Source organism: Rhinoderma darwinii, chromosome 2, assembly GCF_050947455.1.
Source record: "Rhinoderma darwinii isolate aRhiDar2 chromosome 2, aRhiDar2.hap1, whole genome shotgun sequence".
Classification (NCBI taxonomy): domain Eukaryota; kingdom Metazoa; phylum Chordata; class Amphibia; order Anura; family Rhinodermatidae; genus Rhinoderma; species Rhinoderma darwinii.
In genome coordinates, this window is record NC_134688.1 from 290,537,880 (window position 1) to 290,682,058 (window position 144,179).

General features: G+C 43.9%; 2 protein-coding genes across 5 annotated transcripts; both read right to left on the reverse strand.

Annotated features, from left to right (window-relative positions):
- Positions 1-4,968: 4,968 nt before the first annotated feature.
- Positions 4,969-8,819, reverse strand: PIGV (phosphatidylinositol glycan anchor biosynthesis class V). Of its 3 annotated transcripts, XM_075850570.1 has the most exons (5): positions 8,722-8,819; positions 7,784-7,887; positions 6,795-6,901; positions 5,613-6,704; positions 4,969-5,299 (listed from the first exon to the last, which is right to left on the reverse strand). In XM_075850570.1, the coding sequence occupies exons 3-5, from the start codon at positions 6,891-6,893 to the stop codon at positions 5,057-5,059; spliced, it is 1,434 nt and encodes a 477-aa protein (XP_075706685.1). In that variant the 5' UTR covers positions 6,894-6,901; positions 7,784-7,887; positions 8,722-8,819; the 3' UTR covers positions 4,969-5,056. The 3 variants fall into 3 exon arrangements, with proteins under 3 accessions (XP_075706685.1, XP_075706687.1, XP_075706686.1); XM_075850572.1 differs by lacking the exons at positions 7,784-7,887; positions 8,722-8,819 and adding an exon at positions 7,682-7,777; XM_075850571.1 differs by lacking the exons at positions 7,784-7,887; positions 8,722-8,819 and adding an exon at positions 7,487-7,674.
- A 12,958-nt stretch (positions 8,820-21,777) lies between these two features.
- ARID1A (AT-rich interaction domain 1A) lies at positions 21,778-102,220 on the reverse strand. Of its 2 annotated transcripts, XM_075853453.1 has the most exons (20): positions 100,616-102,220; positions 55,968-56,168; positions 53,616-54,026; positions 53,412-53,525; positions 43,844-44,084; positions 32,857-32,946; positions 32,531-32,698; positions 32,082-32,364; positions 31,820-31,959; positions 31,631-31,740; positions 29,426-29,635; positions 29,114-29,318; positions 28,876-29,008; positions 28,159-28,313; positions 27,916-28,048; positions 27,702-27,818; positions 27,459-27,543; positions 26,196-27,087; positions 25,661-25,791; positions 21,778-25,572 (listed from the first exon to the last, which is right to left on the reverse strand). In XM_075853453.1, the coding sequence occupies exons 1-20, from the start codon at positions 101,276-101,278 to the stop codon at positions 23,908-23,910; spliced, it is 6,147 nt and encodes a 2,048-aa protein (XP_075709568.1). In that variant the 5' UTR covers positions 101,279-102,220; the 3' UTR covers positions 21,778-23,907. The 2 variants fall into 2 exon arrangements, with proteins under 2 accessions (XP_075709568.1, XP_075709569.1); XM_075853454.1 differs by lacking the exon at positions 55,968-56,168.
- Positions 102,221-144,179: the final 41,959 nt, after the last annotated feature.

Sequence of the window (144,179 nt, forward strand, 5' to 3'; positions counted from 1 at the left end):
GAAACGGTCTGCTGGGTTTTATATCTAATCCTATCATGTGTGATAATGTCTGCTGATCTGTGTATCTAATCCTATCCATAGTTGATAGGGTTGTAGTGCTATAGATATGCTGTCTCAGCTGAAAGCTGCGGACCGTCGGCCATGAGAAGTTTGAGGGGGGGGGGGGGGGCAATAAGAACTTTTCCATCGGGGCCCATGAGCCTTTAGCTACGCCCCTGTCCACACGCTACGTAAAGGCTGAATGGAAAAACGCTCAAATTGACTGGCGGTGCAGTTTTTTAAGCCGCAGCATGTCGATTGTATTTGTGTAATCACTGCTTATTTGCTGTGGATTTTCAATGGGGACATAGAAACCGCAACAAATAGCAGATGTTGCGTTTCTTTCCGGCGGCAAAAAAGCAACCCCAAAAAAATAAATTAATCATACTTACCCAGAATTCTGTGTTTCTCCGTCCAGGCCAGCCTCCTGGGACGACGTTTCAGCCTATGTGACCGCTGCAGCAGTCACATGGGATATAACGTTATCCCAAGAAGCCGGCCTGCAGGACAGACGCGTCGCCATGGCTACAGTATGAATTATTTTTCTTTGGAGAAGTTTTCCACAGCGGACATGCCGGTCGAATAATTGCACCACAATTTGGTGCGGTTTTTCGTCCGGAATTCCCTGTGGCGCACAGGGCGGATACGCGGTGTGCTTTTATGCAGCATATCCGCCCTGTGTGAACATAACCCAATACATAAAGAGGGGTCTGCTTTGTTTTTACCCACGAAGCTTGAGACAATACTACTGAAGTCCATAATGCAATTAATTTAGCTCGTTCTAAGGTTCATACAGTCATTTGTTGAAGACTTTGAAGATTTTTTTGAGCCAAAGCCCGACATATGTAAAAAAATATAAAAGAACTTATACTTCCCCTTTCTCCTGTATTTGATTATAAAATCTGTACCAAAATCTGCAACAAATCGCCATGTGTGAACATAGCCTTAAGAGATCCCCCTTTATCAACGGAAGCTGAGAAGGGGTCCTATCTGCTTTCTAGTCCACCCACCAGGAATGTCCTCTCTCCCCACTGACCTTTGTCCTTAAGGAATTTGGAGGCAGATTCTGACCTGCCTGCAGTTTCTTGCTACGGTTTTCGCCCGCGGCCATTTACCACCGTGGGCAAAAAAACATGCTTTTTCTTCCTCCCATTGATTTCAATGAGAGGTAAGAGGCCTCGAGGGAAAAAAAAAAAAAAAAAAAAGTGGGAGGGGCATGGCCGCTCAAAGTCATTATCATTTATGCTAGAAACTAGTGTAAATATAGCGGAAATCTACTCCAGCTCATAGCTAGCGTAGATTTCTGGTGACCGACAGAGATGCAACTAATTTATTAAGAAGGCACTTAGCCTACACTTTAAAGAGGCTCTGTCACCAGATTTTGCAACCCCTATCTGCTATTGCAGCAGATAGGCGCTGCAATGTAGATTACAGTAACGTTTTTATTTTTAAAAAACGAGCATTTTTGGCCAAGTTATGACCATTTTTGTAGTTATGCAAATGAGGCTTGCAAAAGTCCAAGTGGGTGTGTTTAAAAGTAAAAGTCCAAGTGTGCGTGTATTATGTGCGTACATCGGGGCGTTTTTAATACTTTCACTAGCTGGGCGCTCTGAAGAGAAGTATCATCCACTTCTCTTCAGAACGCCCAGCTTCTGACAGTGCCGATCTGTGACGTCACTCACAGGTCCTGCATCGTGACGGCCACATCGGCACCAGAGGCTACAGTTGATTCTGCAGCAGCATCAGCGTTTGCAGGTAAGTCGACTTACCTGCAAACGCTGATGCTGCTGCAGAATCAACTGTAGCCTCTGGTGCCGACACGATGCAGGACCTGTGAGTGACGTCACAGATCTGCACTGCCAGAAGCTGGGCGTTCTGAAGAGAAGTGGATGATACTTCTCTTCAGAGCGCCCAGCTAGTGAAAGTATTAAAAACGCCCCGATGTACGCACATAATACACGCACACTTGGACTTTTGCAAGCCTCATTTGCATAACTACAAAAATGGTCATAACTTGGCCAAAAATGCTAGTTTTTTTTAAAATAAAAACGTTACTGTAATCTACATTGCAGCGCCTATCTGCTGCAATAGCAGATAGGGGTTGCAAAATCTGGTGACAGAGCCTCTTTAACAAGAAAACCTATAGAAGTAATAATTTGAATCTCTGGTGGCCAGCAGAATTCATATAGGCGCTTTGATCTATGTTCAAAGATCAAGGGAGCTTCTGCAGATCGCTACCATAAATTAACAGCGCTGAGCATATGGGATGTCAAAAAAAAAAATTCACAAAGATGGTATCCTCAGGGTTATGAGGGGCAATGGCAATGCAGACACCAAGTCCGAGGCATATTGTACTGGCCTCTTTTATGCTGAAGATTTACAGCAGGCATAACCACTAACCATACTATAGAGCAGGGGTCTCATGCACGCGGGCCGCATGCGGCCCCTGAGGCTGTCATCTACGGCCCGCGGGACACAGAGCCGCTAGTATCTCTCTGCTCCGGTACTCTGTGAAATCCCTGACATCGCTGTCCATGAATGGACACGCAATGTCAGGGTCTTCCCCAGAGCCTGAGTCCCGTGCAGATCGCTAGCATAGGCTCCGCTGCGGGACTCTGTGGAATTCCCTGACATCGTTGTCCATATATGGACAGTTTTGTCAGGGTCTTCCCCAGAGCGGAGTCTGGGGCAGAGCGCTAGCATAGGCTCTGCTCCAGGACTCTGGAATCCCCTGACATTGCTGTCCACATATGGACAGCGATATCTAGGGCTTCCCCAGAGCTGGACAGTGATGTCAGGAGCACAGATGGAGTCCCAGCAGGAGCGCTAGTAGCGCTCTGCCCGGGACTCCAGCTCTAGGGTTGCCCCTGACATCTCTGTCCATATATAAGCTGTGATGTCAGTTGCTTCCCCAGAGTTCCGGAGCAGAGCCTATACTAGTGCATTATCTACAGAGGGCACTGTGGCAGCAGTATCTACAGAGGGCACTGTGGCAGCAGTATCTACAGAGGGCACTGTGGCACGATCTAAAAAGGGGATGCCTAATTTTGACATTTGTGTGTCTGCCAAACGCTGCCAACTGAGCAGCCAGACTGCATATAGCGACACTTAAACGGTAAAACTGGATTGTTGAAATAAGCACGTGGAGAAGTCTCGCAAATTTCCGGTAAGTTTAAACCTAGCGCTATTGTTATAGTAATGTAGTATTGTTATAGTAGTTCAAATAACTAATTAACTATAATTTTGTAATGTATCAAATTTGAAAGTAATGCGGCCTGTCAACTTCACATTTTTTCTATATGTGGCCCACTTACCCGGCCGAGTTTGAGACCACTGCTATAGAGGGAGCCAATCCCTTCCTAAGAGCAAAGCATGCTCAGTAACAACAAATGGGTACAAAACTAAAGTGTATATATTTTTATTTTTTTTAAGGACAGCACATGCATCTGGACCATGCACAGAGTATAGGCGCTTATGGAGAGCGCATGTCCAGAGACTAAGGCTTGTCCACACGTAGTGGAATTGCTGCATATTTTCCATTCGGAATTGCGGATGGAAAATACGCCGTAGAATACAGTAGCAGCAAAGTCGGTGAGATGTAACAAATCTCATCCACACGCCACATAAAATTTCTGAACAGAAATTCACCTTCATATTTTTCATACCGCAGCATGTCAATTCCTGCTGCGGGAAGTGCACTGAATTGCTGCGTTTTCCAGGAGATGTCACCCACCATCTCCCAACATTGAGAAAAACACAGCAAAATCCGCGCCATTTTCTGCAGTAAAAAAAAAAAACCCGCAGGAAATTGTGCGGACAAGCCCCAAGTCTAAAATAATATACTTACATACAACGTCCATAATAGATTGAAGAAAGTTTGTGCACAGGCATTAAGACAACCTCCAGATATGACGGAATTTTTATAAAATATATAGTTAAGACATTCAGATACCTTTACATTAGTCTTAATAAATTAGGAGCATTTTACTCCAGGGTTTTATATTTAGACTGGCATATGATATGCCACGGTTAATAAATTCTGCCTTATAGTACCTTGAAACAATCCTCTCTGCCTCTACTTCCTCGGTTTAGATGGGTCCTATGGGTTCATAGTAGAACCAGCTCACTAGAAGCCTCCGTCAACTTGCAGACTATTCCCGCTAGCCATGATTTTCCCTCAAGGTGGACAATAGAAGGATGGAGCTCACTGCGTTACTCCATGAAGAGATTGGTGTTTATCATGGAGTCCACGCAATTTCTTCCAACGCTTGTCTTCATATGGCTTCCTCTGGGCCTGGCCCAAAGTAATTTCTGACAAATCTGGATAGGCTGCGTAAGGTATTGCCCCCTTTTTTTGTTCTCTCCCCTCTCCCATCAGTGTTTTTTGTTTGTTGCTGTAGGTTTTGTTACCCTGGAAAGTTTTCTTTGGGTATAGTCAGAGGCTTCCTTTCTCAAACAAGTTGTGTTTAACTATGCTGGACTACATTCCCCTAAGGGTATGTGCACACGTAGTGACCACAAACGTCTGAAAATACGGAGCTGTTTTCAAAGGAAAACAGCCCCTGAATTTCAGACGTTTTTTGAGCAACTCGCATTTTTCGCGGCGTTTTTTACGGCAGTTTTTGGAGCAGTTTTCATTGGAGTTTGAGAAAACGGCTCCAAAAACGTCCAAAGTGTCCTGCACTTCTTCGACGAGGCAGTCATTTTACGCGTCGTCGTTTGACAGCTGTCAAACGACGACGCGTAAATGACAGCTCGTCGGCACAGTACGTTGGCAAACCCATTCAAATGAATGGGCAGATGTTTGCCGACGTATTGGAGCCGTATTTTCAGGCGTAAATCGAGGCATAATACGCCTCGTTTACGCCTGAAAATAGGTCGTGTGAACCCAGCCTTATACTAGAAGTCTCTTCAAAAAAAGTCAAAGTAGTAAGTCAAAATTATATACATCTTTATTTACAGTTCAGTTACTAGGAATCAGTCCGTATAATGCTCAAAAAAATATTACTGTCCCACATTATGTCCAGGGGAGAAAGTTCACATGCAAGGCTGTTCCAATCACCCAGTATCCTAAAAAATAACCAAGAATAATCTGTGTCCCTTGTCGAAGAGAAGTCCAGGCCAAGAGCAATTGAAGGGCTGGATTGGAGGTAGTTTTACCTTTCTTGGGACCCCAAATCCATGGTTCATTCTTGTGCAGCACATGTGAACAAAACCAAAAAAGCACAGGGGAAGATGAAAAGAGGAGCCTTGTTAGCACCTGCAAGGAGAACAAAGAGATTATGAAGACAACATACCACATCATTGCACTGATACATTCCATAATGTAATGTAAGATTTAGTATACATTGCATAGTTCTGGGGATACCCATGGGGAATTCAAAGTGATCGCTTCATAACATTCGGAAGAGGCTTCTAGCTTCACCATATCTTAACGGTTGTTCTCCACCTTATACTCATCTCCATGTTGGACAGCTTCAGGACTTATATCCCCTACATCCTATTTAGGGTCCTCCAAAACATTTACTAGATCCTTCTACTGCACCCTCAATATTAAGGCCAAAATAATTTACCTGCACATGCATACACAGGAATCCAAACCCTGTTAGGGCCGCAAGATGTGCCACGTAGACAAATACTTGAGGTCCATAGAATCCATTGGAATGCTTTCTCTGCACTTTCCACAGGCCCAGCATCCTGCACAGCTCTGGATTAGAAGAGGTGTACTCCAATATGGCAGAAATACTCAAAATCATAATGGGTAAAGCCAGAAGGAAGTTGGGCAACTGCTGTAGATTGAAGTATCGAAACAGCCCCACATCCCAATACTCACTTTGTATATGTGAATATGCTAGCGGAACACTAAATGAGCACCAGGCAGGAGTGGGATCCTTGTGTGCACGGTATCCCTTTTTCATCGCTAGTTGTACAAGTTCTTGAGGTATTTGATCATTTCCATAGGACTCAAGGCAAGACCTGACGTAACAAAAACTTTGGAAAAGGGCAAACGGTACAATAACCAAAAAAATTCCATACACGGTCTTCATCAACTGCCCACAATTACCTTTCCTCTGCACCACTGCCTTTGCTGCTGAATGTAGCAAGAAGCCAGCATTAACCAACCCATTGGAACGTGCAGAAGTGGCGAGAGAGAAAAACGCTGAGCCACATAGAGTCCTATTCTTCTGTAGCTGCCACAACCCGGTGAAAGTAGTCAGTGCATAGAGACTTTCAGAGTAGGTACTAGTCAGAAAAATGGAAACTGGACTCATACAAAAAAGAAGTGCAGCAAGAAACGCTGACCGGCGGGATTGCAAAGTCACACATCCAAGTAGGTACAAAGACACTGCGGCCAGGGTAGAACAAATGCAGTTTAGAAGGGCAGAGGAAATCAGCAATCGGCTACGCAGCCTCAACAGCCCAGCTAAGGGCAGAAGTGGCCCTCGTGCAAGGCCTCCAATAAGGAGTGGGAGTAGAGGGAAGAAAGCCATATTGTGCTCATAGACATATCCATGCTCGGCTATGAACAGGAAGTGTTCTGCATCCCATCGTCCTAAACCACCAAAAAATAGCTCGACTAGGTGGTCTCCAAGCGTACTTGGCCCCAATCTTGGTGGAGAGAAGGCATCAGCGTTGTGATCCGGTATCAAGAGATTGAACACGACCTTGCGAAGAAAAAAACAGAACAAAAATAGAAAATTAATCGCATGCAAGTTAACGGCTATTAAGACTCCGTAGGAAACTTGTGTTCTCACCTGCATTAAAAGAGTTAGACCCCGACACCCAAGAGAGAAGCGGGCAACCTCCTGCAAATAGGGGTCACGGCTCCACCACGTTCTACAGTTCCATCCCATGACAGGACCTAGTGGGAGGACATTATAAACACACACGTTCAAACATTAGGCACTTATAGGGGGATGGGGACCACATAGGCTCCATATACAGTACATGGAGGCATATGGAACCACCATTCACTAAACATCACCCTCGACAGTCGTCATTGCTGTTCTTGCAGGGTGAGGTAGATCGATCCAAACACCTTTTTCTTCACAAAACCCCATACGACGCACATTGCATAAAAAAAAGGGGAGGATAAAGGGCAGAATATGAACAGGCCCTTCTATAATTTCATATAGGCATTTAGCAGCCTGAGCTATTAGAAAGACTTCATTAAAGTTAATGTGCACGTTACCATGCGTTTCCCCCGGTGACATAACCATAGAGAGTTGCAGCCACAATGCAATGAAATACAATAGACAGGCTACAGGTCTACTCAGGAACCAGAGGAAACACTCAAATAGCTCCAGAGCAAAACTTCCATATTAGTGACAAACTAAAAGCCTGAGGCGCCCTCCTGTGCCCGACGATATACTAGAAGACGGTCAGAAAGAACTCCGCGGCTTGTAATCAATGGAGTCAAACTACCTGTGCGATCTGAATGCGTTACCTTCCCTATAGAGCACCACTAGAGGGCGCCCGTGTCAAATAAATGAAAGCTTCGACTCGTTAACTCCTTTCACTCTGTGTAGGAATATGTCAGTATAGTCCCGCCACAATTAAACGATCCCAGCTGCTGCTTTAGTGGCGCTAAAATTAGGCATCGCACACAGCAGCGAAACTACAGCACATTAACGCGCCTCACCCCTGAAATTTAGAGCGTACTTCCTGATACGTCATATCCGCCCGCCAGTGCCATGTCTACCAAGAGTAATGAGCTGCTGTGGTGTATACAGCGGGCACTTACACTGCGCTGCGTCATTAAGGGGAGTCCATTATTTTCCGGGCGAGGGGGGAGGCGTTATAACGACTCAAGGTGCGGTAGTTAACAGCGCTTCTTCAGATCCGGTGCTGTGGAGAAATCAGTTATTTAAGCCCCCGTTCACACAAAGCGAAATTTCATTCCCCCCTCCCCCATAGGCTCCACTAGAAACTAAAACCTGGTCTTATTGTAACTAAGTATGACAATAACGCAGAGACCTTATGCTGCTGTCTAAATAAGTAAAGCAACAGATTTTTTCCTTTTGTTACCAAATGACACTAAAATGTAAACTAAATTCTGTAAAAATAGTTAGGATATGTTCACATGGCCTATTTTCAGTAGTTTTTCAGGACGTAAACGCCCCAAAAAACGGGCTGACCGCCTCCAAACATCTGCCCATGAAAAATGGCATTTAGTTCCCATGGAGTGGTTGTTTTTACACGCCGTTTGTAAAAAACGCCCTGTAAAAAAGTGCATGTCACTCCTTGAGCCGTTTTTCAATGTCTCAATAGAAAAACAGCTCCAAAACTGGCCGTAAAAAAAACGCTTGATGCTTAAAAAACGGCTGAAAATCATAAGCGGTTTTCCCTTGAAACCAGCTCCGTATTTTACAGCCGTTTTTTGTGATGCTTGTTTACACAGCTTTAGGCCTCATGCACACGACCGTATTTTTTCACACCCGTAAATACTGGCGTAAATACGGGTCCGGTGTCACACGTATTCCACCCGTTTTGCACCAGTATTTACGAACCCGTGCTCGTAAATATGGGTCCGGTGTCACACGTATTCCACCCGTATTTACGAGCACGTTTTTGGCAGCAAAATAGCACTGCACTAATCGGCAGCCCCTTCTCTCTATCAGTGCAGGATAGAGAGAAGGGACAGCCTTTTCTGTAATAAAAGTTAAAGAAATTCATACTTACCGGCCGTTGTCTTGGTGACGCGTCCCTCTCTTCACATCCAGCCCGACATCCCTGGATGACGCGGCAGTCCATGTGACCGCTGCAGCCTGTGATTGACCTGTGATTGGCTGCAGCGGTCACATGGCCTGAAACGTCATCCAGGACGTCGGCCCGGATGTCGAGAGGGACGCGTCACCAAGGCAACGGGCGGGAGACCGGACTGGAGAGTTGTCGGTAAGTATGAACGTCTTTTATTTTTATTTTTTACAGGATAGGGGATACATGTCTTGTTTATGGCAGAGCGGGGAGATACCTCCCCGCTCTGCCATAGTTTTCATTGTAGTCCCGGCGGTAGTTACGCCACTGGGCTGTGGCCTGCAGACCGGGTAGTCCCCTGACCTCGCCTCACCTCGCAACGCTCCCGTAATCACGGGTGAACACACGCAGCCACCCATGATTACGGGAGCCCCATAGACTTCTATGGGATGCCCGTGCCGTTATTACGGCATGAAATAGGGCATGTTCTATCTTTTTTAACGGCACGGGTACCTTCCCGTGAGCAAACGGGAAGGTACCCGTGGCTAACAGAAGCCTATGAGCCCGTTATTGCGGGTCGTAATAACGACCCGCAATAACGGGTGTTTTTACGGTCGTGTGCATGAGGCCTTAGGCCGGATTCACACGAACGTGATTTGCATCCGTGCAGCCTGCGTGGTTTTCACACGGCTCGCGCAGACCAATACAAGTCTATGGGGCAGTGTAGACAGGCCGTGTTTTTTGCGCAGCATTAGTCCGCTGCGTAAAACTCGCTACATGTTCTATATTTCGGCGTTTTTCGCGCATCACGCACAGATTGAAGTCAATGGGTGCGTGAAAACCACGCGCACCACATGGAAGCACTTCCGTGGGACGCGCGTTATTCGCGCAACAGCAGTAAAAGAATGAATGTAAACAGAAAAGCACCACGTGCTTTTCTGTTTACAAACATCCAAAACGGAGTGTCATAATGATGGCGGCTGCACGAAAATCACGCAGCCGCACATCCATATGAACAGGGCACACGGCGCTGACACGCGTGCAAAACGCTCACGTTCGTCTGAATCCGGCATTAGGTTAAGGCTGGGTTCACACGACCTATTTTCAGACGTAATGGAGGCGTTTTACGCCTCGAATTACATCTGAAAAAACGCCTCCAATACGTTGGCAAACATCTGCCCATTGCTTGCAATGGGTCTTTTACGTTGTACTGTGCCGACGACCTGTCATTTTACGCGTCGCTGTCAAAAGACGGCACGTAAAATTACAGCCTCGTCAAAAGAAGTGCAGGACACTTCTTGGGACGTAATTGGAGCCGTTTTTCATGGACTCCAATGAAGAACAGCTCCAAATTACGTCCGTAAAAGACGCCTCGCAAACCGCCTGCACATGCAATTACGTCTGAAATTCAGCAGCTTTTTTCTTCTGAAAACAGCTCCGTAATTTCATGCGTAAATGCAGTTATCGTGTGCACATACCCTAAGGCACAAGCAGTGGCCACGGCCTGGCCAGGAATGCATTCGCATGCGGTTGTATTTTCCAGCTAAACACCAATTTTACTTACAAACACACGGCCATTAACAATTGTTTAGCTGCACAATCAGCCATTATCCAATCACAAGCTGCGCCGGCACACGGTTTCAAACGCTCTGGATGACCCTAACCCGAAAGCCACCACACAAATTAAAAAAATCCAACATCCATGTCGAACGGCCCTCGCTATTAAATCTATATCCCATCTCCATGACCTAAACGGTTTATGCACAACACACGATTCTTCCAAGCTCTGTAAGGCCCCATGCACATGACCGTATTTTTCAGGCCTAATTAGACCCATTCATTTCTATGGGCTACGGACAACTTTCTGTTATTTTACGGACGGGTGTCCGTTCCGTAAAATATATAACGTGCTATTCTTGTCCGTAATTACAGCACGGACTCCCCATAAAAGTCTATGGGTACTTCGTGTAATTCTGGATGGCTACAGATGTGCACCTGTAGCCGTCCGTAATTACGGAAGTGTTTCTAGACGCCAGGTTTGCAGATGTTGCATATCATTTGCGATCCGTAAATACGGATACACTACGGACATTTTATGGATGGATGAAATCTACGGTCGTGTGCATGGGGCCCGAGGCTTCGTTCACATCTGCATCAGGACTCCGTTTATGAGCTCTGTCTGAGCTTTCAGTCAGGGGAATCCATAAACGGAAACCAAAACTGAAGCCACGTTTGTTTGGTTTCCGTTCCTGGGTTCCCCTGACGGAAAACTCATAAACGGAGTCCTGATGTGAATGTGTATTGCTACCAATATCTGCAGTCCACTCAGTTATTTATGGGTGGGGGGCTTACATGAAGGATTTTAGTTCAGTGTCCATGTTATCCCACACATATATAGCCACAAGTGGACTAACCTGTTGATCTGGTTATTCAGGGGAAGGCAGAAAACCCCCCGGCACGGATATGACCATATAAATAACGCATTAAGGGGTTTCCACAGGATAGGTGATACCGATCACTAGAACAGGGGAGAGGTAATAAAGGGTGGTCTCTCACAAAGAACATTTAAAGTTCACCAAGCTGGTCAGTTGATTCCATTGGTCAAGTTTTCCCACCTGCTACAATATACCATTACTTCCCGATCGGTGGGTATGGGGTGTGAGTGCTGGTACCCCCACCAATCCTCGGAATAAAGGGGTACTAGCAGAGCTGCAGCTACTGCATAGAGGTTTTCTTCCCAGCACAACAATGCAGTGGGTTGCTGGGAGCAGAGACAACACAGCTCCATACATTTCAATCTCAACATAGCAGGAAGACGGGAGCATGGCTATGCAGGACAAAAGCCAAAAGGCGCTCAGTAGTCACAATGTTATGGCATACTCTAGCGATATGCCACTTAAGATTCACAGCAAAAAAACAACTTTAGGAGGCATTATAGGACCCACTCCAGAACATCCACCCATTTCTCATGTATTAGGTCACAATATCAGGACCCACTAAGGTTCGGTGGTTTTAGTTCCCCTTCAGAGGGGAGTAGGAAAAGCTCTTGAAAGGCTATTCACACAGGACGGAAATACTGCAAGGAAAACCCGCAGCGTATTACAGTACCAGCCATGTGGATGAGATGTGAACAAATCTCATCCACATGCTGCTGAATTTTCTGGACAGGAATCAGGGAATGCTGCACTTTGTCAAAACCGCTGCATACTTATTCTGTACTGGATGTTCTCCTACATTGAAAAGGTTGAAATGCAGAGTGGAGTGAAATCCGCAGCAAAATACACACGTAAAACAAGAGGATTTTGTTACAAAAAAAAAACAAGCAAACCAAACCACATTTCTGTCCTTTGTGAATCCAGCCAAAAAAGTTCCCCTCTGTCCTCGAATGCTGTATTGGGCCACGCTGCAAAACCACATGAGCAGACAAAAAAAAAAAAAGAAAATACATGTACAGATTGCTTCAAAATGTCACATCTGCCTGGAGGCATGGATTTGCTTAGTACCAGACGACTAAATGTTGCATAGCAGCAGTTTGAGAATATGAGAGCATATAATACAGTCTGAAAAATACAAGTCAAATACTCCCTAATAGATGAAATGAACAGTACGAGATACGCCATGTACCCAATGTAAGCCATTACAATTCAGGCCCAAGTTCTAATTCCTTTGTTGGGGAGAGTGGGCACACAACTGGGTACCATTGGTTACTCAAATCTTCCAACTTCAAGTGAGGACTCGCGTTTCAAAAAAATCTTAGCTAGTTCAGTTGTGCCAGAGAATGGTTTTTGTATTCAGATGTATTTGGGTATAGTAGACACAGAAGAAAGGAATCATACCAACTCCATGCACTCTGAACCCTGGTCAAGCAGAAGTAGTGGTCCAGACGTAACAGTTGTGTTGGGAGAGTGTCCTATTTAAGTGTTAATCTGACAGTTTATATAGAGTAATAATTTCCGATGCCCTCCTATGCCGTGAATCCGCTGTTTTAGGGTCCCCCTGTCCAATGTATATTTTTTAAAAAGTTAATAGATCCTAGCAGTCAGCCACGGTTCATCTTTCACAGTCTAAACATCTTAACTTTAGTCCTCAAGAACCGATAAATCATGCTTTGAGATTACAGGAAAACACACCAGCGGCTGTTATAAAAAAAATCACCAGTGGAACCTTAAAAGGAGTTGTCCAGTTTATAAAATACTTTTCATATACCCTATAAGTGGAATTCGGAGTTAAAGAGTGTGGGGGGGGGGGGGGGGAGTGAGGGGGTCCGTTCACTATCCATATACCTGGGCAGTGGAAAGCGGCTACAAACCTCGCTCGCCCTGGAGGACATGTCCTGTATTACAAAGACAACCCTATGAATGGTCAGGCCTGATTCACACGAGTGTGTTCGGTAGCCGGGCTCCTAGCATTATAGTTATGTACGACGCTAGGTTTCCAGCCTCCCTGCGGAACTACTGTGCCGTACTGTAAACATGATTACAGTCCGGGACAGTTTTCCCGCAGCGTGGCAGGGACTCCTAGCGTCATAGTGTGTTCGGTCCGGGCAATACTGCCAGCATACGGTCTGTATATCACGGACCGCACACGCTCGTGTGAATCCGGCCTCACTGTGTAATGCTTAATTTCCCCTGTGGTGGCACAGCAGGGAAATTGAACATTTAGGCTCATTCAAAATAGAGCAATACTCATCCGTGTGCTGAAATCACTTACAGTGAAACGCACTGCATGTCCTATATTGGTGCGACTTCACGCACCTAGTCGCCCATTGAAGTCTATGGATGCGTGAAAACTACGTACAGCACATGGACGACATCCGTGTGCTCTAAGTGTTTCACGCATCATATACACTGAAAAGCAGAGGAAAAAAAAAAGGCTTGAAGACGTATAAAGCGCATGCTGCACACTGATAAGAAATGTAGGAAAAATGCCTGCGTTACCGCGCACAAATCGGACATGCTTTACTGTACGTAGCCTTAAGGCCCTTTTACACTGGCTGTTGATCGGCTGGTGCAGCGAGCGCCGATCAACAAGACCGTTTATCAGCGCTCACTTGCTCCTGACACACAGAGCTATGGATGGGGATGAGCGGTTGTTACTCCGATCGCTCGTCCCCATACATTATGTCGGCAGCGCGTCTCCCTATTCAGGGAGATGCGCTGCCGACAAAGATAATCTTTTAGTTTTTTTAAAACGATACGACCAGCAGATGATCGAGCATTCGCTCGTTCATCTGCACGATAATAATGTGTAAAACCCCCTTTACTGCCAGGTTTCCCCACAGGTTACAACTTATCACTGGAAGTCCCTTCAGGGGGACATTGATCAGCTTATTGGTCAAGGGACCCTTTTAACAAGTAGGGCTGCTCTAAAGCGAAAAACCCCTTTAAATGGGGTGTCCAGTTCAGAAAATTAATATTCTATTTTGTATAAATACAGAAAGTATATTGTAAAATTGTTTAGTTCTTTTTTTGCATAATAAGTTAAACAGACTAAAATCCTCTTTATAGGAAATCCTAAAAACATGACATGTTGAGGAAACGTAAGGGCTGGAATTGTGAAACCCTGGTGGACCCATTCATTTCTATTGCGGATGGGACACTTTTCAGTATATTTATGGGAAGGTGTCCGGGCCGTACAAAGTTTACGTAAATAATAGGGCAGGTCTTTTATAATGGGAGCACGGCCCACAAATGCTGGTGACTGTCCGCCCGTAATCACAGATGGTGATTACAGGCATGGTGCCTTATGCCTCATTCACACTGATTTCATTCCTGGTTGTGATTTGCAAAATACTGACTAAAATGTCAAACTACAAAAATCAAAAAACACAAGACTTCCTTTACACAGTTTATTTCTGATGTTAACTGCATGATAAAAAGAAAGTATTTTAAAATGCCAGCGGTTTTTAAAAATGAAGTTTTTTTTCTGCCGTTTTAGTGTCATTTTGCACTTTTCTCTGGCGTTTTTGAAGTCCTATAGAGAAGCCTACACCCAAAGAATGGCGTTTGTAAAAAAAAAAAAAGTTTTCAGAAACGCAGCAAAAAAAAGTACAAGCAACATTGCTGGCGTACACTGCTTTCTATAATTTACTATAAACCAAGTTATATCTAGCCGCACAAGAAAACACATAAAACCGCTGTGTGTGAAACAAGCCTAATTAAAGACTTGCACCACTACCGTGTTTAGGACCAACTCCTATGCACAATACTAATCTAAAAATGCACCAACGCTCCAAAGATCCCCATTTTCCTCCATAAAGGTCTCTCATATCTCGACAACCCTTTTTATTTCCATCACACCGTCTGTATCCATTCCTCTGTTTTCATGATCTCTGCTGGCTGTCATTTAATAGAAACCTTTGTTAACTTCCAGGGGCTAAAAATCTGTCCTCACCCTGATGAACACACACGAGGGCTTATCAGGCCCTGTTCAGTTTTTTTGCAGGCAGAAAATTCTGCCTCAAAATTTCATCTGGAATTTTTGACCTGCCTGCATGCAGTTTGCCGTGATTTCCGTGGCTTTTTTTTGCCCGCGGCCATGGAGCGCAGCAAAATACGCTTTCTCTGCCTCCCCTTGATGTCAATGGGAGGTCAGAGACATAAAACGCCCGAAGATATGGCATGTCGCTTCTTTTTCCTGCAAGATGGTTTTCCCGCTTGCGGGAAAAAACTGCCTCAGCCTCCCATTGAAATCAATGGGAGGCATTTTTGGCTGTTTTTTGGCACGTTTTCCGACGCGGTTTCCGTGTGAACAGGGCCTTCGGCTGGGTTTACACTTTGTTTTTGTTGCGTTTTCAGCATGTTTTTGTTTTGATCGATGAACTACCATTGAGACATGGGCGTTTATCAACCAAAAACTCATGCCAAAAAAACCGCAATAAAAAGGCAGTGTGAACCCAGCCTTAGACGAGACTGCTCTGATAATTGTACTGTAACTAACATGAAGAGCACCGGAAACACCTCTTTAAAGAAGGGACATCTCCTGCAGCATTTTGCAACTTTCCCGATCCATAATTAAATTGAATTGGTCTCGCACCCAACACCAACAATCCCAGAACTACTACAGCATATTTTAAGCATAATCTCTGTTGGGAGTTCTAGATAATAGTGCACTCTAATAACCTAAAGTAATGCTGTCCCGGCACAATTGTAGCTGGGTGTTCGCAACGCTTTATAAGATATGGAGACCCATTTCATCTCATATTTCATAACAGTACCAACATGCAGTTTTTGGTTGATGTAGAAGGCCAAGCGTCAAATAGATGGCAAAATAGTTGCCCCGCTCAGATGAAGTTATTTACACTAATAAGCTTAAGTGTTCCACAGAGGTATAAAAAAAAATCTGTAACGTAGATATCAAAAAAGGCAAATGTTATTTTCTCAAAACCAGTGATCAGTTCAGACTTCCCGTATATTCATGTGAATTTATGCTGTAATGTCTGATGGTCATGTATGCATTCAGAATTAGACGCTAAGGGTGCAGTCACACGTGGCGTAAAACTATGCCACAAAAAATATGCCACAGTAATTCCACAGCAGAAGTCTTTGGCAGTGCATAAATTCACATAGCACTTAATCCTATGATTTTGGTTTCACCCATCGGTATACATGGTGTAAACTTCTGCAGCAGATTTTTCTGCAACAAAAATTACGCTACGTGTGACTGCACCCTAACAAACGAATGATGTTATTGTATCGCATGCTCCATTTCCTGCATACTTGCTGCCATCTAAGCATTACCTACCTAAAGCTAAACTCTAAGCAGTATCAAGTTAAAGTCCTTCAAGTAGGGCTGTGCGATTCAATTGCATTAATTTGCCCTCAAGGACTCCCACAATTCGGTTTAGCAAAATCGTTGAAATGATTCAGTAGTGGCAACGTCGCGCTGCACTGCAGGGGGAAGTTCCACCGCCTCGTCACTGCCTGGTCTGCCCCAACCGGTCTCTGCTTCCCCATGGAACAGCACTTCCATGGGGAAGCAGACTCCTCGTATATAGCCACACCCCCTTGCATATCCCACCACTTATAGATTGCGCCGCTATAGCTCCCACTAGGATCTGAATCCCCGGCCAAAGCGTCGGCAACCTCTTGCCAGTGATTCAGCTCCCAGTGGCAGCTACAGCAGTGCGATCTACAAGGAAGGGGGGGGGGGTGCGATCTACAAGGGTTGTGCCAATATCAACATGGGCACTGTGGCACTATATTTGGGTGTGGCATTATGTGGGCACTCATTACATGTGGGCACTGTGGCACTATATGTGTGCACTGTCATTACACGTGGGCACTGTATGTAGGCACTATGCCACTATGTTGGCACTATCTATAGGGATATTGCGGCACTATCTACAAGGGCACTGGCGTTTCAGGAGATTGGGACAAAGAAAACCTGACAAATGAAATCCATTTTAGTTTTATTTATTTTTAACTACCAAATGGATGAAAATTTGGAGACCCTGATGCAAAATGGACATGAAAAACTTTAATGGCCATCATTTTTCACGGTCATGTGCCTAAATGACTGATGCCAGGAGTCCCTTTCACATGTACCGTGATCGGGCTGACGCGGACGGTTTTTCACGGTCGAGTGAATCGGGCCTAAATGTCATTTAACCGTCCATGGTGGGGCCAGTACCGCACAGGGTCCTCCTCACACTTCAGACACTGATGTCACCTCACCTCAGAATGCCCGCTCAGCTCTATCTGCCCGGCCCTGCTGCAAGTTACACTGTTCTCACTGCAATGTCTGAGATCAGCGGAGGTGGTGACAGGCAGAGAGTTATGTTAGTGTCCACGGCGCATCATTGATTATAGATTGTTAACCTGCTCCCTGCCGGGGAACACAATTTATAATCAACTATATAGAGACATTTTTCCAATGGTATTTCTGAAAAAGTATTTGCAGAGGTTAAGTTGTGAAATTACAACTATAGCAATATATGTTAAAGTTATTTATATAAAGAAAATGACATCTTTTGGTATTACTGATAAACAGAAAGAAAAAAAAAAAGAAAAATATAAAAAATTGAAAATCACCCAAAATGTTGAAAAAAATGTAGGTTTAATTTTTTGGCAAAATCGCCCAGCCTACCTTCAAGTGCTGTTTTGGTGCAGCTCTTGCATGTTTTTTTTTTTTTGGGCAAAACCAGGAGTGAATCCTACAGGGTATAGTGGTATAAAGGCAAGTAGAGTCAAAACGGCAAAGAATGAAGGGGAGGAATAGATATTTGGTAAACTATACTACTATGAAATAACTTTACTATAGCTTAACCGAAATGTGATACATTAATTTGATTAGTATTGTCACCTTTTGTTACATACAGTGGATATAAAGAGTCTTCACACCCCTGTTAAAAAAAACGCCAGGTTTTTGTCACAAAAAATCAGTACAAGATGAATAATTTCAGCACTTTTTCCACCTTTAATGTCACCTATAAACTGTACAATTGGATTTAAAAAAAACTGAATTCTTTTAGGGTGGAAAAATAAAAAACAAAAGTAATGGTGTTGCATAAATTTCCATACTTTTAAACTAATACTTTGTTGAATTACCCTTTGACTTTATGACAGCATTCAGTCCTCTTGGGTAGAAGTCTTATCAGCATGGCACATCTTGACTTGGCAATTGTTGCCCACTCTTCCCTGCAAAAGCGCTCCAAATCTGTCCGACTGCATCTCCTGTATACAGCACTCTTTAGGTCACCCCACAGATTTTCAATGGGATCAGGTCTGGGCTCTGGCTGGGCCATTCCAAAACTTTGATCTTCTTCAGGTGAAGCCATTCGTTTGTTGATTTGGAGGTATTCTTTGTGTCGTCGTGCTGAAAGGTGAAATTCCTCTCCACCTTCAGCAGAGGCGTGCAGGTTTTCTGCCAATATTTGGAACTGTTAATTCCCTCCACCAGGACTAAAAGCCCCAGTTCCAGAAAAACCACTCCAAAGCATAACGCTGCCTCCACCATGCTTCACTGTGGGTATGGTGTTCTTTTGGTGATGTGCAGTGTTGGCTTTGCACCAAACATACCTTTTGGAATTATGGCCAAAAAGTTCAACCTTGGTCCCATCAGACCATAACAAGTTTTCCCACATGCTTTTGGCAGACTTGATGTAGGTCGTTGCAAAACATAGCCAGTCTAGTCTGTTTTTCTTTGTTAGAAAAGGCTTCAGTCTTGCCACCCTACCCCACAGCCCTGACATATGAATACAGAGATTGTTGTCACATGCACTACACAACTAGTAGCTGCCAGAAAGTCCTGCAGCTCCTTTAATATTGCTGTAGGCCTCTTGGTAGCCTCCTGGACCAATTTTCGTCTTGTCTTTTCATCATGTTTTGAGGGACGTCTAGATCTTGGTAATGTCACTGCTGTGCCAGATGTAATTCACTTCTTGATGACCATCTTCACTTTATTCCATGGTATATCTAATTCCTTGGAAATTCTTTGGTACCCTTCTCCTGACTGATACTTTTCAACAATCAGATCCCTTTGATGTGTTGTAAGCTCTTTACGGACCATGGATTTTGCCGTCATATGCAACAAAGAAAATGTCAGGAAAATCCGAATAGAAGAGCTGAACTTTATATGGGGTTACTCAATCACTTTAAATAATGACAGCTGTATACTACTATTTAACATGAGTTTAAAAGTGATTGGCTAATTCTGAACACAACCACATCCCCAATTATAAAAGGGTGTTCACACTTATGCAACCATATTATTGTAGTTTTTATTTTTACCCTCTAAATGATTTCAGTATTTTTCAATGGAATTGTACATATTATGGGTCACATTAGATGGAAAGAGTTCTGAAATTATTCATATTGTACCGATTTTTTGACATGACAAAAAACCTGGCATTTTAACAGGGGTGCGTAGACTTTTTATATCCACTGTAGATTATGGAACTGCTGTAAATTAAAACCCCCATTACCCAAACCTCTTTAAAGGAATAGATTTTCGGATAATGTAGGACAGTTGGGGCAGGAACACTCAGCATCTGTAGAGACGCTTTTTAGAACTGCGCTTCACAAAATGGCCAAGAGATGAGGATCCTGAACAGACTATCACCAACTATCAACTCAGAATACCCATATAGGTTATATAAAAACAGGTTTTTTAAACCAGACCACTCCTTTAAACAAGGTCTCTATTTCCAAAGACAAAACACACAACTGCTTGTCAATATACTTGCCTTTAGGATTCCCCGTTCCCACACCACTGCTCAGTGTCTCCCACCGGTTCTCAGTTCACTGGAGTAGTCTTCAGTGGCCGGCTTGGGTGACAAGTTGTCCAGTGTCACTGTATGGATGACACCTCATTAACCGGTTCAGGACCATGCACTGTTTAGCCATGTGTTAAATATAACTTCATTTGTTGGGCCAGTGATGTTATTTTTTACTAAATTCTTTAGTGATCACTGCAGGTGTCATTTCTTATTTTTATACACAGATTTTTATTTTTTTTTAGGCTTAGTTATGAAATACAAAAATAGTAAAAAAAAAAAAAAAAAAAAAAAAAGCAAACACCTCACATTTTAACTTATTTGTTTCTGGTCATAAAATAGTGTTCTCCTAGAATAGACTATTTGCGATAGTCATCGTTTACAATAAATTTTAAATTTTTATTATGGCCTGTCCCTCAGATATCAGTAGAAACGTTTGGGGAGACCATTATTTCAGTTTATTTTTTTTTACTCTATACTTTACCAATGTAACTGGCTCTGCACAACAGCAAGCGTTAGAGAGAGAAAAAAATAAATAAAAAAAACCCCCAAAAAAACAGCTGTTAGGGCTGTGCTAGGTCTAGATCAGGGATCTCAAACACGCCGCCCCTGAGGCTGTCATCTGCGGCCCGCGGAGCACCGAAGCTCCTTCGGGAGAAGAGAGCGCAGGCCGAAGGAGGAGCCCCTTTCCTGCTGGATAGTTGGTGGTAGGTAAGCAATGGCCACACAGGCCCATGTAGATAATGCAACCTCCCCTGTAGATAGAGTCCCACACACCCCACCCTGACGACAGCGCTACACCCCCCTCACTGTAGTTAGCTCCATTGGAGCTCCCTTTATGAGTGGAATCCCCAGCCAGAGCGCTGCCGACCCTCGGACTGGGGTTCCCATGAAGTCACCGTCCATATTTAGACAGTGCCTTCAGGGGCTCTTCCAGCAGAGGAATCCCCGGCCCGAGCGTTGGCAACGCTCTGGCTGGGGAATCCGGTCGAGAAGGATCCCCGGACGTCACGGTCCAAAGACGATATGGACAGCGACAGAAGGGGCTCCTCCAGTAGAGGTATCTACGGCCGGAGCGCTTTGGCTGGGGATTCCACTCCTAGAGGGCACTGTGGCACCAGCTACAGAGGGCACTGTGGCACCAGCTACAGAGGGCACTGTGGCACCAGCTACAGAGGGCACTGTGGCACCAGCTACAGAGGGCACTGTGGCACCAGCTACAGAGGGGCTGCCCAATCTGGACATTGGTGTGTCTGCTAAACACTGCCAACTGAGCAGCCAGACTGCATTTAGCGACCTCTAAACTGGAAAACTGAATTGTTAAAATAAGCACGTGGACTAAACTCGCAAATTTCCGGTAAGTTTAAGCCTAGCACTATTATGATAGTAATGTAGTCTTGTTAAAGTAGTTCAAATAACTAATTGATTAATAATTTTGTATTGTATCAAATTTGAAGGTAATGCGGCCCGTCAACTTCACATTTTTTCTATGTGCGACCCATTTACCTTGCCAAGTTTGAGACCCCTGGTCTAGATAGACCCAGCAGCAGTCTCCTACTAATGGCATCTCGGCAATCAACTGACCAGTAGCTACAGCTGCCTTTTTTCTATACACAGCAGTTATTGGAGCGCCGTGTACATGGCTGCAGACACAATAGCGGTGCCTTCTCTGCTGGGCACGTGACATTTAGCTGCCCAATCGCTGGGGCAGCAAGCTTGAACCTGCACTGTATATATACAGTGGGCAGTCCTCAACCGGTTAAAGGGCAGAGCAACAGCAGAACAAACAGAGCATCAGCACAGAAACAGGAGTGAATCTAAAATGGTAAGTATATTGAAACGTTTATTTTTACAATTTATGACAAGGGACCTTGTTGAAGAACCCAGAAGAAACAGTTAAAAGGGTTTTCCACGACTCTCCTACTGAAGAGCTTTCATTAGCATAGGTCATCAATATCAGATCGGTGGGGTCTGACTCCCGGCAGCTCCACTAATTAGCTGAAGGGGCCGTGTCACTCCGGTGAATGCTGTGGCCTCTTTATTGCTTACCAGGCACAACTGTCTACATTAAGTAGTGGCTGTGCCCGATACTGCAGCTCAACCCCATTCACCGGGAGCTGCATTACCAGGCACAGACACTACGGGAATGTTTGGAGTTGTGTCTAGTAAGCAATAATTAGGCCACCAGAACACCGCGGCTACTTCAAATCAGCTGATCGGTGGGGGTGCCGTGAGTCGGACCAACACCAATGTGATATTGATGGCTTATCCTAAGGATAGGACATCAATAGAAAGGTCCCGGAAGACCCTTTAAGGATGTTCTAATTCTTCACATCTGGCGTGACAGACGGGAGAAGCAGAACAGACCAACTACAAACACTACCTGGCCCCATCAGTCATGTTAGGACATAATCATATTTAAAGTCGTAGTCTTGCTTCATACAAAAATACTTCCATATTCACATCTAGGTTAGGTGATCAATCCTAGAAATCCAGCAAATACAAAAATGAAAGTAATGAAGGGAAACAGTAGCCTAGCAATTCCACTGTGCTGAAACATGAACTTAAACATTAGCAGTTGTGCATTTTTCAGGATTTGTAACTTAATTTATAGAAAAGCTCTTCACAACTCTGTTAACAAGATTTAATGTACATTTATTCTTAACACGGGAACATAGAGTATAAAGATTTCATACTGAATAAATGATATATCATTAAGCAAAAATAAAACAAGTAAAAGGAATAGGCTGAAATTTACATTTTTTCAGAGCTACAAATATGCAGAAATCGCTGGAAAAAAAAAAGTCAAATTGTTGGAACTGAAACTAAAAAAAAAAAACAAACAAAAAAAACTCACACCTTGATTGGAAATGGAAAAAAAGTAAAAGTTGATAGGATTGCTGGATATACAAAGGCTGAAAGGGGGAAAAGGTGATGGGTAGGGTTGCTGCTCTGTGGGTCAAACCATCTATAAGATGTTCCCTCCTTTGGGAGGGTGGTTGGAAGGGCCTTAGGGAAAGTAACCGTGACCCTTCCTCCTTTTTTTTCCCATAGATCCAGGAAAGAGCTTTGTGAGGGTGGTGAGGGTTAAGTGAGGAAATATTGAGGGGAATACAAGAGGTGTGTCTTTAATGTACATCATCATATATATACAGACATCGCAGCTTGCAACCTACAAGCTAAAGGTTAAAACCAGTTATAAGAGGCGATCTCCGATTATTACAATCTAAGTTTAAAGAGGTAAGGGTGTTGCTTCACATGAAACTTTGGGGGAAAAGCGACTTCTCTGCGTCTCTCTCTCCTCCTCCGGAAACTAAAAGCGACCTTTGCCGCTCTCCATTTAAAAACCTACATCTGGAGTCTCTGAGGTTGTGGGTTTTTCCAGCTCCGATTGGATTCTGCGGGGTTTCTCAGCACAGTTAAAAAGGTAATGTCTCTCTTCAGGGTTCTCTTTTTTTTTTTTTTTTTTCTTCCGTTTAAAGGTTCAGGGCACACAAATTCTAGTCTAAAAGATTGCAAGGTGAGGAGTAGGGCAAGTTAATTTTAGGATAAAGAAGAGAATGCTTCTCCTTCCTTGATGATTCAGAAGTCTTTATCTCCTTAGAATATGGAGCCCATCCCTTGGCTGTTGTGGGCCTAATAAACAGTAGACTTGGGGAGGGAAGTGTAGTTACAGTGGAGCCCCTTCCCCTAGATAAAAAAAAAATAATAATAATAATAATTCACTGAAATACAGTAGCTTTGGTTAACACCAAAACACAGAGAGGAAGAGTGGGTGGGAAATTCCACAAGGGTGACCAGGTTTCCTCTCTGGGGCGGACAGTGGATTGAGACGTAGTTTTTGCATAAATAAAAAGGGAGGAAAGGAAGAGGGTATGGAATCAACAGTCAGGGAGGATTCCTTTCTACGGTGAAGGGAGGAGCAAACCATTCTGGGAAGTTATCCACTGCAGCTGTCATGACTGGCCAATCAAGAAGAGAACATCGCAGATGACCTGTGACACAGAGCAGTTCATTAGTGGAGACACTGAGATGTCCAGCAGACGGGCCTCATACAGTGTGAACTCAGAATGGTTCTCCTCAACTTTTGCCAAAGCAAGCAGGGCACGGGAGGCCCGTCGCATCATGTCCGTACTTGTGGGTTCAAAGGGGGCAGAGGGTCCATGTAAGTGGGCAGCCTGACTCTGCTGGAATTGAGTGGCTGCCAGACTATCCTCAAGAAAACCTAGCAGGTTACCAATGCTGCCTTTATGAAGGGCAATAGCCCTTGCCGCTAAACTATCACCCTGTGCCAAGTTTGCTAGAAGCACCACTGCCATTTCCCTGCACACATGGTTTTTTCTGTCACTTAGGAACCTCACCAATGTTCCATACAGCTTTTCGAGACGACTGAAAGGTGGTGTGGCGAGTATTAGGTCCACATTGCTATCTTGAATGCTCAGTTTGCTAAGGGCCTCCAAAACCAGTCTCTGGGGAGAAAGTACTGCATTGGGACCCAACGTTAAAAACGGATCCTGAGCCTCAGCTGATGGACACACTGCCCAGTGTAGCAGACCATCAAGGATCGGCAAACAAATGCTTTCAGGGTATGGGGAAAGATCGAGCTGACCAGATATATTGGCAAGGGTGACCAGTGTGTTCTCACGCAACATCTCCAAACAGTCCCACCACCATTCAGCCTTATTGCTACTAACTCCTTGGTCTCTGTCGTCCTCTTTCTCATAGGTGAGGGGTGCTAGTTTCCTTTCTGGGTGCTTGTGATGGAGCAGCACAAGTTTTCCAAGGAGCAGTAACAGTCCTGGGTGCTTTGACATTTCCAAGTCATTGCCTGGCACAAAAGACAAGCTACGCAAGATATTTGATATGCACACACAACGGCGAGAAAGAGCATCCTGCCAATCTTCCAGTGTGCACAGTGGGGTTTCATCTTTGCTGCGTGGTTCATCCTCAACAATTTTAAGCCCGCGCCTGGGGCGTGGTGGAGGAGGACTACCGCCTAGTTGAAATTCAGATTCTTCTTCAGCAATTTCTCCAGAATCTGGCGGCAAAGAACCTGACCGGGAACATAAGACATCATCTATGGTGGCAGATGTATCCTCTGCAACAGAAACTTGCTGCTCCTTTGACCGACGCTTTGCTTGGGGACGTTTACGAAAAAGGGGCTCATGACGTCTTTCAAAGTGAGTCTGGATGTGCTCAGTTGTGTCACCCCCTCCTATTCGCCAGTGTAAGAGGCCACTATCAAATTCTTGCCGACGACCCAACTGGTGCGAGCAGTCTAACACAAAAGCGTCTTCCCGTTGAACTATCTTTATAGGAAGTTTGTCAAACTTGCTGGTATGCCGCTGAGTATCTTCACTTGAATTGCAGGGAGCTGAATAGGCCTTCCTTTCTTCTTCACCCTCATTCTCACTTTGGGTATCACCATCTGTCAATGGTTGCGGGTCCTCCTCATCACTTGATTCTGTATCACCTATGAGTGGGCTGTGAGAGCCGTTAGAGGAAGGGTTAAGTAGGGTCTTTTGTGCAGGCTCTCCAACTTCATACTCCCGGAGTATCCCAAAGATTTCTATCAGGCATCGTCGGAAATATTCCACCAACAACTCCAGTATCCCAGGCAGCTGCATGAGCAAACAGGAAAATTTGTCACAAGCATGATAGAGCGGAAAATATCCACAAAAGATATACAATTAAAGTGTATAACCTTACCTGACTGAGGTTAAAGGTCATGATACTGTTGTCATCATACAGAAGAATGTTAATGGTGTCCAGTGCCCAGGTACTTTCAGCAAGGAGGCCAGATTTCAATGACATCATCACACGCCAAGCCTCTGGAGTCCCTATTAAAAGTGATAGTGACCTCAAAAAGCCATACATTCACAATAGTTTTCTATAAAATAGAAAATCCTGTAACATTTTGTACACCAATATATTCTTCCCAACAGTTGCAGGTTGTAGCACACTAAATGTGGTCCATTCTAAGCAAAACCTGACACTTAAATTGCACAGACAATAAAATTCTAACAAGCCTCCGTTCTGGTTGATAGAATTCGCTTGAGAACTCCTATGCACATTCTAACATACTTATTTTGAGTATTTGGCTGCTATGCATTAGTCGTGTATTTGAGGTTTCTAAAGCCTTCATTCTTATTTGAGACTTCTAGCCATGCTAAAAAAAAAAAAGCGCACATATATTTTCAAAAGTAAATAGTGACTAAACGTTAACTTCCCTCCGGTAACATACCAATTTCCTTTGACGTTAGGCGCCTCCGTGGCTTCAGTATAGGCTGTGTGGCTTCCACCGAACCTGGAGGGAAAGTTATGTCCCTGCGAATGAGAGGTGGCTGGGATGGGCTGGGCACAATATGTGATGCAGGCACAGGGGGTCCAGCTTTCTGCATCTTCAGGAATGGGGACTTGCTGGGTGAGGTGTGGGCTTCCAGTGGCCGAGGAGTGGCTGGACTAGCTACCTGAGGCAAATGGTTGGGCATGCTTGGGGAGGCTTGGTATCCAGACGGTGGTGGGGCTCGACTCAGAGGTGGGCCAGGGGCAGGCACATAGGGGGGCTGCTGCCTGTTAACATGAGGTGGCCATTGACCCTCGTGGCTAAGTCGCTGGTCTGAATGCACCATATCATCTCCACGAGGTGGCCCAGAATGATAACCAGGTCCTTGCGTGCTGGCTGGAGGTGGACCGGGCCTCCCCTGAAAATTGTAGCCCATATCTCCTCGACCTTGCCACATGGCTCCAGGTTGAGATCCTTCTGTAGAGCCTCCCATTCCACTAGTTGGCAGAGGTGGCTGTGTGTTGTTCCCTGGAGTGGATGACACCCGTTCACGCCCAAACTGAAAAGGAAACTGATTCTGCCCTGTGGGTGCAGGCCTGCGCTCCCCTGCACTTTGTGTATAACCACTCCCATATTGACCATAAGGGTCTTGAGTAGGCTGTGAACTTGGAGCTGGAGAAGGCTGTCCAGTAGGAGGTTGCACCCCTGACCCCGGTGTCTGTTGCGGTTGAGGTTGTGGTTGTTGTTGACTTTGTCCACTCTGTGCCCCAGCATAAGGAGCATTGTACATTTCCCCTTCGTGGCGTTTAGAAGATGGGCCATAACTACCATCCATTGGACGCTTGTAGTTCTAAGAATTAGAAAGTTTATAAAGTAAGCAATCTTGTCTTATGAAATAGGAAATCAAAGTGTCAAAGTTTGGTCAGAGAGCTATAAAAGGACTGATCAGTGAATAAATGGGTGAAGACTGCAACAAACTGCTGTGAGATAAGCAATAGTACTTGACTCCATAAAATGGTTGTACAAGAAAAAAATAAATAAAAAAAAAAGGAAAAAAGGGGGGGCTTTGTTTGTTTTTTTTTTATCGCCAAACACTCATGCCCATGGGCTGTGTTTGATATTCTAGCTCAGCCCTATCCACTTGAACATGCAAAGATTTACAACTGCATTATGACTGAGGGAGGACCACATTACAGGGTTTACTTTTTACATATGGCTTACCTGCTGATATATTGGGTTCTGTTGACTTTGATAGGGACTACCTGATGTACCTTGTGTGGGGTACTGATTGCTGTAAGAGTCATGCCTAGAATGAAAAAGGTAGAGGCCGAGGGGGGGGGGACACAATTAAATAAAGTAATTGAAATGTCATCCATTTTCAAAGCAAGTGGTCTGACCAATTTTACGTTTGGTCTTAGAGCAAGAGAGTTCCTTTACATAACTAATTTTGACAATTCTTCTAACCTTTGCTGTGGATAGCGTCCTGGTGAGTACATGCCACTATCTGTGTTGGAAGGCATCATATTTGGCTGAGTCGCACCGCTCCCCAGGTTTCCTTCTGGACCAAGACCAGGTTCTGGCCTTCAGCAGAACAAAACAAACAGGTTAAGTTTGTGGCATTTAGGCAATGTGACACGTTTAATATGTTTATCTAGAATAAACTTTGCAGCATACTAACCTCACTCTATCGTAACCGCCATAATAATGCTGACGCTGAGCCATATTTGGCATACCTGGGCCTGCCGCCCTACTATAAGGGTCTCCCATAGTCCCACTAGGTCCCTGTCCTGAAGACATGAAAGGATCAGCACCTGAAAAAGAGGGGGGGGGGGGGGGGGGAGAATAATGGTTAACCCAAGGAAAATGAGACATTTAATTTGCAGGTTCAAATTCGATACCACTGACAAACTTCAGTGCTCACCTTTCCTCAAACCACCATAAGGATCCTTGCTAGCATCATAAGGCATCCTGCCCATCATGTCTGGTTGGTACCCAGGATTAGGAGTCATTGAATTTCGTTTCTGGTAAGAAGGATCTGAACCGTCATATGCATCCTGGAGGCCCACAGAGTTATTCCTTTATGCAGAAACATTAAGGGGAGGAACATGAACAGTAATTCACCAAAATACGGTCATGCACACACAGACCAAAGCATCTGGAGGTGGAAATGAACCTGCTCTACAAAAAGCAGTTAATGTTCAGATAATATATGGGGGCTTTTCCCTGCAGAGAGCCCCTTTAAACGCTCTTGGCTTTATTTGGAACAGGGGAAACTGCATGCCATAGATTAAAATTTTAGTCGCTAGCCAGTCTGCTCACCCCCCCCCCCCTTCCAAGAGGTTGGCATCATGAGTAATGGTCCCAGGGAGCGTGGCGTATTTGTGTGGGGTTAATCTGTCCCAAACCGTAGAGTAATATTTGTACATGTATTAATATTGGTGCATACATAAATACTGGATGGGTAGAAGAGTGCATGGCAGTACACATTGCCCTGTACAGAATTCGTTTCCTTTATGGCATTTTTTTCATCCTTTCAGCAGATTACAAGTTAAGGAGTGTTGTGTATACCTGCCTTCAAGGTTTTTGAATCTCCTTTTCAATGGAGCATGAAACTTACTACTTTTAAGACGAAGCTCACCTCATGCCTGGCATGGGAGGCATCTGGCTGTGTGGAGTGGATGCGGGTGTAGGGGGCTTTAGATCCCCTCCTTCAGCCATGGAGCTACTTGTGGACTGCGGAGTCTGTGGTCCCTGCATGGAGCCTGAGCCAGCTGTATAGGAACAAAAAATATTTTTTTTTTACTAAAAAAACCACAAAAAAGGATAACCAATACCACCGTAGTAATCTTCATTTGCATGTTAAAATGTGTTCTTACCCGGAGATGGTGGTTGGAGTTTTGCCTGTTTTTTTGCTTCTGCGGATGCAAAAATATCAGGTGGCGGGTCTTCACCCCTTTCAATTTTGCACTCGAATGCATACAGACACTGTATGTACTGTTTCTTAAGAGAGCTAGCTGCGCTGCTTGATGTGCCCACATTTAGGTTTGTTGAAAGCTCCCTCCACTTCTTGTTTTTATTTACCTGAATTAGGGGAAAAAAAATTATTAAAATATGGGGGAATTTGAAAGAAAAATAAAACCATATAGTTTTAGAAATAAATTAGACTTTTACATATATAAATAGCAGACCTGGGTGAGTCCACCAATATCCTTGACAGACATGTAGAGACGGTACAAGTCTAAGGGCTTTCTGCCAACAGCAGGTAGATTAGTCATGCCCATCGCCTTCTCTTCTGCGAACGACAGGTAGCGATCCACCCATATTTTCCTCTCTGGTTCACCCCCCAATTCATACAATTTTGTGATTTTCTCATTTGTAGTGGTAGAGGAGTTGGATTTCTGTTGATAGAAGCAAAACAAAGGATTACAACTAATTTAGAGAATGGTTAAATATGCACAGTCCTCACGAACCATAATATTAATCCTAATCATATGAGATTAAAAAGTCAAATGTGATGTCAGAAGCTTGTGTTAGAACGCACAAAGTAGTTATATACCAATAATAAAAACCGTGCACTCCCAACTTTAAACATATCTTGCCGATGTGCTGAATTTGGCTCTACGTCACCTCAGGTGGGTTTCTCTGGACTAGAGGACCTTATTGGTGCTCCGGATCTCTCAATTGTACACCTTCATTACATCCATGGGTACTAAACCCTTTTATAAGGCATTTCTGCGATATAGGGATGATGTCCCTAACTTGACATAGGACTGGCGGGAGGTGGAATCCTTTTTGATTCAGTGGTGAGTGCAAGGGATTTTCTAATACAGTCTCGGTTTTTGATCGGATCTATTACACGCCAGTTAGGCTTCAGAGGATGGGAGCATTGACTTCGGATAGTTGTTTTCGCTGCCAGTCGGAAGTCGGTACCTTTATACATTGTGTGGATGTGTCCCAGAGTTGCCCCCTTTTGGTCGGAGAGGTGTGTGTGTGTGTGTGTGTGTGTGTGTGTGTGTGTGTGTGTGTGTGTGTGTGGTTTAGAGCACAAGGATGAATGTGTGTGAACGTTAGTTTTGATTCAGATAGGCTCTATCAGATGGTCATTTTACATCTCCTGTATGTGTTATATAATGAATCTGCTCTAGATTGACATTTCTCTATGATACTAATGCCTTTCTGAATGTCTTGTTTTGTATTAATTGTATATTGGTACAACAAAAGTTTCGAAAAAAAAGCCTTTAAATAAAAAAATTTCGCCTCTGACAGCGACTGATGAGTTCACGAACCGGCAGACATTGCTTCAGCTGTGTCCATGCTAACTGGTCTACACAGAGCCGCTTAAATTGATTTCTATGACCAGCCCAAAATTCTCAAAGCTGTGTGTTTTTGGTGCCAACTACACCATAAACATGGCCTAACGTTGTGTGTGAGAATAGCCTAAGAGACATGTCATTTAAAATGACATATTTAAAAGTACGTTCACACACAGCGTGAACACTGCATAATTTGCATCTGGGTTTCTCGAGACAAAGTTCTACATGGACATTATGTAGATTGAGAATCCACAGCACAGGTCAATTTCCACACTTTTCTGTGTGTTGAGATTTATACAATTCTTCTCCACTTTGCAGCTACTGTAATATGGGTGAAATTCCCGCATGGGAAATAAGGACAGGAATTCCACAGCAATTAAGTGATGTGTGGACGTACCCCAAGTGCGAGCACTAAATGAACTCAGTTTTATTTATAAATAGTACACACAATACCCTTTAATAAAAAATACATTAAAAAAAAAAACACTAAAATGTACGGCACAGGTTTGAAGCTCCTGCAATCTAGAAAGAGAAGACCGCTTCTGACTGATTTTACCAAACACCGCACTCAACATGTTCGCCAGGTGCCCCCCCTTAGCACACCCAGATCAGCTCTGCCACTGGTTAAGGACACTACAGGAGTCCTTTTTTGCCCTACAACTGGGGCTCCTATGAATGCCCCAGTTACACTGGAAAAATTAATAAAAAAATAATTAAGTGAATGTCAAAGGTTTTTTTTTTTTTAAAGTGTATAAATAGGAAAGAACAGCAGACTATGCTTTTATAGCGAGTCACCACAAAAAAAAATTTAAATAAAAAAAAAAATTATTCAGTGCGTTTTGGTTTTTATAAATATTGTGGCCAATGGCTGACGTATGCCACTACATTTTTATGCAGTGGCATACGTCAGGGAATACACAATGTTTAGATGTGAACAGAGCCTAAATTAGAGATGTAAATTCTCTTGTGTCATGGTTAACAGTGTGTGGGGAAAACCAAAACTAAAAAAAAGGTAGTCTTTTAAAAGAATTAGTAAGGTGGAAATTTATTTTTTTTATACCGTCTTCACCACGAAAATACCTTTGATTTGGTCTCTGCTTTAGGTGTTCCATCTGCTTTATTATTCATTTTGGGAGTTGGTGTCAATTTAACATCTGAGAGTCCCATGAGTTCCGGACTCCCAGCCATGCCTGTCAAAGAAATTGCCATTAGTTGATCATAAAAACACCGCTAAAGTGCAAACAACGTACTACCAATGTTAAAGCTCACCTGAGTTGTTGGCCATGTTGCCTCCCATATAGGGAGGTCCCTGTGTATTCATCATTGCAGCCATACTATTCATTCCTTGACCGTATGGAGGTCCAGCTCCCATCATCCCGGCTGGATTCATGCTAGGGTACCCAGGTGACCTGGAGGGGGAAAAAAATAAATTGCATCAGTTAGCAAAAAAAACAAAAAAAAGTATAAAAGAAAAAAAATAAATCAAATACCCAAACAGGCCAACTTAGTTTGCGTAATTTAAAATTCCTACCTGCTTTGTATAGAGTTGGCAGTGCCATGCATTCCAGCAGCTTCTTGTGCTTTACGATTCATACCAGGAGGTGGACACATCCCACTTCCAACCTGTGGTGGCATGTTCCCCATATTTGGACCATATGGTCGAGTGCCCATTGCCGAAGGGCCCATACGTCCCCCATATTGTGTCATGCCTCCTTGGCCATGCATCTGACCACCTGCAACAAGAGGAGCCATGCCACCCCCTGAATATCCTGCATTCGCCATGGTATTATAATTCGGCTGCCTGGGGTAGCCACCTGTAAAGAGAGCAAAAAGTGTAAACTAAAAATAGAACTTACTACTACTTGCTATTGTTGAGGACGGATCTTTTGCCACTTGAGTGCAAAACATAATAGATATGCTCTGATGAAAACAGAATATCTCTGCCAAGTCCACATAATATTTTCTGCATAAAGAACACACCTTGGGGACCATACTGTCCTCCCTGAGGTCCATAGCTACCCATAGAGTTCTGCTGATAGGGTCCCATTCCAGCATGCATCTGGCCCCCAGATGACTGGCGTGGAGAAAGTGCTTGGCCAGGCTGTGGAGATCCATACTGAGGTATTTGAGTATTCCTCTGCATGTACCCTATGGAAATCAGACAATTACTTACTGAAAAAGGGCATTCCACTTTAACTTCAGCTTACAAGTTTGTCTGTTACTTATTTCAGATGAGTGAAATAATCAATCTAATGCTTTATGTGAACTGAGGGTTTTATTATGGGACAAAAATAAATAAATCTCACCTCTCTCTTGCCCAAGACCAGCCTGGGTCATGGTAGGGTGAATTAAACCATCTGACTGTCCACTAGGAGGACGCGGCGGCATCTGTGTTCCTGTAGAGGAGGGGGGACGGGGGACAGAAGAACAGTCTTGAAAAAACTAAACAGTATACGAATACCAAACTGAGGCCACCTGCAATGCGGTCACATTTTAGGTGGAGATAAAGGTGGACATTAAATCACCATAGGATTCAGCATAGCTACATGTGGTCTAGGAATTACAGATGCCAATATGCAGCCACATTATGAATGTCTGACTTCAACTTAAAGAAAGTTGAGAGTCATGGAAAGAAGATAAAGTGACAACTCAAGATTGCATACATATGGCTTCGTTCACATCTGCGTTGGGGTCCCGTTCTGACTGGGACCCTGAACAGACACAAACGGACACCGACGGAAACCAGATATTTCCGTTTCCATCACCATTGATTTCAATGTGACTGAGCCGGTGCCTGTTGTTTCCCTTCGTCTCTTGTGCACCGGACCTGTTGTTTTGCCGGAAGCAATAGAATAGTCGAATATGCTATTGCTTCCGGCAAAACGACAGGTTCGGTGCACAACAGACACAAACGGAAACCACAGGCACCGGCTCAGTCACCATTGAAATCAATGGTGATGGAAACGGAAATATCTGGTTTGTGTCAGTTTGTGTCTGCTCAGGGTCCCGTTCTGACGGAAACCTCAGACAGACCATGACCCCAACGCAGATGTGAATGAAGCCGAAGACCTCCTTCACACAGAAATTTTATGGCAATTTAAACTGCATAAAAACGAACAAACAGAACTAAAAATTATTATTAGCATTATTCAAAGGAAACATGCGCTTTTTTTAAGGCGTTTTTCATTTAGTGTCATTTCGTACATGCACTTTTTTTTAATGGTGTTTTTGAAGTGCCATAGAGGTCTACGGGAAAGCCTCCTGAAAAAACACCATACCCAGAGCATGCTGCGTTTGAAAAACAAAAAACAAAAAAAACGGACTACAAAATTGCAACAAAAACGCTGCAAACTAAAATGCAGTTGTGTGTAGTGCATTTTATATTTTACTATAGACTTTAACCCCTTAAGGACGCAGCCACTTTTGGACCAAATGACACACCCTCACTTTTTAAATCTGACATGTGTCACTTTATGTGGTAATAACTCCGGAATGCTTTTACCTATCCAAGCGATTCGGATTGTTTTCGCGTGACATATTGTACTTTGCTAGTGAAAAACTTTGGTAGATAAATTTAATATTTTTTGTGAAAAACAAAGAAAATTAGCAAAAATTAGCATTTTTCTAAATTTAAACGTATCTGCTTGTAAGACAGATAGTAATACCACACAAAATAGTTACTAGTTAACATTTCCCATAGGTCTACTTTATGTTTGCATCATTTTTTGAACATCCTTTTATTTTTCTAGGACGTTACAAGGCTTAGAACTTTAGCAGCAATTTCTCGCATTTTCAAGAAAATGTCAAAAGCCTATTTTTTTAGGGAACAGTTCAGATCTGAAGTGGCTTTGAGGGCCTTATATATAAGAAACCCCCACAAATCACCGCATTTTAAAAACTGCGCCGCTTAAAGTATTCAAAACAGCATTTAGAACGTTTCTTAACCCTTTATGCGTGTCACAGGAATTAAAGCAAAGTGGAAGGGAAATTTGCAAATTTCATTTTTTTTTGCAGAAATTCCATTTTAATTTAATTTTTCCTGTAATACTGAAGGTTTTTACAAGAGAAACACAACTGAATATTTATTACCCTGATTCTGCAGTTTTTAGAAATATCCCACATGTGGCCCTAGTGTGCTACAGGCCTGAAACAAAGGCCCCAGAAGCAAAGGAGCACCTAGTGGATTTTTGGGCCTTCCTTTTCTTAAATTATATTTCAGGCACCATGTCAGGTTAGAAGAGGTCTTGTGGTGCAAAAATAAAGGAAACCCCCCAAAAGTGACTCCATTTGGGAAACTACACCCCTAGAGGAATTCATCTAGGGGTGTCGTGATCATTTTGACCACACAGGTATTTCATAGATTTCATTAGAATTGGGCAGTGAAAATGAAAAATTACATTATTTTCCATTAAGATGTAGCTTTACCTCAGAATTTTTTATTTTTTCAACAAAGGAGGAAAAGCACCCCAACATTTGTAAAGCAACTTCTCCAGAGTACGGAAATACCCAACAAGTGGTCAAACTGCTGTTTGGGCAAGCGGCAGGACTCCAAAAGCTAAATGGCGTGCCTTCCTTTCTGAGTACAGATTTTGCTGGATTGATTTCTCTGCACCATGTTGCATTTGTAAAGCTCCTAAGGTACCAGTACAGTGGTAACCCCCCAAAAGTGACTCCATTTGGGAAACTACACCCCTAGAGGAATTCAACTAGGGGTGTAGTGAGCATTTTGACCCCCCAGGTGTTTTAGATTTCATTAGACTTGAAAGATTAAAAATTTTTCCACTAATACGTAGCTTTAGGGCAAAATATTTCATTTTCTCATCAAATAAAGGAGAAAAAGCACCCCAATATTTGTAAAGCAACTTCTCCAGAGTACGGAAATACCCCATATGTGGTAATAAACTACTGTATGAATACACATCAGGGCTCAGAAGGGAAGGAGCGCCATTTGGCGAGCAGATTTTGCTGGATTGGTTTTTCTGCACCATGTCCCTTTTGCAAAGCCCCTTAGGTAGCAGTACAGTGGAAACTCCCCAAAAGTGACTCCATTTTGGAAACTACACCCATTGAGGAATTAATCTAGGGGGGTAGTGAGCATTTTGACCCCCCACAGGTGTCTCAGATTTTATTAAAAATGGGCAGTGAAAATGAAAAATTACATTTTCCAATAAGACGTAGAATTAGTTCAATATTTTTTTGAGAAAATGAAAAATTAAGGAGAAAAAGCACCGTAACATTTGTAAAGCAATTTCTTCAGAGTACGGAAATACCCCACACGTGGTCATAAACTGCTGTTTGGGCAGATCCCTCAAAGAATTTATCTAGGGGTGTAGTGAGCATTTTGACCACACAAGTGTTTTGCAAAAATCAGTAAACAATAGATGTTGCAGATTGAAAATTGCTGTTTTCCACAGATATGCCAATTCAGCGCTCAATGTGTTGTGCCCAGCTTGTACCCTCATAGACACACATCCCATAAATTGTTAAGCGGGTTCTCTAGAATAAAGTAATACCCCATATGTGGTCATAAATTGCCATTTGGGCACACTGCCAGGCTCAGTTAGCCCACCATTTGGCTTTTGAAGCGCAGATTTTGCTTGGTGTTTTACTGGTATTTCAGTTTAGAATGTGGGGGCATATGTAAGCTGGGCGGAGCGCATCAGGGCATATGTAAGGTGGGCGGAGCGCATCAGGGCATATGTAAGGTGGGCGGAGCGCATCAGGGCATATGTAAGGTGGGCGGAGCGCATCAGGGCATATGTAAGGTGGGCGGAGCGCATCAGGGCATATGTAAGGTGGGCGGAGCGCATCAGGGCATATGTAAGGTGGGCGGAGCGCATCAGGGCATATGTAAGGTGGGCGGAGCGCATCAGGGCATATGTAAGGTGGGCGGAGCGCATCAGGGCATATGTAAGCTGGGCGGAGCGCATCAGGGCATATGTAAGCTGGGCGGAGCGCATCAGGGCATATGTAAGCTGGGCGGAGCGCATCAGGGCATATGTAAGCTGGGCGGAGCGCATCAGGGCATATGTAAGCTGGGCGGAGCGCATCAGGGCATATGTAAGCTGGGCGGAGCGCATCAGGGCATATGTAAGCTGGGCGGAGCGCATCAGGGCATATGTAAGCTGGGCGGAGCGCATCAGGGCATATGTAAGCTGGGCGGAGCGCATCAGGGCATATGTAAGCTGGGCGGAGCGCATCAGGGCATATGTAAGCTGGGCGGAGCGCATCAGGGCATATGTAAGCTGGGCGGAGCGCATCAGGGCATATGTAAGCTGGGCGGAGCGCATCAGGGCATATGTAAGCTGGGCGGAGCGCATCAGGGCATATGTAAGCTGGGCGGAGCGCATCAGGGCATATGTAAGCTGGGCGGAGGGCATCAGGGCATATGTAAGCTGGGCGGAGGGCATCAGGGCATATGTAAGCTGGGCGGAGGGCATCAGGGCATATGTAAGCTGGGCGGAGGGCATCAGGGCATATGTAAGCTGGGCGGAGGGCATCAGGGCATATGTAAGCTGGGCGGAGCGCATCAGGGCATATGTAAGCTGGGCGGAGCGCATCAGGGCATATGTAAGCTGGGCCGAGCGCATCAGGGCATATGTAAGCTGGGCCGAGCGCATCAGGGCATATGTAAGCTGGGCGGAGCGCATCAGGGCATATGTAAGCTGGGCGGAGCGCATCAGGGCATATGTAAGCTGGGCGGAGCGCATCAGGGCATATGTAAGCTGGGCGGAGCGCATCAGGGCATATGTAGGCTGGGCGGAGCGCATCAGGGCATATGTAGGCTGGGCGGGGCGCATCAGGGCATATGTAAGCTGGGCGGAGGGCATATGTAAGCTGGGCGGAGCGCATCAGGGCATATGTAAGCTGGGCGGAGCGCATCAGGGCATATGTAAGCTGGGCAGAGCGCATCAGGGCATATGTAAGCTGGGCGGAGCGCATCAGGGCATATGTAAGCTGGGCGGAGCGCATCAGGGCATATGTAGGCTGGGCGGAGCGCATCAGGGCATATGTAGGCTGGGCGGAGCGCATCAGGGCATATGTAGGCTGGGCGGAGCGCATCAGGGCATATGTAGGCTGGGCGGAGCGCATCAGGGCATATGTAGGCTGGGCGGAGCGCATCAGGGCATATGTAGGCTGGGCGGAGCGCATCAGGGCATATGTAAGCTGTGTGGAGTACATCAGGGTATATGTAAGCTGGGCGGAGCGCATCAGGGCATAATAGGATGATGTAATAATGGGGTGAATGAATAATCCATGGATTGGTGTGGTCGCTTGGAACCAATCCTTTATACACAGGCCGGGTTTATTGGGTATTCTACAAAATGTCTGCGCTCCAGTATTGCCAAATCTTTGACTTCTTCACTAGCCCTATAAGCCGCACAAGGCCCTAAAGTTTCCTCATCTCCGCTGCATCTACGGGGTCCAGCAAATGACAATGTAGGGTATTTAGTGAAATTCTACTGGACCTAAAAAATTTGTCTGGGCCGTCATTTAGCATCATTTTGCGAGTCATAACATGTTATTTTTCTGGTGACGGAGCTGTGTGAGGGCGCGTTTTTTGTGGAACAAGCTGTAATTTTTATTGGTTCCATTTTGGGGTACATGAGATTTTTTTATCACTATTTATTCCATTTTTTGGGAGATGAGGAAACCAAAAAACAGCAATTCTAGCACGGTTTTGTTTTCTTATTTTTTACAGTGTTCACCGTACAGTATAAACAACATGTTAACTTTATTCTGTGGGTCGATACGATTACAGCAATACCAAATATATATAGTTTTGTTACGTTTCACTTCGTTCCCACAATAAAAACACTCCTTTCGAAAAAAAAAAAAAAATAATCATGTTTTAGTGTCGCCATGTTCTGACAGCCATAACTTTTTTATTTTTTCGTTGATATCGCTGCGGGAGGGCTTGTTTTATGCGTGACAAACTGTAGTTTCTATTGGTACCATTTTGCGTTACTTGCAACTTTATCACTTATTACATTTTTTTTGAGACAAGATGACCAAAAAATAAAATGTGGTCATTGTTTATTAAAAAATTTTACGGTGTTCACCGTGCGGTAAAAATAATGTGATATTTTTATAGATCAGGCCGTTCCGAACGCGGCGATACCTATTATGTATAGTTTTTCTTCACGTTTTAATTTTTTTTCTAATAAAGGAGTTGATCAGGGAAACCGGGCGATTGTTGTTTTTATTAGTTAACCCGTTAGTGACCGGCCCATCGTGTTTCTACGTCGGTCACTAACGGGCCTTATTCCGATGCCATAGACTTCTTACGTCGTGGCATCGGAATAAGTAAACAGAGCAGGGAGCTGTCAAATCTCCCTGCTCTCAGCTGCTAGAGGCAGCTGAGGGCTGGGAGCGTCCCTGCTCTGCCGGATGAGATCAATATTAGTATCGATCTCACCCGTTTAACCCCTCAGATGCGGTGCACAATAGCGTGCACCGCATCTGAGTGGTTTTGGAGAGAGGGAGGGAGCTCCCTCTCTCTCCCACCGACACCCGGCGATACGATCGCCGAGTGTGTGTCTCTAATGGCAGCCGGGGGTCTAATAAAGGCCCCCAGGTCTAAACGGACAGGCAGTAACACACTGCAATACAAAAGTAATGCAGTGTATTATAATAGCGATCGCAGAATCGCATATTATAGTCCTAGTGGGACTAGTAAAAAAGTGAAAAAAAAGTTTAAAGTTAATTTTAAAAAAAAAAGTGAAAAAAATGAAAAACCCAGCTTTTCCCCTCACAAAATTCTTTACTATTAAAAAAACTAAATAAATTTAAAAAGTTACACATATTTGGTATCGCCGCGTCCATAACGACCCAGACTATAAATCTATTACATTATTTAACCCGCACGGTGAACGCCGTAAAAAATGTAATAAAAAACTATGGAAAAATTGCTGTTTTCTGGGAATCCTGACTTTAAAAAAATTTGATAAAAAGTGATCAAAAAGTCGCATCTACTCCAAAATGGTACCAATAAAAACTACAAGTCTTCCCGCAAAAAAAAAGCCCTCATGCAACCGCATCTGCGAAAAAATAAAAACGTTACGGCTCTTCAAATATGGAGACATAAAAACAAATAATTTTGAAAAAAAAGCGTTTTTACTGTGTAAAAGTAGTAAAACATACAAAAACTATACAAATTTGGTATCGTTGCAATCGTAACAATCCACTGAATAAAGTTAGTGTTATTTATATCACACGGTAAACGGCGTAGATTTAAGACGCGAAAAAGAGTGGCGAAATTTCAGTTTTTTTCTATTTCCCCCAAATAAAAGTTAATCAATAAATATGTCCCCCAAAATGGTGCGATTAAAAAATACAACTTGTCCCGCAAAAAACAAGACCTTATACAGCTATGTCGACGCAAAAATAAAAAGGTTATAGCTCTTGGAATGCGACGATGGAAAAACGTAAAAAATGGCTTGGTCATTAAAGGAACAGTGTCACCCCAAAAATTTTTTTTACATCAGTTTGATTTTAGTGTTTTATTAAAAACGTTTATATTTGTGTGTTTGTGTTTTACTTTTTTTATTTTTACACTTTTTCTTCCCTATGGGGGCTGCCATTTTTTTTTCCCATTTCTGTATGTGTCGATTAACGACACATACAGACATGGAATACGGCAGCCACAGTCCCATAGTGAATGCGAACGGGGCCCGTTCCATCCATTATGGTGTACGCCGTCTGTGTGGGAACGGCGCATGCGCCGCTCCCACACAGTCCAAGTTGAACTGTGCGCCGTCCGGCGCCATTTTCCTGTAGACCGGAAGTCGCGGCCGGACAGTAAATTACTACTTCCGGTCGCGGCTTCCGGACTTGTGCACGGACCGGAGGAAGCGGCGGCGACTGGAGCAGGTAAGTTATTTCTATGTATGTTCGTGTTTCAGTGCGTGTTTAGTACTGTATGTAAATCTACTACACTGTGTTCGCTCAAAAAATGGCGACACACAGTGTAGGAGGTTAGACCGTTCAATCCCCTCGTTTCTCCCGGCACTAGCCAGGATAAAGGAGGGGGGGATTCTGAGAGCTCACTAGAGCGAGTGAGTTTTCTCCAATTTTGCAGCATAAAACAATGTGGTTGCTTTAACACATGCAATGCTGCAATTTTGGGAATTGCTCCATCTAGTGACCAGCACTGGGAAATATTATAAATTAGAATCTAATTTATAATATTTCCTGACTCGTGAAAAAAATAAAAATTAGAACAATGTTTAATCACCTACACACTAATTGTTTAACTAAAAAAAATAATACATTTTTTTTCTAGCAACACATTCCCATTAAGGTTTAAAATAGGCTGGTCATTAAGGGGTTAAAACGTATTTATTTATTTATTGTTCTTTAACATTTTTTTTTTTTTACCCATTTCATTTTTTTTTTTTTACACTTACCTGGGGACTTGAAGATCTGGTCTTCTGATCCCCGGTACAATACACTGCACTACTTATGTAGTGCAGTGTATTGTAACTGTCATTCTTCATCTGACAGTTAGCGTATTCAGTCCTGTCTCGGGCAGGACCTAATAGGCTTCCATACCTGGGCAACCAGGAAGCCTAGCAACGGCTTCCTGGTTGCCATAGCAACAATCACCACCCGCGATCCATCACGGGGGTGGGGGCGTACAGAGGGAGCCTCCTCCCTCTGTCAACCACTTCAATGCGGCAGACGCCATTGACAGCCGCATTGAAGGGGTTAAATGGCTGCAATTGGCGGTAACTGCCTTCGCCACCGTTGCAGTGGGATGTCAGCTGTGTAGGACAGCTGACAGCCGCTGAAGATTAAGCACGGACAGCTCCTGTGCCGGCTTTATCTACAGGGCTTGACTGTACGCCCTTGTGCGGGAACTCACTTTGAACCTGGACGTACAGTCATGCCCAATAGCGGGAAGGGGTTAAAGGCCATGTACACCTTTTTATAACCACTTCCTGCTGCAGCTACTTTTGACCTTCCTGACTAATTTTTCAAATCGGACGTGTCACTTTATGTGCGAATAACTTTGGAATGCTTTTACCTATCCAAGTGATTGAGATGGTTTCCTCATGACACATTAAACTTTGTTACTAGTAAAATTTGGTCGATAAATTCAGTATTTAATTGTGAAAAACACCAAAATTTAGCGAAAAATTGCAAAAACTAGAATTTTTATCAATTTTAATGTATCTGCTTTTAAGACAGATCATAATACCACCCAAAATACTTGCTAATTAACATTTCCTATATGTCTACTTTATGTTGGCATAGTTTTTCTGAACAAGCTTTTATTTTTCCTAGGACGTTACAAGGCTTAGAAATTTCTGCTAAAGTTCTAACATTTAAGAAAACTCGAAAAGGCTATTTTTTTCAGGGACCAATTCAGTTGCAAAGTGGCTTTCAGAGAGCCATACAATACAAACCCCCATTTTAAGAACTGCACCCCTCAAAGTAATTCAAAACAGCATTTAGAAAGTTTAAAGAGGCTCTGTCACCAGATTTTGCAACCCCTATCTGCTATTGCAGCAGATAGGCGCTGCAATGTAGATTACAGTAACGTTTTTATTTTTAAAAAACGAGCATTTTTGGCCAAGTTATGACCATTTTTGTATTTATGCAAATGAGGCTTGCAAAAGTACAACTGGGCGTGTTGAAGAGTAAAAGTACAACTGGGCATGTATTATGTGCGTACATCGGGGCGTGTTTACTACTTTTACTAGCTGGGCGTTGTGTATAGAAGTATCATCCACTTCTCTTCAGAACGCCCAGCTTCTGGCAGTGCAGATCTGTGACGTCACTCACAGGTCCTGCATCGTGTCGGCACCAGAGGCTACAGTTGATTCTGCAGCAGCATCAGCATTTGCAGGTAAGTAGCTACATGGACTTACCTGCAAACGCCGATGCTGCTGCAGAATCATCTGTAGCCTCTGGTGCCGACACGATGCAGGACCTGTGAGTGACGTCACAGATCTGCACTGCCAGAAGCTGGGCGTTCTGAAGAGAAGTGGATGATACTTCTATACACAACGCCCAGCTAGTAAAAGTAGTAAACACGCCCCGATGTACGCACATAATACACGCCCAGTTGTACTTTTACTTTTCAACACGCCCAGTTGTACTTTTGCAAGCCTCATTTGCATAAATACGAAAATGGTCATAACTTGGCCAAAAATGCTCGTTTTTTTAAAATAAAAACGTTACTGTAATCTACATTGCAGCGCCGATCTGCTGCAATAGCAGATAGGGGTTGCAAAATCTGGTGACAGAGCCTCTTTAAGCCTTTAGGCGTTTCACAAGAATTCAAGCAAAGTAGGAGGTGAAATTAAGAAATTATTTTTTTTTTGCAGAAATTCATTTTTTTCTGTAAAAAAGTTTTACCCGAGAAATGCAACTCAATATTTATTGCCCAGATTCTGCAATTTATAGAAATATGCCACACGTTGCCCTAGTGTCCTAATGTACTGAAACACTGGCCTTAGAAGCAAAAGGACTAGCTAGAAGATTTTGGGGCCTTCTTTTTATTAGATGGTTCGAAAAGGTCTTGTGATGCCAAAACAAAGGAAACACCCCATTTAGGAAACTGCACCCCACAATGAATTAATCTAGGGGTGTAGAGAGCATTTTGACTCCACAGGAGTTATAGATTTTATTAGAATTTGCGGTGTTTTTCGGCCGCAGCAATTGAGCGGCGCGGGCAAAAACGCTGCGAAAAATGCTTCCGCTGCCTCCCATTGTTGTCATTGGGAGGCCAGAGATGTAAACGTCTGAAGATGGAGATTGTCGCTTCTTATTCCTGCGAACGGTTTCTGCGGGAAAGATACCCCCGCCTCCCATTGAAATCAAACGAAGGCGTTTTCCGAGTCCAAAAATTTTGCCAAAACTGTGCGAACTCCCCCTAAGCGTGGCCTCACACCGCTTCTGTAGGAAAAACGGCACATATTTTTTTTGTTTTGGCTTCAAAAACGATGCGACCAGTTATTTGCTGAAAGCCAAAAGTGGAATTCAAAACGCACTACAAAATGCTTTTTCTGCTTGTGGCATCTTTCTTCACTTTGGTACCCTTTTAGCTCCATTGTTTTGTTTTTTTAAATGTATGGCGTTTATCGCCACTAAAAAAACGCTTGTAAGGGTAAAAAAAAAAAAGAAAAACAAACAAACATGGAATTTATGTTTCTTTACAAGCCCAATTTTTTTTAAAAAGTTTATAGCATAAGTGTCATGCGTTTTAACAAAAACTCACTCGTTTTAGACAATAAAGCAGGTTAATAATTGGGGGAAAAACAAGTACACTATTAATGCACCCACCTGGCACAGACGTCGGGGACAGTGGGCCAGAACGAGAAGCAGCCACACTGGCTGGAGAACCAACAGGCGAGGGCGAAGGCCCTCTGATTCCAGGTAAGTGGGGTGATGTATGGGGAGAGAAAGGTGACTGAGCTGGATTGCTCTGTTCGCCTTGACTGCTGGAGATCCCAGAAGTGCTGACGCCTGGACTCAGAGCACCCTCAGCACCCATTGGGAGGTCATCAATTGAACCAGAGAGATCCTGTGAAAATAGATTAACATGTAACAAAAAGTATGTCATCTTTAGTCTGCAGATTAGAAGCAAGGTTTACATTACAAAGCAATTACTTTCATTTCATGATTAAAACCTTATTGCCTCTCACCATTATACTTCGCACAATATAGGTTTCTTCTCCTTTATCTTAACCCCTTGAAGGGTTTTTCCCATGGGGGACACTTATGACATTCACAGGTCATAAATGTCACATAGGTGCAGGTCCCACCTTTCTCTAGAACGGGGTCCCCTGAACCTCGTTCTAGCTTTTTGTGCTCACGCTGACCTCCGGCCACTTCATGATTACATGGTCGGGAGTTACAGAAACAGCGTTCTAGAGAGAAGTGCAGGGTCCCAGAGGTGGGACCCACATCTGACATTTAGGGCCTATCCTGTGGATAGGCCATAAATGTCTCATGGGAAAACAGCTTTAAAGGAACAGTGTCATCACCCAAAAATGTTTTCATATGTTCAAGATGTTAGTGCTTTATTAAAAACGTTTATATTTATTTGTGTGTTTGTGTTTTACTTTTTCTTATTTTTACACTTTTTCTTCCCTATGGGGGCTGCCATTTTTTGTTCCATTTCTGTCTGTCGATTAACGACACATACAGACATGGAATACGGCAGCCACAGTCCCATAGGGACTGCGAACGGCTCCCGTCCCATTGACTTCAGTGTACGGCGTCTGTGTGGGAACTGCGCATGCGCCGCTCCCACACAGTCCAATTCGAAATTGGCGCCGTCCGGCGCCATTTTCCTGTGGACCGGAAGTCGCGGCCGGACAGTAATATTACTACTTCCGGTCGCGGCTTCCGGATTTGTGCACTTGGACCAGCGGCAGCAAACGGAGCGGACGGGCCGGAGGGAGCCGCGGCGGCAGGAGCAGGTAAGAGATTTCAATGTATGTTCGTGTTTGTGTGTGTTTACTACTGTATGTAAACCTACTACACTGTGTGTTCGCTCAAAAAATGGCGACACACAGTGTAGGAGGTTACACCGTTCAAACCCCTCGTTTATCCCGGCACTAGCCAGGATAAAGGAGGGGGGGATGCTGAGAGCTCACTAGAGCGAGGGCTTTTAACCCAATGTTGCAATGCTGCAATTTTGGGAATAGCTCCATCTAGTGACCAAAAATGGGTAGTATTATAAATTAGAATTAATTTATAATATTTCCTGACTATTTCCTGACTCGTGAAAAAAATAAAAAAAATTTGAACAATGTTTAATCACCCACACACTAAAATGTTTAATTTAAAAAAAAAAACAACATGTTTTTCTGGCAACACATTGCCTTTAAAGAGGCTCTGTCACCAGATTATAAGTGCCCTGTCTCCTACATAAATCGGATCGGCGCTTTAATGTAGATAAGTGGTTTTTATTTTGAAAAACTATACTTTTTGACCAAGTTATGAGAAATTTTAGATTTATGCTAATTAGTTTCTTAATTACCAACTGTGCGTGTTTTTCCTTTTTACCGACTGGGCGTTGTCCAGAGAAGTGTCTGACGCTGACCAATCAGTGACCAATCAGCATCATACACTTCTCATTGTTCCAGCCCGGCTTCTTTCACTGCACAATCACACTGTAACAATGGGCTGGAAAAATGAGAAGTGTATGACGCTTGATTGGTCACTGATTGGTCAGCGTCATACACTCCTCTGTACAACACCCAGTTGGTAAAAAGTAAAAAAACACGCCCAGTTGTCTATTAAGACACTAAATCAGCATAAATCTAAAATTGCCCATAATTTGCGCAAAAATGATAGTTTTTTCAAAATAAAAACCACTGCTGTTATCTACATTCCAGCGCCGATCACATTATGTAGGAGATAGGGCACTTGTAATCTGGTGACAGAGCCTCTTTAACCCCTTAAGGACGCAGCCTAGTTTGGGCCTTAAGGCTCAGAGCCCATTTTTCAAATCTGACATATTTCACTTTATGTGGTAATAACGTCGGAATGCTTAAACCTATCCAAGCGATTCTGAGATTGTTTTCTCGTGACACTTTGGGCTTCATGTTCGTGGTAAAATTTGGTCGATATATTCAGTCTTTATTTGTGAAAAATTGCAAAATTTAGAGAAAATTTACAAAAAATAGCATTTTTCAGAATTTAAATGCATCTGCTTGAAAAACAGACGGTTATACCACCCAAAATAGTTACTAGTTCACATTTCCCATATGTCTACTTTAGATTGGCATCGTTTTTTGAACATTATTTTATTTTTCTTGGACGTTACAAGGTTTAGAACATAAACAGCAATTTCTCATATTCTTAAGAAAATTTCAAAAGCCTTTTTTTGAAGGTGCCAGTTCAGTTCTGAAGTGGATTTGAGGGGCCTATGTATTAGAAACCCCCATAAAACACCCCATTTTAAAAACTAGACCCCTCAAAGTATTCAAAACAGCATATAGAAAGTTTTTTAACCCTTCAGGCATTTCACAGGAATTAAAGCAATGTGGAAATGAAATTTGCAAATTTCATTTTTTCTGCTGAATTTCAATTTTATTCAATTTTTTTTTAGTAACAGAGAAGGTTTTACCAGAGAAACACTACTAAATATGTATTGTCCAGATTCTGCAGTTTTTAGAAATGTCCCACATGTGGCCCTACTGCGCTCGTGGACTAAAACACAAGCCCTAGAAGCAAAGAAGCACCTAGTGCATTTTGAGGCCTCTTTTTTATTAGAATATATTTTAGGCAGCATGCCAGGTTTGAAGAGGCGTTGAGGTATCAAAACAATGGAAACCCACCAGAAGTGACCCCATTTTGGAAATTACACCCCTCAAGGAATTCATTTATGGTTTTTGTTATCATTTTGACCGCACAGGTTTTTCACAGCACCTATTTGAATTGGGCTGTGAAATGAAAAAAATTATATTTTTTCCAATAAGATGTCATTTTTGATCAAAATTTCTTATTTTCACAGGGAACAACATACCCCATTTTGTTGCCCAATTTGTCCTTAGTGCGGCAATACCCCATTTGTGGTGATAAACTGCCGTTTGGGCCCATGGGAGGGCTCAGACGGAAAGGAGCGCTATGTGTTTGTTGGAGTCCAGATTTTGCTGGATTGGTTTTCGGGTGCCATGTTGCATTTGCAGAGCCCCAGAGGTATCAAAGCAATGGAAACCCACCAGAAGTGACCCCATTTTGGAAACTACACCCCTCAAGGAATTCATTTATGGTTTTTGTTATCATTTTGACCGCACAGTTTTTTCACAGCACCTATTTGAATTGGGCTGTGAAATGAAAAAAATGATATTTTTTCCAATAAGATGTCATTTTTGATCAAAATTTCTTATTTTCACAAGGAACAACATACCCCATTTTGTTGCCCAATTTGTCCTTAGTGCGGCAATACCCCATTTGTGGTGATAAACTGCCCTTTGGGCCCATGGGAGGGCTCAGAAGGAAAGGACCACCATTTGGCCTACTGGAGCTTTTCTGGTGCTAAATCATGTGTGCAGAAGCCCCTGAGGTACCAGTACAGTTGAAACCCCCGAGAAGTGACCCCATTTTAAAAACTACACCCCTTAAGACATTCATCTAGAGGTGTAGTGAGCATTTTGACCCCACAGGTACTGTGTAAAAGATAATGCGCAGCAGATGGTGCAGTGTGAGATTTGCAATTTTATATATGTATATGCCATTTCAGTGTCCAATATAGTGTGCCCAGCATGCGCCACCGGAGATATACACCCCTTAAATTGTAATGTGGGTTCTCCTGGGTACGACAATACCCTACATGTGGCTGTTATCAGCTGCCTGGGCATACAGCAGGGCTCAGAAGGGAAAGATGAGGGGGGTAAGCTGTGCGGAGTGCATCAGGGTAAATTAAAAATCAAGGGATGTATGATACATTTTAAAACAATCTTTTATACAGAGCCCTGGTTTTTCGGGACACGTGTCACATTGGTATATTGTGTTCTTCCTTATCCCCCTCTTATAGCAGACTCTGCACCTCTTTTGACTCTTTTCCTCTCCACCGGTTTGGGGACCTTCTCCTGGAAAGTGTTGCCCTGGTACGATGCGTGTGGCCTCGCTTCCAGAAGTACTGGGTGCCCCCCCTTCCTGGTCCCTAAAGATTAGATCTTGAAATTCCAGGAAAGTTCCCCTCTGGCCTGCACATCGACGTAGCACATACGCATTGTACAAAGCCATCTGTATGATGTGCCCGGCCAGCTTCTTATACCACACCGCATGGCGCTGTAGGGCTTCAGGACTTGATTTGACAAGTCCATCCCTCCCATGTACCTATTGTAGTCCAGGATGCAGTCTGGTTTGGGGGTGGCCTTTCCTTCATGTATCCTAAACCTGTAGGTATACCCTGATGCACTCTCGCACAGCTTATACATCTTCACGCCATACCTTGCCCTCTTACCTGGCAGGTACTGGCGGAATTGAACCCTCCCTTTAAAATGTACCAGGGACTCATCAATAGAAAAACACTTCTCGGGGGTGTATGCTTGGGAAAACCGGGCACTGGAACGGTCTAATAGGGGTCTCCGTTTATACAAACGGTCAAAACTGGGGTCATCTCGGAGTGGGCACGGCTCATTATCAGTATAATGTAAGAAGCGAAGTATTGCCTCATTTATTTATTTTTTTAGGTTCCAGTTCATTTCTGAAGTTTCTTTGAGGGGCCCATATATTAGAAACCCCTATCAAACACCCCATTTTAGAAACTAGACCCCTCAAAGTATTCACAACAGCATTTAGAAAGTTTATGAACCCTTTAGGTGTTTCACAGAAATTTAGAGCAAAGTAGAGGTGAAATTTACTCTTTTTATAACACAAAAGGATTTATCAGAGAAACACAAATTAATACTTATTGCCCAGATTCTGCAGTTTAGAGAAATATCCCACATGTTGCCCTCGGGCGGTAATGGACTGAAGCACCGGCCTCCGAAGCAAAGGAGCACCTAGCGGATTTTGAGCCCTCTTTTTTATTAGGCACCATGTCCGGTTTGAAGAGGTCTTGTGGTGCCAAAACATTGGAAACCCCCCAAAAGTGACCCCAATTTGGAAACTAGACCCCTTGAGGAATCCATTGTAGTTTTCATGGGGTGCATGCGGCTTTTTGATCAGTTTTTATTTCATTTTTAGGTGGCGTGGTGACTAATAAACAGCAATTCTACTATTGTTTTTGTATACTTTTTTTTTACAGCGTTCACCGTGCGCTATAAATGATATATTAACTTTATTCTGCGGGGCGATACGATCACGGCGATACCAGATGTTTATAGTTTTTTTTTATGTCTTATGGCGTTTGCACAATAAAATACGTTTTGTAAACAATCATTCACTTTTTGTGTTACCTTATTCTAAGAGCCAGAACGTTTTTATTTTTCAATCAATAAAGCCGTGCGAGGACTTATTTTTTGCGTAACGAACTGTATTTTCCATCAGTACCATTTTTAGGTACATGCGACTTTTTGATCTCTTTTTATTCCATTTTTTGGGAGGTGAAGTGACCAAACAATTGTGGTACGGTTTATTAATATTTTTTTTTACGGCGTTCACCGTGCGGGATAAATAACAAAATAATTTTGTAGTTCAGGCCGTTACGGACGCGGCGATACCAATTATGTATAGTTTATTTGTTTGTTTATATATTTTTATTAATAATAAAGGACTGATAAGGGAAAAAGTGGGACTTTTACTTTTATTACTTTTAAAACTTTTATTTTCTTATTTTTACACATCTTTTTTTAACTTTTTTTTTACTTTATTACTTTGTCCCACTAGGGGACTTGAGGGCAGGAGGCCCTGATCGCTATTCTAATACACTGCACTACATGCGTAGTGCAGTGTATTAGAACTGTCAGCTACTCACTGACAGCAAGCATAGTGGGTCCTGACGTTGTCAGGACCCACTAGGCTTCCGTCTATGGCATAGCCGGATGCCATTGTTTGGTGTCCGGTTGCCATAGTCACCATCGCCGGCCGCTATCGCGTAGCAGGCCGGCGATGGCAGCTTAACCCCTAAAAAGCCGCGATCTCTATAGAACGCGGCTTTTAAGGGGTTAATCAGCGGGGACACAGCGATCGGTCCCCGCTGTAGGAGCTGTGACAGCTGCTGAACAAGACAGCAGCGTCACAGCTCCTGTATGTGTCGGGAGGACGGCCGAAACGGCCGTTACTCCCGAGACGTACTATTACGGCATGGAGCGCGAACGATACAGCTGCCATGACGTAATAGTACGTCAAGGAGCGGGAAGGGGTTAAGTACCAAGCCTATTTTAGTTTGTTTTTGCATCGCCGCATTCAAAGTGCCATAACTTCATACATTTTTCCGCCAATGTATCTCTGGGCATGTTTCTTGCAGTACGAGATGCAATTTTTAAAATCAGTACCATTTTGAAGTCGTTCTTTTTAAGTTTTTTTTAAATGGATGGTGTGGGGGGGGGGGGGGGGGGGGAACGACACAAATCTGCCGTTTTAGCTTTTTGTATGGAATTCGTTATGCGGTTTAAACATGTTAACCATTGTTTGGGTTGTTACGATTGTGGCAATAGCATGTGTGTATTTATGGTATTTTTGTCGTTTTTACACAAAATGAAAGCAATTTTTTTTTTCTAGGAAAATTTTTTTTAATTTTTTCCCCTGTGCTCTTAACTATTACTTTTTCTTTAAATAATTTATATTTAGTGTACAAAAGTTATGTCTGTCAGTTTATAACTCCATAAGCAGCAAGCTGGGATGCACGGTGTGTTCTGATAACTCTCACATTCAGCAGTTTGTTGCGATCCCACAGAAGAGTCCTGTAGCACAGACAGAGCAAGCTATATTCGCACAACAGCTGTTAAGAGAATCAAACGGTTTATGGATGTTTTGCATCCGTATTTCTCCAAGGAAGAATTTCGTTTGTCAGGGTTTTTTGTCCAAACCCACTGAAAAAAGATACCATTTTACCTGGCTTTCATAACAGAGAGCTTCGTTTGCATTGTTTTTTGGATTGCTGGGGGAATTTCAGCCTTTCCTCGGCGTCCCCTAGCAACCGATCAGTCTTTAAGGGCCGTCTAAAAAAACGTCCGATAAAATACATTGACTTGTATAGGGGCCGTGAACACATCTGAAAAAAGAAAATGTTCTATTTTTTTTGAAGGCCAGTATATACGATCTGGAGAAAAAAAAAAAAAAAAAAAAAAAAAAGGAGAGCCGTCACAGTCATTTTTACTGTCGTGTGACTAGAGCCTTCGCAGAGTCTCTCACTTGCATCTAAGAGCCTTGGGCGCCCACCCATAACTCTGTTGCCGGAAGTCCCTCTTTGGGCCACTTTTGGTGGGTACTAACCATTGCATACTGGAAAACCCCATAAAACCTGCCATTTTAGATTTGCTCTAACCCAGTCAGACGATACAATTTGTCCCTTATCAAAGTGGCTCCAATCCTTACCCTTGCCCATATTTTCGGCTTCCAACACATCAACTTAAAGAACTGACTATTCACTTGCTGCCTAATATATCCCACCCCTTGACAGTTGCCATTGTAACGAGATAATCAATGCTATTCACTTCACCGGTCAGTGGTTTTAGGCTAGGTATACAAGGCAACCTTGTAGCCAAATATTAGTTTTGCACAGGTTGCACCTCAGTAATGAAAGTGATAACGGGCAAATTGTAACCCGCAGGTCGCTGTGACGACGCGACCGTTGCAAGAAATACTTTTTATTTCTTGCGACTGCCGTGTTGTGACACTGCGAACACACGGTGATCTTTGGCTGTGTGAACTGTGTTGCGGTCAGTCACCGTGTAGCCCTCTTTCTGCATAAAAAGTGGTTACTACATTACGTATCTTACGTAGTGATCCTGAGTATTATAGTCCAACTATCTAAACAGGTCCAAGTTCTTGGGCTGAATAAAAGTTTTCTAATGGATGGCCTATCCTTGTGATAAGCCAATTGTTTCCTCATGGGGTACGAGCTGTAGTACCAGGAACAACCTATGTAAATAATTAAGGGAAAAAGGCGCTCGTGCTGTGCCAGAAGATCCAAATAATTTGTTAATGAAGGGTTGGAGCTCTGTTTTTTTGATTAGAGCTTCAAACTCCCTACATAGCCATTGGGACAAAATTCTGTCCGGCTGCAGCCAATATTAAAAAATTGGAGTGTAAAAACATGGCTGACTTCTTCCAAAAACAGACCACCTGTCCATGGGTTGTGCCCGGTATTGCAACTCTGCTCCATTTAAGCGAATGGGGCTCCGCTTCAATACCACAACTTGCGTGGCGTTGTTTTTGGAAGAAAGTAGTGATGTTTTTGTAATCCTGGACAAGCCCTTTTAGGCGAGCTTACAGCATAGAGATGTATAAATGACGAAGGAAGGAGGGAGTGGGTCGGGAACACATACAAAGTCATGACAATTTCTCCAAAAATTCCAGGGTCACACAGACAGTGGCTATTTTTTGTGTGCAGTTTGTTACAAGTGGTGTCCACAGCAGGGGGAAAAAAAATGTTCTGAAAAAACACCAGCTTGCTGCTTTGGAGAAGTGGGAAAAAAAAATACTGGGCTGGAACAATGAGAAGTGTATGAGGCTGATTGGTCAGAGTCATACACTTCTTTACAACACCCACTTGGTCAAAAGTAAAAACACACCCAGTTGGTTCTTAAGAAACGAATTCGCATAAATCTAAAATTCCTTGTTTTTCAAAATACAAACCACTGTTATCTACATTACAGCACCGATTAGATTATGTAGGAGATAGGGCACTTATAATCTGGTGACAGAGCCTTTTTAAATGCTGTGACCAAATAATTGTGAAGAAAAAAAAATTATATATATATATATATATATATATATGTGTGTGTGTGTGTGAATCCAGCTATATGACATTTATAAGCACAGCATGTCGAACCTAACTACATCGTGGTAGAAGGTAGACATTTACACCCGGTTAATTTTTTTTTCGCCGATTGACGTAGAAAGCACGTTGGAATCCTTGGCAAAAACGTCCGAAACTGTCTCCCATAGATTTCAACAGGAGGCAGAGTTTTTTTCCAGCGGCGGTTTATAGCCGCTCGCGGTAAAAAACAACTGCATGCTCTTTCTTGCCGCGGTTCCGCCTCTGACCTCCCATTGAAATCAATGAGAGGCAGAGAAAGCGTTTTTTTCACCCGCGGCGCAAGGTCGCGGGCAAAAAAAAGCGGAACGCAGTGAAAATCGTGGCAAGAATTTGCAGGCAGGTCAAAATCTGCCTCAAAATTCCTGGCTGAAATTTGAAGCAGATTTTCCTGCCAGCAAAAAGACTGAACAGGGCCTTACTTTCAAGAAGTAGTTCATTTTATGTGTCTGCAAGAAGTAAACTCACTGGAAGGCTAGAGGGCCGTGGTTGCATCCCCAAGCTGAGATCCTCCTGTCCTTTGCTGGAACCCAGAGAGGGGGTAGAGGAGGCCTGGGAAGTAAAGGAATCCTGAGAGAGCTCCTACAAAATAAATGCATTCATGTATAAAAAGGAACAACAAGTATAAAACAAGAAAAACTGCTATAAACGCAGACAAATGTTCTGCCATACCTGTGGTGGAGGGAAGCGCTGCTGAGAGTAGGTACTCCCCTGCTGTGCTCCAGATGTGGAATAGGATGATCCTTGCTGTTGTGAGGTGGGATACTGTGGTGCTTGCTGGCTATATGGGGACTGGCTTTGTGAACTTGTTGGGGGGCCCTGCTGCTGCTGTTGCGTATAGGGTGATGGAGATGGCGACTGCTGCTGTTGAGGGAAGGTGGGTTGCACAGGCTGGCTAGAGGGAGGCTGAGAAGAGGAAGTCTGTTGCGGTGTGTAAGACTGAGGAGCTGACTGTTGCTGAGAATACTGGGTTTGTGGTGGTGTGGTTTGCTGCTGTGGAGGGTGGATGCTCTGCTGGTTGTAGTATGGCGACTGGCTCTGCTGAGTATAGGTTGCAGGGCCTTGTTGCGCATATGTAGCCATCTGGAATTTGAAATAGGGAATGAATGAATTAAAAAAGCAGATCTAGAAAGTTTTCTATTAAGAGGAGTACAGAGAAAGACAATATTAGGCACTTTCACAAGGCTCCTTATTGCTTAAGGGTAAGTTCACACATAGCGCAAAAACGCGGATTTTCCGCAACAAATCTCATCCACACGTTGTGTAAACAAGCAGAAAAAACTCAGATTGACCTGCGGTTTTTAAGCCGCAGTATGTCAATTGTATTTGCGTTATCAGTTTTTTGTTGCAGGTTTTCCCCATTGAATTCAATGGAGTTAAAACACGCAACAAATAGATGTTGCGATTTATGCGGCGGAAAACCAGAGAAAATTGCAATTCAAATTTTTTTTGCATATACTTACCCAGAATTCTGTGTTTCTTTGTCCAGGCTGACCTCCTCGGACGACGTTTCATCCCATGTGACTGCTTCACCCAATCACAAGCTGCAGTGGTCACGTGGGATAAAACGTCATCCTATGAGGCCGGCATGCAGAAGAACATGCCATGGCTACGTAAGTTTGACAATTTATGTGCAGGTTTTTGGCTGGAATCTCTGCGACGCCGAGCTCGGATACGACGTTTGCTTTTATGCAGTGTATCCACTTTGTGTGAACATAGCCTTAATGTTACAAGTACTGATAGCACAATGTCCAGTGTTACAATCTTATATGGCAAAACTTTAAGAAACGTTGACATTTACCTATGCCAACCTATGGTACTTGACCTGGCATCCACTGGATGGTATTTATGAGACTTGCCCATTCAGTTCTGACACATGCATGATGGAAAAATTTCCTTATGTTTTTTGTGTATTTTACATGGTGCCTGAGAGTTAAAAATAGTTTAACGTAATTGAGGCTCAGGAGTGTAAAAAAAAAAAAAAGGATACTGAACATCAGATTTTTTTTTAGATGCCACTGTCCCATCATAATGGGTGCACTTCAAATGCCTATTGGATTATAGTTTTACTAGCAGAAGTTACCCCAACGATGAACATATTACATTCCCAGTCTCTACTCCTCCTTAGTAGTGAAGCTGTGAAAGAGTAGGAGTAAGACTAGGTTCAAATCTGCATTGGAGGCTCCGTTAGACGACCACATCACAGATCTGGTCAAAAATAGCGCAGAATGCTGCACTATTTTGTCCGTAGACTGGCAGACACCATGACCGAAACCCAGCAGAACTCATTAAAGCCAATGGGTTCTGTCGGGGTGCTGGTCATGCAATGGATCATTCGCTGCCGTTATTTTCGTAGTTCTGATCCTATGACTGAGGAAAACTAATAGTAACGAAGATGTGAACAGAGTCACAAAGTGAAACAGATCTGTAGCACATCAATGGCAGGACTGCATGGCTCGCTTGACTACTACATGCAGGAAGTGCTTCGAGGCTCAAACAGAGGTCCCAGGAGAAAAATTTTATTTTATTTGAATGAAAAAGTAAAAATGTAAATGGAATGTTTTTCACCATAAAAAAGCCTGGCTAAATATTTCCCTTCCTTTTTATAAACTGAATTGGACGTCTAAATTTCAATATAGTAAACCAACGTGTTTTTTTTTTTTCAATTAGAATTTTTATTTTTTAAAGCAAATTGCTTGCAAAATTCTGTAGAAACAAGAATAAAATAGAAACTCGCAGTTAGAGCCATCAGACCTTTTACAGTTAGAACAAAGTAAAGATATCATCCCTTTGCCTCATTCAGACGGGTGTACTGTACCTGTATTTGGCAGTCAGTATTGTGTGTAAAGCAGGCAGTTCTAATAAATGTACAGCCCCATATGGATGTATGGTGCTCCAAGCACAAATCAGTAGAACCGCAGGAGTCCAGTGGTTACAAGACATCTGCCTGAATGAGGCCTCAAGCACACATGTATAGTATGTCACACATTAAGTTGTTTTTTTTAACTTTTAGTTAAAAAGTACCTGCTGTCCATACTGCATAGTCATTGCTCCTTGAGGTCGACCCTGCATTGCCATTGGGTATCTCTGTGGCGTCTGTGAAGAATAAGGCTGTACTGGGTAACCAGCATGCCCTTGCTGTGGACCAGCCTGTTGGCTGTATGGGTTGCTCGAGCCATAAGGTTGGGGTCTCATCTTCCCCATTTGATCCATGGGACTGCCAGGCTGTGAAGACCAGCAACAATTCACACTCTTGCAATACTTTTAAACCCATGAAAAAACACATCCAAGTTAGCTATCAGAAATAATGTCTCAACCCGACCCTGGAGCACACACATTCAAACAGCTCTCATCAGAACCCCCCCCCCCCCCCTAACATGCAACTCGTTCACCATGCAATCACTTTGAATTCTGCATACTTTCTAAGAACCTGCTACGATACTTCACAATGTGCAATGCTGCAGTAGTCATATGTAGAGTTGTGTGGGCAGCGATGGAGGGTGTATACATGGATTACCCGTGTTCCCACAGTAATTAACCTGCTTATTACCTCTGGGACTGCTCTGATGAAGGCTGGCGGTAAGAGCTATTTATAACTGGAAGGGCAAACAGCCGAAGTGTAACAGGTCCCAGCTGTACACCCATCTGAAGTGCGGCCAAGAGCTAGCTGTCTGGTGTTGAGCGCTGGCAGAGAATGAATGACAGGATCTGTGCTCCGGGGACACGAGGTAGAAAGGGGGAGGGGAGCCCATTACTAAAACTTTCCAATTTTCCTTTCTGAACTAGCCACACCTAACCCATCCCCTTACAGAAGGAATAAAGGGAAAAAAAACAAACAAAAAACCCCCACCATGCACAGGGCTTTGGCTGTGAAGAGCTGGACACATGGCTAATTTGCATTGCTGCCAAGAGCAGTTGTGAAAGATAACAAGGGACATTTAAAACCTTAATAGATGGAAATGTTCCTGTTTTAGTATAACCTAATAAAAATGTCAAAACTAGCAATAATTCCATAGTAATAATCATAAAGTACATCAGATTCGTTTCAACTAATTGAATGAATCATTCGAAGATCTATAATGCATCATTTAGGATGACTTCACAAACTTCAATAGTGCATAGAATTCAGCGATTTGACTGCTCGCTCCACTATTGCTCCTTTTCATGAAAGGAAGGACACGACATTGCGGGAGACCAACGTTGACCGACAGGCTCCCGCTGCAACGGTTTTCGGTAGTCTTATTTACACGACCGGGTGTCAAATCGGCCGTGTAAAACTGCAATTTTTCACTGCCGATCTGTATCCGTCCGTTACCCCATTTTTGACGGATCCCTCATAGACTTGAGTCTATTGAGGGATCCAGTATACCAAGCAAAAATAGGACAAGTCTTATTTTTTTTTCCCAGGCCGTTCACAGTCAGTTAAAAAAAACAGCTGCGTGAAGAACCCCATAGACATGCATTGATTTTAAAGAGGCTCTGTCACCAGATTATAAGTGCCCTATCTTCTACATAATCTGATCGGCGCTATAATGTAAATAATAGCAGTGATTTTTATTTTGAAAAACGATAATTTTTTAGCAAGTTATGAGCAATTTTAGATTTATGCGAATTAGTTTCTTAATAGACAACTGGGCATTTTTTTTTTACCTTTTTACCAACTGGGCGTTGTAAAGAGGAGTGTATGACACTGACCAATCAGCGCCATACACTTCTCTCCATTCATTTTTAGCTGTACTCGTGAGATCACGCTGTGCTGTCACATACCTCCACATTAACTTTACCGAAGTGTCTTGAGTGAATAGACATTGCTTCAGTAAAGTTAATGTGGGTGTATGTGACAGCACAGTGTGATCTCGCGAGATCACGCTGTGCTGCGAGTACAGCTAAAAATGAATGGCGAGAAGTGTATGACGCAGATTGGTCAGCGTCATACACTTCTCTTTACAACGCCCAGTTGGTAAAAAGGTAAAAAATAAAATTGCTCATAACTTGCTCAAAAATGATCGTTTTTCAAGATAAAAATCACGGTTATCTACATTACAGCACATATTAGATTTGGCAGTAGATAGGGCACTTCTAATCTTGTGACAGAGCCTCTTCAATGCAGCTATGTGACGGCTAACAAAAAAAAAAAAAAGCTAGTGACCCGGCCGATTATCCCGGTCATATGAATAAGGCCTTAAAGAAAACCTGTCACTAGGTCATAAGTTGAACTGGTTAAAAGGGTAACTAAACGTTTGACAAACTTCTGATACATCATAGTGACATGTCAGAAGTTAGTCAAACCTTTAGTTACCATTTAACTGACCTGAATAGCGTTCTCTCGGATTTCAGCGGTCTCTTTTTTTTTTTTTACTGGACCCCTCCCCTATTCCAGAGATATGGAATGCGGTTAACAGCAAATTAGCATAGAGTGAGCCAACATAACAGTGCGCCATATCTATGGAATGACTATGGGGTCCAGGAAAAAAGAAAAATCGCGCTAAAAATCAGGGAGACAGCGGTATTCAGTTGAGTAAGCCAGTTAAAATCCTTATATGATCTAGTGACAGGTCCTCTTTAAATTCTGCTGTCCATAGCGACCGCGGCATTCAAGTGATTTGACAGAGGGAAAGCTCCCTGTCACCCATCGGTATCCCGCAAACGCGGGCCACCGATAGGCTCCCAGCTGCCATGGCAATCCAACAAAGGCCCCCAGGCCCACCATGGCTGTATGCCTATTAGGCCGTGCCAGAGACATGGCCTAATATATTGCCTGACAGTTTAACACTGACCAGCAATAATGCTTTGGTTTACTGTAGTATATCGTATTGTAACGTCCCCTAACGAGACTAAATAAGCAGTTAAATTTATGTTAATAAAGCTTATTAGAAAAAAAACTTAACGTAAAAATACATTTTTATAAAAAGTTTTGGTTTTTTACGTGTGTTAAAAAAAATCCAACAAACTGAATTGCTTTTACTCTTCTGTACCTGAAAATGCTATTAATAAAAAAAACAAAAACAAACCAACCTACATCTCATCCCCCAAAAAAACCTAGCCCACATATGCCTACAGACAGAAAAGACTAAGAAAAAAAATAAAAATAAGTTATATCTCTTGGAATGGAGTAATCAAAAAAATAATAAAAATACAACATTTCCTGAGGAAAAAACAAAACAAAAAGGGTTTATTGTGCAAATGCAGTAAAACATAAACCTATACATATTTGGTATCGCCTTAAAGAGGCTCTGTCACCAGATTTTGCAACCCCTATCTGCTATTGCAGCAGATAGGCGCTGCAATGTAGATTACAGTAACGTTTTTATTTTTAAAAAACGAGCATTTTTGGCCAAGTTATGACCATTTTTGTATTTATGCAAATGAGGCTTGCAAAAGTCCAAGTGGGTGTGTTGAAAAGTAAAAGTACAACTGGGCGTGTATTATGTGCGTACATCGGGGCGTTTTTACTACTTTTACTAGCTGGGCGTTGTGTATAGAAGTATCATCCACTTCTCTTCACAACGCCCAGCTTCTGGCAGATCACGCTGTGACGTCACTCACAGGTCCTGCATCGTGTCAGACGAGCGAGGACACATCGGCACCAGAGGCTACAGTTGATTCTGCAGCAGCATCAGCATTTGCAGGTAAGTAGCTACATTGACTTACCTGCAAACGCCGATGCTGCTGCAGAATCATCTGTAGCCTCTGGTGCCGATGTGTCCTCGCTCGTCTGACACGATGCAGGACCTGTGAGTGACGACACAGCGTGATCTCTCGAGAACACGCTGTGTGTCTGTGCACTGCCAGAAGCTGGGCGTTGTGAAGAGAAGTGGATGATACTTCTCGTCAGAACGCCCAGCTAGTAAAAGAAGTAAAAACGCCCCGATGTACACAAATACACGCCCACTTGGACTTTTGCAAGCCTCATTTGCATAAATACAAAAATGGTCATAACTTGGCCAAAAATGCTCGTTTTTTAAAAATAAAAACGTTACTGTAATCTACATTGCAGCGCCGATCTGCTGCAATAGCAGATAGGGGTTGCAAAATCTGGTGACAGAGCCTCTTTAAGGCTCAGTTCAGTTTTTGGATGCAGATTGACGTGGAAACCGCATCAGAAGCAGTGCCAAAAAATGGCCAAAACTGCCTCCCATGGACTTCAATAAGAGGCTTTTTCTCCGTGGTCAGGAATCACACGCTTCTGCCACAACACAGTAGTAGAACGGGGTTTTAGGGGGCCCCGTTCTAGAGATATGTGCGTGTCCCAGAGGTGGGTCTTGCATCTGACATTCATGACATACCCAGTGAAAGGTCTGATGGAAAAACCTCTTTAATGAATAAATACGTACCCCAAAATGGTGCCATTTAAAAATACAAACTCATCCCACAGAAAAAAAAAAACAAGCTCACACAGTTATGGGACTTGGGAGGGAAAAAAAAAAAAAAAAAAAAGAAGAATAATTTGATGGCTTAAAGAGGCTGTCACCACATTATAAGTGGCCTATCTTGTAGATAATGTGATCGGCGCTGTAATATAGATTACAGCAGTGTATTTTTATTTAGAAAAACGATCATTTTTGACGGAGTTATGACCTAGATTACCTTTATGCTAATGAGTTTCTCAATGGACAACTGGGTGTGTTTTACTTTTTGACCAACTGGGCGTTGTGGAGAGAAGTGTATGACACTGACCAGTGTCATACACTTCTCCCCATTCATTTACACAGCAGCATCATGTTCTTACTAGAACACGATGTGCAGCCACATGCACACACATTAATGTTAATCAAGTGTCCTGACAATGAATAGACTACCTCCAGCCAGGACGGGCTGTGTATTCAGAATCCTGACACTTCTCTGTAATTTACAGCATAGCAGGCGTAGTCTCGAGAGATTAGCTGTCATTTACAGCGAGATCTCGCTGTGCTGTAGTCTCACACAGACGCTACAGAAGTGTCAGGATTCTGACTACACATCACGTCCTGGCTGGAGGTAATGTCTATTCACGGTCAGGACACTGCAGTAATGTTAGTGTTTGTGTATGTGGCTGCACATAGCGATATAACTATATCGCTATCTGCAGAGTAAATGAATGGAGAAGTGTATGACCCCGATTGGTCAGCGTCATACACTCCTCTGTACAACGCCCACTTGGTCAAAAAGTAAAACACGCCCAGTTGTCAATTGAGTAACTCATTAGCATAAAGCTAATATAGGTCATAACTCCGTCAAAAATGATTGTTTTTCTAAATAAATAACACTGCTGTGATCTACATTACAGCGCCGATCACATGTACAAGATAGGCCACTTATAATGTGGTGACAGAGCCTCTAAGTGAATGACACTGTCCCCCATAGACGTCTAATGGGTAAATTAAGGACTATAGGTTTAGAAAGTATAGTTTGTAATTGGATTGAGAATTGGCTCAAGGACGGTATCCAGAGAGTTGTGGTCAATGATTCCTACTCTGAATGGTCCCGGATATAAGTGGTGTACCCCAGGGGTCAGTGCTGGGACCACTATTATTCAACTTATTTATTAATGATATAGAGGCTGGGATTAATAGCACTATTTTTATTTTTGCAGATGACACCAAGCTATGTAATATAGTTCAGACTATGGAAGATGTTTGTGAATTGCAGGCGGATTTAAACAAACTAAGTGTTTGGGCATCCACTTGGCAAATGAAGTTTAATGTAGATAAATGTAAAGTTATGCATCTGGGTACGAACAACCTGCATGCATCATATGTCCTAGGGGGAGCTACACTGGGGGAGTCACTTGTTGAGAAGGATCTGGGTGTACTTGTAAATCATAAACTAAATAACAGCATGCAGTGTCAATCAGCTGCTTCAAAGGCCAGCAAAATATTGTCGTGTATCAAAAGAGGCATGGACTCGCGGGACAGGGATGTAATATTGCCACTTTACAAAGCATTAGTGAGGCCTCATCTAGAATATGCAGTCCAGTTCTGGGCTCCAGTTCATAGAAAGGATACCCTGGAGTTGGAAAAAATACAAAGAAGAGCAACGAAGCTAATAAGGGGCATGGAGAATCTAAATTATGAGGAAAAATTAAAAGAACTAAACCTATTTAGCCTTGAAAAAAGACCACTAAGGGGGGACATGATTAACTTATATAAATATATTAATGGCACATACAAAAAATATGGTGACATCCTGTTCCATGTAAAACCCCCTCAAAAAACAAGGGGGCACTCCCTCCGTCTGGAGAAAAAAAGGTTCACCCTGCAGAGGCGAAAAGCCTTCTTTACCGTGAGAACTGCGAATCTATGGAATAGCCTACCGCAGGAGCTGGTCACAGCAGGGACAGTAGATGGCTTTAAAAAAGGCTTAGATAATATCCTAGAACAAAAAAGTATTCGCTCCTATGTGTAGAAATTTTTTACTTCCCCTTTCCCATCCCACTTCCCCATCCCTTGGTTGAACTTGATGGACATGTGTCTTTTTTCAACCGTACAAACTATGTAACTATGTAATGGGAGAAAGCTGCAATACTGTATTCTGCTGCTACGAATGTGTCAGCGCTGTACAGTATCTGTAAGAAATTAAAGGTGGGAGGCAGCGCTCACCGAGCCTCTTCAAACAGCTAATGTGCCGAGAGTCTGCCCCCCTCCAATCCTATATTAATAGCCTATACAGAGGGTAAGCCACAGGTTTTTTTTTCACCGGACAACCCCTTTAAAGTCCTTCACAGCCAATTTTTTTTCCATTGCTCCAGTTTTTAAAAACGAAACAACTTTGTAAATAGGATATTTTTAGTCAAGACTAAGGCCTCGTGCACACGATCGTACCCATGTGCACGGCCGTGATTTTCGGATCGGTCCATTCTTTTCTATGAGCCTGGAATGAGCCACAGAACACGGCCCGAATATGACATGTCCGTTCTTTCTGCAGTCCAGGCTCCTGGGCCATGCACGGACCGTGGAAACCAGTGTCGTGTGCATGGGCCCATAGAAATTAATTGGGCCACAATTCTCCCATGGATTTCCAGCGGAATTGCGGCTGCAAAAGCACATTCGTGTGCATGGGGCCTAACGCTTTGAGACAATAGCTCCATGGGAACCGATTAGCAAAGAGTAGGGGACAGATGAAAGATTATGACTGGAGGAACAGACTACACAGTTTGTAGTTGGTTTCCAGAGACACAGTTCTGACTAGGAGATGTAGACAGAAAAGGACTGCTTTACCAATTTAAGAAGCTTCATATTTGCTGCATTGGGCCAATAAAAAAAATAAATATAGGGTTGTAACAGCGTACATAGCACCTCAAAACCCATCTCCAGAATCCTCCCTTTGCTCTTTTTTATACAATTTAAACGCATTACTCACCCACAGCGCTCTCCACAGTGCTGCCCCTCCTTACATCTCCATCTACCACCCTACCCGTGCTCTACATTCTGCCAACAATCTAAGGCTACATTCAGAGGAGCGTGTCAGATGTGTGCGTAAAAAAAACGTAGCATTTTGCATTTCATGCCCACGTGCCATCGGTGTGCGTTGCATATTGGCATCAGTGTGCTTTGCATGTGTTTTCACGTCCATGCAAGCACTTTATTTTTTTTATTTCACTGAATTTCTTTGTAACTGATGCGTGAAACACTGACAGCATACAGAAGTCGTCCATGTGCTGTTCGTGGTTTTCACGCAACCCATAGGCTTCAATGAGCAAATAGGTGAGCAAAAAACGCACCAACATAGAACATCGTGAATTTTACGCAACGGACACTGGCTGTGTGAAAACTCACGCATGTGTGAATAGCTCCATTGAATTGCACGAGGATTGCGCTGGTCTGAATGAGCTATAAAACTAACTTCTTCGATAATCCAAACCTTCCACTACCGTGTACGAGACGTTTCTAGTTGCACCCACCCTCTGGAATGTGCTACCCCGAAATATAGGATTCATTCCCAACATCCAGTTTTAGACATGCACTGAAAACACATCTTTTTAGGCAGGCCTATAATATTGCCTAATCTAACTCCTTTCCTTTACCCCCCTCCCCATTACATTGGTCATCAGAACCTGACCCCTTCATTCAGGAGTATCCCCCTCACTCCTTGCACCCTAATGCACTGCATATCTGACATACACAGATCCTGGCTGGTGACCGGCTCATACAACTCTGTGTTTGCTACCCCATATGTATAAAAGATGGCTGGTCCATTATACATAAGCACTTTTTACATTTTGTCTCCCCCCTATTTGCTCAGATTGTAAGCTCTTGCGAGCAGGGTCCTCACTCCTCGTTTAAATTGTAAATTAGTTGTGTCACTATGCCAAGTTTGATATGGTCTGTACATGTTCCCTCTAAATTGTAAAGTGCTGCGGAATATATTGGCGCTACATAAAGATTATTATTTGCAAGTGCAGTTAAGAAGAATCTTTTACGCCCCCTCCCATGTAGCACAGAGCCGCATTAATCCTTATACTAGGTTATTTGCTTTGTAGGTATGAGCAGTGGCGGATTATCATATGGGTGGTTCGGGCGGCCACCCGGGGCTCACGGCTTCCAGGGCCCATCATTTAAAAAAAAAAAAAAATCAATAAAAAAAATTAAAATATCACATTGCAGCGCGCTAGCGCCGCTAATGGGGAGGAAGGGCGGGCTGAGAGGGAATAGGGGCGCACTGTCTGCCCTGCTGCCTCTGAGGGGGTGGCGTCGCAACTGAAACCAGCCGCCGCCACCCCCTCCTGCACTAATTGTATCAGCGTCTATAGAACACAGGTAAAAATTACATGCATAAGTGCTGAATGGCCTGGTACGTTCTGTGCCCGACCATTCGGCGCCTTACAATGACGCTGAGCAGAATGAGTTGTCCCGCCAATCAGCGCCTTTCAACTGGATTAATTGCAATTTTATTTGCTTTTAAAAGGTGTGGATTTTCTAGCCCGACAGAAAACATCCAAAAAAACACAACACAAGATTGTTTGTTTTTTGCGCAGTTTTTCCCATGGATTTCTATGAAAAAAAACTCGTGAAGGAGGCATACGGAGGTGCAACATCGCCTTATAAAAATCAATGGGTGCCATATTATGCCTCTGCAAAAGGCAGAGGATGTGCAGAGCATGTCCAATTTGCGTCCACCTAAAAAGTGGTTTATCTATAGGAATGTCTATTGCATCAGTGTGTCAGTTTTGCTCATCCATTTTTCTCATTGCAAACACTTGCTGGTTTTACATTTCTTTTTTCTGTATTTCTTTAGCAATTCATCTGTGGAAAATGTCGTCCATTCGCTGTTTTTTTTGTGATTTTTCCTTTTTTAAAATAGCATTTAGACTAATGGGCAAGTCTGGTCCGCAAAAAAAGATGGCAAGAAGTGTTAGGGTATGTTCACATGTACACGTCCGTTACGGCTGAAATCACAGAGCTGTTTTCAGGAGAAAACAGCACCGCAATTTCAGACGTAATGGCATGTGCAGGCGCTTTTTGATGCATCCATTACAGACGTAATTGGAGCCGTTTTTCGATTGTGTCAATGGAAACCGGCTCCAATTACGTCTGAAGAAGTGACAGGCACTTCTTTGACGCGGGTGTCTTTTTTTACGCGCCGTCTTTGGACAGCGGCGCGTAAAAAAAAATGACCGTCGGCACAGAACATCGTAAAGCCCATTCAAATGAATGGCCAGATGTTTGCCGACGCTTTGGAGCCGTATTTTCGGACGTAATCCGGGGCTAAAACGCCCGAATTACGTCCGTAAATAGGGTGTGTGAACCCAGCCCTAGGCCTTGTTCAAACAGTGCAGATTTGAAGACAAAACCAGAACTGGATCCAAGCAAAGAATTTAACCCGTTAGTGACCACCAATACGCCTTTTCACGGTGGCCATTAACTGTCTTTATTCTGATGCATACGCCTTTTCACGGCGCTGTTTTAGAATAAATCTGCGCTGCGGGGGGCGGTTAGAACTCCTTGCTCTCAGCTACTGGAGGTAGCTGAGAACTTAGAGCAGCGCTGCTCGAGCGGACAGATCGAAATCTGCCCGTTTAACACCTGAGATTCGGCACTCAATAGCGAGCGCCACATCTAAGTGATTTTGGAGGGGGCACCCTCTCACCCCACTAGCACTGCGATCGGAATGTGCTGGTGGCTCTTATGGCAGCCAGGCGCCTAACAAAGGTCCCCAGGTCTGCCTGTAGTGGATGCCTGCTAAGCCATGACAGGCATAGCCTTACAGGTGCCTGTCAGTGTTAGGGTATGTTCACACGGCTTATTTTCGGCCGTTTTTCGGCAGCAGAACGCCTCCAAACATCTGCCCATTGCAATGGGAAAAACGGCGCTCTTTTCCGACGGGCCGTATTGAAAAACGGCCGCGAAAAAGTGTAGGTCACGTCTTGGGATGTTTTTGGAGCAGTTTTTCATTGACTATTAAAAACCGCTCCAAAAACAGCCATAAAAAAAAACGCTGCAAAAATCGCGAGTGGCTTAAAAAAACATCTGAAAATCAGGAGCTGTTTTTAAGTGTGTGAACATTCCCTTACACTGACAAGCAGCAATACAGTATTGCGGGTGTATTATAAAAGCAATTAATCAAATCGCACAGTAAAGTCACCTAGTGGGACCAATTAAAAAAAAAAAAAAAAAAGTTAAAGTTTAATAAAGTTTATTATTTTTAAAAAACAGAACACTTTTTTCCCCCTTACAAAATGCTTTAAGAAAAAACAAAAACACTACACATTTGGTATCGCCGCGTCGGTAATGACCCCAACTATAAAGAGATCACGTTATTTAACCTGCATGGGATAAACAAAAAACAATGTCAGAATTGCTTGCTGTTTTCTGTTCATCCTGCCTTACGAAAAATTTGAAATAAAGTGATCAAAAAGTAAAATGATACCAATAAAAACTACAAGTCGCCCCGCAAAAGAAAGGCGCTCATACAGCTGCATCGGCAGAAAAAAAAAAGTTATGGCTCTTCAAATAGACACAAAACAAATACATTTTGTAAAAAATTTTAAAATGTTTTTACTGTGTAAAGCTAGCAAAACCTAACGAAATTATATAAATTTGGTATCATTGCAATTATAACGATCCACTGAATAAAGTTACGATATTTTTACCACAGTAAACTGCATAAATGTAGGATGCAAAAAAAATTAGTGGCAAAATTGCTCAGGTTTTTTCTGTTCGGACACCAATCAGATGTATATGCAAACATTCAGTTCAAGGTCGGTATGAGATCTGAACATATACATGCAGACATTTTTCTAGCTAAGGAACCGAAAAAAAAATGGAGACCTGTTTCTAAAAAAAAAACTATATGGACAATAACGCAATTTACTGCATCTGCAGCGTATTTTAACAAATCTCATTCACACGCTGCAGAAAAAAAATCCGCAGAGAAAATGCTAAATTGACCTGCGGTGCGTTTTTTTCTAATCCGCAGAATATCTATTTATGCTACGGAATTAACCAAAAGTGCGTTAATTCCACAGCATAAATGGATATTCTGCATGTTTGAAAAACAGCACCGCAGGTAAAACCCACAACAAATAGCAAATGCTGCCATTTTTGCGGCAGAAAAGCTGCCATTTTGCCTCAAAGTCTATACTTAAAGGGAATCTGTCACCAGCATTTCACCTATTGAACTTTACTTCTCCCTCACTGGCCGCTGCTATCAAAAGTTCATTGCCGTTATCCCCTCTCCTAAACTCCTCCTCCGACTGTAAATATCGGTCTGCAAACATTTTGCGCTTTTTATCGTAATAATCCGGTGTCCCTTTGTGCGCACACACCAGAATAGGACATCAATGCACAATCGCAGGATTGTGTGTGCTGGGAGAAGGCGAGGAGCTGTCAATCAAGTGTAAGGAGGCGGGGTAAACTCGGAAAGACTTGAGGAATGAAGACATGACTTATGCTCATTAGCATACGCTGTGGGAACACTAAAAAGCTGAATACCAAAGCTACAGAGCCGACTAAGAAGACAATTATAGGTTATATAGAAATGATTTTTCACCCACTACCCCCAGGTAGTGCTGGTTTAATAGGTGAAATGCTGGTGACAGGTTCCCTTTAACCCCCGGCCGTTGACATAGCAATGCATCCCTCGGTTTTACGTGCAGTCCAGCCTCCTGGGAGGACGTTTCATCCCATGTGACTACTGCAGCCAATCACAGGCTGCAGCATTATAAGGCTGGGTTCACACGACCATGTTACGTCCGTAATGGACGGAACGTATTTCAGCTGCTAATCCCGGACCGAACACAGTGCAGGGAGCCGGGCTCCTAGCATCATAGTTATGTACGACGCTAGGAGTCCCTGCCTGTCCATGGAACTACTGTCCCGTACTGAAAACATGATTACAGTACGGGACAGTTGTCCTGCAGCGAGGCAGGGTCTCCTAGCATCGTACATAACTGATGCTAGGAGCCCGGCTACCTGCAGTGTGTTCGGTCCGGGACTTGCGGCCGAAATACGTTCCGTCCATTACGGACGTAACATGCTCGTGTGAACCCAGCCTTACAGGAAATCGGCGGCACGAACACAGGAGCGCGTTGCTAAGGCAATGCCCGGGTGGGTAAGTATTGCACCTCCTACCAGCAGCGTAAATTCTCCCTGAAAATTTGCACCACAATTTAGTGCGGTTTTTCAGACGGAATTCTCTACGTGTTATAGGTTGAATACGCGGTGTACTTTTACGCAGCATATCTTTCCTGTGTGAACATACCCTAAAACTGACTTAGCTTTTTAGTTTTGTGCATGCTTTCCTTGTTGAATAAAAAACAGCTCTGCATGCGCTGAAGGCTTTTAAAGGGATGAATGGGGTAGACTAAGGCTATGTTCACACAGAGTTTGGAATTTCTCTCCCTGCACGACGATTTTCGCTGCGTTTTTCGCCCGTGGCAATTGAGCGCCGCAGGCATAAAACGCAGCGAAATACGCTTTCTCTGCCTCCCATTGATGTCAATGGGAGGTCAGAGGCGTAAACGCCCGAAGATAGGGCATGTCCCTTCTTTCCACCGCGAGACCGTTTTACCGCTCGCGGGAAAAAGACGCCTCTGATTGAAAACATTGGGATGCATTTTCGGGCCGTTTGACGAGTTTTGCGGCGCAAAAAAACTAGTAAAAAAACTGTGTGAACCCAGCCTAATCTGCCAGTCTTAAGAGGTGCGGACTGCTGACTACCTCAGACTCCAATTAGACAAGGTAGTTATTGATAGGTGTACCCTAATGGGGCAGAGCTAATCATTATTGGCATCAGATGCATGGGGAAATAAACATGCACTCCTATTCACAGTTCCTGGTTCTGTGACCCCTGACAGAAAGTTTTGTTCTTTTCAGTCCCCATATGATTCTTTCAGATAAGCAAGTACAGTGAATCCAATTAAGTAGTTCCTCGGTTATTCCTCCTAGAAATGTATGAATAAATTGAAAACTGGACATTACCATTCTCCTTGTCAACGCGGCGTGTGCCTGTAGTCTGGCACGGTCAGCACCGATTGGACAGTGTAGGGACTAAGGATGTCACAATACCAGAATTTGGACTTCGATACCGATACTTTATGTAGCATTGCGATTTCGATACCAAAACGATACTTTGTCAACAGTAATAATTTTTTTAAAAAAAAGTTCTTCCATTTTCTGATGTGAGGAGCGTGGTGTGATGATGAATTTAACCTCCATGTGCCTCACATTATTAGTAATTAACCCATTATGACTGAGAAACATGATGGGATTAATGTGTGAGGTACATGATGGGGTTAATTACCATTAATGTGAGGCACATGGAGGTTAAATTCACCATCACATCTCGTGCCCCACATTAATAAGTGAAAGCAGTTTTTATTTTATTTTTTTACAGCGCACACATCATAAATGATGCAAAAAAATTGTTGTGCAGGTTATTACGGCTGCGCCAATACTGAGTGTATATTTTATATATTGAAACTTATTTTAATGTTTATTGTAAAAAAGGTGTATGTGTATTTTTGTCATTTAATATTACTTTATTTTTAAACTTTAATGTACCGGTATATATCTATATGCCAGTACATTAGCCTGTGTACGGATAGTACACAGGCAGTTGTTAGGACATACCTCAGTATGCCCCAACAGGAAATATAGTCAGACAGCCCTGGGGTCCTTGAATAGACCCTGAGCTGTCTGTCCATATATGGTATGGCCCTCAATCACGTCACAGGGATTCCCTGTGACAAGATCCAGGGACATCCCCCTGCCCCTTCTCACTTTCCTCTGAATGCTCGGTCAGCTTTGATCGCAGCATTCAGGAAAATAGCGGCGGCGGGGCTCCAGCTGTGTAATACAGTCATTGCCCCGCTCCTGACAGGAAGTGCGTGCGCGGTCAGCATGAGGAGATGCAGCCGGCGCTGCACTAATGAGCGGCGGTCCAGTCACCGAGGACAGAACATGGGGGTGTTTTGCAGTGCACCCGCCATGTTCTGTCTTCAGTGCCGGCGCTCATAAGTGCAGTGCTGGCCGCATCACATCATCCTGACAGCGCGCACTTGTCAGGACTCTGGAACGGGGCAATGACTATTACACAGCCGCAGCCCCGCTCCAATACATTCATGTGTTACAATGCTCAGCCGTGCAGCCGAACAGCTCAGTATCGAAATACATGAAGTAACGGTATCGAACCGTTTGGGGATGCAGAGTATCGAAATAGTATCGAAGTTTCGATGCATCGTGCATCCCTAGTAGGGACACACCCCTAACTAAAACACCCAGATGTAAATGTATTCATATATTTCTGGGAGGAACACAGAAACGACAACAGCTCTAAGAAAGATGCTCCAGAATTGTTCATTCATGGGCAAAACTAAGTAATTACTAAAACAGACACGTCAAGAGAGCGGTCAGATCCTTTAAAAGGGATTTTCCCATTAGAGAGATTTAGGACATATCCACGAGATTTGTAATAAATGACAGATAGATGCGTGTTCCACCTCTGGGACCCGCACCTATCTCCAGAACTGGGCCCCCTAAACGCCTTTCTACTGCTCTGTGTTGCGACTGAAACATGCGATTCCCGACCATGAATTACGGAAACAGCGTAACTCGCTGAGCTACGCTGTTTCGGTAACTCCCATAGTAGTAGTAAATGGCAGTAAGGCTTGGTTCACATCTGTGTCAGGGCTCCATTCAGGGGTTCCAACAGAGCTTTCGTTCAGGGGAACCCATTAACAGAACCCTGACTGAAAACAAAAGGAAACTTGCATCACCATTGACTTCAATGGTTACGGTGCAAATGGTTTCCATTTGTGTCAGTTTTGCAAGGGTTCCATAGTTTTGATGGAAGAAACACTGTAGTAGACAGCAGCATGGTTTCCATTTATTTCAGTCTTAGCTTTCCGTCAGGACGGAACAGTGACGCAGATGTGAATGAAGCCTTACAGAAGCAGCACAGCATGCATGCTACACGGTTTCCGTAATTCACGGTGGGGAAATCACGTTTCAGCCACAACAGAGGTAAAACTGGGTTTAGGGGGACCCCATTCTAGAGATGGGTGCGGGTCCCAGAGGTGGAACCCACATCTATCTGACATTTAATGACATATCCTGTGGATACGTTATAAATGTGTCTGAGGGGAAACCCCCTTTAACCCCTTCCCACCGCAGCCCTTTCAGATTTTTTCCTCCCCACCTTCCAAAAGCCATAACGTCTTTATTTTTCAGTCGATATAGTACTAGGAGGGCTTGAATTTTGCAGGACGAGGAGTTTATTTTGCCATATAATGTACTAGGAAAAGTGAAAAAAATTATTGGTGGGGTAGAAAATTAAACAAACAGCGATTCCTCCATGTTTTTTTGCACAAAGTTTTTACGTAATTCACTGTGCAATTAAAACCTGTTATCTTTATTCTGTGGGTCAATACGATTACGGCGATACCAAAATATCTAGTTTTTTTTATATTTTACTACTTTTACAAAATTTATTTTGTGTCGCCAAATTCCAAGAACCAGAACTTTATTTTTCCGTCAATTAAGTGGTATGAGGGCTTATTTTTTGCAGGATAAACTGTCGTTTTTAATAATACAATTTTGGTGTACATGCGACGGTTTGATCACTTTTATTTAATTTTTTGTGGGAGATGAGGTGACCAAAACAGAGATTCTGGCGTTTACAAAATTATTTTTTTTTACCGCGTTCATCGTGCGGGTTAAATAATGATATATTGTAATAGTTCAGACTTTTACGGATGCGGCGATACTGATTATATTTTACTATGCTCTAGGGGGAAAAAAAAAATTTCTAACTTGTAATTTATTTATTTACACAAAAAAAACGTTAACTAATTTTTACCTTTTTTATTAGTCCCCCTAGGGGACTTCAACCAGCGATCGTTAGATTGCTTGCACGATATACTGAAATACTAATGTATTGCAGTATATCGTGATTCTGATAGGTGTCTATTAAGCCCTGCCGGAGGCAGCATCGACACCTGCATCACTCTGTGAGCCAGCTCCATACTTCCCCTACCAGACTTTGGCGTATGGATATGACCATGGTTGGGGTAAGTATGAAAGTTGTGTTTCTTCCCCCCCCTAGCTCTGCTTTCCACCCGAAAAACTGCACCACAATGGTGTGGTTTCTCAGACTGAATCTCCTGCGGGTTCTAGGTATTACGCAGCATATCCTGCCCGTTGGAACCCGACCTTAGGGTGCAGTCACATCTGGAAGATTTTGTTGCAGAAGCTTCTGCGACTAAAAATCAGATCCATTCACCTGATCGGGGTTTTATTTGCAGCAAGCACATGGATTTCAAGTTCCATTGAGATGAATGGAATTGTTTTTTCAGTCGCATGTAAATACACCCTTAGGTCAAACGTACACGATGCGTATTACGTTCGGATTTGTCGCATGTACTTTCTGCGGCAAATCCAAAAGCATAATACAGTACCAGCAAAGTAAATGAGAATTCAAGTAATTCATCTACACACTGCAGATTTTTTTTCTCTGCACGTAAATTTATCTGCGGTGTGTGTTTAAAATCCGCAACATGCAAGCTTATCGAGATTCCACCTGCGAATTGTATTGGACTAAGCATAAACAAATATATATATATATATATATATATATATATATATTATTATTTTTTTTAATTAAAAAAACTAAAAAACACCAAAATCTGCATCAAAACTTCAAAACCGCACCTACAAACGCAGGCCATGTGACGGTGCAGCCTGTGATTGGCTGCAGCGGTCACATGGGATGAAACATCATCCCAGGAGGCCGGCCTGCAGCAAGGAGAGAGTTCTGGGTAAGCACGATTTTATTTTTTTGCTCTAGTTGCGATTTTTGCCGCAAAATCTCCGCGATTCCGCCGCAACACATGTTGTGGCTTTTGCAACCTCATTGAATTCAATGGGGAAAACCCACAACTGAAAATTAACGAAAACGCAGCATAAATTGACATGATGCGGATTAAAATTCCACACCGCATGTCAATTTAAACTTTTTGCTGCTTTTTTTTCTGCAGCATGGGCAAGAGATTTTCTAAAATGCACCCACTTTCATGCTACTGTAAACTTCTTTATGGAAAACTAGCAGCGTTTACGCTACGTGGGAACCCGGCCTTACGTGCGGGTTTTACCAGCAGTTTTCTTCACCAAATTACACAACATGTGCATGTAGCCTTAAAGAGGCTCTGTCACCAGATTTTGCAACCCCTATCTGCTATTGCAGCAGATCGGCGCTGCAATGTAGATAAGAGTAACGTTTGTTTTGTTTTTTTTTTAAAACTAGCATTTTTGGCCAAGTTATGACCATTTTTATATTTATGCAAATGAGGCTTTCTAAAGTACAACTGGGCGTGTATTGTGTGTGTACATCTGGGCGTTTTTAAAGTTATGTCCAAGTGGGCGTGTATTATGTGTGTAACATCTGAGCGTGTTTACGTCTTTTACTAGCTGGGCATTGTGTATAGAAGTATCATCCACTTCTCTTCAGAACGCCCAGCTTCTGGCAGTGCAGACACAGCGTGTTCGAGAGATCACGCTGTGACGTCACTCACTTCCTGCCCCAGGTCCTGCATCGCGTCGGACACATCGGCACCAGAGGCTGCAGTTGATTCTGCAGCAGCATCAGCGTTTTCAGGTAAGTAGCTACATCGATTTACCTGCAAACGCTGATGCTGCTGCAGAATCAACTGTAGCCTCTGGTGCCGATGTGTCCTCGCTCGTCCGACACGATGCAGGACCTGTGAGTGACGTCACAGCGTGATCTCTCGAGAACACGGCTGTGTCTGCACTGCCAGAAACTGGGCGTTCTGAAGAGAAGTGGATGATACTTCTATACACAACGCCCAGCTAGTAAAAGAAGTAAAAACGCCCCGATGTAACGAACACAATACACGCCCAGTTGTACTTTCGAAAGCCTCATTTGCATAAATATAAAAACGGTCATAACTTGGCCAAAAATGCTCATTTTAAAAAAACAAAACGTTACTCTTATCTCCATTGCAGCGCCGATCTGCTGCAATAGGAGATAGGGGTTGCAAAATCTAGTGACAGAGCCTCTTTAAGGGTATGTTCACACGGCTCATTTTCGGACGCTTTTCAGGCCGTAAACGGCCGAAAATTCGGCAGCAGAACGCCTCCAGACATCTGCCCATTGATTTCAATGGGAAAAACAAAAAACAGCGTTCTGTTCCGACAGGCCGTTATTTTACGTGGCTGTTTTGAAAGACGGCTGCATAAAAAAAACGCCCGTGAAAAAGTGCATGTCACTTGAGACGTTTATTGAGCAGTTTCATTGACTATAGAAAGACAGCTCCAAAAACGGCCGTAAAAAATGCTGCGAAAAACGCGACTTGCTAGAAAGTCTGAAAATCAGGAGCGGTTTCCCCCTTGAAAACAGCTCCATATTGTCAGAAGTTTTTTTGTTTTTTTGTTTTTTGTGTACATAGCCTAAGTGGTATGATCGCAGATCACTCTTGCAAACAAGCTACCATTACGCTAACCATCAAAGTGCAATAATTTCTCATCTACTTCCTATAGAAAATTTTGTTGCGTAAATCTGTGCATTTATGGGTTTTGGGGAGATTTTCTTTAGAACTATACAGATGCATGCGAAGTGTAAGATAAATTTAGATGCTGCAGATTTTAAAATATGCACCGCAGTTCAATTTACATGCAGAAAAAAAAACGCAGCGTGTACATGAAATTTCTTAAAATCTCATTTACTTTGCTGGTACTGTATTACGCTGCGGTTTGCAGCACGTAATACGCATCCTGTGGATTCTGCCTAAAGCTGGGATCCCACAGTGCAGATTTTCTGAAGTTCATAAACCAAAATTGGATACAGGAGAGAGGCATTTTTTTCATATTTTTTTTGTTTAGGTTCCGGTTCCTGGTTTTGGTTAAAAAAATAAAAATAAATAATTACATGCAAAATCTGCACTGTGGGAACCCAGCCTTAGGGTATCACACAGGGCGGATACGCTGCGTAAAAGCAAACAGCGAATTCGCCCTGGACGTCAAAGGGAATTCGGGCCGAAAGACCACACCAAATTTTGGTGCAGTTTTCAGCTGCAATCTCCGCTGCAAAAAAGAGACAAAAAAAAAAAATACCCGTAGCCATGGTGACTGGGCTTGACGTCCTGCAGGCAGGCCTCCTGGGATGACATTTCATCCCGCGTAACCACTACAGCAGCCACATGGGATCAAATGTCATTCTGGAGGCCGGAAGAGTAGGGGGTACTAGGCAAGTATGAGATTTTTTTTTCCTGAGCGACGCTACGTGTGAACTTACCCTAAGGCCCTGTTTACACGGCTGATTTTGCAAATCGGGTCCGGCAGCAAAGTCAGTCGCGGAATTATTCCCACCGTCGGCAGGAAGATTCCTCCCATTGACTTAAATGGGAGGTTCGGGCAGAGTCCGCCCAAGAGATAGAGCAGTACGCTTTTTCATTCCCCGCTAGCTGAAATAAACAGCTAGTGGGAAAAAGAAGCTTCCAACCCCCATTGAAATGAACGGGAGGCAGAATTTTGTAGTGGAACCCTTGGCGTGGGCTTTGTTTCTCTCGGTCCATGGAGTTTCCCCCCCCCCCAAAAAAACTAAATGCAGCACTTTCTAGGTATTGTTTTTTTTCACGTTAAAAATCTTCTGCATATTAAAAACGCCACTCCAAAAGCAGCTTGTTGAAAAACAAAATCACACCTAAAATGCATGGTATTTTTTGGACAAGCCAAATAAAAAAAACTGCATGGAAGCCAAGCCTTTGGGGAGCAGGGGGGGGGGGGTCACAAATTTCTTCAGGAACTTTGAGATGTGAACATTTAGGCTACATTCACACGCATGAAAAACGCGCATGAATCTGGCTCGTGTGTGTCGCGTTATGCATCAGTGCGCTTTGCGAGTGGCATGCGTTATTCGCTGTGTGAACCGCCCCTTGGGTGTATTGCTTAACCCCTCAAGACATCCAACGTAATAGCAAGTCGTTGTCGTTAAGGACTTAACGCAACACAACGTACTGATACGACGGGGTGCCGATGCGGGCTCAGAAGCGGAGGTCGCACCATCGTCAGCAGGTGTCAGGTGTATGTTACAGCTGACACCCTGCTGCACGGCCAGGACTGGAGCCAGCCTCTGATCCAGCCGATTAACCACTTCGATGCAGCGCTCAAAAGCAAGTGCTGCATCTATGATGTTTCCTAGAACATCAGAACCCCGCAATGCTAATCGCAGGTTTCCGCTGGCTGTTCTGGCAGACCAGAGGCCTAACAATGGCCTCCTGTCTGCCAAGTACAGAAGCCTGCTGGTCCCACCCAGAAGCGGGGGGCCTAAAAGGCTTCTGGCCGCAAAAGAAAGATGGCTCAGACTCAGAAGTTGAGCCTGCGACATCAGCCGCCGGTGTCAGCTGTATGTTACAGCTGACACCGTGGTGTAACGGCAGGGAACGGAGCTAGCTCTGATCCCTGCCATTAACCCTTTAGATGCCGCGATCAAAAGTTATTGTGTCATCCTAGTGGTTTGTAGCGATCGGTATCGATACGATTTGATTGTGAAGCTGACGATCGTTATGGCAACCGGAGACCTATAGCGTACGATAGCCTATTAGGCCCCGCCCAGAGACGGGACCTAATAGGCTTGCTGTTAGTGAATGACTGACAGCTCTAATGCATTGCACTACGTGGGTTTTAGAGTAAAGATCAGAAGAGCAGACCTTCAAGTGCCCTAGTGGGACACAAAAAATAAATAAATAAATAAAGTAGAATAAAAGTGTAAAGATAAAGTTTCAAGTTAACACAAACGCTGCCTTTTTTCCTATAAGAAGTCTTTTATTATAGGAAAAAAATGAACACGTTAAAAAAGGTACACTTATTTGATTTGTTATGGTCGCGTCCATAACGACCCAAACTATAAAACTATAATATTATTTATTTTAAAAAAAATAAAAAAAAACAATGCTAGAATCGCTATTTTTTTTTTTTTTTTACCACCACCCCTCCCAAAACATGGAATAAAAAGTGATTTAAAAAGGAACACAAAAAACAAAACTGGTCCCGCACAAGACAAGCCTTTACAGTTTTTTTGACTGAAAAAAAAAAAAAAAAGTTATGGACTCTCAGAATATGGTGACAAAACAAAAAACAAAAAAAAGAATTATTTTATTGCGCAAACGCTGCAAAACTTTAAAAGAAACCTATATACATTTGGTATTGCCGTAATCGTATCGACCCAAAGAGTAAAGTAAAATTGACATTTATAACCCACAGTGAGCACCATTAAAAAAAAAAATAATTGACAGAATTGCTGGTTTTTGGTTGCCTTGCTTGCCAAAAAATAAATAAAAAAGGTAGTCAAAAAATAGTGTACCACAAAATGGTGCCAATGAATACTACAGATTGTCCCACAACAAATAGGCCCTCACGCAGCTCCATTGGAGAAAATAAAAAAGAAGTTCTGGCTCAGAATATAGTGACACAAAAGGTGCAGAGCGTTCCAAAAGGTGATCGCACCATATATCAGTGCGACACTGGTCACATATCTGCCAATTATTATACCCCTCACAGTTTACATATGCCCACGTTATAAACTGAAATATCAGTAATGCCCCAAACAGAACTACTACCAAGCCAAGTCTGCACTCCAAAAGCCAAATGGCGCTCCCTCCATTCTGAAAGCTACAGCTTACCCAAACAGCAGTTTACGTCCACATATATGGCATAGTCATACCCGGGAGAACCCACTTAAAATGTTATGAGGTATTTGTTGTGCCCAGTTTGTGCCACCGAAGACATATTGTGCACTAAAATGGCATATCAGCGGAAAATTGCAATTTTCACCTTGCACCCTCTGCTACGCATTCATTTCTCATGAACACACACCTATGGGGTCGAAATGCTCACTACACCCCTTAAAAATGCCTAAAGGGGTGTAGTTTCCAAAATAGGGGTCACTCCTTGGGAGTTTTACTATTTGACCTCAGAGCTCTACAATTGTGGGCCAATGGAGTGAAAATCCCCAAAATAGACTTCAAATGTACATGCTGCTCTTCACTTCTAAGCCCTGTCATACGTCCAGGCAAACGATAAATGCCTTGAGGGGTGGTTTCTAAAATGCAACATAGCACCCAAAAACCAAGCCAGCAAAATCTGCATGCCTAATAGCGCACCTGCCTTTGAGCCCTGCCGTGTGTCCAAACAGTTTATGACACCATATAAACGGCACCCCATACTTTGAGTTTTTTTTTGTTTTTTTTTTAAATGGGGCGTTTTATAGGGGGTTTCTAATATACAAGGCCCCCCAAAGTCACTTTAGAACTGAACCCTGAAAAAAAAATAGCTTTTTGAAATTTTCTTGAAAGTTCTAAGCCTTGTAAAGTCCGGGAAAAATAAAAGAATGTTCAAAAAACAATGGCAACATTAAAGAGGCTCTGTCACCAGATTCTCAAATCCCTATCTCCTATTGCATGTGATCGGCGCTGCAATGTAGAGAAGAGTAACAGTTTTTTTTTTTTTAAAAACTTTCATTTTTGGCCAAGTTATGAGCTATTTTATATATATATGCAAATGAGCTTTGAAATGGACAACTGGGCGTTATTCTTTTCATGTCATGTCCAACTGGGCGTGTATTGTGTTTTTAACTGGGCGTGTTTACGTGTATGACGCTGACCAATCAGTGACCAGTCAGCGTCATACACTCCTCTCCATTGATTTACACAGCAGCGATGTGCAGCCACATAAACAGAGATTAACGTTACTGCAGTGTCCTGATAATGAATACACATGAAATCCAGCCTGGACGTCATGTGTATTCAGAATCCTGACACTTCTGAATCTTTTCTGTGAGATTCCTGCAAGTGAAACGAAATCTAGTTTACCTCCGTAATCTCGCGAGATTTCATTGCCCTTGCTAGAAATCTCAAAGAAAAGATTCAGAAGTGTCAGGATTCTGAGTACACATGACGTCCTGGCTGGATGGTCATGTGTATTCATTATCAGGACACTTGATTAACGTTAATCTCTGTGTATGCGGCTGCACATCGCTGCTGTGTAAATCAATGGAGAGGAGTGTATGATACGGACTGATCACTGATTGGTCAGCGTCATACACTTAAACACGCCCAGTTAAAAACACAATACTCGCCCAGTTGGACATAACGAAAAAAAATACGCCCAGTTGTCCATTTCAAAGCTCATTTGCATATATATATATAAAATAGCTCCTAACTTGGCCAAAAATGAACGTTTTTTAAAAAAAAAAACGTTACTGTTATCTACATTGCAGCGCCGATCACATGCAATAGGAGATAGGGATTTGAGAATCTGGTGACAGAGCCTCTTTAAAGAGGCTCTGTCACCACATTATAAGTGTCGTATATTGTACATCATGTGATAGGCGCTGTAATGTAGATTACAGCAGTGTTTTTATTTAGAAAAACGATAAATTTTGACAGTTATGACCCATTTTAGATTTATGCTAATGACTTTCTCAATGGACAATCAATCAGCGTCATACACTTCTCCCCATTCATGTACTCAGCACATAGTGATCTTGCTAGATCATGAGGTGTTGTCACTTACCCCCACATTAACGTTACTGAAGTGTCTTGAGAGTGAATAGACATCACCTCCAGCCAGGACGCAATGTCTATTCACAACCCCCAACACTTCGGTAATATTTGTGTGGGACTTACAGCACATAGAGATCACACTGTCATCAGTATGTGTTGTGCGTGGCTGCGTGATTTTCGCGCATATGGCATAGTTATGACACTGTTTATATTTAGAAACAGAAAAGGAGGTGCTTTTATTTTTACCTTCATTTAACAACTGCAGCGCGAATCACACGCAGGACACTTCAATGGGTGCGTGATGCACGAAAAATGGCCAAGTATAGGACATGTCTTGAGTTTTACGCAGCGGACATACGCTGCGTGAAGATGACGGACAGTCTGAATGGCCCCATTGCGTTACATAAGTCAGCGCGCCGAGCGTGATTTTCACACGCATATCACGGACGTGAACTACACTCATGCGAATAAGGCCTTACAGCGTGATCTTGCGAAATCACGCTTGCTGTCATTAAAGGAACAGTGTCACCAACCTTTTTTTTTTTATATCAGTTTTATGTTAGGGTTTTATTAAAAACTTTTATATTTATTTGTGTGTTACTTTTTTCTATTTTTACACTTTTTCTTCCCTATGGGGGCTGCCATTTTTTTTCTCCATTTCTGTATGTGTCGATTAACGACACATACAGACATGGAATACGGCAGCTCCAGTCCCATAGGGACTGCGAACGGGGCCCGTTCCATCCACTTTGGTGTACGCCGTGTGTGTGGGAACGGCGCATGCGCCGTTCCCACACAGTCAGATTTGAAATGCGCGCCGTCCGGCGCCATTTTCCTGTGGACCGGAAGTCGCGGCCGGGCAGTAAGATTACTACTTCTGGTCGCGGCTTCCGGACTTGTGCACATGGAGCAGCGGCAGCAGACGGAGCGGACGGACCGGAGCAGGTAAGTGATTTCTATGTAGGTTCGTGTTTCAGTGTGTTTTACTAGTGTATGTAAACCTTCTACACTGTGTGTTAGCTCAAAAAATGGCGACACACAGTGTAGGAGGTTAGACCGTTCAAACCCCTCGTTTCTCCCGGCACTAGCCAGGATAAAGGAGGGGGGGATTCTGAGAGCTCACTAGAGCGAGGGATTTTTTCCCAATTTTGCAGCATAAAGCAATGTGGTTGCTTTACCACATGCAATGCTGCAATTTTGGGAAGTGCTCCATCTAGTGACCAGTGCTGGGAAATATTATAAATTGAATCCAATTTATAATATTTCCTGACTCGTGAAAAAAATAAAAAAAAATTAGAACAATGTTTAATCACCTACACACTAATTGTTTAACTAAAAAAAAAACAAACATGTTTTGCTGGCAACACATTCCCTTTAAGTCCCACACAAACGTTACCGAAGTGTCGGGATTGTGAATAGACATCGCGTCCTGGCTGGAAGCGATGTTTATTCACTCTCAAGACACTTCAGTAACGTTAATGTGTGAGTGACAGCACATCATGATCTTGCAAGATTACTATGTGCTGAGTACATGAATGGAGAGAAGTGTATGACGCTGATTGGTCAGCGTCATACTCTTTACAACGCCCACTTGGTCAAAACCTAAAAAAAAAAACGCCCAGCTAGGCATGAAGAAAGTCATTAGCATAAATCTAAAATAGGTCATAAAATAACCACTGCTGTTATCTACATTACAGCGCCGATCACATTATGTAGAAGATAGGGCACTTTTAATGTGGTGACAGAGCCTCTAAGTAGACATGGCAAATTTTAACTAGTAACTATTTTGTGTGGTATTACCATCTGTTTTTACAAGTATACATTCAAATATCAAAAATCTTAGAATCGCTTGAAAAAAAAATAAAAGCATTGCAAAGTTATCACAAAGTGACACGCCAGATTTGGAAAAAAAAATAAAAATGGCCTGGACCATTAGGTGAAAACAGGCTGTGTCCTTAAGGGTATGTGCATACGATAACGACCATTACGGCTGAAATTACGGAGCGGTTTTCAGGAGAAAACAGCTCCGTCATTTCAGATGTAATTGCTCGTACTCGCATTTTGCGAGGCGTCTTTGACGGCCGTAATTTGGAGCTGTTCTTCATTGGATTCAATGAAGAACGGCTCAAATTACGTCCAAAGAAGTGTCCTGCACTTCTTTGACGAGGCAGTCATTTTACGCGTCATCTTTTGACAGCGACGCGTAAAATGACAGGTCGTCGACAAACCCATTCAAATGAATGGGCAGATGTCTGCCGACGTATTGGAGCCGTATTTTCAGGCGTAAATCGAGGCATAATACGCCTCGTTTACGCCTGAAAATAGGTCGTGTGAACCCAGCCTAAGGGTTTCAAAGTGATCCCTCCATAATTGGAAAAACTCTCAATAAGGCCCTGATCTAATTAAGTTTTGGCCCTACGTTGGGGCGCGTAAGCCAGGAAAGCTACTGACGTACGTGCTAAGTGTATCCATAGGGCTCCATGATCCCGGAGGCTAAAAGACTACACTAGGGATGTCACGACACCAGAATTTGGACTTCGATACCGATACTTCGTTTAGTATTGCGATTTCGATACCAATTTCGATACTTTGCCAACAGTAATAAAAAAAAATAAAAAATCTTCCGTTTTCTGATGTGAGGCGCGAGGTTGAATGCGCCTCACATTAATAGTAATTAATCCCATCATGTTTCTCAGTCATAATGGGTTAATGTGTGAGGTACATGATGGGGTTAATTACTATTAATGTGAGGAACATGGAGGTTAAATTCATCGCACCTCGTGCCTCACATTAATAAGTGAATGAAAGCAGTGTTTATTTCATTTTTTTACAGCGTACACATCATAAATGATGCAAAAAAATTGTTGTGCGCGCCATTACTGAATGTGTATATTTTATGTATTGAGACTTATTTTAATGTTTATTGTAAAAAAGGTGAATGTGTATTTTTTATTTTATTTAACAATACTTTGTTTTTACTTTATTTTTAAACTTTAATGTACTGACATATATCAGATATGTGCCAGTACATTAACCTGTGGACGGATAGCACACAGGCAGTTGTTAGGACATATCTAAAGGGAACCTGTCACCAGCATTTCACCTATTGAACTTCACTTATCCCTCACTGGCCGCTGCTATCAAAAGTTCATTGCCGTTATCCCCTCTCCTAAACTCCTCTTCCAACTGTAAATAATGGTATGCCAACATTTTGCGCCTTTTATCGTAATAATCCGGTGTCCCTTTATGCGCACACCCCAGAAGAGGATATCAATACACAAACGTGGGATTGTGTGTGCTGGGGGAAGGCGAGGAGTTGTCAATCAAAAGTAAGGAGGCGGGGTAAACTCAGAAAGACTTGAGGAATGAGGATATGACTTTTTTCAAATGAAGATTTGACTCTTTTCTGCTCATTAGCATACGCTGTGGGAACACTAAAAAGCTGAGTACTAAAGCTACAGAGCCGACTAAGAAGACAATTATAGGTTATATAGAAATGATTTTTCACCCACTACCCCCAGGTAGTGCTGGTTTAATAGGTGAAATGCTGGTGACAGGTTCCCTTTAAGTATGCCCTAACAACAAGAAATATGGTAAGACAGCCCTGGGGTCCGTCAATAGACCATGGGCTGTCTGCCCATATATGGTATGGCCCTCGATCGCGTCACAGGGATTCCTGTGATGCGATCCAGGGGCATCCCCCCCTTCTCATTTTCTCCTTGAATGCTGCAGTCAGTTGTGATCGCAGCATTCAGGAGAATAGAGGCGGCGATGAGCGGTTTCTCTGATCTCCGCCGTTATAGAGCGGGGCTGTGGCTGTGTAATACAGTCATTGCCCCGCTCCTGACAGCAAGTGGGCGTGCGGTCAGCATGAGGTGATGCGACCGGCGCTGTACTAATGAGCGGCAGTTCAGGCACTGGGGACAGAACATGGGGGTGTTTTGTAGAGCGCCCGCCATGTTCTGTCTTCAGTGTTGGCGCTCATTAGTGCAGCGCCGGCCACATCGCATCATCCTGAACCCGCGCACATGTCATGACTCAGGAGCGGGGCTGTGGCTGTATTACACAGCTGCAGCCCCGCTCTCATACATTCATGTATTACTATACTTAGCTGTGCGGCTGCGCAGCTCAGTATCGAAATACAGGAAATAGCGGTATCGAACCGTTTAGGGATGCACAGTATCGAAACAGTATCGAAGTTTTGATGCACCGTGCATCCCTAGACTACACTAGGCCATACAACGGAATTCTGTGTGCATGAGATTTGTGCAAATCTCAAAACCACCGCTGCTGCTGCTGTCATACGCAGCGGATTTTCCCTAATGAAATCCATTGCGAAACATCTGCAGCGTTTACGCTGTGTGTGGATGTACCCTGAAGCGTTCAGCTAATCGACAACCAAAAAAACACAACTTTAATCTAGAAAAAAAGTGTGGAATTTTGCAACATTAACATGTCAAACTTGTAAAAGCAATATCCAAGTTCCTTTAAAACTAGGCTAGCATTGCAATAAACTAGTTTTTACATGCAGAAAGCAGAAGTGATCGAAACCTTAACAGCATTGGTAGGAAAAATACATGTTCTAAGGTCGGCTTTGTAGCCAGGTGACAAAATATGGGCGGCCACTTAAAGTACCTATAGTTTGGAGAATATTTTAGCTGTTTTGCAACACTCGATAAACAAATAGGAACATCTTGCCATAGGCACGTACGACACATTTGATATAGGATCCGCAGCAGAAATCTGAAGCGGCCACTCTTTCTGCCACTGATGTACCACATACGCACACAAAGGTTAGCCCCATTTAATAAGGCTAATCTGCTGGCTTTTCAGCACAAATAAGTAGAATGTTACTAATTCTCATTCACTCCTCCCCCGCTGTGAAGACTAAAGACTGCAGAAATTTTCCTTAGAGTGTGAACAGGTTGCGGAAACCCATTCACAGGCACGGGATGCAGATGAACAGGATTTTACTAATCCGCAACGTTCATATTAGTTTTAGGTTTGCAGTTCTGAGGGCAAGAATAGCACTCTACTTCTAACCAAAAAGTACTATGGGCTTCGTCATGGTGCTTGTATCACAGCAGTTCTGACAAATGACTGGCAGACAGTGATACTCATGGTTACACATTGTCAGGTGTTTAACAGATGCAACTTGGACACGTTGTTGCATAATTTTATTAACACAATAGAATAAATTTAGCCCATTGAACCTGGGCATGCAGGACTATCATTCACCATGTAAGCAGAGCTCTAACATAAAGGCAGACGTTTTCCTATTTGTATGCGCTACTCAGTGTAGTCTTTAGTTGGCTAAAGTATGCAAACCTTCCTTGAGCTGCATATAAAACAAACACGTGGAAGTTCATACACACCAGTGGTGGGCAATTGGTGGACCCCGGCTCCCCTGTTCTAGCTCTGTGCATATAGACTGCACTGAATTTGTTTCCTCTCCCTTGGGGACAATTTTACCCACTACACTTATTTGTGGCATATCAATGGATCCGTCAAATTGTTTTTGTCAGTAGAAAATGGGAACTCCCCCACTCATCCCATCTACATTATAGTGAACTGCAGTGACAGACCTGCTTAGGCTCTGTTCACAATTGCGTTGGGATCCCAGTCTGATGTTCCGTCTGAGGTTTCCGTCAGAACGGGACCCTGAGTAAACACAAACTGACAGGAAGGAGACCAGGTTTTTATCTCCATCACCATGGATTTCAATGATGACAAAGCTGGTGCCTCTGATTTCCATTTGCCTCTTGTGCACCGGACCCGTCGTTTTGCCGGAAGCAATAGCGAACCTCCGACGGAAAGTCAGAACGGGACCCCAACGCAGATGTGAACAGAGCCTTACTTGGCTATTTTAATATCTCCCATAGACTATAAGAACTACTGTGCCACTTGTGTGCCAACACTTCTGCTGCAAACAGGGTTATAAAGATATGAAACGTATAATGTTCAGGATTTGGACGGAGAAAGGAAATAAAAATGAAAGCAACTTCTGAGGTGTTTATAAATGTGGAAAGTCAACCAACACTGTCCTACCGTGTCCACAAACTGAAATCTCAAGTGCTGTGAATTATACACACTAGCGTCTCTGTACCGCAGGCACTCTGCATATATAGACTTCATCTAAAGCAATAGAAAAATTGGTAGGCACTACTCCATACACGTGGTAAACTAACTGGAGTCTCCAGGCTGTTGGGCTCCGCGCATATTAAGGAATCCATATATGCAAAAGAAAATCCATGGCACTCCCCTCTTTAAAACCAGTAATTAATTTCGGCATCTTCATGCATGTACAAATATGGGACACAGTTCTCGGCCTATAACTATGTATTTTGTGACCTGTACATGCATGAAAATTTGGAAATGAAAACTACAAAATAAAAAAAAAGGGGGCGAGTGCCTATCTTTTTGTATATAGACTTCAACACGGAACCATCATATAGCCAGAGGACCCAAAATCTCAGCTTAAAGAGGCTCTGTCACCAGATTATAAGTGGCCTATATTGTACATGATGTGATCGGCGCTGTAATGTAGTTTACAGCAGTGTTTTTTTATTTAGAAAAACGATCATTTTTGACTGAGTTATGACCTATATTAGCTTTATGCTAATGAGTTTCTTAATGGACAACCGGGCGTGTTTTACTATATGACCAAGTGGGCGTTGTGGAGAGAAGTGTATGACGCTGACCAATCAGCACCATACACTTCTCCCCATTCATTTACACAGTACATAGTAATCTTAAGGGTATGTTCACACGCATTGTTTTCAGACGCAAGTCAGGCGTTTTACGCCACGAATTACGCCTGAAAAAACGGCTACAAACATCTGCCCATTGCTTTCAATGGGAATTACGGTATTCTGTTCCCACGAGCATTAATTTTACGAGCCGCTGCCGAAATACGGCACGTAAAATGACGGCTCGTCAAAAGAAGTGCAGGAAACTTCTTGGGGTGTTTTTGGAGGAGTTTTTCATTGACTCCAATGAAGAACAGCTCCAAAAACGTCCGTAAAATACGCCGCGAAAAACGCGAGTTGCTACAAAAACGTCTGAATCAGGAGCTGTTTTCGCCTATTTTCAGACGTTTTTAGTCACTGGATGTGAACATACCCTTACTAGATCACTATGTGCAGACACTTACACACACATTAACGTTACTCAAGTGTCCTGACAGTGAATACACATCACCTCCAGCCAGGACGTCATGTCTATTCAGAATCCTGACACTTCGCTAACGTTTGTGTGAGATTGTCCATTAAGAAACTCATTAGCATAAAGCTAATATATGTCATAACTCAGTCAAAAATGATTGTTTTTCTAAATAAAAGACACTGCAGTAATCTACATTACAGCGCCGATCACATCATGTACAAGATAGGCCACTTATAATGTGGTGACAGCCTCTTTAAGGCCAAAAATCATTTAAAAATTACAAAGCTCATCCACGACATAGGGATGCACGATGCATCAAAACTTCGATACTGTTTCGATACTGTGCATCCCTAAACGGTTCGATACCGCTATTTCCTGTATTTCGATACTGAGCTGCGCAGCCGCACAGCTAAGTATAGTAATACATGAATGTATGGGAGTGCGGCTGCGCTGCAAAACACCCCCATGTTCTGTCTCCAGTGCCTGAACTGCCGCTCATTAGTGCAGCACCGGCCACATCACATCATCCTGACCCCGCGAACTTATCATGACTCAGGAGCGGGGCTGTGGCTGAATTACACAGCCGCAGCCCCGCTCTATAACGGCGGAGGTCAGAGAAACCTCTCATCTCCGCCGTTATTCCCCTGAATGCTGCGATCACAGCTGACTGCAGCATTCAGGAAAAAATGAGAAGGAAAGGATGCCCCTGGATCGCGTCACAGGGAATTCCTGTGACGCGATCGAGGGCCATACCATATATGGGCAGACAGCCCAGGGTCTATTGACGTACCCCCGGGCTGTCTTACCATATTTCATGTTGTTAGGACATACCCAAGTATGTCCTAACAACTGCCTGTGTGCTATCTGTCCACAGGCTAATGTACTGGCACATATCTGATATGTCAGTACATTAAAGTTTCTGAATAAGGTAAAAACAAAGTATTGTTAAATTTAAAAAAAAAATACACATTCACCTTTTTTTTACAATAAACATTAAAATAAGTCTCAATACATAAAATATACACATTCAGTAATGGCGCGCACAACAATTTTTTTTGCATCATTTATGATGTGTACGCTGTAAAAAAATGAAACACGCCTTTTTCACTAATGTGGGGCGCAAGGTGCGATGAATTTAACCTCCATGTTCCTCACATTAATAGTAATTAACCCCATCATGTACCTCGCACATTAACCCATTATGACTGAGATACATGATGGGATTAATTACTATTAATGTGAGGCGCATTCAAAATTCATCACACGTCGCGCCTCACCTCAGAAAACGGAAGAATTTTTTTTATTACTACTGTTGGCAAAAGTATCGAAATCGCAATACTAAACGAAGTATCGGTATCGAAGTCCAAATTCTGGTATCGTGACATCCCTACCACGACACCACTTTTGTGATTTTATAGTTTTTGGTTTTATTTTTCAAAATTTTCAGAAATTTGACACTTGGCACACTGTGACAACGCCGTCTAGCATTTTACAATCATGTACCTTCGTGCAACTATGCATCATAGCATAACTTCTTGTAATAAAATATATATATATATATATATATTTTTTGTAATCATAATATGAATAAAGCATTTATGATGGTGGCTAAAAAGTATGACCCAAACAGGGCCCTAGATGCACAAAACACCTCTTCAAGACAGAAGTACAAATGTACGGAGTTCACACATGCCATTTAAACGTTTCCAATCATTGTCCAGTGTAGACATGCGCAGCACGCAACCAGCGATAATTCACTTTGTTGCAACTTTTATACGGATTTAAAGCTATCATTTGTCAGAAGTTCATCCACTCACGGAAACAGACATCAGCCTGTTTGTAAACAGCGATAGAAGGAAAACGAGCGATCGTACTAACAATCACAGCTAAAGAAAAATAAAACAAAATTATCTTAATAAATGCAAGTCTTGGCACATTAGAGTGCTAAAAATTGTGTGTAAAAGGACGCTTATTCCTAGGTCTACATGCTCATATCTTCACAATCACCCAAACTGAAGACAAAAAAACTGTACTTTGAGTTACAGCTGTGTTGTATCCAGTATACAGAAAAGTTGTATGTAGTGCTGAATCCTGTATCGGTCAGGTCCACGGCACTGACCGGTTCCGTGACAGTGGGTCCTGCGTGTCTGACACTCAGTAACCACCTGTTATCGATCACATCTAAGCTATGAACTTAGATGTGATCAGTAACTGGTGGATCCTGCTTAGACCCACTGACACTAAACCAGTCAGTGCTGCCGACCTGACAGATACAGGATTCAGCACTAGATACAGAATACAAAACAGCAGTATCTCAAAAAGTTACAATTATTTTTAATAAAAGAAATTAGAAAGTTGGACAAACTGATGCAATGGTTCTGTTGCACCACAGACACCATCGGCGGCCGACTGAACCCATTGATGTTAATGATTGTCGGCTTGTCTGTGATTTTACCAGAAGCAATAAAACAGCATGCTGTGCTATTGTTTCTGGTAAATCTCTGCCGGATCTGCGACAGAGGCCCCTAACAAAGCCTCCAACACAAATGTGAACAGAGCCTAACCCTATGGGTAAGGCCACAAGGGGCAGAACTGACACGGCCAACAGCCACGCCAGCACCATGTTCGGCGTGGCTGTCAAACGGTTAATGGCCACACGATGTTTCGAGTAAAACGCCCCTTTACCTGCAAAATTGTGCCACCATTAATGAATACACCCTGTACGACCATACAATTTTGCAGGTAAATAGCGGTTTTACCTCCAACGTGCAGCCATTAATAGGCAATTTGACAGCCGTGACAAATATGGTGCCAGCACGGCTGTTGGCTGCATTGCAGCGAAGTCAGTGAAGCTCCGTGTGGTCTTACCCTAATACCAATCACATCTAAGTTTATGAACTTCGAGAACACCCCAAAGATACGTTTTTGGGAAACTACACCCCTCAAGGAATTTCTTTAGGGCTGTAGTGAGCATTTTGACCCCACAGGTGATTCATACAATTAGAATTGGGCCGTGAAGATGAAACTTTTTCCAATAATATGTTTTAGCTCAACATTTCTAAGTTCCGAAGAATTCAGAAGAAAAAGCACCCCAAAAATCGTTAGGCAGTCTCTCCTAAGAAAGGCAATACCCCATATGTGGTTGTAAACTTCTGTTTGGGAACACGGCAAGGCTTTAAGAGGGAAGGAGAGACTTTCAGCTTTTGGAGTTCACATTTTGCTGGAACGGCTTTCGGATACCATGCATTTGCAAAGACTGAGGTAGCATTACAGTGGAAACCGCCCCCCCCCCCCAGGGACGCCATTTTGGAATCTATACGCCTCAAGGTATTAATCTAGGGTTCTGATCAGCATTTTGACTCTACAGGTGTTACATTAGAATTAAGCCATGAAAACGGAAAATTACATTTTATCCAATAATATGTAGTTTGTTATTTTCAGTTTCACAAGCAATACAGTAGAAAAGGCACCCAAACAGTTGTTACGCAATTTCTTTCTAGTTAGGCTAGATTCACGAGTGTGGAGAAACTCGGAAAATCGCAGGTGCTCCAGGGGAGGGTCCCATTTTCACGGCGGGATCCGTGAAAACGAAAAATAGGACAGGTTAGATTTTTCAACAGACCCTTCACACGGTCCGTTAACAACGGCTGTGTGAATGGCCCCATTGGAATACACACGTCCGTGTGACTGCCGTTGTTTTAACGGAAAAGGGGCACAATTTGGTTTTATGGCGTGCAAATTTTACTGATTTTCGAACACCATGTTGAATTGCTCTGAGATACCAGTAAAGTGGAAACCCCCGATAAGCGGCCCCGTTTTGGAAACTACACCACTCAAGACCTTTATCTAGGGGTGTAGTGAAATTGTTGACGCCACAGGTGTTTGCAATATCCATGTTGCACGAATGTTTGCAAGAGTGAAAAATTAAATTTTTCCATAGAAATGCCATTTCAGTGTCAAATATTGTTCAACCTTGTGTGAAAAAGACAGCTCACGATTAGGGCAAGTTCACACGTAGCGTAAACACTGCGCATTTTGTTGTGAAAGATCTGCAGCATAATACAGTACCAGCAAAGTGAACAAGTCTCACCCACAAGCTGCGTAATGCTAAACGGGAAAAAAAAATGCGGTGCCGTTTTTTGATCCGAAGGAACGTCAATTGCATAAATGCTGCATATTTGTTGCAGCAGACAAGCAGCAATTCCCCGCAAAAAACGCAACTCAGAAAAAAAAAGTCCAGCCCGGCCTCATGGGATGACATTTCATCCCATGCGACCGCTGCAGCCAATCACAGGCATCCAATCACAGGCTGCAGCGGTCACACGGGACGAAGAATCATCCCAGGGTTGCAGAAAGTCACGACATTGAAGGGACGCGTCGCTATGGTAAGTATACTTTTTTTTTCCTGTGCGGTTTTGCCGCAGCAGACATTCGGGACAAAAAAAAAACTGCACCACACTTTGGTGCGGCGTTTCGGACGCAATTCCCTGCTGTGCACAGGGCATATAAGCGGTGTGCTTTTACGTTGCATATCCGCCCTGTGCTTTTACGTTGCATATCCGCCCTGTGCTTTTACGTTGCATATCCGCCCTGTGCGGTTGCGCGCACAGCCGGCCGCATTTTCGGCCCGGTCTCCATACAAAGGATGAGAGCATGGCACGTAAAACGCAGGAGATAGAACATGTTCTATCTTTTGCGGTACAGTTCTGCGGCATGGACACCTTTTCGTAGCAATATGGAAAGGTGTCCGCAGCCAATAGAACTGAATGGGTCCGTAACTGCAGACCGTATTACGGTCCGCAATTACGTAGATTTTTTTACGGTCGTGTGCATGGGGCCTAACAGCATTAGCCACAATTGCAGAGGCTCTGAAGTGAAAACAAAAGAAACCCTAAAGTGACCCCATTTTAAAAATTACACCACTGAATTAATTTATCTAGGGGTGATGAGCATTTTGAACCCCCACAGGTGTTTTACAGAAATAAGTGCTCAATGGATGTTGCAGAGTGAAAATTGCAGTTTTTCCAGTTATGCCATGTGTATTGTGCCCAGCTTGTGCCACTGGAGACAATCACGCAAATAGTTGAGCGTAATACTCCATATGAGGCACACTGCCAGGCTTGGAAGGACCGCTATTTGGCTTGGTAGTTTTGTTTGGGGTTTCATAGGTATTTCAATAATACGGGGGCATATGTAATCTGTACGGAGTTTATTATGGCATAATTAGGTGATCTAACGGGGGCATAAATAAATAATAAATTTACTTAAACCATAGACACATGGTACACCATGAAGCAATCCTTTATGCATAGGATGGGTTTTTCAGGGCAGGTGTTGTACTGATAAATTATTGTCTTTTATCCCTCCGTTTGGAACATACTCTGCCCCTTTTAATAGGGCCCTTCCCTTGTTTGCTGGGAAACAGTTGCCCTGATACAATATGGCGTCATCGCTTACAGCAAAGTTTATGACTTTGGGGGCAGATGTCCTTAGGTGCTCGCCATCCTGGTTCACGAATATTAAGACCTTGATAACCACCTCTTAAAAATAGAAGGAATGTTCTTATCCGTCCTGCACATCGGGATAGCACATTTGCGTTATACAATGCCATCTGTACAACGTGCACGGCCAGCTTTTTGTACCATGGGACATGGCTATGTGGTAAATTGGGGCATTGCACAATATATCCACGCTCCAGTATTGCCTAATCTTTAGCTTCTTTACTAGCCCCATAATATGTCCTGTCTTTATGTGGTCCACACCTGTGGAGTCTAGCAAACGATGAAGGGTTTGATGCTGGGCCATGATTTTGCATTATTGCGTTCCAACAGTCATAGAATTAGTTTTTTTTCTGTTGACAGAGCTTTGTAATGGCTCGTTTCATGAGGCATGCGGTCGTTTTTATTAGTAACATTTTGTGGTACATGCGATTTTATCATCACTATTTCTTTTAAAGGAGTTGAGTAGACCAAAAAACAGCAATTAGGCACTTTTTTTATAACAATTACCATGTGGTATAAATATGTTAACTTTATTCTGCTGGTCCATACAATTACAGCAATACCAGATTTCCTAGTTTTACACAAAAACTTTGTAATAAAAAAAAATCATGTTTTGGTGTTGCCAAAACTTATTTTTACAGCGACAGCTGTCAGGGCTTGTATTTTGTGGCACAATCTTTCAGTGGTGTCATTTTGGGGTACATGCGACTTTTTGATCGCTTTTTCCCATTTAATTTTTTTTTTCAGGCAAAGCGACCAAAAATAATCAAATTCTGCCTTTTTTTCTTCTCACGGCATTTACCGTTGTTTCGAACGCAGCAATACAAAGTTTGTTTATTCCCCCCAATTCAAAGGTCTTAATCATGGGGGGGGAACCCATTTTTTTTTTTTTTTTTAGTCCAACTACAAGTCTTTTCAAAGCATATTCTCCTGATCACTGGTATAATACATTGCACTACTTATGTAATCATTTCTGAACCAGAAGGCAGCCTATAAAAAGGTCCTGCCTCTGGCTTTCTGGCTGCCATTGCAACCCTTGGCACCCCGTGATCACTCGAAGGTGACCGATGGGATACAGGGGGAGGTTTCTGTCTCTGTCCACCACTTAAATGCCGTGGTCGCTAATGACTGCAGCATCTAAAAGGTTAAACGGCCGGGGTTGTTACAAAACGCTGATCTCAGCCATTGCTACTAGTTGTCGGCTGTATATTACATCCAGCACCCACTGCCAATGGCGCAGACACCATCCCACAGATGCAACGTTTGCAGTATGGAGTTAAAGAAGCTTCCCAAAATCAACAATTATCACAGGTATTCCCATCTATCTCCCTTATAGTGGGTGTTCAGGAGTTTAAATAAATTAGGCAAACAGCAGGAAATGTGACAAAATTAGAAATAAAATCACTCCCTATTAAATCCACGACACTCCAAAAGTCCCCACTGGTCTTTGCTTACTGTCAATGATGTGCCATAAAGCCACGCGACAACTGCAGTCAATCACTGGCCTCAGCAGTCAGGTGGATGTACGCTGCCACTCGTTCACAGGCATCATCTAAAACGTGGGTAGGACTGAATCCCGAGCACCCACAGGCCTTCACTGTAGCCATGCTTCACAGCACCGCTTGAGCAATGTGATGGTTACAGCCACCGCATTGCGCACTCCCGAGAACCCAGCCAGTAGTATTGATGTTCGCTAGTGCAGCCACCACACTAAGACTGTAGCGGCGGTCATAACCAAAAACAACGGCTCAAACGTGAAAACAACCATGCCCTATAAAAGTTCTGGGGAATTTCTCAAAAACCAAACTATTTCCAAATATGTTTGGATAGGGTTTTCTAGTTATATTATGGAGAATCATACGGTAGTGACAGGAACACTTTTCAGCTTTGTGTCCTTTGAGAAGATATGCTGCAGTTTGACCAAACGTTCCGTTCACTAGTTGCAGTGCGCTACATATTTGTAGTCTGGTGTAGTCATGAGTTGCAGGCTCCCTCCCGCCACAAATTAAATTGCTTTCTCCCCATTAGTGTGCATCAGTGGCGGGAGGGCGGAGGAAGCCTGCAGCTCACGAAGGTGACAGACTAATATGCTTTAGTTTGAACAAAATTTCCGTTGATCTTCACAAACGTAGAACAAAGCATGCTGTCCTCAGAGAGGGAAACGAAGTAGGCCACAGATTCTCTTTTAACCCCCTCAATGACCAAGCCATTTTTTACGTTTTTCCATCGTCGCATTCCAAGAGCTATAACCTTTTTATTTTTGCGTCGACATAGCTGTATAAGGTCTTGTTTTTTGCGGGACAAGTTGTACTTTTCAATAGCACCATTTTGGGGAACATATTTATTGATTAACTTTTTTTTTGGGGGGGGGGGGAATAGAAAAAAAACTGAAATTTCGCCACTCTTTTTCGCGTCTTAAATCAACGGCGTTTACCGTGTAGTATAAATAACACAATAACTTTATTCAGCGGGTTGTTACGATTGCAACGATACCAAATTTGTATAGTTTTTGTATGTTTTACTACTTTTACACAGTGAAAACACTTTTTTTTCAAAATTATTTGTTTTTGGGTCTCCATATTTGAAGAGCCGTAACGTTTTTATTTTTTGGCCGATGCGGTTGTGTGAGGGCTTTTTGTTTGCAGGACGACTTGTAGTTTTTATTGGTACCATTTTGGAGTAGATGCGACTTTTTGATCACTTTTTATCACATTTTTTTAAAGTCAGGATTCACAGAAAACAGCAATTTTTCCATAGTTTATTTAATTTTTTACGGCGTTCACCGTGCGGGTTAAATAATGTAATAGATTTATAGTCAGGGTCGTTACGGACGCGGCGATACCAAATATGTGTAACTTTACTTTATTTTTTTTAATAGTAAAGCATTTTGTAAGGGGAAAAGCTGGGTTTTTCATTAACTTTATTAAACTTTTTTACTAGTCCCACTAGGGGACTTTAATATGCGATTCTCCGATCGCTATTATAATACACTGCAATACTTTTGTATTGCAGTGTATTACTGCCTGTCCGTTTAAAACGGACAGGCATCTGCTAGGTCATGCCTCCGGCATGATCTAGCAGGCATTCGCTCCAGGCAGACCTGGGGGCCTTTATTAGGCCCCCGGCTGCCATTGGAGACACAGACACTCGGCGATCGTATCACCGGGTGTCGGTGGGAGAGAGAGAGAGGGAGCTCCCTCCCTCTCTCCAAAACCCCTCAGATGCGGTGCACGCTATTGCGCACCGCATCTGAAGGGTTAAACGGGTGAGAGCGATACTAATATCGATCTCACTCGGCAGAGCAGGGACGCCCCCAGCTGCCTCTAGCAGCTGAGAGCAGGGAGATTTGATGCTCCCTGCTCTGTTTACTTTATCCTGATGCAGTGCCGTAAAAAGGCATATGCATCAGAATAAAGCCCGTTAGTGGCCGCCGTTATTGGCGGTCACCAATGGGTTAAAGATGGGAACGTTCCTTTAAATATACTTTAAAATTAACAAATAGTAAGACAATATTTCCTTGGATATCATACAGTGTCTTATGTAGCCCCAGTCTAAACATACTAGCAGGCTCATTGGCACCCTACGAAATAGGCACGTGTAAATGAGGACAATAAGATTGTAAGCCCCATTGGGGACAGAGACTAGATTTCATCCAACCATTCCCATAAGATACCATCACTTGACTGATATGGCCAAGTATGAATCGCAAGGTTAAATGTAGTCCTGTAGCTGAAGAAAAAAAATATATATATTGGATTCTTGATAAAAGGAAAATCTTATAATAAACGGCTATAACAGGAGCAAATTTCTAGTGAAGGGCAGTCAATGCAAGTTAAAATTTACCACGCTTGCCCATTAGACTGTCCCGGTTTATGGTAGTCTGCCGTCAGTGGATGGAACACAGACTGTAGTATGGAATTTGAAACTGGGTTTTCAGCTCTATTTGAATTTCTGCTCAAGAAGGCCATCTGGGTGGATAAAACCCAATTGAGTTGGAGTCCCACTGGTGTGCCCCACCACGATCAGCAGTTATCACCAGGAGAACCACAATGTAAATGTTAATTTTCCCTGATGCACTGCACAGTGCTCGTTGAACTCAACGGGCATTCATTGATTTCTTCTAAATCTCGTTAGTGGAAAACGTACACAAATAGCTGTCACGCAAAAGGAGAAAGACACCTTTGATATGGCTCTGGCTAAAAAGGTGAGCTCCGAGTGGAACACATTTACTTCAGCATGTCCTAAAAGTCAGATTTTTAAGAGTAGATCTAACTACATTGTAGGGAATTGCTTATACGCCATTAACGTTAGGTCAAAGCATAAAAACTTTAGTATCTTATATAGGGAGACTACAGACATTTTGGAGCTTGTATAAGTGCAATTCCACCTGTTCTCTGGCGTAATTACATTGTAAGAACGGCACCAAGACGGAGCGCTATACTGAAGTGTCACATAACCGTTTTCGTGCACTTACAAGTTCTTACTAAGTGTAAGAAGAAAAAAAAAAAACACGGTCATGGCTTGCATGTCACACACGGTGGGCGTAAGCAACAACTTGACATAGCTCGCTAGCTGTGACATTCAAATTAGCATGCATCATGTTGAGAAATACGGCACTAAACTAAAATTTTGCGTAAAAACTGTCAGAATTCGTAAATACGCCACCCTAGGAGTTGAAACGACACAGATGCACAGTAATATGGCACCTGTAGCGAGTTCAGAAAACAATATAGAGTACTGTGTTTATGGTGTGTTCAAGACAAAAGGCAAATATGCTTGTCATGCTGCCCTGGGTATTGTGAATATGGCAGTCTGTACTCATGATGGAAACCATCACCAAAAGGCACAATGAACCCCAGTTCTCACACATTGGTGAACTAAATGAACAAACTACTGCCTGAAAAACCCTACGTATGATGTACGATTATCCTCTCCATGGTTCTGTAGACTTCACAATATGTAAATAGCAATAATACAAGGCTGGCTAAAACAATATATTAATAAAGTCCATTAAAGTCCACGTTATTTATGATACAATTATCATTTCTGCTGTGAAAGTCTCATGGCTCATGCAAACGCCCATATTATAGCTCCATACAAATTCCAAGTTGGCCATTATAATATTTCTGAGGGAAAACATGATGCCATACAGAGGCACCATACCGGACTCCGTAATGGAGTGCCTGCGATTCTTTATTTCTAAGCCGTAGGCACTGGCGTGCCATCGTACTAGCTCTATGCGCACGAGACCATAGAAAACGGTACTCTGATAGACATAACCCTCGTGGATTGAGAAAATGAATGTTCCCCATATAAATTCCAGACCTTATATTGATGAGTACGTGACTGCTAATCATTGCTTGTAAGATTTTTCTCTCATCTTGGGGCAATAAACACTACCCTTAAATCGTGAGCATTTTCATGCATCTTCACTCAAGGCCATTAGATCAGGATAAAAAAAAAAAAAAAGCACATATTTATGATGGACAAAGCGCTTTGGAATTGGGTAATACATTAAAAAAAAAAAAAAAAGGAACATTTACTAAATTTTCCGGTTTAGAACTACAGAACCACAATGGAGGCTAAGACCGATCCATATTGGAGCCTCAATTGTCTTCTAAATATTCTGTGATAGAATATTTTAAAATGCCGCTGGTCCGCAAACCAACCATCTTTAATAGGGAGCTAACAAAGCAAGGAGCCAAAATGTATTTTAGAAGCAGATCAAGACACCGGGGGCAGCAGATATTTATACACATTTAACATGTGAACACTGCATGACAATATACAACATTCAATGGCAAATAAGTTTCCAAGGTTACACGCAAAAGCGGCACTAAACTTTTAGACGTGATCAATAATTATATCTTGGATGTATTTTTCTAAACCACTATAATGTTTATTACAGTATCCAAAACAGATAATATTACGCCTCATGCACACGACAGTGTGCGCCGTCCGAGTCCCGTCAGTGATCCGAGGAAAGATAGGAAAGACAGGTTCTAGCTTTCCGCAGATTGGAGACTCGGACCATTTTTCACAGACCTGATCCACCCGCTAAAGTGAATGGGTCCGTGAAGACTATCGGGTGCCACTCGGATGCCGTCAAAAACAGCCCGAGTGGCACAACTGTCGTGTGCATGAGGTGTTAAACTTCTGCGACATGTGCAAATGTCCTCATCCTAGTAGTAATTATACCAAGGTTGGAAAAGTCCCAGGAGTCAAATATTCCATTTTTTTTTTAATTTAAAGAGGCTCTGTCACCAGATTTTGCAACCCCTATCTGCTATTGCAGCAGATAGGCGCTGCAATGTAGATTACAGTAACGTTTTTATTTTTTAAAAACGAGCATTTTTGGCCAAGTTATGACCATTTTCGTATTTATGCAAATGAGGCTTGCAAAAGTACAACTGGGCGTGTTGAAAAGTAAAAGTACAACTGGGCGTGTATTATGTGCGTACATCGGGGCGTGTTTACTACTTTTACTAGCTGGGCGTTGTGTATAGAAGTGTCATCCACTTCGCTTCACAACGCCCAGCTTCTGGCAGTGCAGCACTGTGACGTCACTCACAGGTCCTGCATCGTGTCGGCACCAGAGGCTACAGATGATTCTGCAGCAGCATCGGCGTTTGCAGGTAAGTCGATGTAGCTACTTACCTGCAAATGCTGATGCTGCTGCAGAATCAAGTGTAGCCTCTGGTGCCGACACGATGCAGGACCTGTGAGTGACGTCACAGTGCTGCACTGCCAGAAGCTGGGCGTTGTGAAGAGAAGTGGATGACACTTCTATACACAACACCCAGCTAGTAATAGTAGTAAACACACCCCGATGTACGCACATAATACACGCCCAGTTGTACTTTTACTTTTCAACACGCCCAGTTGTACTTTTGCAAGCCTCATTTGCATAAATACGAAAATGGTCATAACTTGGCCAAAAATGCTCGTTTTTTAAAAATAAAAACGTTACTGTAATCTACATTGCAGCGCCGATCTGCTGCAATAGCAGATAGGGGCTGCAAAATCTGGTGACAGAGCCTCTTTAAGTTAAATTGTCAAACACCAAGAAATTATTGTAATGGTCTAGAGAGTTTCTAAACCCTACATTATGCTGGCCGCCTCTGGCTTACACAGATTGTAGATGGCGGACAAAGTGTAGTCAATGTTTATTCCACATATCCTATTTTAAGCAGGGGAATGGACTAAATGAAGTCCATTAAGGCCACTGTCGCAATAGTAGCTTGACAATAGGTTAAAAAAAAAGGCACCAGTGGCAGATTCCTAGATGCAGCGGCTATGTGGCATCTTAGATTTCTACAGTATTTAACAAATTATCTTTTTGGTTTCTTGCAAAAGAAACCGCATTTGGAATGAAAACTATAAAGTTATAAAGTGTAGGTTGAAAGTACATGATCGAATCGTATACATATGTATTGTACACATTTCAACCGTTTGATGAGAGGCCAAGGAAAGGAAGCTAATACAAGAACACGGGGCACCTCAAGATTCAGATAACACACCGATCATTTGGTGCCATGCTAAAGTGCCAATATGGAAGTGGGCCTTCGATTACCTAAAGCTCATGTGTTACCCATAGACTAAATAACCTTCAGACTGGTGACACTCACTTGTAAACACACCACAATGCTCCATTCCACATGACAATGTCCAAGCTTATGGCCCATGTTGTGAAGTCTAGTGATGCCCCTGTGCAGTGTCACCACCATGCCGTATCTCATTGTCTACAGGCAGGTGACCCTCACACAATACTGGCTGTTACCTCCTCAGCGTTATTACCCCCCAAACCCTACACGGAGGCTGTATTTCTGGGGTTACCCATGTTGTAAAGGTAAATCTCGATGCCCCTCATCACTATTGCCACATTGTCATCCTTACCACATCTCTCTCCTCATACCACAAGCAGCAGCTCCACCACTCACATGGCTTTCTCACCACACACACAAAAAATAATTCCCTCCAATATAAGGTCACTTGCGTCCGTCTTAATGCATTACCTGCGACGTTCTGGGCATACTCTGCCCACTGCTGCCAGGGCTCCCGGGTGGGTGAACCCCTCTTTGACTTGCGGCCCAGCCGGCCGCATAGCCTTCAGGTCCTTTGTGCTGCTCCGAGTAGTCTCCTCCAGGGTAGGCCGGGTACCCGCGCCCTGGACTAGGTGCCGTCAGGAGCTGGTTTAGAGTCGGTGTAGCAGCTGCTGGCTGCGCGGGGCCGAATCGTGGGGGAGGAGGATAGGCCGGAGCCGGGGGTTTGCCCGTGGAAGCAGTCGGGCGAGGCGGGGGGTATCCAGGCTGGTAGGCCCGATTCGGGTAGGCCGGATAAGAATTGTAGGCCTCGCTAGGAGGCGTATAGTCCAGGCCGGGGCCAGACTGGAAGACTCCCCGGTTGTAGGAGGAGAAATTGAATCCCCCGGGCGGGTGCGATGAGGCGGAGGAGGCCGCAGGCGCATCTCCTGATTCCTGAAGCGAAGAGGTCGATGCCGCTCGGGTTCCGTTGGATGCTTCAGGCGTGTCGGAGTCCGTGGAGGCCTGAGCCGGGGCCTCAGCCTGGGGTTCAGCAGAAGGAGGGGGGTCCCCGGGGCTCTTCTTTAATTCGGGACCGGCGGCGGGCGGGGTTCCTCCGAGGCTGGGGCCAGAGGCCGGTGCCACCTGGGCGGCCATTGAGCACTATGAGGAGGGTGGGGATGGAGGTGGCCTCCCCCCCCAGGTGTCGGGCTAGTTTCGGGCAGGAGGGGAGGGGAGCCGTTTAGTCGGACACGAGGCGGTGGAGAGGAGGAGGCGGAGAGGCCATTTTACCGAGAGAGGAGGAGGAGAGACAGGCCGCAAAGCGCGGAGCTGGGAGTCCTGGACTGGGGGAGGCTGAGGCCGCAAGACCCGGCTAGTGGAGCACGAGGAGGGAGCCGGGCTGGTAGCTTCCTGCACAAGGATCACACAGAGGAAATCTCGGCCTGGATCAGTGGACGGGAAGCACAGTTCTGCTATTGCCTGGAATACTCTGTAGAGCTGGGGAGGAAGGCTGCAAGTCCCGGAACTGGAGCACAGACAAACACTGGCGATGGACGTCTGAACGGGCACCAAGGTAAATAAAGCCTGGGGACTGGAGTACACACCGGATCTGGAGGACTGTCACACAAGCATAGCAGAAGTGGATTACACACAGGAGTTGGATGATCCCTTCATGCTCTGGCTACAAGGGGAGCACAGCCCTGAAGCATTCACATAGCAGTGGCGCCCGTAAGACCCGGAGATGGGTCACTCTCTCACATGGGAATGGCAAAAAGGGGGAAATGGGAGCTAGGGTACAGAATAGACAGTAGAAGAAAACACGGAGCTGGATTCAAGATGGCAGCAGAGCGCTTTCATTGGCTCTGCAAAGCCCGGAATCTGGAGTCAGTACAGGTGCAGGGACACAATGAAAACGGAGCAAGGGCCGGCGCTGGATCACGGAGAATGAGTCCTCCTTTTCCTATAGGTTTATAAACGAGGTGATATAGAGCCGGACAGTAAGACCTGGACCTGGAGATAAGATCCGGAGTCATCCGATCGTCTCCTATTAACTGAGAACCAAGTCGATCCGGGCAGTAAGACCCGGGGGCGGTGCGCGGGAACCCGAAGGGAGGTGAATCACGTGACAGCGCAGGGCGTGTAGAAACGTCTCTACGTCACAAGGTGTGTGTGCTAAGGACTGATCTTCATTGTGTTCTAACGAAGTAACGTGAGGCATGGTGCATATGAGCATTGTGCATATATGCAATATATATATATGTGTATATGTACGCGGTCACATGGCAACGTTAATGTGCGGCCACGGATCAGGTTCTGCGTAAAGCGGACGTTCTAGAGTGTGCACAGAGATCACATGTCTGTGCTAAAAGCATGACTTCCACAGGACGGCTATTTATTAACACAGGCCAGTCACCATATTAGACGTGTACGCGGCCGCCATGTCTTCATGGTGACTGTATTTTATGGTACAGTTGCTCTTGTGACCCCCAGACGTAGGCACAAAGAGCTTGGAGCGCCGGCCGGGGGGGAGGGGCGCACTTCCCCGGATCTTCATTCTAATAATCACACTGACTGGCCGAGCTGCCCCATAATGCAGCGCGATAGAGCTTGGCAACTCATAAAATCCGGAGCGTGAGAGAGGAGTGTGGAGGGCGGTAATGTGGCTCTCTAGACAAAGGAGGGAGGAGGCTGCTTCAGCCAGGAGAGTGCAGGGAGCCACATTAGTGGACTTGAGTTCGATCACATGTCTCTGCCTACACATGTGCTCCGCTGTATGTACACAATGCTGATGTGTGGCTGCTGCAGGCTTCTCACTCCCAGTTCTTACCACAGACACATGGCCATTGCATTGCTAATTAATGAACATCTTCACACACATCCTGCTAATTAGCTCAACTGTTATTTCTTTCTAAACCACAACATTAAAATTGAGCTAATAAGAAATGCTCCTTGGAAATGTGAAGTTTTATCTTTTGCACTCGACAAACAATGAAAAATATAGCTATCGTGCGCCATGCGGTCTGATAATGACATTGTCCAGTATGAAATACTGAAGCGAATGGTGAAATACTCTGGAATACTGTTCTAGGTGTGCTGAGGGCTTATCAGGGCAGGATTGAGGTCCTTGGGTTAAACATTGGGCCTCCTCAATAACCATTTCATATAATTAAACTGGACATAAACCTTAGGTAACTGTCAGCAGAACCCACTGATATCTACAGGGTCTGATGACAATCTAATGTGTAAGGGGCAGCCTCACTGTCCCCTGGTGTCCGCTGAAGGTTCTGCATGTTGGATTTTAACCTTTATTCACCTCTGAAATCAGCGCTACTAGAGAGATCTAGCAACTGCTTTCCCCCCTCTCGCAATGATCAGCCCCCTATTTCTTTTAGTCAGCAGTGCAGGCAGAAGAATGCAACTTCAGCCCTTTAAATATTAGCAAAACATGCATAATCACCTTTACAGCCAAATATGAACACTTGTCTTGCTGCTGGGAAGGGGTAGAAGGCACTCAGTGGTGGAGGCCTCTGGGCAATTGCCCCTTTTCCACTTCCTATAATCCAGCGTCTGGTCTCGTCCACCCCCCCTCGGTGATGGTGATGTGCTTAGGCCCCTTTTACACTGCATGTGTGACATATGCGTCAGTAAAGCTCCCGGTAAATATGTCAAATGTACCCCTAGGATCTCAATATATCAGCGAAGAGTTTCCTTTTGGCCTCCCCCAAGTGGTGTGCATTAGGGATACCGTTTGTTGCTCGATAGAATAGCCTAGTCAACTACACTATTTTACCCTAGAGGCATCCTGCAAAAAAATATACAGCGCTGTTTTTAAAAAAAAATTGGGGCCTATAGGTGACTAAATCCACTGTATGGCGTTCGTCACTGTTTGGCCTAAAGCCAGGATCATGCACACAGTTTTGATGCGGTTTCTGTGGCAGTTTTGGGCTCCGGTTTTTGAGCCAAAACAGAAGTGGATCCAAAAGGAAGGAAAGGTATAAAGAAAAGACGGAATTGTAACACAAGCTTAATATAAATAAAGCAATTCAATTCTACAGCAAGTTAAAGGGTAACTTAACGTTTGCCAAACTTCTGACATGTCATAGTGACATGTCAGAAGTTTTGATTGGTGGGGGTTCGAGCACTCGGACCCCCACTAATTGCTAAAACAAAGCTGCAGAAGCAGTCGTGTGAGCGCTTAGCCGCTTCGTATCTGTTCGGCTTTTTCCGGAAAGCCAATGTATCGGAGTATGGGCTCATAGACTTTCTATTGAGCCTGTACTCCAATACATTGATTTCTGGAAAAAGCCACACAGACACGAAGTGGCTGAGCGCTCACACGAGTGCTTCTGCCGCTTCGTTTGAGCAATTGGTGGGGGTCTCAGTGCTCGGACCCCACCAATCAAAACTTCTAACATATCACTATGACATGTGAGAAGTATGCCAAAGTTACCCTTTAAAGCAATTCCAGCACAGAACAAGGTTGGGAGTTCTGCTGTTTCAGAAAAAAGCTAAAGGGGCTGCTACACTTTGAGCACCATCGACCCTTTATTCTTTGCATCACTGGGCATCCCAGCAGTCAGATCCTCACCAATGAGATCTAGTCAATATGCCATCCATGTTTGTTGTTAGGAAAAAAATATTCAAACATGCATTGTTTTGTACACAATACAGTATGCCCTAACCATTTTCAATTTTTTTTTTGTAGTGTGTTTAGTCCCATTGACTTCAGTGAGGAAAAACCAAAAGACCGGGCCACCGAATGTAGATACCACAAATGTAGTTCCAGCATGCAGTACTGCATTGTGGTTTGGAATATATGTTCTCTGTACATATTTCTATTTGCAGCACGGTAGTAAGGCAGCTCCTTTTAAAGCTATCCCAGGCAATGAATGAGAAGTTCAGGTGTCTGTGTCAGTCTCTCCACCAGGGAGGCTACCTGACTGTCATAGAATGTAAGAGGGTGATGTGTACACAAGCTTATTTGATGTATTCGCCTCTCTAGTTCATGTTTTTATACATCATTGCACGCTGTCAAAGAGATGAAGAAAGTCCTTTGTAATTCGTCTTAAGGGTACGTTGACATATGCCAGTAGTAGCGTGGCACTATCCATGTGTCACATACAACAGGATTCGAGGGCCAAAAACACTGGCACTGGATTTCTCTAGTATAAAGTGGGCAATGAAAATATAAAGCCACTTGGAGATCATGTCATAGTAGGTTTTAAATGCTGCATTTGAAAGTGCTGTGCAGTTTTAACCAACTGACATATAGAAATACATCATAACTTGTCATCGGTGGGGGGTCTGTGCTCTGTGACCCCGCTGTTGGCTAGAGCGAAAGGGCGACAGCACTTGTTAGAGCACCCTGCCTTGTGAGAGTTCCTCGGGAGCGATTAAGATTTGGCCATAGACTGTAATACATTCTAATGGCTTGTCATGTATTCCTAGAGAAGGTGAAGCCACTTTTTTCTATTTATCAAAGGGGGTCACAGCATACAAACTCCCACTGATGAGAATTTCTGTCTAGAACATCTCAGAAGTTATTTGAAACTTGAGGTACACTTGAAAGCAACTCTTTAATCCCCCGCACTAATGCTTAGTTGGCTCAGTATATGTGTGGCAATGATGTTCTGAAGTGGCGGATTAAGTAGACCATAGGCCCTGGGCTGTTACCCAAACTTGGGCCCCCCTTCCGCACCGCCGCCCTGCTGCGTCGTAACTATTGTTAACACTACCTTTTTGTGCAAGCATTAACAAATGGGTGTTATGATTCCCCTTGTCACAGGGCTGTGTCCCTACATACTGACAGGATCACACTTTGCACGGACACATCCAAGATTTTCCTATAATAAACATGTCAGGAGAGGTGACAGATTCTCTATAAATCTAGTGACTCACAGGTAACGACGTCTCAGATTCTCAAATTATTTTTTTTTCTCCATCCGGTCCAGAGTTCATGACGACTTCTCCCGGCCATGACCCATTTCTGCAGAATTTGTCACTCAGATGTCTTCGGCTCCTCATTTTTACAACATTTCCACAGCTATAAACGAAAATAAAATGATCATGGTGCCAAATATAATAGCACCAAACACTGCACCTCTGAACAAAATAGTACCAAACACTGTGCCCCTGAATATAATAATACCATACACTGTACCCCTGAATATAATTGTGCCAAACACTAAAATAAAACGAACAAGGATGTGACCCTTGGTAGCTGGCGGGCACAATATACATAAACACAAAAAGAGCTGCCTGCAACAGCCAAACCCAATTTCCCAGCCACCACTGATAATGAGAATAGTAAACTTTAATAGCTACGTATAGCTGGACAGACCACAGTTATGATTTAAAAATATCACCAGCCGAGATCGGACGTACAAGTATGTAACCTGATTAAACAGGCATGTATATGTGTAACGTAGGAGTGTATCTTCCCTTACCAGTTAAATTGTTTAGCAACTAGTAGGTAGCAGTAGGTCTGCTGAGCCCCGTGTACCCCTGAGGACGCTACTCAGTAGCGAAACATGTCGGGGGGGCTGCTAATGTTTTAGACACTGCCGTTGATCGGACCTACTGCTACCTACTGTCCAGCTATACGTAGCTATTAAAGTTTACTATTCTCATTATCAGTGGTGGCTGGGAAATTGGGTTTGGCTGTTGCAGGCAGCTCTTTTTGTGTTTAAACACTAAAATAATGCACCAAATACACAATGCCCTCCTGTACATAGTGCCACACACAGCCCCCTGTATATATCACACCCCCCCCCATAGATAGAGCTACACACAGCCCCCTGTAGATATTACACACACCCCCATAGATAGAGCCACACACAGCCCCCTGTAGAAATCACACATCCCCCTATAGCTAGCAACACAAACATCTCCCTGTTCACAGCCCCCTATAGATAGCGCCATACAGCCGCCCTGTAGATAGCACCACACAGCCCCCCTGTAGCGAGCGTCACACACAGCACCCTGTAGATATCACACATCCCCCCTATAGCTAGTGTTACATCTATGGCCACGGCCCGTCGTTCTGACTTACCCCTCGACGGCCGTGGCCACGGACATGTGTGCTCTCTGCTGCGTTGTCCCCCAGTGAGGCTCTGGCACTCACTTCCTGGTATCGAGACTGTCTCCCGGAGGGCGCCTGCGCGTACACTGTCTTAAAGGGCCAGTGCGCGCATAATTACAATCTGCAATCAAGCCTAGAATGCTACTGGGCTATAAAAAGGGCCCTGCCCTCTTGTTCTTTGCCTGAGTGTTGTTCTTTACTCAAAGTTTGTCTTGCTAATGGTCCCCTAGTGTCTTCCAGTTTCCAAGTGTTCCCTGTTCCTGTATCCTGTTTCCCATGCTATCCAGATCTAGTACTGTGCTGAGTTGTTGTCGTGCTTTGTATATAGTGTCACACAGTGTTCCCCCCTTGTATATAGGGCCACACCGCACTCGCCCCTTGTATATAGGGCCATACAGCGCTCCCCCTTGTATATAGTGCCACACAGCTCTCCCCTCCCCCCTTGTATATAGTGCACACAGCGCTCCCCCCCTTGTATATAGGGCCACACAGCTCTCCCCTCCCCCCTTGTATATAGTGCACACAGCACTCCCGCCCTTGTATATAGTGCACACAGCGCTCCCCCGCTTGTATATAGGGCCACACAGCGCTCCCCTCCCCTCTTTTATATAGTGCACACAGCGCTGCCCCCCCCCCTAAAAATATATTGTACTTACCTTGTCCCGTTTCCGCTGCGGACGGGCACATGTGCAGATCGGCGTGATGCAGTACGTCATCACGCCAGCCTGTGCAGGGAGTCTTCCCGGCGCCTTATAGGCTGCAGGCCTAACGTGGTCTGCAGCCTATATTATTTATTTGTATCTGAGGACTCAGATACAAGTGAATGTGGCTGCCGCTAGCACCGGGGCCCCCTCTAGTGCTAGCAACACCACCAGGCACGAGGAAGCCCGCACGGTGCGGTCATGTGCGGTTCGGGCGGCCATGGGAAGCTTGGGCCCCGGGCGGCCACCCGAACCACCCTAATGATGATCCGCTTCTGATATCCTGATATCCTTATTTTGCACTGGGGTTTTAGTAGTTTGTATTTTATAATTATTCTGCCCTTGCTATAATAAAAATCAGCTCTCTGTGCACTGACTTTCTGGTGAGCCTGTATTAGATGTGTATCTACAAGCAGACAATCTGAGAAGGCAGAGGGAGAGAGCAGTCTGAACTAAGGCCTCATGCACACGACCGTAAAAACTCCCCTTATTACGGGTCGTAATTATGACCCGTAATAACGGGCTCATAGACTTCTATTGGCCACGGGTACCTTCCCGTTTTCTTACGGGAAGGTGCCCGTGCCGTTGAAAAAGATAGAACATGTCCTATTTCAGGCCGTAATAACGGCACGGACAGCCCATAGAAGTCTATGGAGCTCCCGTAATGACGGGTGGCTACATGTGTGCACCCGTCATTACGGCAGCGTTTCTAGGCAACGTCAGTAAATAGTCACTGTCCAGGGTGCTGAAAGAGTTAACTGATCGGCAGTAACTCTTTCAGCACCCTGGACAGTGACTACCGATCAGAATATAGCGCAACCTGTAAAAAAAAAAAAAAAAGACGTTCATACTTACCGAGAACTTCCTGCTTCCTCCAGTTCCGTCTCCCGGCCGTTGCCTTGGTGACGCGTCCCTCTCGACATCCGGCCCGACACCCCTGGATGACGTTTCAGCCCATGTGACCGCTGCAGCCAATCACAGGCTGCAGTGGTCACATGGACTGCCGCGTCATCCAGGGATGTCGGGCTGGATGTCAAGAGAGGGACGCGTCACCAAGGCCTAATGATGAGGCAGGAGGTGGATTTCAGACTACTTTGACTCCCTGTAAGCACTGTAACTAAGTAGTCTGCTATGTCAATTATTGGCAGTAGCAAATCACAGCACATCATGGCAACATATCACAGATTATGGAATGGGAAGAAGGAAAAGAGGCTGGCACTGCTGAACCCGCACATTCGGAATGGGGTATGAAAAATGGCTTTCTTTCTATTTGGATAATTGCAGGTAAGTTGCCACGGAGTTGCTCATCTAAAGTGTAGCACAACCAGCTAAATATATTGTAGAAGAATGATCGAGGCACTCACCGGAGCTGGCAAAACAATTTCTTTATTTCAAAAGATCTCGGTCAGGATCCCAGGGCCTTGAGAAAGCGTGTACGCACGTGAAACGGCCGTAGGCAATTCCACATCCTGACCGAGATCTTTTGAAATAAAGAAATTGTTTTGCCAGCTCCGGTGAGTGCCTCGATCATTCTTCTACAATATATCACAGATTATATTTCTTGATATGTTTAGAATATAACATTTACTTCCCCTTGGTGTGTATTACCATTAACACTGATCATCCCCACAGCAGAGCTAAGGATGGGAAGAAACATCACAGTAGCTAAGAAAAAGGCTGTGAGGCAGACCACCTGGGCCACAAAGGACTGAGTTTGGCTCCAAACTAAACAAAATCCTCCCAGCCACATTCAGACTGTCGGACACACTTCTGTTCCATTTATCTGAATGGGGTTGTATGTGCAGCATTTATAGTTGACCTGTTTCTTGCATCACATGAGTAAAAGGGAGACTCCTGGCTGGCTGTTCAGATTCTCAATGCAGGACCATACTTAGGCCTACCTCACATCACATTTTGGCCCTATGTTTAGTGTGTACGTCGGGAGAGCTGACGTACATGCTAAACGTGTTCATAGAGCTCTATTAGCCCAACGGAGTCCAAAAGAGTGTCCTTTTGGTCTCCGTCTGGCTGGTATACGTCAGTATAACTTTTTTTTTTTTTAAGGATGGAATAACGTAGTAGAATACACCATGCATTCTCACAAAAAGAACGTATACCAAGCTTTATACATTTTGTTAACTTGGGAGCCTATAAGTGACAGATGCCATCCATCGTATGGCATCCGTCACAGGTATACATTAATTGTATACGTCACGAAGCTCACAACATCACTATACATATATGGACAGTGATTTCATTAGCTTCCCAATTCCAGAGTCCTCCATGCAGAGCATCGACAACGCTCTGCTCACAGACTTTGGCCCTGCAGAAGCTCCTGACATCGCTGTTCATATATGGACAATGAAGTCAGGGGCTTCTTCTGGGCCAGAGTCACTGGTCAAAGCGCTTCTGACGCTCTAGCCGGAGAATCCAGTATTGTAGCTGCTCACATCACGGTCCATGTATGGACAGTGATGCCAAGGGCTTCCCCAGGACCGAAGTTCACGGGCAGAATGCTTCAGGCGCTCTGGTCGACGTCTCCGGTATTGTAGCTCTTGACATCACTGTCTATATATGGACAGTGACGTCGGGGGCTTCCTCAGGGCAAGATTTCCCCCCGGTCAGAGTGCTTCCGATGCTCTGGCCCGAGATTCCAGTATTGTAGCTACTGACATCACTGTCCATATATGGACTGTGACGCCCAGGGCTTTCCTAGGACCGAAGTTAATAGGCAGAGCGCTTGTGGCGCTCTGGCTGATGACTTCGGTATTGTAGCTCCTGACATCATTGTCCATATATGGACAGTCAGTACAAAACATGAAATCACAGCACCAGAAAAATGTGCAAAAATATAGGAGTGCAAAGCCCAACAGGACTAGATCCAACTGTCCTCCACAACGCAAAGCACGGCAAAGATAGGTAGCACATCCAAAATATATAACGTATATGAATTTTATCCCTATATAACACTTTATTTATACACGTTTTTGTACTAATTGTTTAACAATTGTTAATCATGTTATTCACTTTAAATACTGATCACTTTTTGCACTGTATTATGCTTCAGAAAGGCTTTGAGGAGCTGAAACTTCGCATGAGTGTATAAACAGTACCTTTTTGGACGTGCTGCCTATCTTGGTCTTGCTTTGCATATATGGACAGTGACGTCAGGGGCTTCTTAAGGGCCAGAGTCCCCAGTCAGAGTGCTTACGACACTTTGGTCAGAGATTTCAGTATTGTAGCTTCTGACATCTCAGTCCATATATGGACAGTGATGCCAAGAGATTCCCCAGGACCGCAGTTCACGGGCAGAACGCTTCAGGTGCTCTGGTTGACGACTCTGGTATTGTAGCTCCTGAAGTCAGGAGCTTTCCCAGGCCCAGCACTTCAGGTATCGCTCTGCCAGGAGGGTCTGAGCAATGTATTCCACTGTATAGCTATATAGTGGGAAACATTTCAGCCTTCCGTCGCAGGTATGCATCGCGAGTCCTCCCAACGTACACCTGACGGAAGGCTATAATGGGATGTGAACAGGGCCTTATATGTACTGCTCTAGACAATAGTATTACACAGCTGGCAATGTATTGCCCAGCACTGAAATCTTTTAACCATGTACCCATTTTGTCTATTGTGCATTTGCATGTACATTCAAAGCGGGAGGCAAAGGTTGTTTTTTTTAACTTTTAATATTTATTTTTTTATTTTAACTTAAAGAAAAAGTTTTATATAAAAGTATTTTTTTTTTTTTTTTGTCCCCCTAGGGCAATTGAACCAGCAATATACTGCAATACTTATGAAATGCAGTATATTTTGTTTCAATACCCGACTGTGCAGTGCTTAATAGGAACACAAATCTGGCAGACCTGGGGGCCTTCATTAGGACCCCAGGCTGCCATGACAACCATTGACACACCACGATCTTGTGGCGGGGGGTGGCAACCGACTCTGGGAGGGGCCGTCCCCTCTTTCTAACAGCTTTGATGCCACGGTCGCTATTGACCACAGCATCTGAACGGCTAAACAGCTAGGATCGGAGTTATCCATACTTGTGAGCGCGTTCCATACTTCTCCCCCTGCACCTTGACGTAAGTGCACGTCAGGTGCGTTAAGGGGTTAAATATAAGATAAAGACAACACGAGTATTCACAAAATGCACCTTTTTTTTAATTCCATTTATTGATGATAAAGATTTATTAAGCTTATATCACCCATGTGAAAAACTTATCCCCCCCCCCCCCTAAACCAAATAACTGGTCGTGTCTGCCTTGGCAGTAAGGGTATGTTCACACGGCCTATTTTCAGATGTAATTCGGACGTTTTACGCCTGCAAACATCTGCCCATTGCTTGCAATGGGTTTTACGATGTTCTGTTCAGACTAGGTGTAATTTTATGCGTCGCTGTCAAAAGACGGCGCGTAAAAAGACGCCCGCGTCAAAGAAGTGCATGTCACATCTTTGGACGGTTTTGGATCCATTTTTCATTGAAAAACATCTCCAATTACGTCCGTAATGGACACCGCGAAAAACGGGAGTACTTGCAAAAATGTCTGAAATTCAGGAGCTGTTTTCGCCTGAAAACAGCTCCGTATTTTGCATTTGCGTGTGAACATACCCTAACCGCGACAATCAAACGTTTGCGATAACTGGCCATGAGTTTTTTACATTGCTGTGGAGGAATTCATCTAGGGGTGTAGTGAGCATTTTGACGCCACAGGTGTTTTCCATAAATGAAAATGCAGCAGATGGTGCAAAGTAAAAAATTATATGTTTTTTACAGATATGCCATTTCAGTGCCCAATATGCTCTGCCCGCTTGTGTCACTGTGAAAAAACAGCTCCCTGATTATTATGATGTGTTACCTGGTATGAGAAAAACCCTACATGTGGCCCTATTTTTTTTTACCTACATACAACAGGACACCCAGAGCACCATGCGCATTTGCGGTGTAATTACACAGCATTGGCCCACGATTGCAGGGGCTCTGAGGTGAAATAGTAAAAGAAATAATTAAATTTTGGAAACTATACCCCTCAATGCATTTCTCAAGGGGTGTAGTGAGCATTTTGATCCCAAAGGTGTTTTCTAGAAAATTATGTTCAGCTGATGGTGCAAATTGAAAATTGCAATTTTTCCACAGATATGCCATTTTAGTGCGCACTATATTGTGCTACTGGAGACACATACCACATAAATCGTTAAGCGGGTTGTCCCAGGTATGGCAATGTCATATATGTGGACGTAAACTGCTGTTTGCGCACTGCAGAGCTCAGAAGGGAAGGAGCGTCAATTGATGTAATGTCAGGGTAGGGAGACAGACAAGTGAGCCCTAATCTACCCACCACTCAGTCCCTGCCTACTTGCAACGACCCGCCCTAGGCGACGGGGTACAACTGGGCGACGGTCCCTACACTCAATAGGTGCACGACAGATAAACAGACATGGGTACAAGAAGAAAGGGAAATGGGAAAGTTCCCCACGGGAACACCGTGAGCAACAAGCGAAGTGAACGAGCCGAGTCAAACCAGGAGATGAGCGAGGTACAAAAACGCAGAGCAGAAGAGTGGTCAGTAAAGCCAAGGTCAAACACAAGCAGAGGATAAGTAGTTCAGAAGCTGCAGCAGGGCCAGGAAACCAGCAGAGAAGAATCACAAGCAAAGGAGGAACAGGAAAGGCAGGTATAAATAGACAGAGGGCGGGAGCTAGCTCCGTCTGGCCAGGCTGCGATAGGCTCTCCCACTCCTAAGCCTGCCATCCTGAGTGGTGGAAGATGGAGTCAGTCTCAGAGACATAGAAGCAGGTGCAGACTGATTACCTATGGGCGTCGACACAGAAGTTGTGTCTGGCAGATCCTTTACAATTGGCTTTTGGAATGCGGATATTGCTTGGTAGTAGTCTTGTTTGGTATTTTACTTGTATTTAAATTTACAATATGGGCGCATATGTAAGCTTTGCTGAGTACATCAGGGAATAATAAGGTGGTATATAAATAATACAAATATCCATAAAAGTGGGTATGCTCTGAAGCAATCCTTTATGAACAGGCTGGGTTTTTTGGGGAAGGTGTTGCACTGATAAAAGGTGTCCTTTCTAATTCCCATTTTAGAAAAACACTCTGCACCTTTGCAGCTTGGCAATTTTGCTGGGATAGTCTTTCTCTGGCAAAATACAGGCGCACTCGCTTCCAGCAGATGTGCTTAAAGGAACAGTGTCATCACCCAAAATTTTTTTCATATGTTCAAGATGTTAGTGCTTTATTAAAAACGTTTATATTTATTTGTGTGTTTGTGTTTTACTTTTTCTTATTTTTACACTTTTTCTTCCCTATGGGGGCTGCCATTTTTTGTTCCATTTCTGTCTGTGTCGATTAACGACACATACAGACATGGAATACGGCAGCCACAGTCCCATAGGGACTGCGAACGGCTCCCGTCCCATTGACTTCAGTGTACGGCGTCTGTGTGGGAACTGCGCATGCGCCGCTCCCACACAGTCCAATTCGAAATTGGCGCCGTCCGGCGCCATTTTCCTGTGGACCGGAAGTCGCGGCCGGACAGTAATATTACTACTTCCGGTCGCGGCTTCCGGATTTGTGCACTTGGACCAGCGGCAGCAAACGGAGCGGACGGGCCGGAGGGAGCCGCGGCGGCAGGAGCAGGTAAGAGATTTCAATGTATGTTCGTGTTTGTGTGTGTTTACTACTGTATGTAAACCTACTACACTGTGTGTTAGCTCAAAAAATGGCGACACACAGTGTAGGAGGTTACACCGTTCAAACCCCTCGTTTATCCCGGCACTAGCCAGGATAAAGGAGGGGTGATGCTGAGAGCTCACTAGAGCGAGGGCTTTTAACCCAATGTTGCAATGCTGCAATTTTGGGAATAGCTCCATCTAGTGACCAAAAATGGGTAGTATTATAAATTAGAATTAATTTATAATATTTCCTGACTATTTCCTGACTCGTGAAAAAAATAAAAAAAATTTGAACAATGTTTAATCACCCACACACTAAATGTTTAATTTTTTTTAAAAAAACATGTTTTTCTGGCAACACATTCCCTTTAAGCCTTTCCCTTCCTGGTTCCAAAATATTACGGCCTTGATAACCACCTCTTGAAACAGAAGATATGTTTTCCTCTGGCCTGGTGTCAACATGGACTCAAAGGGGAGCAGGCCGTGTCAACACCAGTCGATTACTCTCTGAAGATGTGAAGCCTCATAATATTTCCGAATGTCCGGCAGACCCAACCCACCACTGAGCTTGCCAGTCCAGATAAAGTTAATGAGGTCTTTAAAGACTAGGTTAAAATAAGAGACCAGAACGTGTATGGGGAGGGTTTGCAGGACATACAAAAACCTGGGAAGAACATTCATCTTATAAATGGCACACCTACCAAACCATATGTAAAGGCTCTTAGACCATCTACTCAGATCTTCTCTGATATGGGACAGGAGTGTCAAATGGTTAAGTTTGAAAATGGAAGAAAGGTCTCGAGGGACCAGACACCCAGGTATTTCAAGGCCGAGTCGGCCCAGCGGAAAGGGAAGGAAGAGGCTAGGGCTGCTTGCTGGTCTACAGGAAGGGAAGTGTTAAGGGCCTCCGGTTTTTGGAAATTAATTTTAAAATTAGACACCTCCCTGAACTTGTTCAGTTCCGAAAGAAGATTAGGGAACATAATCAAAGGTTGAGAGACCATAAATAGAAGGTCATCCGCATATACTGCCACCTTGAGCTCAGTCCTACCGATCCGAAGGCCGTGTATATCTGGGTTACAATGTATGGTACACAGTAAAGGTTCCAGGGTTAGCACGAAAATAATGGGTGAGAGGGGGCAGTCCTGTCCATTCCATTCAAAATAATGAAGGGGGAGTTGAGGCTGCCATTAACACAGACCGACGCTGATGGGTGTGCGTAAAGGAAGGTAATCCAGGATAATATGCTAGAGCCCAGGTCTATATGTTGGAGGGCGAAGAGACTCGGTCAAAGGCCTTTTCAGCATCAGTGGATAGTAGCCACATTTGAACACAGGAGGACTGAGCTCTGTGGACCGAATTGAGCACTTTAGTGGTGTTGTTGCGTGCTTCCCTAGTGGGTACAAATCCGACTTAATCCAGGTGAACAAGGGCAGGGACGTGTGGGGCAAAACAAAGGGCAGGAACCTTAGCAAAAGTAACGTCTATGGCCGGGAGCTGACGTTCAGACTTACCCTCTGACGGCCCCGGCGATGGACATCTGTCTTCTCGGCGTCAGCTCCCTCCTGGGAGACGCCGGCAGTCACTTCTGGGTCCTCGGTCGGTTTCCCTCAGGGCCAGTATGCATACAGCTGTCACCAACCAATAATTAGCCCAAAAGTGCCTTGGTAGATGGACTGCCTTTGCCTGACCCAGGGTTGTCTGTGACCAAGCCATTAAGACTTCAAGTGGGAGCTCTTCATTCTAAGCTCATCTCCCTGTATGTCCTGTCCAAGGCGTCAACCCTGTGCTGCTGGGTTTGCCTTGGCTCCGTCTACACACCCCAGTCCTGGATTGGAACTCCGGAGAGGTTCTCCATTGTGGTCCCAAGTGTCTTGACCGCTGTCTGGTGCATGTCCATCCGTCCCAGCCTTCTCCGCATAAGTCATTGGCAGGGTTGCCTCTTTGTTACGATTGTCCTATCGACTTGGTTCCTGATTCGTCCCCTCCTTGCGGTAGAGTATACCCTCTCTCCTTGCCAGAGACCCAGTCTATGTCGGCCTACATTGAAGAGAATCTGGAGTGGGGCTTCATATGAAAGTCATCATTCCCGGCCGGAGCCAGATTTTTCTTTGTCAAAAAAAAGGATGGATCCCTTCGACCCTGCATTGACTATTGAGGTCTCAACCAGATCACAGTGAAGAACAGGTACCCATTGCAGTTGATTTCGGAACTCTTTGATCGCATACGGGGGGGCAAAAAACTTTTCCAAGCTAGACCTGCATTTAACACACGTGATGGACACTACAAATATTTGGTCATGCTCTTCGGCCTGTGTAACGCCCCCCCAGTGTTTCAAGAATTTGTCAATGACATTTTTTGTGATCTCCTCTATGTCGGTGTTGTGGTGTATCTCGATGATATCTTGATTTTTTCCCCAGATCTTGTGACTCATCATGGTCATGTCCGCCAGGTGTTGCTTAGATTAAGGGAGAATCATCTTTACGCCAAGTTGGAGAAGTGCGTGTTCCAAGAGAAGCCTCTACCCTTCCTGGGCTATATCATCTCTGATCAGGGTCTCAAAATTGACCCTGAGAAGGTCAAGGCTGTCCTGGAGTGGCCACGTCCCCAAGGCCTAAGGGCCATACAACGCTTCCTGGGATTCGCCAACTTCTACAGACTGTTCATTCCCAACTTCTCTTCTTTGATAGCCCCCATCTCTACCCTCACTAAAAAGGGTAGGAATGCCAAGGTATGGACTCCAGAGGCGGAAGTCACATTTAAAACCTTAAAAAAGGCCTTCACGTCATCCTCTATTCTTCATCATCCTGATGTATCCCTACAGTTTTCATTAGAGGTGGACGCCTCCTCTGTTGGTGCTGGTGCACTTCTGTTCCAGAGAGGTTCGAAAGGCAAGATGGTGGTATGTGGTTACTACTCCAAGCTGTTTTCTCCCGCAGAGCACAACTACTCTATTGGGGATCGGGAGTTACTGGCCATCAAGCTGACCCTGCAGGAGTGGAGACACTTACTGGAAGGCGCAGCTCATCCTATCCTGGTCTTCACGGACCACAAGAACCTGACCTACCTACAGACGGCTCAACGGCTGAATCCTCGTTAAGCCAGGTGGTCATTGTTTTTTGCACGGTTCCGGTTCAAACTCCACTGCCGACAAGAATGTGAGGGCCGATGCCTTGTCTAGGTCATTTGAGACAGAGAACACTGTGGAGTCCCCACAGAATATTATCGATCCTTCCTGCATCTACTGTACTAAACCTCTGCAGGTTAGAGACATTCTTCCGGGAATAACTTTTGTACGTCTGGCTGACCGAGAAAGAATCCTTCGCTGGGGTCACAGTTCCAAGCCGGCAGGTCACGCAGGTGCCCGTAAGACCCGAGACCTAATTGCCCGTCAGTTCTGGTGGCCGACGCTGCCCAAAGACGTCATGGACTTTGTCTCCTCCTGTACAGTGTGTGCAGCAAACAAAGTTAGCCACTCCAGACCAGCCGGTCTGCTCCAACCACTGCCTGTGCCCGATGCCCCCTGGCGGCATATTGCTATGGACTTTGTCACAGATCTCTGCAGGATGCAGTGTGATCTGGGTGGTGGTGGATCGTTTTTCTAAAATGGCCCATTTTGTTCCCCTGACTGGCCTGCCTTCTGCTGCTCGACTGGCTGATCTCTTCATACAACACATCTTCCGTCTGCATGGCTTGCCTCTGCATATTGTCTCGGAGCGAGGGGTCCAGTTCACCTCAAAGTTTTGGAGAGCACTCTGTGGCCTGCTCGGTGTAAAGTTGGACTTCTCCTCAGCTTATCATCCTCAGTCCAATGGACAAGTCGAAAGGGTTAACCAAATTATGGACAACTATCTGCGGCACTTTGTCTCCAGACGACATAATGACTGGGTGCAGCTGCTCCCGTGGGCGGAGTTCTCTTATAATAACCATACCAGTGAGTCCACCACCTCCAGCCCGTTCTCCATAGTCTACGGCCAACATCCTCGAATACCCCTGCCTGGCTCTACTATGTCCCAGGTGCCTGCAGTCGACTCTACCTTCAGGGACATTCTGCAGATATTTCAGCAGACACGATCTTCTATTCTGCTGGCGGTGGACCGCATGAAGAGAAAGGCAGATACTAGAAGACGAGAGCCTCCTCAATTTCTTCCAGGTACAAAAGTCTGGCTGTCTTCCAGGAATATCCGGCTGAGGGTGCCGTCTTGCAAGTTTGCTCCCAGGTTCCTTGGACCCTTCGAGATTCTGCTACAGATCAATCCTGTGTCATACAAGCTTCAACTGCCTCCTACCCTCAAGATCCCTAACTCCTTCCATGTCTCCTTGCTGAAACCCGTGGTCCTGAACCGCTATTCCAGGACTCCTACTTCCTCAGTGGCTCCTGGCGATTCATCTGGAACTTTCGAAGTGAGAGAGATCCTGGCCACCAAGAAAGTGGGAGGAAGGACGTTTTATTTGGTGGATTGGAGGGGATTTGGTCCAGAGGAGAGGTTTTGGGAGCCAAAGGAGAGCATCGATGCTCCTGTCCTCGTGAAGAAATTTCTCTCCCGCTCTGGTCCCAAGAGGAGGGGGCATAAGAAGGGGGATACTGTAACGTCTATGGCCGGGGGCCGTCGTTCAGACTTACCCTTTGACGGCCCCGGCCATGGACATCTGTCTTCTCGGCGTCAGCTCCCTCCAGAGAGATGCCGGCACTCACTTCTGGGTCCTCTGTCTGTTTCCCGCAGGGCGCTCGCGTGTGCACGGCCCTAAAGGGCCAGTACGCGTCCAGCTGTCACCAACCAATAATTAGCCCAAATGGCTGCTGGACTATAAAAAGGGGCTCTGCCCACTTGTTCCTCGCCTGAGCGTTGTTGTATTCCTAAGTTTGTCTTGCAAATGGTCTCCTGGTGTTTTCCAGTTCCCAGTGTTACCCGTTCCTGCTGCCTGTACCCTGTATCCCGTGCTATCGTATCTACTGAGAAAGTCAAGTCGTGTCTTCCATTACATACACGGTTCCACCTGCTGTGAAAGTCAAGTCGTTCTTCCGCTACTGTCTACATTGCCTCAGGTACCCGTTCTGAACTATAGACATTGTTTTGTACCTTGTTGACCAGCTGCTACCCCTCTACGTGGTACAACCCAGTGGGTCCACATCCCGCACCGTGACAGCAAATAATTTTAAGTTAACATTTAAAAGGGATATGGGCCTATAACTAGTGCATTGCGATGTGTATTTGCCTTCCTTATGTATAACTGAAATATGGGCATGCAGCATATCATGGGGGAGCTCAGCACCAGATGAGATGAGATTCAGTGCTTGGGCCAAAGGACTAGAAAGCTGAAGAAAGTAAGTACGTCTTGTAATAAGAGACTGCAAAACCATCCTGGCCAGGGGCCTTGCTAGGCTGCATGTCCTGGAGTGCTTCATGAGGGCTGTTTTTTGCGGGACAAGATGTAGTTTGTATTGGTACCATTTTGGAGTACGTGTGACTTTTTTATCACTTTTACATTTTTTGGGAAGCAAGGCTATGAAAAAACAGCAATTCTCCCACCAGGGCAGCACTCTGTCGCATCTAATTTTCATACTGACTCTCGAGTCTTTACTACGCTGTCTGTGACAAAATCCAGATATTTCTCGAATTTGAACTGGAGGAACGAAACTTAAAGTTGCTGCTTATGCAGATGATCTATTGTTCTTTATATCCAGTCCTCTTGTTTCTCTTATAAATCTCTTGTCCGAATTTTTGCAATATATATGGCAATGTCCAATTACAAGAATAACCTCCAGAAATCAGAGGCCCTAAATATTTTCCTATCACCCATCCTGCTATCCTCGTCCTCCTCCCCTTTTCGCTGGTCCTCCTCTACGATCAAGTATGTAAGAGGAGTGAACATTGGAGTTAAGTGATGTGTAACTTTTAATGTGTATGTTTTGTAGGAGTTTGAGTGATGATGACTTCCCCTGGGTGTAGGAGTGTTTTGGGTTAATACCTTTTATTGTAGTTATACAGGAAAGTTATATAGTTGGTGTATATGGGCCCCAGCTCGAGATGGCATCAGCGCCATATTGGGTAGGTACTTAGTCCATGAGACTGAGGCCTCTTAGAAGTGCAAGCGTAATGCCATAGTCCATGCATCTCAAGTTAAAAGGTGAGGACATTATAAAGGGGTGTGTGTTGGACTGCTAGCCCAGTTAACCGCCCACCCCCTGCCGTCTGTCTGCCAATCCTATGCCAGAGGAAGGTATTATATTGAATAAAAGGTGCATACAGCTGGCCTTGCAACTTGGGTCACTTCTGTAGGGAGAGGTGTGCAAGTGGGGCCTGGTATATTGACCATATGTCACAGCGGAAGGTTGAGGGGCATAGCTTCCGCCTTTGGAAAATCTGCGAAAGCTAATGTGTAGCTCCCACCATGACCAGCCTCATAGACTTACATAGAGAAACTGGCTTCCGGTCCACACATTAAACGCTGTGTGAATTGGCCAGCAAGATTAGAGATCACGTGACTGCACGGGGGAGCCGAACGTAGCCTGTGTTTTGAAAACTAGACTCTCTGTGAGCAAATAAATAGCATATACATGTGCAAGATGCCCATTATAAACGGGCAAAGCAATAAAAAATTTCATCGAAGTGCTACTTTAAGGCAATACAAAATGTTTATAGTTTTTTTTATGCTTTACTGCTTTTACACAAAAACATTTAAAAAAAAACAAAAAAAATATTGTTTTTTCCCACCATATTCAGAGAGCCACAACTTTTGTTTTTCCATCGACGGAGCTGTGTCAAGGTTTATTTTTTGCAGGATGAGCTGTAGTTTATATTGGTACCATTTTTGGGTACATACAAGTTTTTGCTCACATTTTATTACATTTTATGGGAGGCAAGGTGACCCAAAAACAGCTATTCTTTCAGGTTTTTTTTTTTATGTCGTTCACCGCACGGGATAAATAACATAATATTTTTATAGTTCAGGTCATTATGGATGCGGTGATACAAATTATGTGTCGTTTATTTCATGTTTTCATTTTTTTCTAGTGGTAAAGGACTTAATAAAAGAAAAAAAAAACGATTTTTTATTTTATTACTTGATACTTTGTTTTTCTAAAACATTTTTTGTAACTTTTTACAAGGGGCTGATCTTCTACTTATGTAGTGCAATGTATTATAACTTTCAGTCTTACACGGACAAATCTGGAGGTGTTTGTTAGGCCTCCGATTGCCATAGCAGCCATCGTACCACCGCGATCGCATGGGGGGGTCGACGGGCTACAAACTAATTCGATGTCACAGTTGCTATTGACCGCGGCATCTAAGGGGTTTATCAACCGGGATCGTAGAACTTACTGCAGCGTTTCAGCTGTAACATACAGCTGACAGCCGCTGCTGATGGTGTGAGCTCAGCTTCTGAGCCCGCGCCTTCAGCTTGCCGTAACTGTGCGGCAAATTACTGGAACCCCTTGCTGACCATGACTTAGTTACGTGAAATGCCGGCAAGGAGTTAAGGTCTTGCCACCGCTTCTCAAGCGAATTCCAGTCATGACTTTTACTTGACCACTCCAAAGTCTTAATTGTGCTGCTCCATAACCCAACATTAGATCACAAATTGACTGGCGGGCGTTCTCCTTCAGGATTTTCTGATAGAAAGCAGAATTCATTGTTCCATCAATTATGACAAGTCATCCAGGTCCTGCAGAAGCAAAGCCACCCCAGATCATAACACTGCCATCACACTACTAACACCATGTTTGACTATTGGTATGGTGTTCTTATGGTGGAATGTGGAGTTAGCTTTATGCCAGATGTAACTAGACCCATGTCTTTCAAAAAGTTCCACTATTAACTCATCAGTCCACAGAATATTATCCAAAAAGTTTTGGGGGTCATCTAGATGTTTTTGACAAGCCACTGCATTCCTTTTGATCAGCAGTGATTTGCACCTTGAATCCCTCTCATGGATGCCATTTTGTCTTTCTTATTCTGGCATCATATACATTGACCTTAACTGAGATAAGTGAGGCTACAACTCTTTAGATGTTTGTCTGGGTTCTTTTATGACCTCCTGGATGAGTCGTTGATGCGCTCTTGGTGAAATTTTTGTAGGCCAGCCACTCATGGAAAGGTTCACCACTGTTCCAAGTCTTCTCCATTTGTGGATGATGTCTCTCACTGTGGTTCAAGCAATGGCTTTGTAACCCTTTCCAGACTGGTAGATTTCTATGACTTTGTTTGGCATCTGTATTTGAATCTCCTTATACCATGGCATGATGTGCTGCTTTTTGAGACCTCCTGGCCTGATTCACATTACTAGACAGGTTTTCTTTAAGTGATGTTTAGATTCAACAGGTCTGGCAGTAATCCTGCCTGGGTGTGACTAGTGAAACTGAACCCAATTGTCAATTGAATTTTGGTTAACTGGTTTATTTAGTAGCTAATTATTTTTTCCCATAGTGAAGGGCTGAACAGCAGTTTTCCTTTAATAGATTAAATATTTATTTGAAAACAACATTTTGTGTTTACTCTGGTTATCTTTATTATTAAAGTAGTTTAATGATCTGAAACATTTAAGTGTTAGAAGTATGCACAATAAAATAAATCGGAAAGGGCGAAAATAGTTTTTCACAGCACTGTACGTTAAACTTATATGTTTTTTAACATAGGAGTCTATGGTGGTACCCGTCAGAGGTATCGGTTAAAGGTATAAGTTTTTTTGTAGATGTTTGTTTAACATCTCGCACCACACGTCTCATAATATGTTGGGTTTAGAGATAAGTTGAGGGAGGACACATCTGTAGCAGATCAGACATTTTCCCAAACTGACTTGCGGCAAAGGTGGCATCCTGTGACAGCTCCACGTTTAAAGTCACTGAACTCTTCAGTACAAGTCATACTATTTTTAATGTTTGTCTATGGAGATTACATGGCTGTGTGCTTGATTTTATGCACCAGTATGCAATGAGTGTGGTTGAAACACCTGAACTCATTAATTAGGAGGTGTGTCCATATACTTTTGTCCATATAGTGTACCTATAGCTAGATCAGTTGTGGTCAACATAAAACATTATGGGGACGTCCTATGCAGCCCATTACTTAATTTGAGGGCTGCATATTCATGTTCCGTTTTTCCCATTTGCAATGGAGAAATTGCCACACATCTCTATGGGATGAATGTACTCAGCAATTTCTGTATGCCCTATCCACTATGATGAATGGTGATAACACATGCAGCTGCCTCTCTGATCCAAAAGAGATGCATGGGTCCCCTATTTTCAGGATTGTTGTGATTCCCACCATTTAAACATTTATGCCAGATTCTGTTATTATGCCATAATGGTGTAGAGAGGAAAGAAAAACCTTTAGTAGCGCTAATGACGCATACAATAATGTTGCTGCATAAGGGCTTGTTTGGCAGGATGCACTTGTTAGGAAACATCTGTCACTTTTAGGTTGTCATGACTACTAGTCAAGCTTCTGGGTGGCCCTGGTTGAGTTGCAGAGCCACTCCTATTTCTCATTCTGCACCTATCCGTGCCACGGGTGAAGTATTTGAATCTGTTCAGTTTTCTCATTGTTGCTTGTGATTTCTTGTGTATGCATTTGTCTGATCAAGCTCCTGGTTACACCACATATTACCTTCACTGTTTGGACTCTTTGAACTGGGCTTCATCTTTGAATTTACCCTCTGCTCACTGATTTGGACATTCTGCTCTCGGCTGGTTTTAACCTCTGCTACTCCTGGTGTTCTTTTGTTTTGCGATTTGGACTTTTAGTATCTCCTGGTTTTGTACTCTGCTTGCTGATTACCCCTCTGGCTTGTCTGGTTATCTGTTCTGCTATTGTCTGCAGTTGTACTTCCTGTCCAACACCATATTCTGTAAAAGCAACCTGGGTTCTATGCATCTAATTCCAACCTGTCTTGCGGTGGGCTCTGGTGAAGGCCATAGAGTAGCCTTAGACTCTGATGACCAGAGTGGTGACGAACTTGAGGTAGCTGATTTAGCTGCATGCCTGATCCAGACAGTCTCCAGCTGTCTTTGGGGAATTGCTCATATAGCAATTCCATAAACTTGCACTATGGGGAATTGCTCAAGTAGTGATTCCTTGACAGCACTATTGACAGTATCATGGGTGTACATATAAATTGACTATTAATTCATATTTATTTTTGGGCATTTTTACACATTCAATGTGAACTACACGGTCGAGTCACATTATTATGACCAGCATCTAATATCCAGAGTAACCGCCGTGTGCAGCATTGACAGCAGCTAGACGGGCTGGGAGTGACTCAATAAGGTGCTGGTAGGTTGTCTCCGGTATCTGTAACCATGCTGACTGCAGTGCATCCCACATTTGCTGAAGGGTGCGGGGGGGGAGGATCCATAGAGCGTACAAGACGATCGAGGTGGTCCCACAGATGCTCAATTGGGTTCAAGTCTGGCGAATTAGGGGGCCAGGGAAGTGCTTGAAAGTCGTAGTCGTGCTCTTCCAACTACTGTCGGAAATTTCTAGCCGTGTGACATGTCGCATTGTCTTGCTGAAAGATTCCATCTGCCCCAGGGAAGACAAACAGCATGTATGGGTGGACGTGACCTGCAACTATGGATTCAGACACAAATCAGAGTGCCTTCCACATGGATTGAGTGGGCCCAAAGAATGACATGAAAAAATTCCCCAGACCATAACGCTGCCGCCACCAGCTTGTGTTCTTCCAGCAATGGTTGCAGGGTGTTTGTTCTTTGATGTTTCTCATCTGACACCCCAACGCCCATCCGTTGGATGAAGCAGAAAACGTGACTCATCGGAGAAGGCAACCGTTTGCCAATCATCGGTGGTCCAATTCCGATACTGCCGTGAAAATTAAAGCCTTTTATTCAGATGTACCTTTGTTAGCATAGGAGCAGTGACCATCCGTCTGCTTCGGAGCCCCATACACAGTAGGGTTTGCTGAACTGTTTTTTTTACACATGTTTGGTAGCCTCCTGGTTGAATTTCACGGTGAGCGTGTCGTTCGGCCTTCGCGTACCTGCGTAGCCGATGTTCACCTCTCACATCAATGGCACGTGGTGCTCCGCAGTTTCCACTTCGATTATTCCCAATGGTGCCTATTGTCCACTCATGATACACTTTCACCACAGCAGCACCTGAACAGTTCACAAATTGTGCTGTTTGAGAAATACTGCCACCCTTGGCACAAAAGCCAATAATCATCCATTTTTGGAACTGATCGCCTCAACGAGTGATATGTGTTCAGACAGCCTATCACACACCTTACATACCCACCAAGCCAGCCCACGACACATCACTTCCTTCATGGGCTATGCGCTGATGTCAAAATTAGGAGGTGGTCATAATAATGTGACTCGACTGTGTATATATAACAGGTTATTAAAGAGGCTCTGTCACCACATTATAAGTGGCCTATCTCCTACATAAGGAGATTGGCGCTGTAATGTAGGTGACAGTAATGCTTTTTATTTAGAAAAACAATCCATTTTCACCACATTAGGAGCTGTTTTAGCTTTATGCTAATTCGTTTCTTAATGCCCAAGTGGGCGTGTTTTTACTTTAGACCAAGTCGGCATTCTACAGAGGAGTGTATGACGCTGACCAATAAGCGTCATGCACTTCTCTCCATATATTTAGACAGTGCATAGTGACACTGGGTTGTTCACGATGCGCTGTCTTATACTGACATATTAACATTACTGAAGTGTTTAGACCGTGACTAGACATTCCTTCCAGAAAGGACGGGATGTCTACTCACAATCCTTGCACTTCGTTAACGTTTGTTTGGTACTTACAGCAGAGCAAGCGTAATCTCGCAAGATCTCGCTGTAAATGACAGGTTACAGTGAGATTACGCTTTGCTCTGCTGTAAGTACCAAACAAACGTTAACGAAGTGCAGGGATAATGGACAGCAAGATTGGAGGATTCTTCAGTGCACAGTTTGCCATATGTATGCACGACTGGAGCCGGAGTTCCAGGGTGAATACCTCTGTGGCAGATGTGAGCATGTTGTTCACCTGGAAGCTCGCATTAGAGATCTGGAGGGGCAAAATGCAACACTGAGGGCGATAGACAATCTTGAGCGGAGCATGCTGCTCACTGAGCATGCAGTTAGTGGGGTCAACCTGGAGGGTGACATGGGTCAGCAGGATCAGGCAAGTAGCTGGGTTAATGTAGTTAGGGGCAGTGGAAAGGGGTCCAAGAAAAGGAAGGCCAATCCTGTTTCTGATTTTCCAACTAAAAAATTGCCAAGTTGGGTGATGATACGAGGGTGTCGGTCTCAGAAATGGCAGCCCTAGTGGATACTGATCTCCCGAACAGCCGGGAGAACAGCCCAGCTAGTAGTTGGCGGGATGGTAGTGCAGGTAAAGCAAGACAATTGGTAGTTGTAGGGGATTCTATAATCAGGAAGACGGATAGAATAATTTGTCGCCAGGACCGTCTCAATCAAATGGTTTGCTGTCTCCCTGGTGCCAAGGTTCGGCATGTGGTGGAACAGGTGGATAAATTAAACTAGGGCTGCGGGTGGATAATTTAAGCTATGGTTGAGGAGGGAGGTCAATGTAGAAAATAAAGGGGTAGTTAGGTTAGAGAGGGGTCAGTCGATATTGGTGGGGGAGAAACAGACTGTGGGGAGAGGACTAGACAACAGGATAAGGAGATCCTTTTGTTACAAAATAGCAATGAAAATAAAAATGCTCAAATAATGTCAAATAATCACATTTCTGATACTGAAAGTGAAAAATTGGAAGGCAAGTTAAAGTGTAAGTTCACAAATGCCAGAAGTCTAGCAAGCAAAATGGGGGAGCTGGAGGCCTTGGTACTGGAAGAAAATATAGATAGAGTTGGTGTTGCTGAAACGTGGCTAGACTCTTGACATGACTGGGCTGTAAATCTACAGGGTTTTACACTTTTTCGGAAAGACAGGTCAAATAGGATAGGTGGTGGTGTATGTCTGTATGTGAGAAGTGTTATGAAGGTGAGTGTGAATGAGACATTAGAGGGTGAAGATTGTGAGGAGGTTGAAACCTTGTGGGTAGAATTACAAAGGGAGGTAAACACTGAAAATATTACTTTTGGTGTAATCTATAGACCACCCAATATAACTGAAAAGATAGAAGGTCAAATATATAAACAAATGGAGCGGGTTTGCACAGGGGGGTACTGTAGTGACAATGGGAGATTTTAATTACTGGGATATTAATTGGGGTCATGGTTCGTCTTCAACTACAAAGGGGAAAAATGTCCTCAACCTGCTGGAGAAAATTTTATAGGCCAGTTTGTGGAAGACCCGACTAGAGGTGAAGCTCTGTTGGATGTGGTCATTTCTAATAATGCAGAGCTTGTTGGGAATGTCAATGTTCGTGAAAACCTTGGTAACAGTGATCACAATGTAGTTGCATTTTACATATGCTGTAAAAAACAAACACAGGCTGGGAGGGCAAAAACACTTCATTTTAAGGAGGCCAATTTCCTCAGGATGAGGGCTGCAATTCAGGATATAGACTGGGAAGAACTAATGTCAAATAATGGTACAAATGATAAATGGGAGATTTTAAAATCTAATTTGGGCAATTATGGTGCAAAATGTATTCCTATAGGTAACAAGTATAAACGACTAAAGTTAAACCCCACATGGCTTACACCTTCTGTAAAAAGGGCAATACATGACCAAAAAAAAGGCCATTTGAAAAATACTGAGGGTACAGCTGTAGCCTTTGTAAATTATAAGGAGCTTAGTAAAATCCGTAAAAAGGTAATAAAATCACCAAAAATACAACATGAAAGGCAGATGAAAAAAAAACACAGAAAAAGGCCATACTTACAAATGGACACAGCCAGGTCAGAAACGCTGATAAAAGGGCGAGCAGGTGCTTTAAATAATAATAGCCACTCCCACTAGTCTTGAGGGGAGTGGTGTGTGGTGCATGGGATGTGAAGCAAGAAATAATAAATGAATAGTGTGTGTGCAAGTGTAATACTATAAGTGAAATATAGGGGGCAGTAATGAGTGAAGTGCCTCAATAGAAATAAATGGATAATGGGGTGCAAGTGAGTGAAACATGGAGGGATAGTGTGTACGTCATGAGGCACAACGTGTATAGCCAGGTAGAAGCCTATTTGTGACGCCTTTATAATTCATAGAGCGGGCTACCCTGCTTGCTATGCCAAACAACAACACACCATGCTCTCCCAGCATCAAAGACCCAAGCTTGCGTCCTTTTGGCCAAAATGATTACCAATACCCCAGGTATTTTTCATTATTATGTATATTCACTTCTCTTGGACACAGCTGGGTCTTTGATGCTGGTAGAGCATGGTGTGTTGTTGTTTGGCATAGCAAGCAAGGTAGCCCGCTCTATGAATTATCAAGGCGTCACAAATAGGCTTCTACCTGGCTATACACGTTGTGCCTCATGACGTACACACTATCCCTCCATGTTTCACTCACTTGCACCCCATTATCCATTTATTTCTATTGAGGCACTTCACTCATTACTGCCCCCTATATTTCACTTATAGTATTACACTTGCACACACACTATTCATTTATTATTTCTTACTACACATCCCATGCACCACACACCACTCCCCTCAAGACTAGTGGGAGTGGCTATTATTATTTAAAGGAACAGTGTCATCACAAATAATTTTTTTATATGTTAAAGATGTTAGTGCCTTAATATAAACGTTTATTTTCATTTGTGTGTTTGTGTTTTACTGTTTCTTATTTTTACACTTTTTCTTCCCTATGGGGGCTGCCATTTTTTGTTCCATTTCTGTGTGTGTCGATTAACGACACACACAGACATGGAATACGGCAGCCACAGTCCCATAGGGACTGCGAACGGCTCCCGTCCCATTGACTGCCGTGTACGGCGTCTGTGTGGGAACTGCGCATGCGCCGCTCCCACACAGTCCTATTCGAAATTGGCGCCGTCCGGCGCCATTTTCCTGTGGACCGGAAGTCGCGGCCGGACAGTAATATTACTACTTCCGGTCGCGGCTTCCGGACTTGTGCACATGGAACAGCGGCAGCAAAGGGAGCGGACGGGCCGGAGGGAGCCGCGGCGGCAGGAGCAGGTAAGAGATTTCAATGTATGTTAGTGTTTGTGTGTGTTTACTACTGTATGTAAACCTACTACACTGTGGGTTACCTCAAAAAATGGCGACACACAGTGTAGGAGGTTAAACCTTTCAAACCCCTCGTTTATCCCGGCACTAGCCAGGATAAAGGAGGGGGGAATGCTGAGAGCTCACTAGAGCGAGGGCTTTTAACCCAACGTTGCAATGCTGCAATTTTGGGAACAGCTCCATCTAGTGACCAAAAATGGGTAGTATTATAAATTAGAAATAATTTATAATATTTCCTGGACTCGTGCAAAAAAATAAAAAAAATTTGAACAATGTTTAATCACCCACACACTAAATGTTTAATTTTTTTAAAAAAAACATGTTTTTCTGGCAACACATTCCCTTTAAAGCACCTGCTCATCCTTTCATCAGCGTTTCTGACCTGGCTGTGTCCATTTGTAAGTATGGCCTTTTTCGGTGTTTTTGTATATGTCCCCTTGTTTTTATCGGTTCTGTTTGTGCATCAGGAACGTTCTGTTCCAGTTTAGGAGTTAGGGACTCGCAAGTCTGGGGATCCTTGTCGTGGATTGCGAGCTTGCGTCCTTTTGGCCAAAATGATTACCAATACCCCAGGTATTTTTCATTATTATGTATATTCGCTTCTCTTGGACACAGCCGGTTCTTTGATGCTGGGAGAGCATGGTGTGTTGTTGTTTGGCATAGCAAGCAGGGTAGCCCGCTCTATGAATTATAAAGGCGTCACAAATAGGCTTCTACCTGGCTATACACGTTGTGCCTCATGACGGACACACTATCCCTCCATGTTTCACTCACTTGCACCCCATTATCCATTTATTTCTATTGAGGTACTTCACTCATTACTGCCCCCTATATTTCACTTATAGTATTACACTTGCACACACACTATTCATTTATTATTTCTTACTACACATCCCATGCACCACACACCACTCCCCTCAAGACTAGTGGGAGTGGCTATTATTATTTAAAGCACCTGCTCGCCCTTTCATCAGCGTTTCTGACCTGGCTGTGTCCATTTGTAAGTATGGCCTTTTTCGGTGTTTTTCTATATGTCCCCTTGTTTTTATCGGTTCTGTATGAAAGGCAGATGGCCAAGGTTAGTAAAAGAAATCCCAATGGACTTCCGGTTCCGGCGCTGGCGATGCAGGACGCGTGTGACTGAGCTCCCACTCCCGACTGACCTGTAAGCCTGCAACAGTCGCTTTGGCGGCGAACATCATGTAGCAGACACCGGCCCCGCACACAGGGACGTCTCCAGCGTTGTCTGCATGGAACTATACCTCCGTAGCGCACACAAGCCCGCCTTGGAGGATACAGAACCGGCCACTGAGAAGGGAGGTAAGATGGTGGCGCTTCCCGCCATTTCTCCCCCGCTGTACTCGCAGGAGGATGAAATTCAGCAGCCCCAATCTCCATCTCTATATAGTGCAGAGCACATATCTTCTCATGCACCTGTTGACTATGTGGCGCTGGCACATGAAGTGGCTAAACGCATAGCTCCTGACCTCCAAAAAGCAATGAAAGAAACGGTGCAATCTTCTCTTAACCGCATGTATGCGGACCTGGCACAAATCACCTCCAGGACAGGTGAATTAGAACAGCGTATAACGTTGTTAGAGGATGAAAATGAGCGCTTGCAATCTACGCTCAAAGTGGTGTTGTCTAATACTACTCAGTTGGGGGACAAGGTGGAGGATCTAGAAAACAGCTCCAGGAGGAGTAATTTGCGAATTGTGGGTCTGAAAGAGACGGTGGCTCCTTCTGATTTACAGCGCCTATGTGAGAGGGCATTACCAGCAGCCCTAGGTTTACAACGCCCGTGCCGGGTGGAAAGGGCGCACAGATTGGGACCAGACCCAAGAAATCTTCTGTCATCTGATACCAATAGACCACACCATCCCAGACAAGTGATATTGAAGTTGCTTGATTATAATGACAAGGTAGCACTCATGAAGGCATACCGCCGAGATCTCGACCCTTGGAGATTATGGGAATGAGGGTTCTGCTTTTTGAGGACTATTCTATGGAGGTCGCGAAACGTCGCTGCTCTTTTAGCAAGATCTGCACTGCCTTATTCCAGGCTAAAATACGCTTTAACATACAACACCCCGCCATCCTACGGGTGTTTCAAGCGAACGGACAAATCAAGGCGTTTACCTCAGCGAGTGAAGCCGAGGAAGCACTCGCGGAATTATGTAGGGAGCACCCTCCACAGGACGCGCAACGTAGTCCAGAGCACATTCCACGTCGCAAGTCAAGAGATACCAGACGGAGTCGGTCGGATTTGGATCGGACCTGGTCGGAGGCTCTCCTTTCCACACCTGGAAGAGCTCGTGGAGGAGGATCAAAGAACGGAGGGGACTCTCCTAAACCGCAGAGACGGCCGCGAAACCGAACTCGGTCTCCGTCTTCAGATTGAAGGATCTACAGGGCCATTCTATCCTACAAGATCGTTCTGTGGACGCTGTAAGCCAGTTAATCGGTTAGCTCTTTTACAGGTTATCTCTGGGTCGTTTTCCATGTTTGCCTTGTAGAGATTCACTTTTTCTATTTTCAAATGATCTAACTCTATACTGTCTGCTTTATGATGTAATGTCGTATATCAACTGTAAGGGGCCAATGGTCTGCTATGTCTCTCTCTCTCTCTATATATATATATATATATATATATATATATATATATATATACATAGTATATATTTTGTTCTGTAGGTCTGGGAGGGAGGGGGAGGGAGACACATGTTTTGCACGCCAGAAAAAAGTGAAGTCCATTAGGCCAATGGCTACTAGGGTTATGTATACCCTTAGCAAAGGCGTTCTTTCTTTTTGTCAAAATCTGTTGATTTTGAGTCTGTTCTTGTTCTTCATGCCTGGTTTTGGTTATGTATTTAGTATTCATGCATGTAGTCCTTTTACAGGAGACTCACCTTGCTGAACCAGAATTTCAATATTTGCAAAAGTTATGGGTGGGTCCAGTTTTTGGCTCGGCTGCTAGAGACGGAAAGGCGGGAGTCATGATGCTGATGCACAAAAATTTTGCCTTTACTGTAGTGGCCCAGGAGTGTGACGATGAGGGCCGTTGCATTAGTGGTGGAACATGCAGGGGAAACTCTCAGTATCTACAATGTTTATGGTCCTAATGCTGCCAATGCCCGTTTTTCCCGTCAGTTGGAAACTCAGCTCCAACAAGATCGTAACAGATTGTTAGTGCTAGGGGGAGACCTCAACACTGTAATGTCGCCTAGTGAGGATAGGAGCTCAATATCCATTTCACATCAGCATAGAGATTTGATCCTGCCAGAATTTTTGGGACACACTGCCCTCACAGACGCTTGGCGGTGTTTACATCCTGATGCTAGGGAATTCACACATTACTCGCACGCCCATCAATCATGGTCCCATATTGATTACCTATTGGTGAGCGATACTTTCTCCCGTCGGTTACGAGACGCGACAATTGAGGACCTAGTCATCTTTGACCACTCCCCGATTACAATTACACTGGCCGACACTATTGCTAAGGGGACGGACTTCATATGGAGATTCCCCTCCTTTGTGGCGAAGGATGAGGGTTTCTTACAGAAGCTAAGGGGTTGGTGGATAGAATTTGATGGGAATAATGAAGCGCATCGTTCGGACCCATCATTGTATTGGCGTGCCGCAAAAGCGGTGATTCGAGGGAAGATTATGCAATATATGTCTATTCTTAAATGTAAGACTACTGAAGGGTATAAGAAGGCGAGCGAGGGATTGAGGTGTGCATATACGGCATTTTTACAATCTCCGACCACGACTCTGGGGGATAAATGGAGGGAAGCCAAGCTGAAATATGACGAGTGGCTGGATAAAAGAGAAAATATTTACCGGTCCCAATTTGACACTGAACTTTTTCGGTTCGGCAATAAAGCTGGCACGCCTAGCACGGGGGAGATATACACCGTCACACACATATTAACCCTTAAAGGAACAGTGTCATCACAAATAATTTTTTTATATGTTAAAGATGTTAGTGCCTTAATATAAACGTTTATTTTCATTTGTGTGTTTGTGTTTTACTGTTTCTTATTTTTACACTTTTTCATTCCCTATGGGGGCTGCCATTTTTTGTTCCATTTCTGTGTGTGTCGATTAACGACACACACAGACATGGAATACGGCAGCCACAGTCCCATAGGGACTCAGAACGGCTCCCGTCCCATTGACTGCCGTGTACGGCGTCTGTGTGGGAACTGCGCATGCGCCGCTCCCACACAGTCCTATTAGAAATTGGCGCCGTCCGGCGCCATTTTCCTGTGGACCGGAAGTCGCGGCCGGACAGTAATATTACTACTTCCGGTCGCGGCTTCCGGACTTGTGCACATGGAACAGCGGCAGCAAAGGGAGCGGACGGGCCGGAGGGAGCCGCGGCGGCAGGAGCAGGTAAGAGATTTCAATGTATGTTAGTGTTTGTGTGTGTTTACTACTGTATGTAAACCTACTACACTGTGGGTTACCTCAAAAAATGGCGACACACAGTGTAGGAGGTTAAACCTTTCAAACCCCTCGTTTATCCCGGCACTAGCCAGGATAAAGGAGGGGGGAATGCTGAGAGCTCACTAGAGCGAGGGCTTTTAACCCAACGTTGCAATGCTGCAATTTTGGGAACAGCTCCATCTAGTGACCAAAAATGGGTAGTATTATAAATTAGAAATAATTTATAATATTTCCTGGACTCGTGCAAAAAAATAAAAAAAATTTGAACAATGTTTAATCACCCACACACTAAATGTTTAATTTTTTAAAAAAAAACATGTTTTTCGGCCAACACATTCCCTTTAAAGATAAGAACGGAGTTTCTACATCGGATCCCAAAAAAATTTATAACATTTTACGCACATATTACCAAACTCTTTATTCAGACACCACCATTGACACAGAAAGGTAGGGAATTCCTGGAGAAGGTGAACTTGCCTGGACTCACTCAGGAGCAGTGTGATTTATTGAATGCAGAGGTCACATTGGACAGGGGCGTAGCTAGGGGGGGGCAGGAGGGGCACGTGCCCCGGGCGCAGCTCAGAGGGGGGCGCCAGCGCCACCTCCTCCTGCACTATAATTGTACCTGTGTCGCAAGGACACAGGTACAATTAGAAGCAATGAATGACCGGGCACGTTCCATGCCCAGCCATTCAGCGCCTTTCCACGAATGAAGCAACTGGTACCTTTTGTACCAGTGAAGCTTTCCGTCGGTGAAAGACGCTGACTGACAGGGAAAGTCATCCTGCCCAGCCAATCAGCGCCTTTCATAGACGCCGCGTTCAACCCCCTGGAGACCTGCGCAGAAGAGAGCAGGTCTCCATGGCTGCCGGACGGCGTGGGAGCGGGAATAAGGTGAGTTTGAATATTTTTTATTTTTTAAAAATTGTAATAGAAGTGTGTGGCCGTATCTGCGGGGGGGGGGGGGGTGTCTATCTACAGGGGGGCTATATCTACAGGGGGGCTATATCTACAGGGGGGCTATATCTACAGGGGGGGCTATATCTACAGGGGGGCTATTTCTACAGGGGGTGGGCTATATACAGGGGGACTATATCTACAGGGGGGCTATATCTACAGGCCACCCCTGGATATAGCCCACCCCTGTAGATATAGCCCACCCCTGTAGATATAGTCCCCCTGTAGATATAGCCCACCCCTGTAGATATAGTCCCCCTGTAGATATAGCCCACCCCTGTATATAGCCCATCCCTGTATATAGCCCACCCCTGTAAATATAGTCCCCCTGTAGATATAGCCCACCCCTGTAGATATAGCTCACCCCTGTAGATATAGTCCCCCTGTATATAGCCCACCCCTGTAGATATAGCCCACCCCTGTAGATATAGCCCACCCCTGTAGATATAGCCCCCCTGTAGATATAGCCCACCCCTGTAGATATAGCCCACCCCTGTAGATATAGCCCACCCCTGTAGATATAGTCCCCCTGTAGTAGTATAGTATATACAGGGGTGGGCTATCTGTAGAGCACTATATACAGGGGTGGACTATCTAGTGGATCACTATATACAGGGGTGGACTATCTAGTGGAGCACTATATACAGGGGTGGACTATATGTACAAGGGGGCTATATACAGGCATAGGCTTTCTGTGGAGCACTATAGGGGGAGCTATTTGTGGGATACTATATACAGGGGTGGGCTATATCTACAGGGGGACTATATACATTGGTGGGCTATCTGTGAAACACTATATACAGGGGTGGACTATATGTGGAGCACTATATACAGGGGTGGGCTATATCTACAGGGGGGCTACATACATGGTTGGGCTATCTGTAGAGTACTATATACAGGGGTGGGCTATATCTACAGGGGGCTATATACAGGGGTGGGCTATCTGTAGAGCACTATAGGGGGAGTTATTTGTGGGACACTATATACAGGGGTGGGCTATATGGGGGTACTATCTACAGGGGGCACAGTGTGTGTGTGTGTGTGATACGGTGTATGGTGCTATTATAATTAGAGGTGCAGTGTATGGCGCTATTATATTTAGGGGCGTAGTGTGTGGTATAATGATAACTTTTATATTTATTTATAGGTGCAGAAATGTTGGAAAAGTGAGAAGCTGAAGAAATCTGAGCAGCAAACTGCAGAAATGGTCTGTGACCGGGAGAAGTCATCATAGAGGTCTGGACCGGATGGGGAAAAAGAACTAGAATCTGAGACGTCACCGGTGAGTCACTTAATATAAATGTTCATTCTGCCTCTAATCAGTAATGTAGTCACTGTACGATCTGCAGCGAGATGATGGGTGGTGAGATTATGATAGGATTTATTTTTTGTGAAACAGCATCTCCCAGCATATCCTTATCATTGTTTGGGCCATGCTGGGAGCTGTAGTTTTACGCCGTACACACCTATACGGCAGGGGTTGCACTAAATTGAGCTGTATTTGTGCTGGTGTTGTATATATGTAGTGAGCTTGCTTCTGGGGCTGTATATATGTACTGAACTTGGTTCTGGTGTTGGGTATAGAACCATATTGCTTGTAAAATGTACAACTGTTTTTATGCTCGCGTTACATAAAAATAAATGAGACGTCGATTGGTAGAGAAAACAAACACGGCGAGGGGGAAGGAGATGTCGGGAAAGAGGTTGGGGGGGGCGCCAAACTGAATCTTTGTCCCGGGTGCTGGAGAACCTAGCTACGCCTCTGCATTGGAGGAAGTTACGGGTACCATACTGACCTTATCTAATGGGAAAGCCCCGGGACCGGATGGGTTTACGGGAGAATTTTTTAAGTCCTTAAGAGATAATGTTAGCCCCATCTTGGTGGAATACTATAACGATTTACTAAGGACAGGCCTTTTCCCAGCTGAGGCCAAAATAGCGCATATAAAGGTGTTACCCAAAAAAGGGAAGGATCCTCTTGACCCGGGGTCCTATCGCCCTATATCATTGATAGACCAAGACCAGAAATTACTCTCCAAAATTTTAGCAAATCGCTTGGCTTTATATTTACCTACATTGGTGGGAAGATCCCAAGTGGGCTTTGTTAGGGGTAGAGCATAAGTGGCAAATCTGCAAAATGTGTTGACAGCGTTAGAGCTGGTTAGGCATGATCCCCAGCCAGGTACCCGACCGGCGCTCTTGGCGTTGGACGCAGAGAAGGCTTTCGATAGCATACACTGGGAATGGTTGGGGATGGTGCTGGACAGGATGCATATCCAGGGAGCCTTTAGGATCTTTTTGAAGGGTGTTTATGCTAATCCCCAAGCTCGAATCCATACCCCAGGGTTTTTTTTTGGCCCCCTTTCAACAGTATAAAGGGACCCGTCAGGGCTGCCCCTTGTCGCCGCTATTATTTAATTTAGCATTGGAACCTGTGGCTAGGTTTTTAGAGGAGTCCACATTGTTTAAAGGTATTCAGGTGGGGTCTTCGGCAGTTAAGATAGCCTTGTTTGCTGACAAAGTCATACTTTTTCTGTCAAATCCTCAGGAGCATTTACTTCCTGTTTTTAGTTTTTTACATGACTTTGGTCAATGCTTGGGGTACAGAGTCAATGTCGCTAAGGCTGGGTTCACACAACCTCTTTTTAGACGTAATGGAGGCGTTTTATGCCTCGAATTACGCCTGAAAAGACGGCTCCAATACGTCGGCAAACATCTGCCCATTACTTTCAATGGGTTTACGATGCACTGTGCCGACGACCTGTCATTTTACGCGTCGCTGTCAAAAGACGGCGCGTAAAAAAGATGGCTCGTCAAAAGAAGTGCAGAACCCTTCTTTGAACGTAATTGGAGCCGTTTTTCATTGACTCCATTGAAAAACAGCTCCAATTACGTCCGTAATGGACGCCGCGAAAAAACGCGAGTACGAGCAATTACGTCTGAAATTCGGGAGCTGTTTTCTCCTGAAAACAGCTCCGTAATTTCAGACGTATTTGCAGTTATCGTGTGCACATACCCTAAAAGTGAACTGTTGGAATTGGGGCAACCATTACCTAGGGCCTTCTGGCAATCCTTAGGGTGTGGGATATACCCGGCTAGGCAGTGTATTACATATTTGGGCATTAAGATAGGGAAGGTGCCTGAGAACCTGTACGGCCTTAATTATCCACCGCTCCTTCAAAAAATTCAGGCGGAACTCGCGAGATGGCGATAGCTACCGTTGTCCCTTTTGGGGAGATGCCATTTGATCAAGATGATCAGTTTTCCTAGACTTTTATACCCCTACCAAACGCTCCCGCTTTTGCTTAAGCATGTTGATGTGTCCAAATTGAATTCCGCATTTACAAAATTCATATGGGCAGGCAAGAGGCCTCGCATTGCACTCACTAAACTTATGCTAGGTAAGCATGATGGGGGGCTGAAGTTCCCTAATGTCAGGGGTTATAAAGTGATATGTCTCTTTCGCCATGTAGTAGATTGGCTCCATGAATCTAGTCATTATTCCAATTTAGACCTGGAAGGGGCGTATGCCTCACCCTGGAATTTGAAAGCCTTGTTGCACTGTAAAGTTGCTTCAGTTCCGTCCCGTCTCAAAACCTCCATTGTCTTGAGGGATACAGTCCTAGCTTGGAAAGCGGTTCGTAAAATCTTTGACCTGCCTCACTTACTTTCTAAACATATGCCTTTATGGGGACATCCGGAATTCTTGCCGGGAGTAGAAAGAGGTGGTATTTTTACCTCTTGGGAGGACGCAGGGATTAAATGCGCAGGTGACCTTATACAAGTAGAAGACAGGAGATGGCTTACCACGTCTGAAATCATGGCCAAACAAAGGCCCTCAGAAGGTAATTTTCTCCAAGTGCGATCATTTTGTACATCCAGGTTTAGGGATTTGTCTAAAGAAGCCACCACACATACTCTGGACGAGGTCATCGGTCCGACGCCTCATAGGGTTATTATTTCGATGCTGTATAGAGCACTTGGGGACTGTTTTATTCGACCACGTCCTAGATCTATGTTCAAAGTTTGGGGAAGGTGGACTCAGGATCCGGACATAGGGGAGACTATATTGGAAGGTTGGGAGACGGTACGGAAGGTCATCTTGAGTGAGAGTTGGAGGGAAACCTATTTTAAGTTAATGCATTCAGCAATATATGGCTTTGATATTTTACCTTCTCAGTCATTCCCCGATCGCATCACTGCCTGCCCCAAGTGTAACACTCCATTGACGAATCTTTGGCATGGAGTATGGAGTTGTGCTCATACTAAGCGTTACTGGCTGATGGTGCACAAATATATCTTAAATCATTGGAAAGCAAAACTTCCTATGATTCACTTTTGTTCCATCAGGTGCGTCCACCAGAAGAGGAAGGTAGTCGGGAGACGAGATTTCCTCCCCCCTTGATACACACAATTTTACTGGTGGCCTTAAGGTGTCTTCCCTGTAGATAGCTGGAAACTGACACTCCGGGTCTTGACATGATCGTGTTACAATTAAAACGGTTATTAGCTCTTGAACGAGTAGAGGTGGAAAGACAGAAAGAAGTGGGAGCTAAGAAGCTATTTGCTAAATGGCGAATCTTTATTGAATCGCAATACACAGCTGCCGAAGTGGCGGAAATTGTTACCTCATTTAGGCATACTGCTTGGTATCATACGGAATTTCTTACAGGCACTTTGGGGGTTTACAACTCCGGTCTTGATAGAAGATGGCAGGGGGAAGATCTTTAGCTCTCATTAGCTCTGGTTAATTCTATTCTATGCGCTGTTTACGTTCGTTGACCTAAGTCGTGTTCAGGGGTAGGGGGAGGTACTGTTTTTCATCTACTATGTGAACCTGGTTATATGCCATGATTGTATTATATTTTATTTTGTTTTGCAAATTGTGTGTTGTTCAACTATGACGCATATTCTATGTGATCTTTTTGTCTGTTTAAAACAAAATGTGAAAATTTGTCAATAAAAATGATGTTTAAAAAAAGCAAACAAATCCCGAACAAAGGGACTATATACAGGATTATGTGACAAAAAAATAGAATTATAAGTGACAGCCAGCACGGTTTTACTAAGGACAGAAGTTGTCAAACCAACCGGATCTGTTTTTATGAAGAGGTGAGCAGAAGCCTAGACAGAGGGGCCGCTGTGGTTATAGTGTTTTTGGACTTTGCAAAGGCATTTGACACTGTCCCTCATAGACGTCTAATGGGTAAATTAAGGACTATAGGTTTAGAAAGTATAGTTTGTAATTGGATTGAGAATTGGCTCAAGGACCGTATCCAGAGAGTTGTGGTAAATGATTCCTACTCTGAATGGTCCCCGGTTATAAGTGGTGTGCCCCAGGGTTCAGTGCTGGGACCACTATTATTCAACTTATTTATTAATGATATAGAGGATGGGATTAATAGCACTATTTCTATTTTTGCAGATGACACCAAGATATGTAGTAATGTTCAGTCTATGGAAGATGTTCGAGAAATGCAAGCGGATTTAAACAAACTAAGTGTTTGGGCGTCCACTTGGCAAATTAAGTTTAATGTAGATAAATTGAAGTTATGCATCTGGGTACCAACAACCTGCATACATCATATGTCCTATGGTGAGCTACAATGGCTAAAAGGCTTAGATAATTTTCTAGAACAAAAAAAATATTAGCTCCTATGTGTAGAAATGTTTCCTTTCCCTTTTCCCATCCCTTGGTTGAAGTTGATGAACATGTGTCTTTTTTCAACCGTACTAACTATGTAATACGGACCGTATTTACGGACACCCTTCCGTATATACAGATCAAATAAGGATGACTACGGATCTGTATTTATGGACCGTATTTACGGTTAGATGAAAATACGGTCATGTACATGGTAGGGATGCACGAAGCATCGAAACTTCGATACTGTTTCGATACTGTGCATCCCCACTATACTGTGCGGCCGCAAAGCTCAGTATAGTAACACATGAATGTATGAGAGCGGGACTGTGGCTGTGGCTGAGTCCTGACAAGTGCACGCGGTCAGGATGAGGTGATGCGGCCAGCACTGCACTAATGAGCGGCGGCACTGAAAACCAAACATGGCAGGTGCACTACAAAACACCCCCATGTTCTGTCCTCAGTGCCTAAACCGCCGCTCATTAGTGCAGCGCCGGCCGCATCTCCTTATGCTGACCGTGCACGCACTTAATGTCAGGAGCGGGGCAATGGTGTATTACACAACCGCAGCCCCGCTCTATAACGGTGGAGATCAGAGGAACCTCTTATCTCCGTCGTTATTCCCCTCAATGCTGCGATCAAAGTTGACTGGAGCATTCAAGAGGAAGTGAGAAGGGGGGATGCTTCTTGGATCGCACCACAGGAATCCCTGTGACGTGATTGCGGGACATACCATATATGGGCAGACAGCCCAGGGTCCATTGAAGGACCCCAGGGATGTCTTACCATATTTCCTGTTAGGGCATACTTAGGTATGTCCTAACAACTGCCTGTGTACTATCCGTACACAGGCTAATGTACTGGCATATAGATAAATGCCAGTACATTAAAGTTTAAAAAATAAAGTAAAAACAAAAGTAATGTTAAATTTAGAAAAATACACATACACCTTTTTTACAATAAACATTAAAATAAGTCTCAATATATAAAACATACACATATTCAGTATTGGCGCGGCCGTAATAACCTGCACAACCATTTTTTTGCATCATTTATGATGTGTACGCTGTAAAAAAATAAAATAAAAACTGCTTTCTTTTACTTATTGTGGGGCACGAGTTGTGATGAATTTAACCTTACATATTAACCCATTATGACTGAGAAACATGATGGGGTTACTTACTATTAATGTGAGGCACATTCAAAATTCATCACACCTCACGCCTCTCATCCGAAAATGGAAGAATTTTTTATTTTTTTATTACTGTCGGTAAAGTATCGTTTTGGTATCGAAATGGCAATGACATCCCTAGTGCATGGGGCCTTAGTGATTTTTAAGAACCGAATTCGGAAAATCAGCTGTATCCCATCCCTTGATTTCAGACAAAGATGTATTGTACTGTACTTTGTTGTGGATTTTCTGCACCAAAAATCTGCAACAACCCACGTGTGACCGTGGCCTTAAATAATATGGTCGGGAAGTCGGATAAAGCTTAAATTTTGCAAACCAATTACAGCATGCCCTCCTAATAAAAAATATATACCGTATTTTTCGGACTATAAGACACAGTTTTTAGCAAGAATAAGTGCTAAAAAGTCCCTGCATCTTATATTCTGCAGTCAAGGGACTCGGCTACAGGGGATACATGTGTGATCGCTGGGGGTCCGACCGCTGGCACCCCCAGTGATAAGGAGAACGGGGACCAAAAGTGCTACATGAGAAAACTTGGACTTCCGGGTTCTGTGTCCGGCAGCTCTATAGAGAAGAATAGGATCCATCTGCATATGTGTGAGCGGCTCTCCACTGATTTCTATGGATCTGCCGAACAAAAAGACCTGACACAGAACCTGGAAGTCCAGGCTTCTCAATGTAGCTCTCTGGGTGACTTTCGATTCCCCATTATCCTTATCGGTTGGGGGTCCCAGCGGTCGGGCCCCCAGCTTCACACATGTATCCCCTATCCTGTGGATAGGGGATACATGTGTTTTATGGCAAACTCCTTTAACTAGTTAAAGGCCATGATCAATAGCGACTGCACCATTTATAGGGGTTTTTCCATGATGGACATTTATGACATATCCACACGATATGTCAGAAAGATGCGGGTCTTTGGGACCTGCACCTATCTCTAGAACGGGGTCCCCTACACCCTGTTCTAGCTTTTTGTGCTCTCCCGGAAACTTGACCACATGTCGAGTTACTGAAATAGCGTAACTCGCTGAGCTACGCTGTTTCCGTAACTCCCATAGAACTGAATAGCAGTTACGGAAACAGAGTAGCTCGCATGCTACGCTACTTCTGTAACTGCTACTTTGGGAGGTACAGAAACAGTGTAGCTCAACGAGTTACACTGTTTCAGTAACTCGACATGTAACCAAGTGGCCGCTGGTTCAAGTCCCCTAGGATAACTAATAAAATGTGTAAAAAAATTTAAATAAAAGTTACATACATTTTCAGGAGTTTTAAAAACTACAGCTCATCCTGCAAAAAATAGGCTCTCACACCGCTCAATCCATGAAAATATATAAAAAAAAGTTATGGCTCTTAGAATGTGGTGAAACAAAACAAATTATTTTTTAAGAAATACTTTTTTCTTTGTAAAAGTAGTAAAATCTGAAATACTTTTTTTTCCTATTTTCTGTTGTCTAAAACCTAGGTGCGTCTTATGGTCAGGTGCGTCTTATAGTCTGAAAAATACGGTATATCATATAAGTCCTTGAGTTGTCCTTTTAATAATTTTAATATTACAATCCCCTTACCTGAGTTTACAAGGTAACAAGATGCAGACGCCTGTTTTCCAAAGGTCACATTTCCTCAAACCCTAATGTTAAATTGTTCCCGTTACCTCTCTTATATTGTCTTTCCTGCACAATTGTCAGTCTTGATAGTAGTTCTGGCATTTTATTTTTGAATTAGGAAGATCAGGATGAACAGGGCAATAGGTTCAAGCGAGATAGGGGAGTGTTATAAATAATTCTGCCATTCATGAAATTGTGTGATGACAATTAAATATAAATAGGATAAATAAATATTTTTAAAGAATGCAATAAATAGTGCCAGTCATATAAATGCCATTGGAAGTGCTATAATCATCTTGTGACGGTGCCATAGATGTAAAGGTCTTCATAAAAGACTGTATAAAATCTATCTGGATTTATTTACATCAGCAGAAAGCGGACGTTATCGGCAGTGGCTTTTTCCTTCTAAAGCCATCTGCTGGCTACTTGAGGCACTGCATCATTCTTAATTTCCTCTTTGTTCCCAATGCTGCAATCTTTTGAAGATATCTATGGCTCACATACCATAGTTAGGTTTATTTATTGCAATCCTATATTGTCATGACGCTACACACAGGGGGATGTCTATCTTTACCACAGTTCTCCTGAAGCATCATAATAGGTGTT

What these genes read in the sequence shown, in the direction of transcription:
- ARID1A (XM_075853453.1), bottom strand. Translation starts at nt 101,278, where the DNA reads ATGGCCGCCCAGGTGGCACCGGCCTCTGGCCCCAGCCTCGGAGGAACC. An exon ending in AGGACAGTATGGTCCCCAAG is followed by an intron (nt 32,365 to 32,530) that starts GTGTGTTCTTTA and finishes CTCTCTTTACAG; the next exon opens with GTGGCTACCCCAGGCAGCCG. An exon ending in TTATGGTGGTTTGAGGAAAG is followed by an intron (nt 28,049 to 28,158) that starts GTGAGCACTGAA and finishes CCTCTTTTTCAG; the next exon opens with GTGCTGATCCTTTCATGTCT.
- PIGV (XM_075850570.1), bottom strand. Translation starts at nt 6,893, where the DNA reads ATGGGATGGAACTGTAGAACGTGGTGGAGCCGTGACCCCTATTTGCAG. An exon ending in GTCTAACTCTTTTAATGCAG is followed by an intron (nt 6,705 to 6,794) that starts GTGAGAACACAA and finishes TTTCTTCGCAAG; the next exon opens with GTCGTGTTCAATCTCTTGAT. An exon ending in TCCTGTGTATGCATGTGCAG is followed by an intron (nt 5,300 to 5,612) that starts GTAAATTATTTT and finishes TTCTCCTTGCAG; the next exon opens with GTGCTAACAAGGCTCCTCTT.